Genomic DNA, 121,253 nt, shown 5'->3' with positions numbered 1-121,253 from the left:
GAGGGGTTAACAGGCGAGTTGAGGAAACTACTTAGGCTTAGTGTTCAAAGTTCAAGGAAGACTTACAGTATAGAAAATGAAATTGATTTATTCAATTACAAATGTCATTGTTGAAAAGAAACAGGAATAATACATTTTATTAAAACAATAAAGTATTTAATGTAATTAAAATATTTCCATTTTGTACTACGCCCAACTATGTTTTATATCATTAATTGCAATACCCTTGGAACTACATACACACTTAAAATTACGATTACGCTTAAATATGTTTTCATATATATATTATTATCATTTAATAATATGTAAAAATAATCGAGCGTATAAAGCTTTATATGTTTTAGAAGGAGAAGAGAACGTTACGTCTATATAGTTTTATTGGTCATTCAAGAATCGATTTCAAAAATATAAAAGTTAACCTTCAAACCTTTGTCTGTTTTTTGAAGTTCGCGCAAAACTACTCGAGGGTTATCTGCGATATCCGTTCCTAATTTAGCAGTGTAAGACTGGAGGGAAGACAGCTAGTCATCACCACCCACCCCTAACTTTCGGGCTACTCTTTTACCAACGAATAGTGGGATTGACCGTAACATTATAACGCCCCTACTGCTTAAATGGCGAGCATGTTTGGTGCGACGGGGATTCGAACCCACGACCCTCAGTTTACGAGTCGAACGTCTCAACCCACCTGACCATGACGGGCCTTTAACTATCAAAGTTTGTGTAAATAAATTTTAGATTGTATTCAGGGCACAAGTTAAAGCAACAAAATAAATTATTGTGCCTCTTTATTTAAACCCTTTTAATCAGTAATTTTTTCAATAAATTCTTAATATAAATTTCTGAATTGGCGTAGCTCGGGAAAATATTTCTATCTATATAGAGAGAGCTTGAATATAGACAGAAAAGAGTTATAATAAATACAGAAGTAACCTCAGATTAAAATGTTTGTTAGGTTACGTAAAATAAAACAATAATTAACGAGTTTATTTGTTTTTTCGACTTTGGTAGAAATAAATAAAAAGTTAAAATACATTTGTAATATTTTTCCAAACATGCTCGCCCTTTCAGCAGTGGGGGTGTTATAATGTACGGTCAATTCCAATATTCGTTAGTAAAAGAGTAGCTCAAGAATTGGCGGTGGGTGGTGATGACTAGCTGCTTTTCCTCTAGTCTTGCACTGCTAAATTACGGACGGCTAACGCAGATAGCCCTTGAGTAGTTCTGCGCAAATTCAAAGCAAACCAAACCAATATGTTTGTTTGTTTGTATGTAAGCAAAAGGCTGCACAATGAGCTATCTATGCTCTGCCCAAATTGGGTATCGAAACCCTGTTCCTATTGGCTTTATATGACTCCGAGTTTTTCATTGTGTCTCACCTACTAGTTTTAACACATTTTAACACTTGTGACCCAGTGAGAGGAAAGAGACATGTTGAACTGTGAGATCCATATGGTTTTAATATGTAGAAAATAGGTTAACAAACTATATTTTGATGAAAATTGCTTAAATAACGAAACAACTGCACGATAAAGGTGATTTAACCCTATTATATGGAAATCAGCTAATACCAAAGAGAGCTTCTGGGAATCGTGTTCATCTCTTGACCATAACCTAAGAATAAGAGCTTTAGTTATGTCATCTGTACCACTTTATTCAACATATATAGACAGAACTAGTCGCTAATGTATAAATGAATCGCTAACAAACAAATATCTATAGTAGTCAGAAACTGGCACTGTTGAAAATAAGTGATAACAAACATTTTTAATCGTACTGTATCTGCTTTTAATGAGGATTTTTACTACCAGAATTTACACCATAAATGCTTTCAACGGGGATTTTTACTGACAGAATTTACATCATAAAAATCTACTATTTGATACGCTGTTGAAAAATATTAACATCTTAATTAAAATATATGTTAGTGATTCCTCATAACTGATGAAAAGTCATAAAGACAGTTTTTAATAGAAAAAAACAACAATTGCACATTCATTTAAACACAATCCATTTTTCGTTCGTAGTATCACTACGAATTTCAGTGCACTGTGGTTACGAATAGACTCATGGTTAAATAGTTATATAAAAAAAGTTTCGGAAAAAAATTGATTCAATGGGTTTGCTGAACGGTACAGAGCCTTCAGCGATCCCTACGGAAGCAAAATAAAAGAAAACTCACACAACGTAATGTTCAGCATGTAACAGGCTTTCAAGTCACGAACCAACCCAATCTGAACCAGCACCCTCATCTACAAACTGCAAACGACAATTTCGTAAGATAGATAACCCTATAGCTTAAAAATTAGTTGCAGTGACGATAAGAGTATTTTATGGTATCTTTCACAAATAACAAACAATGGCTTGAAGTAAACAATGCAGAAATAACAGTATTCCATTCGATCGCATGCTTGCCAAGTGTCTTGATGCCTCTTTAATAGACCTGTATGTTTAACGCCAGTTTAAACGTGACTTTGAAATCAGATGTTTTCATATAATTGAGAGTACAAGGAAAGTTTCTTTAACCCAATATAAACTTCGTTATATTTTTCAAAAAAAAGGTGGCTTAGTGTATGATATTGTATGGAAATTTATTCAGTAAGTTCCTCACAACTTGTGACATCAAATACAAATAACTACAAAAAGCAGACAATTTTGCTCTCTATTTATATATATGTGTGTGTGTGTGTATAAAAGTGGATGTATATAAAGATTTAGAGAAATGATCGAATATATATTTTCTGCTAAGTGTGAGAGTCTATAATGCTAAAATAAATGTTTTATTCTTGTAGTAGGCCTAACAAAGATAACCCATTGTGTGTTATTGTGTTTAGCAAAAAACTATATTATTGAATGAAGCATATGCCTAGTTAATAGCTGGCGTTTCACTTAAATGGTGGTTGAGATGATTACGGCAGACAGAAACGTTCTTATTTTGGTGTATTGGCCCGGCATGGCCAAGCGTGTTAAGGCGTGCGACTCGTAATCTGAGGGTCGCGGGTTCGCATCTCCGTCGCGCCAAACATGCTCGCTCCTTCAGCCGTGGGGGCGTTATAATGTGCCGGTCAAGGTCAATCCCACTATTCGTTGGTAAAAGAGTAGCCCAAGAGTTGGCGGTGGGTGGTGATGACTAGCTGCCTTCCCTTTAGTCTTACACTGCTAAATTAGGGACGGCTAGCACAGATAGTAGCTCGAGTAGCTTTGTGCGAAATTCCAAAACAAACAAACAAATTTTGGTGTATTCATTTTGTAATATTCAAATACATATTATAACGGATTTAACGATATATGTTTATTATAATACCAACGTTTGTTTCAGTTTAATGCATATAACTTATATTGCTGGATGTGTATTGCGCAAGTCTTGTCTGTTATTTAAATGTGTAGAAGGTTCTCGAGAGTAAGAATCAACAACATTTGTTTCACGAAAAAGCTAGCTTATTTTCGAACGATGTTGAACGTTTTAGAATTTCGTGTGGTTGGTATATAAAACCGATGCACCGAGACACAGTTATTATTGTTATTGGCCAGCTACAGTCAGTATACTATATGCCTCGGTAACTATAATTGTGATTAACGCTTATTAATCGGAAAACTACAGAATTTGACCAGGAACACTAATAGATTTAGAATATTACGAGCCGTGCGCCATCAACGAAATAACTTTGGATGTTAGTATTTCTACGAGGATATTAGATATCTTCCTCGATTAAAAGTCAGATTGTAAGGGTGTTAAGCTAGCCAAAAAAAAGACATCGTAGGTTTAAGCGAGATGCACCAATATCAGGTGAGAATTAATTTCCTCGTTGTAAAATTGGATCATCGATAAAATATTCTCTTGTAGACTGGATATAAAACTCAGTATTGTATGTAAGTTTATAAAAAACTATTGTATATAAATTATTATTTATAAAACCGTCATTGTAAATTGTATTGTTGTTTGTATATTAAAATATGTTTCGGTTAAGAAGGAAAATAGAAGGCCAGGTGGTTAAGGCGCTCGACTGGTAATCTGAGGGCCACGGGTTCGAATTTCCGTCACACCAAACATATTCGCCATTTCAGCCGTGGGGGCATTTTAATGTGACGGTCAGTCCCACTATTCGTTGGTGAAAGAGTAGCCCAAGAGTTGGTAGTGGGTGGTGATGACTAGCTGCCTTACTTCTAGTCTTACGCTGCTAAATTAGGGACGGCTAACGCAGGTAGCCTTCTAGTAGCGTTGCGCGGAATTCAAAACAAACCAAGAAAACAGTGTGTATCAATCTTGTTGGCAAATATTATAAATATGATACACATTGAAATTCAAATAAATTCTAATTTCAAATTTCCGGCTGTCTGAAATCGTAATACGCAACATAATAAATCGGAAGTTCGTTCGAAATGAATTGCAATACGTAACATTATAAATCAGAGTCTCATGTCCGAGATCTGAATCAGAGACAAAATTCGAACTAAATTAAAATTCAAATAAAAGTTCAACTTATTAGTAACAACAAGATCAGACCATGCCTGATTAACAAGATTTTAAAGAATCTCATCGAACAACTGGGAGATTATAAAAAGGTGAATTGGTTGAAATTACCAACGATTTTAGAATGAGAGGTTTAAAAAAATCAACGAGAAAAAAAATGAACTAAAAAGCGTATTATTCAAATATTAGTCGATGATGATTTGTTGTCTGAGAAAGCATTATGGGAACACTCTGATGTCTCCTAGCCAATCAGAATAGAGAGATAAAGGTAAGTTAGAAATCAAGTTAAAACCCAAACAAATCGAGCTTAAACAGCCTTTTATGGAAGTAGAAAGAGAAAGTAAACGTTTCGAGACTGAACAAGCCTGTATCGAAGTCGAGAAAGAAATTACGCTTAAAGAAAAGGAAATTATACTTAACTCCGATTGATTAAAAAATGACAACTTTGAACTCAGTTACTGTATTAAAGTACCATCATTTAATGATGATGAAGTTAATAAATACTTAAAACATTTCGAGAAAATTACCCGAATCATGGAATGGTCCACCGAAAAAAGGTTAATATTATTACAGAGTGTTTTAATTGGTAAAGTACAAGAAGCTTGTGCTGCTCTCTGTCACTAGAAGAACAAAAATAAGTCAACACCCATGCGTTTGTATCCATATATGGATGTAGGTCCACCAGATCATCCGATGCTGTTTATTTCGTCATTGATATAGAGGATGATTTAGTTGGGGAGGAAGTTAGACCTTTTGTGTCACTTGGTTCTGTGTCTTTTACAAATAACACTGCTAATCCTATAACCAAACGTATTTACATGATACTGTGGCGACTCAACAACTGTTGTTAAAAGGTATATTATCTTTAGATTTGACTTTGTAACTGCCGAGTTTGTTATTGTTCAGGCGGTTGAAGGTGATTTTATTAATGTTCCTCTTTACGACATTTAGTTGACATCAGACCTAGTTCTGGGACCAGAGTAAGATCTACTCTAACGATTAAGAATGCATCATTATTGCTGGGAAATGATTTGGCTGAGATAAAAGTTGTTGCCAAGCACAAAATAGTTAGCAAGCCGATCATTGTTTCATATTACGATGATGTTGTTCTGGAGGATAATTCAGACGTTTTTCTCTCATGTGCTGTGACTGTAGCTCAGGCTAAGAAGTTAAGCCAAATATAAATAATACTCACGTGCTCATAGGAGAACATTATAGATTTTCCACAGACTTTTTTGGGTCCGATATGGATCTCGTGAAAAATTGTCCTATTAACAAGAGCGGCAATGATGAAAGAGAAATGGGATTCAGCTGGGGAAGTTCCATTTGCTGGAAACAAACAGATCGACGATCAAGAAAAGGATCTGCTGATCTCTTCACTATTTAATTGTGCACTCCCAAAAGATAAACTGGAGATAGTTCCAAATGGTTATTTTTTCAAAAATGGTGTACTCATGAGAAAATGGAGATCACTAAATGTACCAGCTTCAGAGGACTGGGCAGTAGTTTATGAAACTGTTGTTTTAACAGCATATCATTTTGAAATATTGAAAGTTGTCCATTTTATTTAATACATTGATATCCCCAATTTTTAATTCTCTAAGGAGGAAGATGTAACGGTATGTAGTGGTATAGGTTCCAACATAGCACCACACTCATTATATGTATGTCTTATTTCTAGCTGAAACAGCTTGAAAATGAAACGAGCATAAGTGCTGTTCCATAAGAAGAAATAACTGACGTGTTTTCAATCAGACTGTTTAATCGAGCACTTAGATACTGTCGTTACAATACACTAGAATAATTATAGAAAGTCTACGCATCTAGAAAGTGGTGTGCCGTGAACAGGATAGCCTTACAACGAATCCTTTGCAATGGTAATTACGCTGCTGTACCATTTTGAGTATGTATGATTGTCAGGTAGAGCATGATCAGACGTAGCGACATCGACTGTAACGAGTTTCTACGATCACTTTACTCAGCCTTCTGTCGGTAACAATTATGTCATTTGGTCTATTGATGTCAAGCAGCAAGGAAACCAGTCCAATCTTAATGTAACCGCTCTTAAGTATTATCCGATCTCCTATAAGTGAAACAAATGTGATATTTCAATTATCTTTTCTGCTGGAGGTTTATAATAAAAAAACAATCTTTTTTTAAACGTCTGAACAAGCTATGCACACTTATTTCAATAAACTGTGCTGAGATAACATTTCTAAATCTTCATAAAAGGCTATGAATAATTATTTACTGTAGCACACGAAATGCAACACACGATTAATAATTATTATGGTTGCACACGTTTTACAAGCCGACGAAGAAGCTTACAATTTTAACTGTCACAAGATATTAAGATGTTCACGAACTGAAGAGGAGATTTGTACCATCATGAAATTCTCCCGGGAATTATCGATGACGCATTAACATTTACAGTATTACAGCAGTCGTAAGCTAGGTCACTATACAGAATTAAATTGCTCAGAATATTTAAACTAAAAATGAAATAAGAAGCTTGAGATTATGGTGTAACACAATCATGCATATAATAATTACAGAAATGTATTCAGTACAAAGAAGTTTGTTTACATTAATTACACTATGTGACACAAATTTTGTTCCTGGATAGCATGTGTTATTTTTTAATTACTTATGTTGTAAAAATACAGAAAATGGCCATTATTCCCTTCAGACTTTGTTTTTATGACTTGGATAATAAAATCTTGAAATTAACCTATTTTCTATGCAAAACGGGCAAATTTGCACATTTTCATTAACATAAGGTCTGAATAAAAGAACATATGAATCAAAATTTACATATATTTATACTAAAGTTACACAAAAATGAACAAAAATGCTTAGAAGTAAGTAGTTTTCCGAGATTTGTGACTTTAATGTAAATCACTTTCATATATCAGCCCCCAAATATAGTCTCCCATCATGTTTTCGTTATACACTCCTTGGTAGCGACGTTCAAAGTCCAGTATATTTTAGTGGAAGCGCTCGCCTTGCTTCTTTGAGTATGTTCCCAGTGAAAGAGACGGATACTTATTCCTGTTATGGAGCAGCACAGCTCTGAGGCTTCTGGAATGAGCTATTAATGCAGATACGCCACTCGTTTGTGTTACAGGCAATTACAATTGCCTCGCACAGACTGGATACAATGTGGCAGAAGCAGAGCCCCTATTGACGAGTGAAGAAGCTTGAAAAATGTCGGTGACGCTTCCTCTAACTTGCGACTTGCACACTTTCATCTAACAAATCCCACTCCTTGAGCCTAGATGTTAAAAGCTCTGATCAAGTCATTGAGATCTCTTTGGTTGTGGTAGTATGGGTTTCTCTCATCAGCTGCGCCTCTGAAATTGTAATCTTGATCTTCAACGTCTACCTCCTCCTCTGAGGATGGCTGCTTTCTCTGTGGCGGAGTGGGTACAGGGAGCTCAGGGCAGTGTGGTACTCGGACGATGGATGATGGAAGGTCCGGATACATGATAGCAGATGCATTCTTGTCAGCACGACGTTTGGAAGGTTCCACACTGCAGAAGTAGCAATTGCTTGAGTGGTCAGTGGATTCACACCAAATTCTTGGATAGCAAACTTCATGGCTCTCTTTCCCCATCTGTACCATCCTGCAAAAGAGCAAAATAAAATTGTTATTATGAAGAATAAATTTATTTCATCCAGAATTAATGTGTAAGAGGTTTATGCAAAATATTTTATATGTGATATTTTTTCTATACTATTGGAAAATAAAAAATAAAAGATATTTAAAATTTTAAAGGTGTAACATTTGTATAATATAAAATATTACTATTGAAGCAAGCAAAAATTGTCCGTCTTACCTTCCAGAGACTTTTTCTTCAGGTAAAATGAGGTTTGTCTTGATCCCCGATAGGCATGTTGAAATGTGTCGTAGGCTTCACACATTTTAGCAGATGCTGTATTTTTCATAGAATATTTTTTTCGTTCTTGTCTTGATAAATTGGCCACATACTTAATAGAATGCGTTTGGAGAATGCTTGCAGCTTTTTGATGCCATCTCTGATAAAATCAGATAGGTCTGTAGTTCACTTAGGCAGCTAGAACTAAACTGAAGTGGTTAGTGGTGAGCCCCTGTATATATATATATTACTATGTAAAGTTCTGTAAAATTCTAAAAGGTTCTTGAAAATTGTCGTAAGATCTACAACATTCTAAAAAGTTCTTGAAAATTCTTGTAAGTTCGAGAAAATTCTCAACCTACTCAGCACTAAATCTACTTAGAATGTTCTGAAAAATGGATAAATTTGAAAATTTCATTACCCAGGTTACAAAAACAATGTTTGAAGAGAAAAATAGGTCTTTTCCATTTACTTTAAGCATAAGCAAATGGGAAATAAGACTTTCTGCCCAGGAACAAGAAAAAGTAAAAATGTTGTTATACGAGGTCTGTTCAAAAAATACGCGGACTGACGTCATAAAACAAAATGTACTTTATTGAGAAGTTACAGGTCTGGGACCCCTTCATAGTGCTCTCCTCCCCAACGCACACACTTATCCCAACGGTGTTTCCACTTGTTGAAACAGTCCTGGTACGCTTCTTTTGTAATGTCCTCCAGCTCCTTCGTCGCATTTGCCTTAATCTCGGGAATCGTCTCAAATCTTCTTCCTTTCAAGGGTCTTTTGAGTTTGGGGAACAAGACAAAATCGCAAGGTGCAAGGTCAGGTGAGTAGGGGGTGTGGGGAAGAACAGTGATCGAGTGTTTGGCCAAAAACTCACGATTTCTGAGGCACAAATTTCGCAGCAACGCGGTGCATCTTCAAATTTTCAGTCAAAATCTCGTAACAAGGTCCAACTGATATCCCACGCTCTTCAGCAAGCTCCCTGACAGTCAGACGTCGATTTGCCCGCACCAGGGTGTTGATTTTGTCGACGTGTGGGTCGTCAGTTGACGTGGAAGGGCGTCCAGGACGCTCATCATCTTCAATGGACTGTCGACCATCCTTAAAACGTTCATGCCACTTGAAACATGCCGTACGCTTCATAGCAACATCATCGTAAGCCGTGTTAAGCATAGCAAAAGTTTCAGTCGCATATTTTTCAAGTTTAACACAAAATTTCACAGTAAGTCGTTGCTTTTTCAGGTCATTCATTCTGAAATCTGCCAAACGAATAAATCGCACTTCACTTGAAACCGCGTAGCTAATACACAAATGCAGATATCTGCAATCGGGAAATGGCCTCGTAATCAGCTGATCTGTGCGAACCTAGTGACACCAAGCGGATTCCCCTGGAACCAACTGGAGCCGCGCAATTCAAACAGTCCGCGTATTTTTTGAACAGCCCTCGTATAGTGTTGTTAATAATATAACACTGTTGTTTTCATAGGAGAAAAGCAAGTATAGTTTATAACTTTCTTATTAAGACCTAACACCATTAAAAATTAATAGAATGTTAATTTTAAAACGGTTTCAAAATACTATTATCCACAATTAGGAGTTGTCACAAATTCTCCTTTTTTTTACTTTTGTCCACCCCTTATTGATCTCTCTCTCTTCATAAATAAAACTTTCGTGATCCCTTAGTGACTGAGCAATCAATTTAACAGCCAACAAGCCTGAAAAAATAACGGGAAGTGACTTATATTTAAACATATTCGTTTTTTGTGTGTTTGATCTTTGCTTTCATACATGTGTGATAGCGGTGGAACAGTGCTAAAGTCCGAGGTTCGATTTTTCGCAAAAGACTCAACAGGTAGCACAGTGTGACTTTACTCTAAAACCTAACAAACAATGCTCATCTGGTGATTAAATGCAATCTAGTCAATAAAGATTTTACTGTTCTACTGTATCAATTTATAACAATTATTTTTAGCCAAATTGTTAAACCGGATTGTTTTCATGAATGGATATGTCATCTCAAAGTATTTTAGTTATCGGTTGCATTAATAACAATCTCACTTTTGATGAGAGGTTCTTAACCATTCTTTTTGAAATTCTGAGTGTGTATGTGTGATGCATTTATATTTGAGAAGATGAAGTGATCTAGCTGTTAGCAGGGAAGAATGTAGTTAGTGATTACCTTGATATATAAAGTTCCCAACACCACGTGTAGAACTAAAAGTAATATCACTTTTAAAAGGTGTTGGAATAATTTTGTTTTTATTTGTAAATAAGTTATGATGTATTTGCTTAGCAAATATTGGACAGAAGTAAAATTTTCGTAAGAGATTATTTTCTCTAACGTTCAACTTTCTAGGTAGTTTGACTAAATTCATGTCTTGATGACGAGAAACTCACATGAAATAAAAATGTATCTCAGAATGGCTGGTATGGGTATTATCATTTTTATTGATAAGCAGAGAACAACGTTCGACCTTCCTAGGTCTCCTTCATCTTCAGGTTAACAAAGATATTCTATGCTTATCAATAAAAGTGCTATTACTCATACCAGTCGTTCTGACACACACTTAAATTCATGTCTGTAACGCTGCTTGGTACGTAAAGTATTATGAAGTTTGTTATGTTAGCTATAGATTTAACAGGTAATAATAATAATGGAATATTATAAGGTGTACTCAGAATGTATTTATTTATTTATACAAACAATAAACCAACTTATGATAACATGCGGATTAATCCCTTGAATTTGGTTCGTGTTCTTTGTTCAAAATTAGACGTATTTTTATCATCTTATGCACGAAAGCAGGAGTCCTGCCATGTTGTATAATAAATGTAAAACTGATAACACATTTTCAAATAGATTGTTAATGGAATGGGACTCAGTAACAGTCTGTTCGTGTGTGAATTTTTTTCGACCGGTTTCTCATGTAAATCGTATCAATCTACTTTCATGGTAGTTTTTTTTTTCTTTCTCGAAACAAACAGTAAATACAATGTACTAAAAGCGACACTAGAGGGAACCAGCTTCCAAACACTAGCCAATCGTCAGATTTAATACGAGCGCAGCAGTAGTTCGTAAAGAGGCCAGTCTGAGTAGAACAGAGTCACTGTCACCTTGGTAATAACCACATTACATTTTTATAAGACGGCTCTGTTCTTTTATCAGACACAGTTGTAAAACTTTGTGTGTCAAGCATGTGTTGTGCATTTCCTGACTAGTACAACTGACCAAAGAGAAGACGTGTTATTTCAAAACACATCTCTTTGTCAAATCATCTTTTACGAGCTGCTTATATTTATCAACTTCGTGCAGGGCGTTGGCCATAAGTATATGTACTGTGGAAGGTATTAGTTTTAATGTGCTAACTTGTATGTCAGAAATTGTGTTTTTTCTAGTTTCTTCAGGGAGAACACGGAACTTTCAATTGACTCGACTTTAATGTATGGCAGCCGCGTCACATTGCTTGGAACTGAGCACGATAAACTGTGCAACGTAACTACACCGTCAACAATGAAGGAACTCCCTGTGATTACTACTAATGGAGATAGAGATTATAGACTGGAAGACTTTGAAATGAAGAAAACAATAGGTAAGAAATATACGGTTCGTTTTACTCCTCTAGATTCTTTACTTTTCTCTCCCTCCAGTTTCTAAGATATGAAACTCCAATATCTACTTATTCAGACGTATGTTTTTAGAAGTCGAGCAATTGTTTGTTGTGCCGCTTTCGGAAATTAAAAGTGACCAGTATGCTGTGGATATTAACAATTAGACAACTAATGACCTAATTAATAAGGGAAAAGTTATGTTAAAAATATTGTATGCTTTAAATTTCAATAGATTATTCTTTTTTAAAGCGGTTTTCCAGCTTCTCAGTCAGTTCTTATGATATCCTGTTTATGCTCTTTAACAAACTAATTTTGTAATATTCTATCAATACCTTTTGAACAAGGTAGTATCAAATATTTAAAACAAAATTGATAAAACGTTTTTGAGAGTTTTTTGATAAGGCAAATTTTTATAACTTAATGTTTTGTTAAAATACTGAATTGATTTAGTTCTAATATACAACTCAAATTCTAAATAATTTAGAAGGATTTCCCTTTTTCTAACATATGTTAGTTATTAAGTTTGTAGTTTTTGGAATTTCGCACAAAGCTACTCGAGGGCTATCTGTGCTAGCCGTCCCTAATTTAGTAGTGTAAGACTAGAGGGAAGGCAGCTAGTCATCACCACCCACCGCCAACTCTTGGGCTACTCTTTTACTAACGAATAGTGGGATTGACTGTCACATTATACACCCCCACGGCTGGAAGGGCAAGCATGTTTAGCGTGACGCGGGCGCGAACCCGCGACCCTTGGATTACGAGTCGCACGCCTTAACACGCTTGGCCATACCAGGCCGAATTATTAAGAAATATGGAGATGAACTTGAAACTGACTTGTTTCTTAAGCCTACTAAATTGAGGTTTTTTCAATAGTTTTTTGTATGCACGTTGAAGTAAACATTCGTCTGTTGCTTTTAATTTGAATTCACTTATTGTTTAAAATCAGATGTTTGAGGAGAAACCAAACCAAGGTTGAACTAATCGTTGTATCCATATACTTAAAAAGACAGGTGGTTTAAAGTAGATAAATGTAGGTATGATAAGTGGACTGATACTGAGGGTAAAAAAAGAAATACTTGTATAATTATTACTCATTGTCTTGTAGTTCAAATTATGGCAAAAGATTACGAAAACTTTAAACAACAAAAAATATTCTTTATAACTTAGTTAGCTAGTCTTTCAAGAAAACATTGAAAATCTTTAAAATGTTCAGTCTGGGAAAGCATATTTAAATACTAGATTAGGTATTTTCCCCTGCAATAAATGAACTTTTTAAATACCTAAAAGTGATTATATTCAACGTAATGAATGTATTTTTGGACATTCTCGGAAGGAAACAAAGAGACAGTTAAAATGTTTTGTAGTAATTGTTTAAAAGCTTTTTTCGTGGCTATATATATATATATATCATTGGAAGAGTTGGTTTTAATAGTGCAATGAGTATCCTGTGTTTTATAGAAATAGGGTTATTCGTACAAAACGCGATTATGGATGTTCTGAAAAGCCATTAAACCAGTTAGAGAAGCAAAATGATATAAAAACTGTTTGTTTGATTTTATACAAACCTAGTGAATGATCATCTGCACTACACGTTCCTAATGTACAAATGATAGAGACAACAAGAAAGATAGTTTGTCATCACCACCTACTGTCTACTCTTCAGCTACTCTAATAAAACAGTGGAATTGACTGTCATAATACCCCTATGGTTAAAAGGGCAAAATTGTTCTGTTATAAGATTCAAACTTACGATTCGTAGGCTGTGTTTGGAAATTTTTTGAAAGAAATAAAAGAAGACTATTTTATAATACGTCAACATACACAGAATCGTCATATCCTGTGATGACGAGGCCTTTCGCTCAATACCATGTCTCAAACTACGTAATGTCTTGTGTTTCTTTTTTCTCTCTCTACACACATTTTAACAAAATACTTCATACAAACATTACATACAAGAAAACAAAAGATGTAAAATGTTGATCTCGAAATGCATCGAATAAATTTTTTTATTAATCGGCAAAGCAGCTCCAGCATCCAGTTCTCAGGATGGTAGAAACTGATAATTAAGTAAAACGTAATGTCCTGATAATACGTCTGCCTTTCAGGATCTGCGATTTTACTTCTTAGTGGTAAGGCATGTTTCGACTGGTTATGCATATTTAACACTGCTGATCATTAAAAGCTTCGACTTGGACGTTCTAAAATCACGTTTTTTTATTGACAGTGTTGGGCAGACACAAAGAAAGAAAAATCCGAAACAGTCAGTATTACGTTTGATCGAATTTAGTCTTTTAGCAGCTCTATAGATAGGTAAACATAGACGTTTATAAATAAAACAGTAATTTTTTAAATAAAAATATTTAAGAAGTTAACCACTTAAACTCACATGACTGACAAGTCAGACCTTGGAAGAATTTCTATTGGGCAGAAATTAATATACTTTTTTTTACGTTTTAATTTGAAAAGCTTTCTTCTTGGTCCGTATTAGACAACGTTAAAATTGCGAGACAAAACAATTTATGAATCTATAGAAATTATAATATCAAAAATTGTAACCTTACACACATGACACTTTTTTCTCTTGAATGTTTACAATCTGGTATATTTACGTATGTTTAGAAAAGTACTATATTCAGTTAGTTAATGCTATTTAAATTATACGTACGACATTTTAAATAGTGTTACGCAAACATTATTAGTTTGTGGCTGTATGAAGGTTATTTTCAGTTAAATAAAACCTTCTGTGTCAGGATGTGTATTGTAAAAATAGCACCAAAAACACCTGTTGTATTGAGTTTTTTGTTCTTATACTTTAGCGATACCCAGTCTTTGTCATCACTTCGTAGCAGGAACTCGTCTTGCTTGGTAGAACAGATATTGTGAACAGATACTTAACAAGAATAACCGAGTTTCTTCAACAAGTGATGTAGTTTTTAGGCTTAAGTCCGCTTTAAACAAGCATACCGATAATACCACACAGGTTCTTTATTTAAACAAGCATACCAGTACATACCACACAGGTTCTTTATTTAAAAAAGCATACCTGTACATACCACACAGGTTCTTTATTTAAACAAGCATACCTGTACATACCACACAGGTTCTTTATTTAAACAAGCATACCGGTACATACGACACAGGTTCTTTATTTAAACAAACATACCAGTACATACCACACAGGTTCTTTATTTAAGCAAGCATACCGGTACATAACACACAGGTTCTTTATTTAAACAAGCATACCTGTACATACCACACAGGTTCTTTATTTAAGCAAGCATACCGGTACATACTACACAGGTTCTTTATTTACTGAAATATTTCTAGTCCTCCGAACTCACGTGAGATTCTTCTAAAGTCATTGCCCCATGTTGTTTATGAACGACCTGAAATGCGTAAGAACAGAGCTGGAGATACGCAGATGAAATTCTCAGATAACTCATAAACCTTCAGAATAACAGAAACTATTGTAGAGTTACATGTTTAATAATTACTGTGCAATTTCTAGCTATGCCTATTGTACTGATTTTAGTTTATAAAGCTATCTACCGGTTTGAAAATCAGAGGTACGTTAACTTCAGTCAAACGTGTTTAAACACGTCTTATGTAGTTTTTTTTAAATTGTTTTATTGGTCTCAACAGTTCATTGATTTTGAAAATATCTGTAATTTAGAGTTTATCTCAATATTTTATGTTTTTTTTCTTCATTATAGAAACATAGCACTAAATATAATACATCACAGTAATTGTATTAACCAATCAGTGATACAGTTATATATTTAAATGTACAAAGTCCAAGCAGTTCAGAAACGTAAACGTTAAAACACAATATCACGATACTCTTGATAGAGAGGACTTCAGATTGATTCATCAGATAGTTCATATCTTTCATAAACATTTACTTCAAATTATTATCACTTTTGCACTGTACGTGTAACTCATTTTTCCTTGCACACTATTAACAAATATTCATAAACAGCTCTTTTAACACAATAAAAAAGCTAAATAATTCTTATCATTTATATTACAAACAATATAAGCAGCAATATTATTGCAGTTTAAGATCAAAATTGAAAAGTTTACATTTGAATTTAGTACTGAATTAAAGCGGACGATTGACAGTATTACTTAGAATTCACTTGACATTACGTATATAAATATACGTGTGTGTAAAATCAAATATAGAAACGTTCGTACAGTTTTAACAATATCTAGCTCTATTAATAGATCGAAATATTATCTCACCTGGAGAATTATATGTACCAATATCTAAACAACTCTTACAGTGTTATAATGTGGACCGTCTAAAACATCTTTAATGGGATGGATGTTTGTAGACATCCAAATAAGCTTTTAAAAAATCGAACAGTGTGGTTTCTGTGTTGTGCTTGTTGATTCGTTAATAAAAAAGCACATAAATACATTGTTTAATTGATTGAGAAGCACTGTGCTTGCGTTATCTCATACTGTTTATATATTTTTTAATTTAATGTTATAGTTACAACCGTAGTTATTCTTAAATAATACATAAAAACTCGATTATTAAAAAAACACGCTCTTCTCTTTTTAACACACATATATATAAGTATAGAATGTCTGAACTTCAATACAATAACGTGAAATTCTATTTTTAGCATAGCAGCAGATAGTACGTTTCAAGGGTTACAGAATATGTTACTTACATCTTTTTACAAAGATTAATTGCAACCCAAAGAACTATTTCCCTAGTTTAGGTTTAGATTTTTAACTTATTATTATCTTATAATTTGAAATGTAAAATGTGTTAATATATTTCAATGACAGAAATCATGACGTGAGAACTAGGTCGTGCGTATAATTACCCCTGTGTTCAAATAATTAAAGTTTAAAAGCTTAATAAATTGGGGTTAATATTATAAATGTGCATATTTTCTTTGTATCTCCTTCAGTAATTCAAAGTTGGAATTTTAATCATTAAGAATATAGAAGTGTATCTATAAAAACATGTTATTTAGATATTAATTTCCCTTCCTGAACATCTTAGAGTTTACAAAGCCAAAGGAGCCATAATTTATATCATTGGTATAAAGATAATGACCAGTTTCATAGTCAAACATTTTCTACAGCTTTCCTACCTCTCGCAGCTTGAGCAAACCAAGTTCCACAAGGCTGGGTTGTTACACCTTGGAAGAAATAAATTTATTTTTGTCTACATTTACGAAGAACATGCTTGTGCATCGAAGTGTGTATTCAGTTAAGTCAGCCCACGCTGTATTTGAGTTACAAGTCCAAACAGCTGCACGCCTTTTCAACAGAGAACTTCATAATGCGGTTCTTTTTTTTTTTTTTTTTCTTAGCTAAAGCATTAACGACCAGAATCTATAAGGTATGGAACACTGAACTTTTAGTAATAGAAAATAATCAACACGAAATAAACTTTATCAACTTAAGACCACCTGCAAGTTCTACAATGGATGTTTTTTTTTTAAAAAAACATTATTTGCATCTGAAAGACAAATGACCAGCATTCTAGCAACAGTGAATACAAAGTAAATAAGTCTTAAAGTTTCTGTTAAATTGCTTTATATATGAGTATCTTTTAATTATCTTCATTTTGGTTATTAAAAACACATTCCCTCGAAAAACAACAAATATATCACTCTTATTTAATGATCAAAAGAGTGTCGAAAGAAAACCCGTTTTCTCTTATAAAGTGCTGCTAGTTTTTGAGTCTAATGTTTAGTCGTAAAACATTCAATTTATCCTTTTTTGTTTTCCCTTAAATGCAATGAGAAAAATTTTCACTGAAACGAACTATATAAACTTTACCTTTTTTTTTTATTTCACATCCTTTTGACAAACCTTGCGAAAGATTTAGTATTTTATTCCCTAAGTGACTTAATGACCGTTTATGTTAATTTGTCGAATGTAACTTTATTCAGGTGGAAAATGAAGATGACAGATCACACGACTGGAACCGGTGTACTACAGCTTAGTACATGCCATCGTTAACATTTATGTCAGGATCTTAAAATAACATAAAAACAGTGAAGCGCTTTTAGAAAACTGGGGGTATAAACACACTTGGGTTACCTGGTATATGTCAGTACTGACTTATACAAGTTCAATATTGCATTATTTATTTCTTAAAAAAGTGTGTTCTGAAACAAATCGAGCAACTCAAATACAACTTTTGAACTAACACACATATATATATATATATAGTATTTTTCTCATGTTAGACGTTATCATGTGTTTTGCTTATTCCTTGCACTATAGACACCTTTTCTGTATATTTAACAGTAGGAAATTCAGTCGTTGTTAATGTCTTTATAAATGATTTGACGAATTTACTGGACTTCCCCAGTAATCGTACACTTTATTCTAGTAGTTGCTTTGTTCACATTGATAAATACGTGACTGCCTGTAATTATGTAGGTACTATATTGCTGTGGCGTTTTAGTTTTGGTAGAACAACCAGATATAACCTAAGTTATCAGAACACAACTGTGCTCAGAAACAGTTACTTCTAATGCGATACTGAAGTAACATTCCCTTAGTATTTTCATCATCATCATCATTTCCATAGTTAATTTCAATACTATATTTATGTTTCTAATACATTTTGCTCTCACAATACTTGAACGAAAACGTTGGTCGATTTAATGATTGGGTATTTGTCAGTGATCATAATTTTAGTATACCGTTAAAAAAATCAAAACGTAGTTACAGATTTTGAACGGTAAGATAACTGTTACTGTTAGGTTATTTTTCGTTTTTTCGTTGACTGAATATTTTCACACTACGTTGAGATTATTTAGGCTAATAATTTTGTATTTAAATGAAAGGCAATTTCATGAAATGAAATCAAATGAAATGGAATTTCATTTAAATACAAAATTATTAGCCTAAGGCCCCACTTTTCTTTCGTAGGAGTGTTAAGTAATATACAGCTAAGCATTACTGGCTATTAATTACTGAGCATTAATAAATCTTTACCACGTATCATCTAAATATGATGTTTAAAGGGAAATAATCTATAAGGCAATAACCTTTTTCTATCTATTTTTACTTTATACATCTGCATAATAACAAAGGTTTTACTCATTCGGTCGATATTTGCAGAGTTTCACATCATTAACTTGTTCATGTCTCTATTAAAATAATTAGAAATACATATCCACATGGAATAATTTATAATAACTACTGCTATTAAAAATAAATATTGACTAGATAAATAATATTATTAATAAAGAATTAAGAACAATTAAAACGTAATTTCAGAGCTATTTAAAGGATAAGCGAGTAGAGTTTGTAGGGTGTGATAAGTGAAAGACAAATAAGAACTGGTTTACGAGGAAGATTGTACTGTAAGAGGGGGAACATAGAAGATTAGGGCCAGAAGTCATGGAGAGAATTCAAAGAAGGGCTATTTAAGATGATTCTTGGGGGTGGAAGTGTTATCTTATGAGTATTGTTTAAGATATCCTACCTTATTTTTTCGAAAGAGAGAGCAAGGATGAGAGATGATTTCATTGAAAATTACATGGCTATTTGGGGAATGGATAGGATAAAGACCCTTCAATTTGTTTGTGATATGTATTCAGAAGACAATAAACTTTAATTTAAAACTTGAAAAACAAAGGATAAGTTCCAATTTAGACAGTTTTTTATTTTTCTAACAGTACGGTCCTGGCATGACGAAGTGGTTAAAGTGCTCGACTCGTAATCTGGGAGTCGTAGGTTCGATTCCTCGTTACACCAAACATGCTCGTCCTTTCAGCAGTGAGAGTGTTATAATGTTACATTTAATCCCACTATTTGTTGGTAAAAGAGTAGCCCAAGAATTGGCAGTGAGTGTTGATGACTAGCTATCCTCTCTCTAGTCTTACGCTGCTAAATTAAAATGACTAGCGCAGATAGCCCTCGTGTAGCTTGTGCGAAATTCGAAGAACAACTAATTAACAGTACGGTTGTCTTACTGAATAAGTTGCTGCCAGTAAAAGTAGGAAATGACACTTCATAAGCGTATAAAATAAAAATCTATAATTTCCTGTAAAATAAGGTAGGTTTAAGATTTTACATTTTTTCTTTATAGGAATGTGTGTGCAAACAAAGAACTTAAATGACCAATTTTTTTATGTTAGACATAAATTCATATTTCTTCACGATGAACCACTAGAAATAATGTTAAGTCCTACACCCAGTTGAAGTTTTTTTGCAGTGCTTGAGAAACACTATGTGGGATGAACTCAACTAACAAGCTAAGGAAGAGCGTATGATATCAGAATTCGAAATGATGGAGTACAAGATACAAAAGTTTTCTGTGGGAACTGCGTCAGGCAAGACGTAACCCGTTTATGTTATCAAGAAAAATTTGCCCTCCAAGTAGCCAAAGCTACTACCTGTTAGATAATCACATGTGTTATCACTGTCTTTTTTTTTTTTTCATTCAAATCGAGGTCTTAATTTTGGGACACACTGTAACTGTTCTGACACGTTAAAAAGGACAAAGCTGAGATACTGTTCAGAAAGTTAACTCTTAGGTGGTTCTTGAGAAATTTTGTCTCGAACAAGTTCGTGTTCTACTTATGAAAATGTAACTGTAGAGTGCGTTTTTTTGTGTTAATGTAGAGCGTGTTTCTTTGTATTTTTCTTCAGGTTGTAGAATTTGGATCAGGACACATGACAGATTAAATACTTTTCGCTTATTTGTTTATGTGACATTTGCACATTAGAAAAATTGATCACCATCTTAATAAAATACGTTTTCATGGGTAATATATAATCAACAACGTTGCAAGGTCATTCCTAGTTCTAAACAAACGCTGTCTTTATAAATAAGATCTGTTTTGATATACTGGGCGCTGTTTAGTGAATAATATTTTTTGCTTATTGTAAATTCTTTATTATCTTTTATGTTATATGGTAATAAGATTTAAATGCAAATCCGTCTCTAGGACAGAAAGACTGGGTCGTAATAGGTTCTTTGTTTTCCACAAAGTATTTGTATCATTAATAATAACAAGGTTTTGCTTGTCTTAAAAATGTGCGAGAACGTCAACTAATGTAAACAAAAAGCGGATGTAAATTACTTTAGCAGACGTTTTTTGCAATAACATATTGAAAGCTTATCAAAGTTTTTAAAAGTGTCTAATGTTAAGTCGTAGGATAACATTACAAGTTTACTCATAGTATTAAGTAAAGTTTAACCCTAATTAGATTAAAGCAAAAACCGTAAACAACTTACAGGATTAATTTATTTCTTTATCGAATATAGACTGTATTTAATAAAGGCTTAACTGATGTTAGGCCTAATAAAATTGGACTTGTAGATTTCGATAGTTAAGATTATAATTCTTTTGTATCATTCTATAAATTCTGTACTAAAAAAAACAATCTTACAATAAAGATACTCATGTGACCGGACCGCAAATGTTCTGCGGATCTCAGATAGTTAGAGTAAATAAAGTCTGTGGGTGAACAATCTGCACGTACTTCCTGTCCTAGACTTGTTTTTCTCAAACTAGTCTGTTCTGTATCTGTCTGTCCTGTGCTATCAGTATCATTGTTAATTACACACTTAATATTCTACTTTTAGGTTCTGCAAATTAAAAACAAAATGCAAAGCAGCAAAGCTTTCAAACTGACACTCATGAAATCAAGAAACAAAACATCCTTTTGAATTTATGTTTGCTTAATATAATCTCAGTATAAAGTTTAACTGTTTATGCAAGGTTGGTCGACTTTTGTGTAGTGAGTAAACCATGTAGTCTTTAGTTATGAGGAAGTACCGGCGAGTAATAGTAGTTAGCCTATCGGGCTACAAATAGGAAGGTCTAAGATTAGAGTTGCAGTGTGGCGCTAAATACATTCTGTAATTCCGTTTGCAGAGATGGGATAGGGTGTTTTATAAGTGTGAAAGTGAATCTTGTTACTAGTATACGAATAAGAGATGGGTGTTGCTAACTGTTAGTTTGTTCTCTCTTTGCTCAACAGTTCCAAGTTACAAATATCTGAGGCCCCGCATGGCCAGGTAGGTTGAGGCGTTTGACTCGTAATCTGAGGGTCGCGAGTTCGAGCTCCCGTCACGCCAAACATGCTCCCCCTTTCAGCCGTGAGGGCGTTATAATATGACGGTCAATCCCACTATTCGTTGGTAAAAGAGTAGCCCAAAAGTTGGGGTGGGTGGTGATGACTAGCTGTCTTCCCTCTAATTTAAACTGCTAGATTAAGGACGGCTAGCGCAGATAGCCCTCATATAGATTTGGTAAAATTCAAAACCAAACAAACAAATATCAGTGTCTGAACCTTAAAAGTCCATGACCTGTTGTTTAACCAAAGCGTTCGAGTGAAAATATCAAAATCTCAGATTACTGTAATGTATAGTGACAAGTTAACTATTCACAACCAAATGTTCTGATCTCTTATTTGATTTGATTTTTAGAGCATTTACTGCTTTTTTATATGTATGTAAAATTATATCGAGAATTTTTTGTTGTTTCTAAATTGTGTTAAATTCGTTCCTATTAGTTTTAACGATATAAAAAATTTTCGTCGCGCTAGTTATGAGATTCTTAAAACTTTTCTTGACTTAATAACATAATCCACGCTTCCTTCTTGCACTGGTACGATCACGAACAAAGACTTCTTAAAACCAATCCCTGTGAACAAGAGCAATCAGTTTCTTGATAACGTTGGTTTTAAATATCAGTCTAAGTATCACCAGCTCTTTACGACTTATGTTAGTATACTTGAAAATAATAAAATAAACAAGCTGCAAGAGCAGTTATGTCTTGATTTACTGCCAATCTCATTTACTGTTGACGTCATATCAACGAATAACCCACAAAACTAAGCATAAAGTGAGATAATTACAAACGATTCTTAACCACTCGTGCTGTCTACAGCACCTGTTTGGGTGCCATCTTTTCTACAAAATGTAGTTTAAGCTTTTGTTGGATAATTAAACTTAATATGACTATTACAAACATGATATTTAAATTTTTATGCACTTCACAGTAATACGAAGCTTCTTAGTCGAAACTGATGACTCTGAGTGCCGTTATCTGATAAATACAGAAAAGTTTGATCAAAAAGATATCGTGGTAGGCGTAAAGAGGTGACCAAAAGCTCTTTTTTTAAAGTGCTATTTTTGTTCCCTTTTTTTTGGTGGCAAGTGGACTTGATTCCTTTTACAAATATTTTCTCATGTGATAGGTTTCAGTCTTCAAGTGATACACACACACATTTCCCCATCTCGATCGTCGAACAGCTAAAAAAAGAGCGCTATGTTGGGAGTATATTTCCCTCTTTCTTCTAGCTGTTTGTTTGTGTTAAATGTAACCTAAATCTTTGAATCGATGTCTTTGATTTTTGCGCAAATAAAATGAAACTTCCTTCTTCGGCACAAGTGAGACTCGTGTGAGATGGAGCTACCAAGTTTGCTCAAGCTCTTAAGTAGTAAAATATCAGAACATGTTTAGCTTTCCAAGCAGGGTTGATGCAGTTAGAAAATGCGACTTAAAGCAGACATAAATCCGAAATGAGAAGATGTGTTTTTGTTTGTTTTTTTCAGATACGTGATTATTTTAGGTACATAAGTTTTTAGATTGTGAACATTACATTTATTATTATATTTAATCGTTTTATTCGTTAGTGATACAATGTTTATCTGAACTGCAAAGTTTTTTTTATGTGAAGATTTGTTCTCCAACAATAGTAAAATATTTCCAGATTTATAAAACGGTATATTGTAAATGTTTCAAACTTTTGAAGTACTTAGCGTTATGTACACATTAAATATTTGTTCTGTGGTTCTGTTTCTATACTTTTAACCTTACTTCAGTTCTGTATATTTTATAGGATTTTGATAAAAAAATATCAATTATAGTAATGGGTAATTTACAGCCTGTTTTTGTAATTCTGATAAAAGAAGTTAAGAGTTAGGGAAAACGATGCTTCTCTAGTCGATAGAATTTTTGTTTAAACTACATTTATCCTTTAACGACTCCTCGTGTTACAACGGCAAGTCTGAGAATTTATAACACTGAAAACGAGGTTTCGATATCCTTGGTGGGTACAATAAAGTTGACATTTTTAGTAGCTTTAAGCTTAACAACAAAACATATAAACCATTCATTACTTAAAGAAATATAAGCTAAACTGTAACATACAACTGGTTGTGTTACGATGAAACTATTCAGCAAACAATGTTTGACTCTTTAAACAGATAGATGTCGTTTTTGAATTAAGCACAAAGCTACACAATGGGCTATCTGTGCTCTGCCCACCTCGGGTATCGAAACCCAGTTTTTAGCGTTGCAAGTCCGCAGACATACCGCTGAGCCACTGGGGGGCTTAAACAGATAGAGGACTACGTATATTGTGCAATATGCGTAAAGGTCGTGTAACCGTCAAAGAAGTTAAAACGTTAGATAAGTATACTATGTATTAGTAATTATTTTACACTTGAAACAGAAATACATTAATGACAGTGGGAGTTAATACGTTATTGATTAATTAAAAGAGTATTACATTTAAGAGAGATCAAAATTATTGAATAAGTGTAATCTACTTAGCATCATCGTAATAAAATAATTCTGTAAATTACTAACGCGTATGTTAGAAAGAGAAATAATGAAGCAATGTTACTAGGAAGCACTTTAGATAAAATGATGGAGAATATTCTTTTTGTTTTTAAATCTTAAACTGTTCCGTCGTTAGAGTTACTATTCCGGAGGGGTTAGAAGAATGACTGAACGTGTGTGGGTTGAAAAAGGAGGAACAGCTGTAGCACGAACGACAAGCACGTGCTATTGACGTGAGAAGATTCAGTTACGGAACAAGTCCTCAAACGACTAAAACGACCATTCTCATAAAGTATCATTGAAGTTTCACATATTTAGAATTTTAATAATATACTTTACGATTATAGTAAACCGTATTCTTTGCTCTTATTCTATGACGAAACTGAGTTCAGCTGTTTACTATATTTTCAAACTAACGGAATTTTTACCAGTGAAAACACAGGCGTTACAACCTCCAGTTAGGACACCCGCCGCAGCATGTTTGTCAAGGTGCAGTTTCAGAAACGTTGAGTTTAGCTATTTGCGACTGATTGAGATTTTATTACTATTTAAAATGTAATTAATATCTCAAATAATATATTTCTCTTTCAAATCAAATACCAACAAACGACTTTTTGTTAAAGTTACATTAGATTAATGAATTTCTTTCCAACCCCAATGGTTCAGCTGTAAGCATGATGGCTTATAATGTTAAAAACCGAATTTCGATACCCGTGGTGGGCACAACACAAGTTGCCCATTATACAGCTTCCTGCTCAACAACATAACGTTTGTTCGAAGTAATAAAAAGACTTGCATTAATGCATACCAAAAATCAACCCTATAGGACTGCCTTAATTGTATCGGATGTTAGCAGTTTGATTTAAGAACACTTCTTGTTAATCTTGCAGGATTCTTTATTTGTATCAAATGTTATTAGTTTGATCTAGAAACACTTCGTTATAATCTTCAGGATTCTTTATTTTTATCAGATGTTATTAGTTTGATCTAGAAATACTTCGTTATAATCTTGCAAGATTCACTTTTTTTTGCAATTAAGTTGCTTCTGTTTGTTATTTTAACATCCAAAAAAATAAAGATACTTTACTACCACTGACTCGTCACTTTATAATAATATACGCGCAGAAATGTTTAGAACATTGCAGTTAGTTGTACACATAAACCTAAATGATCATATAATTATAATCAGTTGATTGTTTGCTGGAGCCGTATTACTGGGAAGATACTAATAGTTTGAAAACCATTGGGAAGAGACAAAAGATACCGTTCAAGCAAGTCAACCATTTCTAAAGACTATTGTGTGACGTTTGATTGGAGCCTGTTTAAAGACTCCTATAGTTACAATCTATCAACGATAACAATCACAAATCAATAAAATGGACTGAAGCCCCAGTTCCTATTAACAAATTGACATGCACGACATACTTATTAAAAACTGAATAACTTCAACACTGGTCAAGTTTCGACGATCTGCAACATTATATCATGAGAATAATACTATCAAATCTATCAAAGAACAGTTGTCGGCCAGTTCCAGAGCTTTCAATACTCTATTCATTGAGTGAAATAAAGAATCAGTGATTCATAGGTAAGAAATTGTGAATAAATCAATTGATACTTTGGCCCTATTTGTTTTGTATCAAACGTTGCCTAAGGTGGGATAATGGTATGATTTCCGTTGTAAACTATGCTACATGTAGTTAAACTAACACTTCTCCAACTATTAATAACGCCCTTTAGTACCACAACAACGTTTTCTCAATAATCTTCGTCATAACCTTAAACTGTAACATTAATACACTGTCCTGCTTAGCAGCCGTTGTAAAACACCTTGGTTTATTACTGAATTATCTCAATAATTGCCATCGGATCACCTGCTCGGTAATCGTGGTTAACTATTCAGATTGTTTCTTATTATCCTGACTAATTTACGTTGCAAGCTAATCTTAAAAGTAAGTAGATTAAACGTTTTTTTAACTGTTAGCAACTTTCCTGATTTTTTTCCATACAAAATGTAATGGTTATTAATCGTATTAAACCTCTTTTTTTACTTTTAGTAACTTCCTATCTTTCGTTTTATGTCATCCTGATTGCTAATAGGCTTAATTAATTCTCCTGATTATTTTTTCCATTAAATATATACTGATTATGAATCGTATTAAACTACTTTTAGTTCTTATGACTATTTTCCATGTTATTTTAGCCTTATTATTACTCTTAGTAGTTTACTCTGCATTTCTCGTTGAGTTTAGTAGTCTTAATAAAGTTTTAGGACTAAAATTTCCGGCAGGTTCTTACAATATTTGGAATAAATTCTCCCCACTAATAATAATAAGCGTACAAGTATAGTTATTGTTCTACACTGTCTGGATCTTAGGAGGTAGAGGTCTAGTTTATAATTGATTTTATTTGGACGAAACTAACCAAATTAACATTTCTTTCATGCCTTGTGGACTTAACGTTGTTTTCAGTATTTATTTAATTTTGTAGATTATTGTCGTCTATTCTTAGCCTTCATGGCCTCTTCTGTCCTGTTTGTTTCAAAGATTAAAGACCAGACCAACTAAACGTTGACTGTAGCCATGTTTAAGAAAGTGTTCAACTATTCCAGGCTATTCTCTCAAACTACTGAATTTTACATTTACTCAATTAATGTAACAGTTATTTTAGCCTGCGTGAATTCCCATTCTCTCAATGAAGTGTATGGATGTAGATATGACGAGATGAACTTGGGGAAGTAAAAAACAAGTGTTACTTGTTTACTTTTAAAGTTAAGTTTGTATTTTAAGAGAACTTTAGAACAATGTTGTTCGCTCAACTTGAAATATTTCGGTATTTCTTATAACTTCTTTAATAACTCCTACTCTTTTGAATTTATAGACGAGTGCAATCATGTATTTTTAATGACGTTTCATGTCAAGTGACTAAGGAGTCTGACTCGTAATTAGATAGGTAACAAAATTAGGCGTGACAGGACTGTAAATCTACCAGTGGCTTGTTCGCATCCCGTTGCTGAATGCTTGCGTTCCTCTTTGAAACCATGAGTTAGTTATAATAGTGACGAAATAACCTGTTATTCGACTACAGTAACCCAGGAGATGATGGTGGATATATTAAGTGGACTTCTTTCTAGTTTATAGTTGAAGATTACAGATGATTAACGCAGATAACCTTTGTGTGACTTTGCGCGCATATATGCCAAATAAGCAAATAAATATATAAGTTTGTTTTGAATTTCGCGCAAAGCTACACGAGGGCTATCTGCGCTAGCCGTCCCTAATTTAGCAGTGTAAGATTAAGGGGAAGGCAGCTAGTTATAACTACACACAGCCAACTCTTGGGCTACTCTTTTATCAATGAATAGTGGGATTGACCGTCACATTATAACACCCTCACGGTTGAAAGGACGAACATGTTTGGTTTAATGGGGATTCGAACCTGCGACCCTCGGTTTACGAGTCAAACGACTTATCCACCTGGCCATGCCGGGCCAATGGATAACAATATTGTTATAAAAATTTACAGAACGAACTAATAAAATAATAGATAGAGAAATAGATAAATATATAATTTTATAAATGTAGAAAGAGATAAATAAAAAACGAAATATATAGGTAGAAATAAATTTAATAGAGTTTTTTTTTGAGTCCATATCTTAGAGAAGCAACATTATTGATACATTGTTTTGTATCTTAAATCGTTGTTGGTTACATATTGGAAATCTTATGTTTACGACTACGTTATTAATGCTAGACATTTTATAGGAATAATTGAAATTTATAGTATGACAAATGTCGTAAAAATGTTTTAAAGCAAGGACAACTATATTTCACTGTAGTGTTCTTGTTGTTTTATGTATTCATCATTTCCAGTGAGTAAGTATCTTGTTTTTAAATAACAAATTCTGCACTTTTTGAATTATTTTATGAAAGCTTTGTGAAAGCTTTAATAGTCAAATTCACCTTTTTCATTATATTTTATGCTCGGTGGAAACACATGACGTAAAACGGACAAATTGAAAGAAAGTATGTTCATAAGTTAATAAATAGATAGGTAATCAAAGAATCCAAGAACAGAAATTTTAATAAAAAATAAAAAATATGATTAGAATAATTAGAGTAAAACGCTAAGAACAAGTGATTATTATATAAACTTAGTGTGTTTTAAAATTATACTTCTGTCAGTCATTTATACCGAGCATAAAACTGCTGACGTAGGATATGTAAAGCCTTGGTGTGAGTATAATCGACAAGGGGAAAGTGTTTTGGGTTCTTTGAAACAATCGAGAAAACGTTCAACGTGAAACTGAGTCTTTGTACTACATCCTTATGTAATCCTCGGTATATTACCGATTAAAATAAAGTTATATAGAAATATGACTCTCTACGGATCATGCAGAAATGAATTACAAGTGCCAGTTCAGTTGACAAAGCACCTATATTACGTCGTAATATGTCGAATGGAAGTTCACAACAATGTTTTCACTTAACTTAAATAGACGTATATAATTAAAAAAAATGTGTAAAGGTATTTGAAATATAGTTTTATAATTAAACGTTCCATTGCAAAAAATGAACTTTAGTAAATCAAAAAAGAAAACTGCAGTTTGTAAATAAGTCGAGACTTGCATATTATAGCGTCAATCTCTGTGACAACAAGAAATGAGCTAAGGATTCATCGTGTACAAGAGCACAATAATAGTTTTTAGTTAATTTTTCATACATAGTTTCCTAATTTTGGCACACAGCAGAGTGCCATAGCCTTGATCAAAAGTTTGTACTGTAGATGCATCAGAAACACTTCTGTGTGTTTATTAACTAAAGTGAAATTTCCCTGAAACGAGAAACAAACATGGTCGTAGCACATCCTGACATTATGTATCGTTAGGTACCTAACATTGTGCATGTGTGTCGAGATATCGAGTCTTGGCCCGGCATGGCCAGGTTGGTTAAGGCGTTCGACTCGTAATCTGAGGGGCGCGAGTTCGAATCCCGGTCGCATCAAACATGTTCGCTCTTTCAGTCGTGACGGCGTTATAATATAACTGTGAATTTCACTACTCGTTGGTAAAAGAGTAGCCCAAGAGTTGGCGGTGAGTGGTGATGACTAGCCGCCTTCTCTCTAGTCTTACACTGCTAAATTAGGGACGGCTAACGCGGATAGCCCTTGTGCAGCTTTGCGCGAAATTCAAAACAAAATATCGAGTCTTGATTTCTACGTTACATTTTAATCAGGACATTGATCTTCAAATCTCTTGTTTTGCTTTAGGCGAGCTATAAAATCCGAGGAAATCAAGTATCTCTGAAGTGGAATAAAAGCCCGATTATATGCGATTACACACACGTGTTCAAGGAGGTTTATAATACGTGCGAGGAGGCCGAAACATGGTTTCATTAAAAAGCGAAGAAACATCGAGCATCATTCTAACTTAGGACGTCGTAAGCTGGGAAAAAAAAATTCAAACAACCTTATTATTTTTGTAGAAAAACATATTGTTACACATACACTTTTGTACAAGGTTAAGAGTATAGATTTTGCACTCAGATTATTAAGTTTCAGTGTAATGTACTACACTCACGGCTACACATATTTGTTGGAAACAAGGAAACTGGCCGAAGAGAAATATAAATTACAACTACCCTTGCTAATGATTTGTTCTCATCTACATAACACCAGTTTAGACATCTGTTTTTCAAGGAACTAGACCTTACTTAGTTCCGTGTATACTGAGTAAGTACATCTTTTAATGTAACTTTAGAATTATTACGTGTATTATTGTACTGAACCTCCATAACAAGAGGGAATCCTCCACAACCACGGCATTTCGAATTCATTTAGGTAGAATTAGAGTAAATTAATGTAAATGAGACATTTGTTACCTCGTTTTATTAGATCTATTTTGGTGCGCCAACAACACCAAGCGTGGGGCGCACGTTCGCTCGATTCGATCTTATTGGTCATAAGGATCTCTATCAGTCTAACCTCAAACTGAAATTCCTTTAGACAGGATTAGAATAAATTAACGCATGAGACCTTGGGGGTGGTCAAATACATCAATCAAAAGGGTTCGATCTCCTTAGTCTAAAGTGTAATTAGAGCTGAGATCGGTTAAGAGATGATAAAGCTGTGAGCTAAAAGTTTGTGATTGAAAAAACCAAAAAAAAAACAACAACACATCAAGTTAGAGCCTTTCTACGAGTCGCTATGCCATTGCTAAAGTTTTGCAGTTGGTCGAAAATAATTACAGGGACAAATTCTGGGTCACAAGAAATTGTTGTTTGGCCCAGCACGGCCAAGTAGGTTATGGCGTTCGACTCGTAATCTGAGGGTGGCGGGTTCGAATCTCCGTCGCATCAAACATGCTCTCCCTTTCAGCCGTGTGGGGCATTATAACGTGACGGTTAATCCCACTATTCGTTGGTAAAAGAGTATCCCAAGAGTTGGCGGTGGGTGGTGATGACTAGCTGCCTTCCCTTTAGCCTTACACTGCTAAATAGGAACGACTAGCGCAGATAGCCCTCATGTAGCTTTGCGCGATATTCAAAAACAAACAAAGAAATTGTTGAGCCAAAGAGGTTAACGAAAACTGACACTCCTGGGTAGATAAACATCAATACTCAAATACCCATATATATATATATATATATATATATAGAGAGAGAGAGAGAGTTGAGTCAAACTCTATGACAGAAGTGATGTTGTTAAGGTAGATAGCCGTTTTCATCCTTATCTTCATTACCACTCTTGACCTTTGACCTATTCCCTTCATCTTTGCTTTACATCTTCGTCGTTCTTCTGGTGCATATTTTAGTGCCAATGATATTTTTATTGCGTTTTGTCCATACTGTAAACTAGTAGTTTAGTATGTCGACGAATACTAAACTAGTCTCCCAGTGGATCAGCGATAGATTCACGGACTTATAACGTTAAAACTTGAGGTTCGATTCTTCTAGGTAGCCAAGGTGCAGATATTCCATTGCACTAAAAATTCAACTATAACTATAAAGGAAGACCGAGAAAAATCCTGTAAACTAAGATTATGAGTTTAATATAAGGCAAAATTGCAAATGAGTCATCAAACGTTTCACGTGTTTACCATGTTTAGTATTTCAAGTATTAGACATCACTTTGCTATTGGAAACTGTAAGTCCCACTTTTAGATGAATCATTATGATTATCTCTGCAGTTCTATTTATGTGATTGATTTTTCGTTGTGTAATCTGTCCGTTAAAAATGACATTACGTATAAAGTAGTTTTATTTTAAGCATTTAAGTAATTTTAAACTTAATGTTCAAAAGTTCTACTACTATTCAGTATGAGGTTCATCATAAATGTGCTGATATATTTTTATACACATTGGTATCTTGAAAAACGTGGTGCAAGATACGAAACACGTGCTTGTACTCACGTATGATGAACTAACATTCCACAAAAGTGTTTTTACCATTTCAAATTATTATTGCTGACGTATGACTTTCTTCTCAAGTGTTTTTGCATAAAAACAGCCAAATCCTCAAAACCGTATGGATAAAAATCTGTATTTTTTATTTAAAGTTCCGTATTTCAACGGGAAGTGTTTTAAAGAAGTTCTTTAAAATACTTAATGTTTATTGAATTTTCTAAAAATAGCGGAAAATATTTCCTTTATCAGTGAGGTTCTTTATCTTATTTTCTTTTAGAATCGGAATTTTGTAAAAATCTTTCCTAAAAATGTACATCCGAACTCTTTTCATTTTTTACGGATTTCTTATTCTCTTACAGTGTAACTGCTTTTGCTTTTTGTAACGTTTAAGTAGTTACGTCTGTATGAACAAAATTGTAACATTATATTATGTTTGGGTACACTGACTGAGAGAAATTTCGGCTTAACTTTAGAATCCCGTAATGTCAATAACTACATAAATACACCCACACATTTCCTACTATTTATAACACACGTGCTTTGTACACGCTTGCTTTGCCTTTTGTTGTCCTGGAGGTTGTCACCCTGGAAAAGAACTAAGCGTCACGTGTGTTTCGCTTAGATTATTGGGCAACGGTGAACAACCCAACAGCTGGGCCGCAGGTAACATACAGATCAACTGACTGAGCTTTGTGTAAAGTTTTACGAGTTGAACAACTTCTAACTCCATAAGAATGAGGTTATTCAATTAAAAGAATTATCGAGGTAACGCTTTAGCATTTAGTGATTGCATTAAAGGCTGAATGCCGTACTTTTGAGAACAAAAATAAATAGCTTCAGAAGGACACATTAAAATATATTATGGGATAGTAATGACTTTTTAGTTTGGTGAAAAAATTGATGAGGTTCTTTTGAAATCCCATAATTATTAATTGAATATAAATTATTAAGAATATTTCTTATTTCATTTTTATTATGTGATGATATAATAGTTTTAATTTCACAAACTCATAAAATATTTAGGCTTTGATGTTTTTTTTATTGCAAGAATAAGACATTAATAGATAACATTTTGGATTTTTGAGACTTGTCCTTCTCATTTTAATTATATTGGAACGTAATCACTCTGTAGTGCAATGATAAATTCGAGTTAACAATATAAAACTCAATTAAAGGCTGAGTACAAAATAGCACTTGACGAAGCAGTTTGATTCATGAACTAACATTAAATATTTTATCATCATAAAGTGTTCCGTGAACTGTGACTACACTGTGTTATTGCAGAATAATGTAACGACGTACTTGTGTTGGCAAGTCTTATAATTTATTACAGTTGTGTGTAGCAGAACGAAGCTTCAGACGTTTTCGAAACTTGTTTACTGTTAAGTCTGGTACTCAGTCTTCTCACTAGCCAGTCTGAATATATGAAACTGGGGGAGAAATATTAATCATAAACTACAAATGACACAGCGTATGCTGACAAGAACAGGGTTCTGGTTCCCAAATAATTGGATGTGTTTTATTATATTTGGTTTTGGTCTGCCTTTAGAATCGCCCTTTTATGGTTCCAGGGAGAATGAGCAAGGTGCTTTGCTCAAAAGCGGGACTCTGAAATTGGTATGTGTTTTCTTATCATGTCTGTCTATCTTACAGTTTAATGTTTTAAGTTTTAATTTATGATGTAGCGTAAAATATACAGGTTATAAAGAAATTCAGAAATAAAACAGATATATTTATATATTATAACTTCAAAAATGGAAGTAAAATAAAAGGTGTAATTTCGCGAAACTACTAAAATAAAATATATTTGTTCGTATAGGTTACTAAAAGATTATTTTCGTATCAAACGAAGGCATAAAGATGGGTTCAAATAAAATTATTGATAAAGGAGTTAAAACGACAGTTGTGAAAAACGTTTATTTATAATTAAAAGAAATAGAATACGAAAACCATTGTACAATAAATAATTATTAAAAACAATGATTTAACTTTTAAAAAATACATATGTTCTGGTGTCCTATAACACCATCTTCAGAAATAACAGTAAAGGCATGCTTAGGACTTACACACCCACATAATTACTTTCATTTCAATAACGCCATCTACATTTAAACTGTCTAGAGTTACAAAACATCTGTCCCTACGTTATTTCTATACCTGGGGCAGCTTCCTTGTTTATTACTATATCTTTGCTTTTTTTTTTTTCTAATGTCGTACTTTCTCTGATGTATAATTCAATTTAAAATTCTGTTTTATCAACGTAATTTTACTACAGTCTATCACACAAGAGTTTCCGCTAGATGTTCTGCTATTACCGGTTTAAAGACATTGCACTAAAGGTTTACAAAACATACATTAGACCAGTAATTGACTACGCAGCTCCAGTTTGAATTACTGTAAATGACAAAATAATCATAACCAAGCTACAAACAATGCAAAACACACTCCTCACAACAGTATATCCAGAACCACATCATCTAAATTCATACACAAATATTCAAACATGCCAATCCTACCAGATAGACTCCTACATAGTACAATAACGTATTTTGATAAAAATTAAATAAAAATGAATTATTATACAAACTAGATAGGTATCGCATACATGATGAAGATAGCCCTAAAAATCTCTCCCCGAGCAACATATATTTTAAACATAAAAATAAATAGAAAATATACATACGTGTATGTATATATAAAAAACGGAAGATAAAAAAAGGCCACCATCAAACTAGACTTCCTACTGATAGGGCAAATAAATTGGTAAATGTACGAAACTAATACATGGACATTGCTCTGGAAGGGGTCGGAGTAAACTCAGACCACTCTAACTCTAAGGCAGTAGCCATACCAACCTACACTGCATGATCGTGAAAGTGAAAGAAGGAGAAAGGGGTCAAAGCATATCTGACCCTCCAAGGTACATAAGATCACTCAAATCCCAAAGGAGAGAAAAAACTATCCACTTTTTCCACATTCATGTTTAGATACTTAAAATACGCACTTATGATTGTGTTGTGAAAGCAGAGTTGACAAACCGAATAATAAACACAGCAATAAATTAAGAATGTTAGAATGTACATGGTAAGAGGAAAATGTAAAGTAGATAACACGAGAGCTTGTTTACCATATGTTTAAGGCTTACCTATAATTAAAAATAGGTAATATAATTGAAAAAATACATATAATTTAATGCAAAATTATCTCTGTGTTGTAAATTAAATAATCTCACTTGTAGAAAACCCCCCAACAAAATCATAAGCGTAGGATTAACAAAATTCTTTGTATCTGTGGTCGAGTTTGTATTTGCCAAACGTGTAGAAATTTAAAATTCAGAATGAAGAAACATAAAAACACAGTAGAAAAATACAGAGTAAATTAACCAGTATTACCAGAGCATCTGGTGGATGCAGCTCCTGTTATATATAGACTGTAGTGACGCTAACTTGATAAAGCAGTTAGAATTTGAAATTGAATTAAATGTTACAGAAACAGATGGAGTCGAAAAACAAAACAAAAACAAATATATCATATTAATTAACGAAGATGGTCCAGGTCTAGAAATAATAAAGTTTGAAACAGAATTTTTTGTAACTCTGTAACTCTGGATAGTTTATACGTAGGTGGAGTTACTGGAATATAGATAATTATGTGGGTGTATTAAGTCCAAACCATGCCTCTATCGTCACTTTTGAAGATGGTGTCACAGAAGACTGAAATATACGCAAAGCATTTTTCAGGGCAAATCTATGTTTTTAATAACTATTTATTGTACACTCAATTTAGCGTTGTTTTCTGTTTAATTGTATAAAAAACTATTGACTATTAAGAAAGTTAAAACAAGGTAAAGAGCTGAAAAAATGGGTTCATTCAAGCGATTGATTCATTAAGAATGATTTTTACAATTATGTTTTTTCCTGATCAAGGTACTTGTATAAGTCTCTTAACTCTTAACAGCGGGAATATTGAAGGCATCAGTTGATTACGGTCGAAGTTTAAGGGTTAAAGCTATAAATAGTTTTAGTAAGAATGTGTTAGAAGATTATTTGGTTTTTAAAAAAAATACGTTGCCACTGTTAGTGTATTAGTTATTTGTTAAACGTCGTATATTTATAATAAATTTTTCGTTGTTCGAACCGTTTTGAAACATTTATTTTCTGAAAAGTAGGTTACTCGGTAAATTTCAAAGTCAAATTTTTTATGTATCTATTTTGACTTCCAGACACATACACAAAGAAATAATGTAGGAATCTTTAAAGTGTTCAACTTTTAATAATGCTGTCTTCAGTCCTGTAATAAAAATGTTGAAATACATTCTCAGAAATTCTAACTTTTTAACAGCCTGTAAAAATGAAACATTTTCAGTCACGAAACTTCACTGTTAAAGCTTTTTAAGGATAGACTACATCACATTATAAAAGATTGACGCTAATGAAACATTGGAATCTTCAAGTTGCATCATTTATCTGAAAGAAAAAGTTAATTGTTTTCAGTTTGTCTCTTTTCAACTGGCGAGATTTTCCTTAAATTGCACTTACTAGTGACAAAGACAAAAATCTCTTGCCCAGAGAGGAAATCTCACTGTTAATGGGTTTCTTTGTTCCATTTCACCTTCCCAAAGGGATAACCAGAAAAGAAAAACATTACAAGTTTTAAAGGATATAAAGTTTCGCAACTACACCTAAGATTGTTAGAACAACCTTCTTTTATTTCAAATAACTTACACTCAATAAGTCGGTGTTCTATTAATGTTAGTGAAGTAAAATATTATTTTCAGTTAAACTAGCAAGCTGCATGAGATATTATTGGGATTATGGATAAGAACGTCGATAACAGGGAGGGTTCTTTAACAATGAATTAGTACATCCTAGTCATTATGAGTGCTGTTATAGTTTGTTTTGTCTTTTTATAGCAATAGGTTATGATCCTAGTTATATAGTTATATTAATTATTATTAATTTTGGTTTATACCGGTTTCTTGCCTTGGTCAAAAGATAATGGTAGAAGGTAGAAACTTAAGTTCAGAATAATTTTCTCACTCTTTCTTTTTTTCAGGGATAAAAATTTTAAATGTATATACTCTTGTCTGTAATACTAGATGAACTAATGTTTCGTGAGTAGTTTCGATGTTTAAACAATATCACATACACATGTACATGTGTGAATAAAGTTTGTGAACATCAGAATCGTTTATATTTGAAATTATGTGTATTGTAGACTTATAAGGTGTCTGCAGAGAAGCCATCAGAGTAACATGTATAAATAGCTAAAAGGATCTCTGACAGCAAGTACTGAAGTATGTGATATTTAGATGTTAGAGATAGGCACAAAATATGAGACATTGGGGTGTTAGGTGAAAAACGTTATATTTAGACCAGCTAGCTGAAATTGGATATCAAATAATTTTTATGTATCAGAGGAAGACAAGTTGTTAAAATATTAGAGCAAAAAATTAAACGAATGTCCCCCTCCCAGTGGCACAGCGGCATGTCTGTGAACTCGCACCGCAAGAAATCGGGTTTGATACCCGTGGTAAGCAGAGCACAGGTAGCCCATTGTGTAGATTTATACTTACTTCTGAACAAAAGACTAATCTAGTGATGTCAAGATACGAGTAATTGTAGCAGAAAGTTTAAAGTGGAAACTTGTTGTGTCACAGTATCACATTAAAGGGTAAAACGTTTATAAATGAATGAATGTTAAATAAATATTTCAATATTGAATATGAACTTTCTTGGAAGAAAGTCTACAATTTTGTCTGTTGCTAAACAGACAAACAGTAGGTAGTTGAGACAGGGTCATCGCCTCGTGGATACCTACAAAAACCTAAAATAAACCATAAGTAGCTAAAATCGATGCCATTGATTTCAACGTCGACTGTAAAAAGGATACATTATAGTTCTATCTGTCGTAATTCATGACAGAAATGAACACACGCGCCTACAAGTTTTTGTGATTGAAAAACAGAGGTTTAAATGGTATTTTATGACTGTACCTAAACATGAAAGTTCATAAAGGACTTCACATAAACTCTTTGATATAATAACACTATCAACTCATGATTTATAGGATGCCACAATTGACCGCTGTTTTTTAAACTTCTTAAAACAGATAAAGGTAAAAATATTTTTATTCAATTTGAAAACTTTAAAGAATTTGCTAAACTATATTATTTGGATGATTCTCAAGGCTATAATGAGTTAGTGACATAAGAAACTTCCTATGCTGGGATTTAATGTATGAAAATATAGCTTTATTGGCTCAAACGACATAAAGAGTTAATTGTCTGTTGCGAGTTTCTGTCAATCATTTCACTATCGTCTGCCTTATAAACATTGCTTCGTACTCAGTGATGTTGAGAAAAAAAAATGTAAAAACGGCATACATATATATTATTGCTTCGTACTAGTCAATATACACTTTATTCAGAAATGAGAAATTAGTGAAAAGAAAACGTTATTATTAGTAAAGCTGCTTTATACGTATAGAAGACAGAAAATTATATATCGTGTTATCGTAAAGTAATAAACATTTAGATTAGCATTTGATTCCACTTAATTTGTATGGTTAGTTTGTAAAAGTATTACAGCTTACTTGCTGTAAATATTTAAAGTGAAGAGAAATTCTCGGACTCTGATTCAAGATCATTTTCCCTACATCAAAATCTTCATTTGCTAAGCTTCGTAAACTATATTTAGTTTCAACAATGCTTTACTGAATAATTGGCTGTACGTTTATGAAGCCTAAGATGATAATTGTTGTCAAGTAATTCTTCAATGACGTCTATCTGACCTAAACGGCCAGGTTAGTATTCATTTGTTTCACTTGTCTGTCCTAATTAAATATTGATTGAGTTTTATAATTCCACCTAGACTATAAATTTGTGAAAAACAAGTAACAAAATAACTTATCTGGGCTTAGAGTAAGTGCTGCCACCTTTTGGATATTTGTTAATTTGTTTTTGTTGTTATGGTAAAATAAAGCATATATTCTGTAATAAATGATTCTTAAAAATGCAGGTAATCTTTGTACAATTCGTAGGAAACGTATTTATTAAAAAGTCAAAATAAATACTGGACGAGTTTTAAAAATCATTTTCAAGTGTGTCACAATTTTCATATCAAATTTCACTGAGTTTTAGTTTCACAGTTTCAAACATCTGAAATAGATAGAATGCTGTGTTACGACATCATAAAGACCAGTGGAGTATTGTTTATCGTGTTTGGCTAATATGTAAATAAAATGCCACAAAACGTGTAAGCTTTCGCACCGTTTCAAATTTAAATATCATAGACATAACGTAGGTTTCACATTTTAGTAAGTTTGTGTATCTATCTGCAGAAAAAATGAAACGGAAGAAAGTGTAATATTTGTACTGTAGAGAGAAATCTGGCGTATAATGTAAAATACTTTATATCATTATCGATTATAACGTTCAACGTGCGTGTACCACAAAAACCCAATTCTGCTTACGACTGCCTACACGTGTCAACATGTGCTTTGTCATCGATCGTTCAGTTGTTTATATAAAACTAACCCTGTACATACAGCTAATATTTACCAGTTTCTAATTTAAGGATTACTTAGGTCCGATTATTTCTCACTCTGATGTGACTAGGTGGTTAAAGCACTCGATTCGTAATCGGAGGATCGCGGGTTCGAATCCACGTCATACCAAAATGCTCCCTCTTTCAACCATGGGAGTGTTGTAATGTGACGGTCAATCTCACTATTCGTTGGTAAAAGTATAGGCCAAGAGGTGGCGATGGGTGGTGATGAATAGCTGTCTTCTCCCTAGTTTTACACTGCTAACTTAGGAACGGCTAGCGTAGACAGCCCTCGTGTGGCTTTGCGCAAAATTCGAAACAAGACCTAGCCTGCTGTAAAGTTTGTAATACTTGTCTTTATAGAACAACTTTCTTTGAAGGAACAGTCATTCTCACGTGTTTACATTATTATTCAGCTCGTGAATATAAATAAACGTCAAGGCGCCACTTCATTGTGTTTTTACCAGAAAAACCGTGTACTAATTACTTATAAATATGCTCGTGACTGCAAACATGAGACAAACTGTTTCTCGAATTGCTACGTCATTGGTTTGATACTCCGTCATATAAAGAAGTGTGAAGTCAAGTGTTTTGTTTTTTTTTTACAAAGTTCATATACAACCGTGGGGAAATTCGCAGAAGTAAGATGTTTAGAACGAAATGGTTAACAGTAAAATATACTAATCTGAAGGAATATAAGTAATATCTGTGAAATATAATAATGAACATCAGATCCTGATATAAGTAACCAACGTTACTGACAATACCACGTTTCTACTTTGGTTAGATCAACATAAATTTCATGAAAATAAAAACCATGCATTACGTTTACCTCTCCAGCTTTTATCAAATTCATTTTGTAGTACAGTGTGAGGTATAAACTTAAAGACTTCATCTGGCTCAGTCCATCGTGAATATCCAGATATGACTGGCATATTCGATTTTCTTAACCCTTATTGACAACGGTATGAATTTAACGAAGACATTGATCTAGCTTGAATCATACACCATTCCACTACGCGTATATTCGATACAACGAATAGCCTTATTCATCTCTATTATTAACACAGGTTTCATTCTGATGTCTTAAGATTCAAACTCGTGTAGGTTTATCTTCTTATTCAACACTATATTAACGTTTATTATGACTTTCCAAATAAAGATATCACCAAACGTCTGTCACACTGGCTGTTACTTGCTTTTACTTGTCCAATCGACTGGTCTTAAACAGGTACTTGGCTTGCAACTAAATGTCATTCCTGATAAAAGTTGCCAGAAACCCTAATTTCAGAGTATGCTAACACAGTGATTGGTAGAGTGATATCGTTTTGGTGCAATAGATATCCAGAGAATTGTCATTGTTTGATAGACATGGTTCTTGAGATCATAAGCATGGATAAAAGAAAGCGTTCAACGGCTTCATAAAATCTGGAAGGTGTGTTAGCTACAAGAATACAATTGCTAACCATACCTATGATCTGACACATAACGCCTTGAACTTCTTTTGTGGAATATCTCCAATATGCAACATCTCTTATAATAAAATACATCTGTACGGTTGACTTAAGATCACTGTTATGAAAAACGTTTTTTTTTTTATCATCAAAGCATATAAAATGGAAAAAAGAGTATTTTAGAAAATACCGTGACTCCAAAAATGTTCAAATATCCCGGAACTGTTACTGCTTCATCTTATCCAAACACAAACATGTGAAAAAAAACAAACCCAGATAGTTTGCTTATATTCCTCTCTCGCTTTTTTGTGAGGTAATTCAGTGATATTTTACATTGAAATCTCCAACATAAGTAATACGTACGAGCCTGTATGTTCAGAATTTATAAACTGTACGATGCTAACAAACACAGCTTGATTTAAATGTTTATTTTAAATAGATCTCTTAAGGGCTTATGTTCCACATGGTTCAAGAATGTCACAAGGCGCGTTGCATATTATTTATGAGGGTTCTCTACGCCATCTGCCGGAAATCTCGCCATAGCCACACGCAGTCAGTCATCCATAACACATATTAATGATTAGGAACTTATTCTTTTTTCACTTTTAAATAAGACTAAGTCTCTTTGTAGTATGAGGTGTCATACACGTGTTCGTGAAAGTAATATCATATAAGAGAAGAAACGATACAAATCATTAGCTGGTTGTTTTTGGTTTTTTTTATCTAAAGTAAATGTACACCACAAGTGAAACGGTTTATACTGCTTTAAATATTTACATATGTTTATAATTTAATGCCTTGAAAACGTTAAGCCTGAAATTGAAACACTGCGTTTGTCTGGTGCACATATTTCTTTTACCGAGTTAAGTAAAACTTTCTGAGATTAAACATAACACAATTTTTGTTTCAGAATTTTACACAAAACTACACAAACGCTATCCATGTTTACAGATTAAAGGTGAGGTAGCTATTAAATTACAGTCGCTGTTAATTCCTGAGCAACTGTTGTCTGGTCGACGTATTTGACTGCCACTCTTATAGCGCACCTGAAGTGCAGAAGCTATCTTTTGGATTAATTGTCTAGTATGCTAGTTTCTAGGCTACGCTGGATCATAGATTACAGTCTACTTTTTTTAATGGAAAACACAAATTTAATTACAAAGCGGATTTCAAATAAAAGAAACGACTTCACAAAACTTATATATTAAGAATGAATGTGTTTCTGTTAGACTGAATCTCACAGCTGTTTGACTTTCAGAGAGGATTTTATACTTTAAGTCTATTGAAGACGTGCATTGACGTAAAATATAATACAAGTATTAAACAACCACTTTGGCTGTATTAGAAGAACAACTTTTTTTTTACAGATTTAATGATTTTATGCTTTATTCAATAATGGGCTGTCTTCTTTTATACGGACATGCTTCTCGTAGTGTTGTTAAAGTAACGTAAAGAAGCAATAAGAAGAAATAGTTAAAGTACACTGAGGACCAAGCATGGCCAGGTGGTTACGGCACTGGACTCGTAATCTAAGGGTCGCGGGTTCGAACCTCCGTCACACAATATATGCTCGCCCTTTCAGCCGTGGGGGCATTATAAAGTGTCGGTCAATCCCACTATCCATTGGTAGAAAGAGTAGCCGAAGTGTTGGCGGTGGGTAGTGATGAGCAGCTGCCTTCCCTCTACTCTTACATTGCTAAATTAGAGACGACTAACGCAGATGACCATCGTGTAGATTTGCGCGAAATTCAAAAACAAACAAACAATTAGTCTTTTTAACTTAATGATTTAAGTATTATGAAATCCAACATCGCAGTTTGTTACTTAACATATCAGGAAATTAGTTACCCTTTAAGTAGCAAATAAGGTATCTGTTAAAACATAAAACAGTTTATGCACATATAACTTGTTTTATCTCTTTACCAAAAGCAGCTCGTATGACGAAAAATAAATCAATTTGTTCCACATATTTATTTTTCATTTTCTATTCTGTCTTATTCATAACAAATTGGAATTACGATTAACAGTTTTGTTATTTAAATCAGTTACAAAGAAAGCTGTAACTGCTGAGTTTACATTTAAAATATTAGTTATGGATGAACAACGTATTGTCATTTTAAAATCTGAAACCAGATCATTTACAGTTACGACAGAAAGTGTTCGTACCCCTACGTCCCGAGTGGTTTTTTGCTCATAACTTAAAACGTATCACGATTAGGCTAATAGAAGTATAATATATTATAAATACTATGCTAACACACATCTACATAAATTGTTATGTAAATTAAACGACAAATAAACTGTTTATAAACAAATAACTAAAAATAGGAGGAGCAGAAAGTGTTCGTACAGTTCAGAACGTGTGAAGAACCTGATATTCCCGTAAAAATTTTGTTTAGTTTGACGAATAAACTACATTATACCATTCCAAAACTAGACACTGGGTTCATAATTATTGGAATTTAGCCAGCAAAAAATGTACTTCCGGCAATTAGCGCCGTTTCCGTCATGATCTGCTTGATCATCATGACGAATAGAAAACAACTGTCCTGTGATTTAAAAAAAAAACCGAATTATTGTAAAATTCAAGTCTCGTGTGTCTCTTTCCGGTATTGCTACACAACTTAATGTGCCGAAATCTACTGTCCAAAGCATAATTGTCAAGTGTAAGCTTACAGGATCAACTGCTAACCTCCCTCGTTCCGGAGCCCCACCAAAATTCCAGAGAGAACCAAGAGGAAGGTTCTCAGAGAAGTTAGTAGGAACCCTCATTTAACACGTAATGACATACAGAAACTGGTAAGGGAAACTGGGGTTGAAGTAAGAACCTCTACAGTTACGAACATGTTACGCTCTTCTGGGTTCAAAGCATGCCGTCCTCGTAGAACTCCATATTTACAGCCTGTTCATTTAGAAGCTTTTGTTTTTTTGTTTTGTTTTTTTTGGAATTTCGCACAAAGCTACTCTAGGGCTATCTGTGCTAGCCGTCCCTAATTTAGCAGTGTAAGACTAGAGGGAAGGCAGCTAGTCATCACCACACACCGCCAACTCTTGGGCTATTCTTTTACCAACGAATAGTGGGATTGACCGTAACATTATAACGCCCCCACGGATGGGAGGGCGAGCATGTTTGGCGCGACTCGGGCGCGAACCCGCGACCTTCAGATTACGAAGCGCACGCCTTAACGCGCTAGGCCATGTCAGGCCTCATTTAAAAGCACGATTGAGGTATGCAAGAAAGCGTGTAGATAAACCCTTTACCTATTGGAAGAATATTCTTTGGTCAGACAAGACAAAAAACCGAGCTTTTCGGCCACAATGATGTTTGCTATAATTTTCGTAAGAAGAGGAAACGAAATCTTCTAAAGAACACCGTCCCTACAGTTAAACACGGAGGTGACTCGATCATACTATGGGTTTCCTTCAGCTTTTCTGGTGTAGGCAGCCTTCATTGCGTCAACGGAATCATGAAAACAGAATAGTACGCTAATATATTAGGCACTTTTATCAAGAATGATGCTCGGAACTTGCGGCTTTGACGTCGTTGAATCTTCCGACACAACAATGACACTAAGCACACATCGAAATATGTGCAATCCTGATTGCAGAGGAACCATATAAGCGTTCTGGAGTGGCCATCGCAGTCATCTGATCTAAACCCAATTGAAAACGTTTGGCATGAGGTGAAGACCAGGGTTCATCAGCGTAATACGGAAAACATGCAAGATTTGGAGGCCTTCTGTGAAGAAGAATGGAAGAAAATACCAGTCGAGTACTGTCAAACGATCATGGAGGGCTATGAGGAGAGATTGCGCCAAGTAATTCATCTGTAAGGCTACACAACTGACCATTAAAGTAGACGCATGAACACTTTCTGCCCCTCCTATGTTTGGGTATTTGTTTATAAACAGTTTATTTGTCATTCAATTTACATAAAAATGTATGTAGATGTGTGTTAGAATAATATTTATAATATACTATACTTTCATTATCCTAATCGTGATACTTTTTTATGTTATGAGGGAAACTACTCACGACGGAGGCGTACGAACACTTTCTGTCATAACTGTATAATTAGCAAAAGGAACAAAAACACCTTATAATAATTTTAAAAATCATATACACATTTGATATTGGTTGATTATTAACGTAACTCTAGTTAGTTTTAAGAAAAACGTATCAGACGTTAAGTTTAATTATTTATTCTCTTTTATTAAGAACACTATTTGACAAAACAATTGGTCTAAACCAGTATTTTTCAACCAAATTTCTGTGTATTAGGACCAGTCTATCATAACCACTTACCAGTACGAAAAATTTCGCGAAAACATACAGACGAAAAACATAATATTTATTTGCAAATCATAACGGGTTTCGTTGTGTTTATATTTATTCCTCGACAGTTTAAGGAGGCAGCGATCTGGTTGCTGATTTCGAAAGGTTTGAGAAACGCTGCTCTAGAGTGTGTTCCATAAAAAGTAACTAAATATAAGTTTTGTACTAAGCAAAACTAAGCAATTTACCCTTTCAGCCGTGGGGGCGTTAAAACGTGACGGTCAATCCCACTATTCATTGGTAAAAGAGTAGCCCAAGAGTTGGCGGGGGGTGGTGATGATTAGCTGCCTTCCCTCTAGTTTTACACTGCTAAATTAGGGACGGCTAACGTATATGGCCCTCGTGTAGCTTTGCGCGAAATTCAAAACAAACCAAGAACAAAAGATTTACATAATTTGATCAATATTTAGATTTTACAATTCTATCTACTTGATAATTTTAATACTTGTATTTAAAATTGCCTTTAAGATGTTCAGTTTTATACAAGCTTTATGAAATTCATATTTATTATTACGAAATAATTTGGGTAAATTGTTAAATTGTGAACCTGACGATTACCGAAGAAGGTCGAAACGTTGTTCGCTCTCCTAAGTAAAATATTTTCTCAACCCAAACGAGCCGTTTTTGCATATAAATTGTTAAATAATTTATTGTAAGCTATTTTACTGAAAAGAGAGTCATAAATTTATGTTTCATATTCTCTTTCTTTAACATTTAAATTACACCCAATATCCATAAACAGTAATAATTATTAGTCCCTAAACTGTAATATATAAAAGGCAGTGTAGTATACAACCAGCGAACGTATGATTCAAGTGCTGTATGTAATTTAGCACAGAACGGTTGTTAGTGATACGCTTGGGTGGGCCTTTTGGCATTGCGAAATACGTCTTGTGTATCGCTTGGTTGTCATCTTCCTGCGATCTTAAATTAAACGTAAGATTTTCCCCAGACATTCTGAGTGAGTAATTCGTGACGTAATCTAGACAACTTGTTAAAACTACAAGAAAGAACATTCTAAAGATTGCGTTTTGGTTATTTTTTTCACGAAAAGATGAGTAACTTAATGAACAACTATATAAATTTCTATATTAGCTTTGTTTTAAATTATCCATTTATATTTGTTCCGTTTGACTTAATATTCACTAATTTAGCATATGTATTGTTCGCGGTAGAATGCCTTAATAGATTGCATGTTAAACCAAATATTACTAGTTACTAAAACATCTATTTGCCATTACAATGCAGAAGGTTTTTAAAGCCGAATTAGCTTGGTACTGGTCTGCTGGCTAACAAAGTTCGATTTTTTGAATGAAAAATGTATACGTAAAGAAAGTGAACTTTTTAAGTTAACATAATTGGTAATCTAAAATAGCTAGACTAGTTACAAAATTACCCACAATTCATCATTTTCAGATTAAAGAACTTTCTTATAATAACAACAATATCGTGACGACTTAAAGAATTAGTATTAGGGTTAAATCAAGGTAAATGGCACGCTGACGATAAAAAATAAAGAAAATTAAGGGTTATGATCTAAATTAAACATTTGGAATGCAAAGACTTGTTTGTATGTTACGAAACTCCGTATAGGTTTAGGGTTACAACGGAATTGCAACTGACTTGAGATACACAAACATTTCTTTGAGATCTCACTCTTAAAGTGAAAAAAAAATGTTTATTTTTTTTCTTCTTCAAACAATAATGCACACCCTGTTCATTAACCTGTATTTATACTAGCTTTGTGCGAATGTATTGGTGTCTATCAGTTTATTTTAAAGTTTTAAGTGTTTTCTAATGTTAAGCTTATTATTAGATTTCTTGGCTACGAGTTATTATTTCAGATAAGGAAAACAGCATGAAGCGACTGATGGTGTTATTATGTTTGTGTTTATTTAGAAGTTTCGTTTGAGTTTGAGATCTAGAAAAGGTGGGTTCTAAGAGGAAGCAGTCAGACAATGACGGCAAAAGTTGTACACTCATGTTTATTGAGAACCAAATTTTGATTACTGGTTAATCTAAGCGCAAATAACGTAAAACGTGCTGAATAGACTTTGTTAATTTTTAATGGTTTGTTTTCATCTTAAAATTTCACCTAACCCCATTTTAGACACGTGTATCTAAATTCGAACTTACAGACTTACAGCAGGTAACTTTTCATCATCATTCAGGGCCAGTTCTTGAGCTGCTCTTGTAGAAACTAATAGTGGGAGTTAACTATTACTTTTGTGATGCACCCACAGTCGTATAGGGCAAAGTGTGTTTTTGAGAGAATGAAATGAGAACCATGAACGCTTGGATTCACAGCTCTTGTACGTGATTAATTTTGATGCGTGATTAATTTTGAACTAAAAATGGAATAAGTAATCAATTTTAATGACCTCTAATGAACTTCAAAGTCACAATTAAACTTAAAACCTGAACTCTGTCTTACCCTCCTTCTCGGAGGGCATTTGTCATTAAAATATTGTCAATCTTTCAGTGAAAAGCATGTTTACTCTCGAATCAAATAATGGTACAGGTAATTTCTATTGTATTTTAATGACATAATTAATTACATATTTTTTTGTCTTATATAGATAAATTAAGTAGAGGAACCAATTAATTAATTTGTGGTAAAAGCACGTTACTGCTTCTTAGAAATTCGATACCATGTTTGATGTGTTTGCTAAGAAAAGCATTTTATAAAGGCAATACCTGAAAGAGAAATTTGCTATGCTGCGAGTGCTGCCTTCTATTCACGTGGTGTCTAAAAAGGGTTAAGTAAAAATGTGCAGTCATTTTGAAGACACACATTTCAAAGTGTTTACGTTTGTTCCGGCATATTAAACTTCACGTCCAAAGACACAGGCCTTGTATAGTTTTATAGTGGATTTATCATGTTAACATATTTCAATAAATCATGTTAGTATGTAGAATGATGAACGTTCGTGAACATCAAGTGACATATTACGTCATCAGAGTCCCATAACTCAACAGTTCGTGTTTTAGCTCAACTACACCAACGTTTCATTTAAATACAAATCATCTTGTGTATTTTCTACCTTTGTATCTTACTGCTGATATACATCAACATGCTTATTTATATATAATTGTATACATAATTAATATACACTCTTTTTACTCTAATGCACACTCACACTTTTTTCTATCTGTATTTGTGCATAATTTGTGTATTCTACTCATGTATTCGTCTACATATAATTTTATAATTAGAAGAGAGCTATTTCTACCCATCGTTGTTTTCTACTTTACGGTATCCGATACGTGGTCTTTCTTCAACGTTTTAAACGCATTTTGTAGGACTCAACGGAGTGTTCTGTCTCAACCTTTACAGCGCATTTGGCTAAACCATTCAGGCAACAGTTGATTCTGTGTCCATGAAGGTGTTAGTTACAGAATCTTTAATAACTTATAAGAAAAAAAAGAGGTAATCCATCAATGTAACAAAGAATCATGTGAATTACTGATAATGTTTTCTAAGTATTTTACCTAGAAACAACAACAGAGAAAACAAACCAATTTTGGACAGACATCTCATGTAGAGGTTAAGGACAACAAGAACTATTAAATATGTTTTTAATTTTTCAATAATTTGTTTGTTTGTTGTTAAGCACTAAACTACACAGCTGATAACCTATACTTAGTAATAATGTATTAGGTGAGAAAAATTGCGATTGTAATTAAAATAGATTGTTTCAAAATAATGAAAACAAACAATTTGAAATTTACCAGATGCCACATTATTTAGAAGTCATTGCATAACTTCCCTCTGCATGAATATACGTTTGTGAGTATTACATGTTAGATACTTTATTAATACGAAAATTTTCCCTTTAACATTTCTAGAAAGTTATTATTATCTAGCATTATATTAGTACAGTTAAAATGTGCCAATATAAAATGTGAGTTAAACAATTTGATCTTATACAGATTTATGTAAAACCTTTCTCAACGTCTTTTAACTACATAATATACATGATACGTTTGCAGAAATACATGTACTGATTTAAAAGCTGAAGTGAATAGGATAGGATAGCTTTTTATCAGCTCGATAACAAGAGTCTTTGTTCGGTATGAATTACTAATATAATTGATAAACAAGTCTTATCTTCACAGTTCAGTGTTCAAACATTTCGCTTATTAAAGCAAAGTAACAGGATTGGCTATAGTTTTGTAATTATTGTTGTGGTTTCCGTTTGTTTTTTTCGGTTGTCATGCAATATTTCAGTAATCTCTAAACAGTTTTAGTAACGTTGTTAACGTTATCATCTCCAATATTACGTACATTCTTAACATTTGTGTTGTAGAACTAGTTCAGACAAATACTTAATACTATTATTTGTGTTGTAAAACTAGTTCAGACAAATACTTAATACTATTTGTGTTGTAGAACTAGTTCAGACAAATACTTAATACCAATTGTGTTGTAGAACTAGTTCAGACAAATACTTAATACTATTTGTGTTGTAGAACTAGTTCAGACAAATACTTAATACTATTTGTGTTGTAGAACTAGTTCAGAACAAGACAAATACTTAGTACTATTTGTGTTGTATAACTAGTTCAGACAAATACTTAATACTATTTGTGTTGTATAACTAGTTCAGACAAATACTTAATACTATTCATCAATTCTTAATTTTCTGTAGATTTTCAATGTTAACAAGTTTAGTGTTAGTTATTATATGCTAATCAATTTTATGTTAGCGAGATTCGTATTCGTAACCACTTCAGTTTTAGATGCGTTTTTATATTAATTATCATTCCTGATATAAACTCTTTCTCGAAGCCTGTAATAAACCAAAGACTAAGTTCGAGTTCTTAGCCATTGCTTTCGTCATAATTTCATGAAAATAAAATTACTTCATTTTCATGGTTTGTTGCTTGCTTCATCAACCATAAATAACGATTTCTGTAAAGTTTAAATTCCATTTTAAACTTCAATTACTTTATTAACTTTAAAGATTCTCTAACTGTCTCTCTATTACACGTTTTACAATCATATCACCAAAAACCATATTAACTTTCTTTGTGTTTTTCGTTTTTTTTCTTTAATTTCGCGCAAAGCTACTCGAGGGCTATCTGCGCTAACCGTCCCTAATTTAGCAGTGTAAGACTAGAAGGAAGGCAGCTAGTCATCACCACCCACCGCCAACTCTTGGGCTATTCTTTTACTGACGAATAGTGGGATTGACCGTCACATAATAATGCCCCCACGGCTGAAAGGGCAAGCATGTTTGGTGCGACCGAGATTCGAACCCGCGACCCTCGGATTACGAGTCGAACGCCTTAACACGCTTGGCCATGCCGGGCCCTTTCTTTGTGATAGCTTATTTTAAAATGCTGATATGGGTGTTTTTGTGTTTTTTCCATCTCACATTTATTGTATGTTCTATACTTAAAAGTGTGTAATAGGCTACTTTGTTTGGCTTTTAACCTCATCCTTTATTTCTCTAAATACGTTGTGCCTAGTCAAATGTATTAAAGGCCATACTTGTAAATAGTCCATGCCAATATGAAGCCACGTGATAGCGACTAAAGAACCGCCATTTCTGTCACGCAATTTCTCGCGCCCTATAAAGCAATAATTTCTGTTCATAGAAAAATCACTAGAAATAGATTAATGCCACAGAACTGCTCTGAGAGGACGAGATTTCGTTAACTTCAATATATTCGATCAGCGTGTTCTATAGAAGTAGATAAAACATACAATCTGTAGCGTGTCAAATAGATTATTAGTTTTAATAGATTAACAAACATTATATGAGAAGATTACAATATAGATTTCACGCATTTAGGGTGAAAAGTGAAAGAATACAGAAATGTAAAACCATCGGAGAATGAAATAGGTAGAGTTTGACTAATGACCAATTCGGGCCTTTACTAGATATTTTAATGACAATAACTGCATTTTGTCAAGCTCACATATCGTAGTAAAACTGTCATTCCTTACTGTGATATGATCCACTTTACTACTGATATATTACTGAACGTTGCTTTTAAAAATGGTAAGGATCCCTAGTTCACATTCTTTCTGTGTATACAATTGAGATTATGTTTACGTACGTAGTGTCAACACAAAGGATTTGGAAACTATTGAGAATGTACAAAATCCAATCGAGAGCTTCGACTCGGAAAATAAAATTTCGAACATAGTAATTTGAAATGGAAGTTTTCAATAAATTACTGACAGATTGTTTTCGATTCAAGAGCGACAGGAAATCTGGATCCTCCCCATCCTGAATATAAACACGTTTCCACGAACCTAAATTATACATGAGTTGTTTACCGCTGCACTAACCAGGGAGAAATCGATAGAATGCTTTTACCGTTTACAGAGACCTATTTTGGTTATGGACACGCTGTTTGTTAGAGTAGGTGTCTTGTTTTGCAGGTTGTTGACTGGCTGGTGCTGTTTACGTACAGGTAATGAATTGATAACTGATTCGATGAAGATTTCCACAACGTTCGCCGAAAACTCTTGTTTATATTCTTTGCAGTCAGCGAGCTTGAGATGGAAACAATTACCTTAAATTTTAAAATTTAACATCAGTTTTGTAATCAGGCAAAAGCAGAAAACTGAAGGATTTCTTTGAGTTTAATTCATCGTTCATAAGCTATTACGGATTTAAATGTCACTATTTTAAGTTTGTTTTGAATTTCGCGCAAAACTACTCGAGAGATATCTGTACTAGCCGTCCCTAATTTAATAGTGTAAGTGAAAGCAGCTAGTCATCATCACCCACCGCCAACTCTAGGCTATTCTTTTACCAACGCATAGTGGGATTGGCCGTACATTATACGCCCCCACGGCTGGGAGGGCGAGCATGTTTGGCACGACTCGGGCGCGAACCCGCGACCCTCAGATTACGAAGCGCACGCTTTAACGCGCTTGGCCATGCCAGGCCACGAGAGTTTTAATTGATTCCATAAGCTCATTATCACAATGATTGGGGTGTGAACAGTGCTGGTCCTTTCCACCAATAAATTAGTAGTTGGTTTTATGTTGGAGTTGAAAACGGATTAAAAAAAACAACTAATACACGTATTGTTATTACTTTCAAAACGTCTTCAAACCATTAATGACAAATATATCAAGCTCACGTATAGAGTACATTCCGCGATTAATATTTGACATACAACTAGTCAACTTCAAAATACAAACCTCCTCACGGGTGTGAAGGTATTACCAGTTTGAGCATGGGATCAAATGACCTTTTTGTTCAAGCGAACTAAATAACACAAATATACATATTTAAATAAAATGGTATGTTGATTTCATGTTATTATAGTCGGTACACGAGATAAAAACAGTTATATTAATAATCTAGCAAGGGTTACTAGATGTAGCTAAAATTAATAGCTTATTTAAAGTAACAATGTGTTATCAAGATATGTTTACAGATTTAGAACACTAAAGCTAAAGGTTTGATTCTCCATGGTAGACAAAGCCCAAGTTGCCTACTGTGTAAATTTGCGCTTTAACCAACAAATAACTATAATTGACGTGTATTATCATTCCTTATTTTATATTTTTATTTGCTGATCATGCCATGTTCTTAAACATGATATTATTATTATTAACAGTGTTATATATTCTGCGAAACAGTTTTCGCTGAAAGGTTTCCTGATTATTTATATCAGATATTACGCGAAGTCTAAAAATAGATTTATGAAGGCGGGAAAGGTCGCATTTAATCGATTTTGCTCTGTAGCCTTTCTTAATTGACTAATGGCTTATTTTATACTTAAGTTGATAAGATAACTTTTTCTTTACATGAAGGTTTTCTTCACTTCTGTTTTTGTTAACTCTCTAGAGGAGCTTGCTAATTTGATGGAGATTGAAACAAACGAGTCTTTATAACGAATGTAATATACTTGGAAGTATCAACACCAGTCCTTGACGATATTAACGGAGTTCAAGTTAATGTAAATATACATTTTTAAAACGTTGTTCCATCTTGTATCTTTATTAATTTATGACACGGGAAAAGGATAGAATCATTTAAGCAGGAAACAAAACATTATTATCAATTACTTATTAATAACTATTTCAAAACAATACAAGAAAATATTTCTTTTAATACTCTTCACCAATAAGTAAACACCCTTGTCACTGTTTATGAAAAACAGAACACAAAAATATTAAAATTTTCCTCTAAAATTTACTGTACATCATGGTGTTAATTTAACTACAATTTTGAATGATCGGTGTGATTAAAACAAACGAACATGAACAAAGCAGACACCTGCCCTTGTTTACTGTATCACATCCGACAAGACTTATTTATTTCTCGTTTTAACACTCTTATGGTGAACGCTGAGGTGCTCTAGCCACGTGTATGATACTTTGGCTTCAGAACATGATCTGCCTACCAAGAAATGGAGAACAACCTTGGCCCATCTACCCACGTGACTTGAACTCCATTACTTTTGTGTAAGCTACAAGGATTGCAGTGATATTTTTCCTCTAACAATATTGTTAATAGCTTGATTTCTACACTACTGGATTTGTTCTGAACTGTAAACAACAGCTACTTATTAAGATTTTAAAGTACATTTGAATGAACTTGCTGCTTATCTGTACATTAAGATCGCTGGGATAACCGCGATATGAAAATTAATGAAGCTTAAAGTGCTTAAGTATCGTTTATAATTTTTTTTCTCCCATTTTTGTGAACGTACAAAACGTCTTCTAAAGGGAGGAGTTCATGCATGCTTTTCGAAAAATCGAAAGGACCTCATTTGCTGTCCATAAATAAGTTGGAAAAGTACAGACCAATAGCAACGTCAGCAAATTTCAGAAGCTTAAACTTATTTTTTCTATTTTTTCACTATTATATTCTTTGTGATTAATGTCTAATAATATCTTTATAAAAAACACTTCATTTTATCTTCATGCTTTTAAGGAGGGTGTGGTATGAAGAAAAAAGTGTATACTTTGTATAAATTGTGAAAATAGGGAAAATTGTGAACGACCCTCACTTGGAAGAATTCCAGCTCTGGATATTTATATGTTCACGTTCCTTCCTAAAGTCAATTTTAACTCTGTTAAAAATAAAATAGTTGGGCATTAGACGTATTACCGCGGTGATCTGTTCTTAAGGTATTAAACTAATTCCATAAAATCAAAATAGATGGCATTCTGGTGACGACAAAAATATACAAGTGTTGCTTTCGTTTTTTAAGTTAGTATTATAATATGTTTTTTCGGAATGTGTTCCGAGCGACAAGCTTACAGGCAGTATGATAACTAATAAATATTATCTTAGGATCGCTAAATATTTATACAAATTTATAGAAATATTAACGTTAAACATGCCCACGTATGCCTTAAAGTCATGAATAGCTTTATCATTAAAATTCCTACCAGTTAAACGAGAGACTGAAGTCAAAATGAAGTTATTTTATTTGGCTTTAGAACTCTTTAAATCCTGGATGATTTATACAATAGTTATAATAATTAATTATGAATTCAAAAACAATTTATACGAGTACAAGATTTAGCGCATTCAAAACATATTGCAGCTTTAACAATCATAATGTGTTTCATATTGTTTTTAATGTTTTGAAGGTGGAGTATGGTAATAGCAGCTTATGAGTGATAACAAATAAGAACGTATAATCCCACTAAGAACGTATGTCAATCACACTATATTTCTTACTTTTTTTGCTGATGAGGTTTTTCGGTCAATACCAGAGCTCTTCAGGCTGGCTGGGATACGGCAGAGATACTGCTGTTATTAAGACGCTATTTATATTAGCAAATTACTTGACCTAACTAACCATGTAGTCATATTTTAAATCGTGACCATGCTCGTCGTTTTAGTTGAGAATGCGCTTATGTAAACTGGGTCATATAATTTAACCATAATTAAAGGTAAACAAAGTCTCAAAACTTACCACATTTATTGATGAACGTGATGAAAGGAAACCTTTGTTACCTTACTTGCTGTTTACCCTATGTATTTCATTACTCACTCATAACACTTCATTTAACAAAATAACTTCGATCAATTAAAGTATCTGCTATTTTCGTACAAGTTCGAATTAAAACTGGAGAATTTTTAACCTAACTTAAGTGCATGCGTGCTAAATGCCAGGTACAAACCCGTTGGGTTCAAACATATCCCTTCCTACCGATCAGAGGAAAAACAGACTGATTGCAACCCTTATTACTTGTCCACAAGTCCACAGCTGAATGTCAGCAGCGTATTCAGAGACACCACGTTTTAAACCCAGAACAGTTCGATCCCAACCCCAAACGTTGACCACTTCGCAACAATTGCCCCATTTCGAAGTAAAAATAAAACGAGGAGACTCAAGATATTTTAAAAACATGTTGATCCTTCATATACTAAACAACTCACACGAAAAGATATATGCATTCGCAGTTTCAGTTCAGATTTTTAAAATCCAAGAATGAAGAGAATTAGGGTTATTAATATCATTGTGGAAATATGTATTTCACGTTCGTAATTTTTATTAAATCTTAATGGTGTAGGTAATACTGGAATTCGGGTGTGTGCTTTTCTTATAACAAAGCCATATCGGGATATCTGCTGAATCTACCGATAGGAATCGAACTCGTGATTTTACCGTTGTAATTCCGTAAACTGATCGCTTTACCAGCGGAGGACTGCTGGAAGTAAAGAAAATTTGTACGTTTCCCATTTTCATGAAATCTTAACAGTGTAGACAATTCAGGAAGATGGAGGGCATGGCCAAATGGATAAGGCACTGGATTCGTAATATGAGGGTCGCGGATTCGAATCCCCGTCACATCAAACATGTTCATCCTTTTATCTGTGGGTGTGTTACAATGTGACGGTCAATCCCACTATTCGTTGGTAAAAGAGTAGCCCAAGAGTTGGCGGTTGATGGTGATGACTAGCTGTCTTCCCTCTAGTCTTACACTGCTAAATTAGGGACGGCTAGAGCAGATAGCCCTCGTGTAGCTTTGCACGAAATTCAAAACAAACAAAATTCAGGACGAAGTTTTCTCCCTAGAAACCGTAATAAGAACGACAACGTCGAATAGACGACAGAATATCTAGAGAAGATCGAAAAGGTAAAAAAAAACAATAATAAACAAATTCGAGGAAAATCTTTATATCCTGAATCTAAAGGTTTCATAACATCGAATTCTAAGTATTTCCTGCACATAATTCAGTGCATTCAAATCCGTTCTTTTCAAGAACTTATGTATTCATTACATATTCAGAGCGTGTTAAGGGAAAACATTCTTCGCTGTAGATCTAATTCGAATTTGATGGTGAAACAGATGGGATAGAAACTACACACGTTTCTCTGACTCCCATAAACAAGCACTGCTCACGTCAGCTGAAATAGACCTTACTTTACTAACAATTTTATTTCAAATGTCTAATTTATTTTGATACTTTCAATGCAGATTAATTTGCACATTACTTGTATTTCTAGCCATAAATTATAGATATAGAACAAATGTTTCACATTCAATTTAATATCTTTACTTGGAAAATAAATCACTTCTACGAACCCCCGTTTTCGATTGTTAATAAAATGTATGCGCATTATAATCCTAAAAACATTAACTAAGTGTCACTTCAAGATGTGGAAAAATATTTTGATCGTAATAAATTGGATGATTAAAACTACCAGTTTTTTATTATTTTCTACAAGTAACATATATGTTGTTTATTGGATTTATCTAAGTTAATTAGTTTGTAGATCAAACGTGTCATCATAACTAAGTTTTTTTTCTTATGTTTACACATGAACAACTCTAAAATGCAAATATTTGTTTTTTATAAGACAAACAAGTAGCTGACGTACAATAACTTAACAAGTTTTGGGAATCTTATATTTGTTTGGAGTTTCACCTAAAGTTATGCGAGGGGTATCTGCGCTATCCTTCCCTAATTTAGCAGTGAAAGACTATAGGGAAAGCAGCTAGTCATCACCCACCGCAAGCTCTTGAGATATTCTTTAGTCAACAAATAGTTGGATTTACTGTAGAATATAACGCCCTGCGGCTGAAATGGGCGAGCATGTTTGGTGTGTTATGTATAACATTTTATCTCGGACGAGTTTCTACTTTGTTAGGCTACGTATTACGATTTAAATAGCTGGAAATTTTAATTTTAATTTAAAAGTTAATTCAGTGTCAATATGTGTCAAATTTATGATAATTGCCGAGAATACTAATATATATAGTTTTCTTTCTTAACATAACTATATTTTTAATATAGAAACAACAATACAAGTTATAATAACGGTTACCAAAAAGAAACATGTATATGTAAACGTTTTACCTGTTTATAAACAATACTGAGTCTTTCTTCTATGTAACTTGGAATTGAATGTTTTATCGACGGTTCACGATGAGCGAAGGAATTTCGAGTTGATATAGGTAAACTTCTCTTAACAGCTAGCTGCTTCAACTGAACACACGTAAGTTTTTCATCAACAAAAATATCTAATATCTTCATAGAAATACTAACGCACAAAGTAAATTCTCTAAGCTAAACGGCTTATAATGTTCGAAATATACAAACGTGACTGGTCAAAGATCTGTAATTTCCCTATTTGGTAAACGTTTGTCACAGTTATAACTTCTGAGGATTATAACACACTAACTGTAGCACACCAACAATATAAAATTGCTCTTTGCGTTCCTTTGGTTACGTTTTACGAGCTTGAGAGGAGAGTTTCAAGAAATTTTAGTTGGCAACATTACCGGCAACCAATAATATTGGGAGTCAAGTGCCCTAACAACCGGGACATGTAGAACTTTAAAACAACGCTAGTTTCGGAATGTCACCCTAGAGATATTGACTCAAATTATGGTGAGATAATTTTTGATCCGGTACAACTTCAATGTCGGTAGGTGTTAAAAGTCGCCTAAACCAAGTGCAGGTAACGTAATAACCGATGTAGTGTCGGACATGATAATTTAAAAATGTCGCCCTGGCGCTGTCGAGCCAAGTAACAGTGAAATAATGTTTGATCCGGTTTAATTTTGGGCTTGTAGATGTTAGGTTCATTATGCACTCTCGTGATATCAAACCAAATAACAGTGAGATAGTGTTTAATGTTAGACGTTGTTTCCCAAACAACCGAAGATCAAAATACCGTCATTATTTCTTTTGAGCTGACATCATACAAAAAAGAAACAAAATATTATTTTTAACTGTTTCGTTTTCTTCACTTTGACTCTTCTACACAATATTTCTGTCTGTGTTTTTTCCGTTAGCAGCTAAGTACTGTACAACAAAATTACGATTATTTGAAAAAAAAAACTATAAAGATTTTTTAAAATAACAGCGTTTAGTAAGAAGGTTTGCATTCTGAAAAGAATTATCAAAACATATACATCAATGTCCACTTTTAAAATATGCACTTAAAAACAAAGAAATGTGCATTTTACCTCCAGAATTTTTTCCACTGGTTTCAAAGGAAGTGTGTGTGTGTTTTCATATAGCAAAGCCACATCGGGCTATCTACTGAGCCCACCGAGGGAAATCGAACCCCTAAATTTAGTGTTGTAAATCCAGAGACATACCGCTGTACTAGCGGGGGGTGTTCAAAGAAAGAAAAATTGAAAGAAAAAGATAGCTAGCAATACGCGAATTATTGGAACATTTCTTTAAAAAATAGGTAATCGCATGTCACTACGTCTTTGAAGGAAACATAAGCCTACTAAGGTACTAAGTTTTCTCTGATTGAAAGCATCAGTGAATCAATAATATAGACTGCAGTGCGCCTCGTGTATCTCTTGTTTTTCACTTTCACCGCGGGGTCTTGCTATACACAAACAGGAACCTCTACGTTGCTTCAGAGTGCTACTTTATGTCATAAAAGACGTATTAACAAAACATTTGGAAAAGCATTGAGTAATGGGATATCCGCTTTTATGGCATGCAAAATTTACGATACTAAGAGTGAAGCGATGATATAGTGTATTTCTACATGAAAAATTAACTTGTTCTTTCTTTCTTTATCTGTAAACTAGCTTATCGATTCAGCCCTACGCCCTGCTGTTGTGTGAAGATTGTACGTTTTTCTTTATAGGACGCTCACTATTATGAAAATAAATGTGCGATCTTTACAGAATGTATTTTTTTATAATTCTTAACGAGTATTTACGACAACCAATAGTGTGAAATAACAAACATATAACTATTAAAATACTCATATCCTTTAACATTATCCTTATGTGTGAGAGGACATACTTGTTAATAAAACCTCTCCTGTGAAAGAGTGTGAACATTAACATTATCCTGGTGTAAGTGATAAGATTCTTAACACATTCTATCTTTTGTCATTGAGCGTGCATATTAATTTATGATATGGAGCGATATTCTGTTTATTAACATACTTATTGTATTGTGAAATAGTGTTCGTATAATAATTATTTTGCTGTGAGGGAAAGTGCATATTAGCATATCGTTATGCTGTTATAAAGCTTGTACATTAGCAAAGTTTTCTTGCAGGAGAACGCGCAGATTAACATAATCTTGTAACGGTAATAGAGCGTACATAAAACTATACGTTTTATGATCTTAAGTATGATTTCTTTCCTAGTAAGTATTGAAATCTGGTGACTCAACTGTTAAAATGGTTAAAATCCTTTATTTATCTATAAAGCATTACATTAAACATAGTAAGTTGCGCAGGAACCTGTAAAGCGACTGGATAAAACATTTATATTTATATTTATGAAAAGTCATTTCTAACTATAATTATGCTTTGTTCTGAGTTCATGATATATTTAACAAATTATGCTTGGTGAAATAATTTATCTATGAAATAAGAAGGCTTGTTTTTATTTCATTGTTCGAATTCAGGTACAGGTACTTTTGGAAGGGTATGTCTGTGTCGAAATAAGCTTACTGGTGCTTACTACGCTATGAAAATTTTAGAAATAGCTGACGTCATCCGATTAAAGCAGGTGGAGCACGTGAAGAATGAGAAGTCCATTCTCAAACAAGTTGTTCATCCATTTATCATTGATATGTAAGTTGGACTAAAAATTTTATTGTTAACTAAGTTGTAGATCTCTTTTACTATTGCTTCTACTTCCTAGTGGCACAGTGGTATGTCTGCGGACATACATACCTCTATAAACCGGGTTTCAATACCCGTGGTGGTAATAGCGCAGATAGCCCATTGTGTAGCTTTGTGCTTAATACCAAACAACAACTGATTCAGTTATCCGTTGCTTTTATCAATTAGCAAATTTTGTTGTAAATTATTTGTCAGCGTCTGGTGTTAAAATAATAATAATTGAATTTCGTTCCCACATTAAAAATCTATATGGTTATAGGCAACATCATTGTAAATTATTTGTCAGCTTCTGGTGTTAAAAATAATAATAATTAAATTTCGTTCACACTAAAAATTTATATGTTTGTAGGCAACATCATTGTAAATGTAAATGATTTGTCAGCTTCTGGTGTTAAAAATAATAATAATTAAATTTCGTTCACACTAAAAATCTATATGATGGTGGGCAACATTATTGTAAATAATGTAAATTATTTGTCAGCGTCTGGTGTTAAAAATAAATCAAAATTTTATGCAATTTATTGGCTATAGATTTGTTTCGTACGACTTTTATCTGTAGTCAGATCTTCTATATAAGAGTATACAAAATGTTATAGTCACATCTTCTATATAAGAGTATACAAAATGTACGAGTACGGGTAAAACCTACAATTAAACCTATAACTGTTAATTTTACTTAAGTAACTTCGTTACACATATGTTACTTTTTTCCAATATTGGATAACAAACTCAGTACCAGTTATAGTGTTAAGCAATATAATTTCTTCGCAGTTTAGGTATGGAAAACAGTTTGGTTAAAATTTTATTTGTTTATATGAGTCTTCTTACTCATTCAACTCTACACAAGTGTTTGAAGGTACTTAGGTTTCTAGTTGGAGTACAGATTCCGGTTTCTTCACTCAGGGATGATATACAAAGCGAAATAAAACATTTATTCATGTTAAAGAGTAAATGATAGAAGTTTTTGCTGTAGGAAACTAACAAATAAATATCGTTAATCATAGTCGTAAATGAAAAATATCTCTTCGCGTTGATTAATCGTTTTAAACTGTTTTCACTGTGTTTTTTACATGTGTGTTTATTTTGTTTCTTTTTACTGGAGGCTTTGGACTAATCATGACGACACCTCCCTCTACATGCTGTTTGAATACGTGTGTGGTGGAGAGTTATTTACGTATCTACGAAACGCTGGGAGGTTTAGTAGTACAACGGGAGCTTTCTATGCTGCAGAAATAGTGTTGGCTCTTGAATATCTACACAAACAACAAGTTGTATACAGAGATTTGAAACCAGAAAATCTTTTGCTGGATAGAGAAGGTCACCTCAAAATCACGGACTTTGGCTTTGCTAAAACCCTAACAGACAGGTAAAAAAATGAAAGGTTTGAAATACAGCGAGTTTACAAGTTTTTTCTTCCTTCTTCTTTCCTGTTACTGAAATTTGAGTATTATTTTTTATACATTTTAGTTTGTTTCTGCCAGAATTATAGCGTAAAGGTGCAAAAAAGAATTATTTGCTCATGACCATTCATAATTGTGAAATTACAGGCTAGAAGAAAATTAACCAATAAACACTCACTGCCAAATCTTTTGACTACTCTCGTTCGTCCTAATAATACGTTTTGACCTCTTTCTTAAAGTACATTCATTTATTTCTTACGACAACGGGATGCAATTGATGAGATTTGTGGTTCAGAGCTAAAAAAAACACAACAAAAACAAAAAACACGAATACAATTCTGACCCATTTCATTTAGAACAATCAAACGAAAACTATTGCTTTTTCTAAATTGACCGTTTGAATAATCGAAAAAACCTAAGAGAGTCCAGTGGGCATTCAAAATAGCTTTGAAGGAGTAAAAAGCTCTGCTTCTATCATGTTCGCTAACAATAAAATCATTTTTATTTATGATAGTCTCTTATTTCGGTTTGTAATAATAAATACTAATTTTTTATATTATATTCGCTAATAACCAAAATATGTATATTTTTTCAGTGGACTGTTGTTACATTTAATTTACGCTCGTGATATGCAACTGTGGAGACATTAAGAAGGTGTGCGGCAGCCAATCCTTTTATTTAATCAAAAGCAGCAGTATTAGCGGCAGATGCTACTGACTAGTCTGATTGGCAGTTCTAAGTTAGAAACGGTTAAGTCTGAATCTTGAAGTTCTGATCCGACAACTTAATCTATTATCAGGTTAAAAACAAAAACTACCAACTTATTTATTACGTTTAACCGCATACTTATTATTCTGTTAGTATTAAATATTTAATTTACATTTTGATTCTTTATTAATTTCATGTACTAACGTATTTAATTTATTCATGCCTTGCTCATATTAAAGGAGGTTGAGATACATACTTATGAGCTTCGTTATCACAATTCTCCAAAGAAAGATATGTGAGGATAAGGTGTTATGTTTTCAGAACACAATACCTCCCTCTAATCAGTTAGATTGTACGCAACAATTGCATTTATATCCACATGTCATTATTTTTGTCTCCAAATTTAGTTTAACCATTTCAACACATGTAGTAACATAACTCAGAGAAATAGCTGCGCCTTTCGAAAAATGTACTCCGAAAATTTATAATTTAGCAAAAGTCTACGTAATCCAGACACTCGTGACTTTTGCGAGTATGTGTCCGAAATCTGTCAATAAGTAAAGGAAATAATTCATTTATTGACTTTATATTTATGTTTGTTTGTTTGCTTCTTGAATATCGCGCAAAGGTAGACGAGGGCTATCTGCGCTAGCCATCCCTAATTTAGCAGTGTAAGACTATATGGAAGGCAGCTAGTCATCACCACCCACCGCCAACTCTTGGGCTACTCTTTTACCAATGAATAGTGGGATTGACCGTCACTTTATAACGCCCCCACGGCAAAAAGGGTGGGCATGTTTGGTGCGATGTGGATTCGAACCTGTTAACTCTCGGATTACGAGTCGAATGCCTTAACCCACCTGGACATGCCGGGCCCTATATTTATGTTACAGAGGAGCTGTTACATTTCGTAATAAACAGTTAACAAATAATGATTCCCATGAATGTAGTGTTATAATGACATTTTAAAGTGAACTTATTATATATCATACTTCTGAAAAATACATTATTCTTTGGAGTTCTTTTCCAAGTATTTTTAGATCCTTTGGAGAGTGATAAGTAACTTCGTTAATCGCATTTGTGATTAAAAAACTTAGTAACAGAAATCCAAATGAACCTGATATCATAACTTCGACTATGGTTAAAAAACTTAGTAACATAAATCCAAAATGAACCTGATATCATAACTTCGACTGTGGTTAAAAACCTTAGTAACAGAAATCCAAAATGAACCTGATATCATAACTTCGACTATGGTTAAAAAACTTAGTAACATAAATCCAAAATGAACCTGATATCATAACTTGGACTATGGTTAAAAAACTTAGTAACAGAAATCCAAAATGAACCTGATATCATAACTTCGACTATGGTTAAAAAACTTAGTAACAGAAATCCAAAATGAACCTGATATCATAACTTCGACTATGGTGTGTTTTATTCTTCCAGGACATGGACATTGTGTGGAACACCTGAATACTTGGCTCCAGAAATCATCCAGAGTAAAGGGCACAATAAGGCTGTCGATTGGTGGGCTTTTGGAATACTAATCTACGAAATGTTAGCTGGGTAAATCGTTACCTAGAAGTTCATGTATCGTTGTATTATTAGAGATATTCATCATATTATATCTTGGCGATACCTTATTTCGGTTTATAATAATATGATTATTTCAGGGTTTTAAACCTAGCTCGGTAGGTGTAAATAAAACAAAGTATCTTGCTGCGTTTTAAGAATTTATATAAATTAACATCAAATAAAAGATAAAACAAATCTTAAGAAAGTTGTTAAAGTTGCTAGTTGAGAAAAAGTAGATTAAACTTAAAATTATTATTTTCCATTTGTAAAATTCTAAATATTATTATTTAATAAAATATAATTATCACGATTAAAATATCTATAGTTATTAGGTTTAAGAATTTTAATGGACTGCGACTACATGTTGAAAGAGTAGCAGGTAACGTTTCAGTTTTTATACTGAAAAAGTATAGAAGTTGAAACGCCATCCCCTTGTGTTTCAACAGTCAGTTCCAGTCCATTAAAGTTTCCAAACCTACTACATCTGCCTGTAGCAGCATCTATAGCTATTCTCCGATATTCTAAAAAAATCCCAGATCGACAAAATGAAACAAATCTCTTCAGAATCTTAGCTTACAGGCACTCTTACTGTTACAGATACCCTCCGTTTTTTGATGACAACCCTTTCGCCATCTACGAGAAAATTCTTGCAGGTAAAATAGACTGGCCAAGGCACATTGACCCAATAGCAAAGTAAGAAATTATTCAAGACATAATCATACTAATATATGTGAGATTAAATGTAATAAAAATGAAAATTAGCTGTATTTATTAACGAGATAATCTACATTTGTTGTTCATTGTTAATTATAACAGTGTAACGTAAATTCCTACAATCATGTTACAGTGTTTTTTTAAATGTAGCCTGAATTATTGAAATATCAGTGATGAAATATTTACAAATGTTTTGTAACGGTTAACTCTTGCTGTTATCATGTGTTATTAAAGACATTTTATCCTATGACAACTAATTGCAATTATTTTACATTACAGGTATTTATGTTTCTAATGAAAAGGTTGCTTATTTCTTCGTACTGTTATGTTAATCTAATAAAAACATGGCATGGTCACCCTGGATTCTTATAAACATGCTTATTCCTTACTAATACTACAGAAGTCGCATAAATTATGTGTTTTGTTCTTTTCTGCATCTAAAAAATTAAACTAATGCTTTTTTAACTTTACTTCAAGTCCGACACAGAAGGTGTTTTTCCCATGACATTATCGAATATGATACCTGGTTCTTTTTTATATTATAGAATTCACCCGAATGCTATTTTTTGTCATTTAATCTTCTAATAAAGAAGATATTTTGTTGTCCAAATATTTTTCTGTGTTTTCAGAAACCAATGTAGAAGTTAGTTTATTTTCATTATAGAAAGCCCTAAAGATTCTTCTTTAGGTAAAAGTCTTCTTTTACGCATCTAAGAAAGTTTCCTAATTTTTCTCTATGTATTCCTTGGCGGCTCAGCAATAAATCTTGGGGATTGTAACGCTAAAAATCGGGTTTTGATACTCACGATAGGCACAGCACAGATAGGTCATTCTTAACTTTCTTGATTATTAAAAAAATAAATTCCTACAGCCTAAGATTTGATGTTGGTTCTGTATTCTTGACGTTGGTTCTATATTTTTGATGGTGGTTCTGTATTCTTTAAGGAAGTATTGGTGTTGTTTTAATTTTACTTCAGTTATAAAATTCCGACAAAAGAAGTGAAAATGCATATTTTTATTTATTCTAACGATTTTGTAAACACTCGCCTGTTTCTTACGCGTCCTTGACCTCATAAGAAAGAACTTTTGTTTTCTTTGTATTGTAGGGATCTAATAAAGAAGGTACTGGTGCAAGATCGTACTAAACGCTTAGGTAATATGAAGGTAAGTAGGAAGAGAATGATTACTCCCACATTTTGTAGTATAGGTTGATAACGTAGTAATAACAAATAAGAATTATACAAATTCGGTTTCCTAATTATATTTCAAATTATATCTTTATCGAAAAAAATATTAATTTTAAATTTGCATTAAACATTTTTGTTGACATCTGCTTTCAAAAATTTTTTCCTTAATATACAACTCAATTGTACAAAGATAGCATTGAAATGTGAAAGAAGATACCTGAAGTTAAATTCGTAACTGACAATTAACAAATATTTTTGAACATGTAAGCTTACAAGATATATAAAAATAGTGTATTTAAAAACCTGCAAATAGGTATCGTAATAAGTAAGAAAACAAAGCTGGAAATATTGTAGATATTATTTACTTTAACTAATTTGCTTTAGCAGTACCTTATTTAGCATTCCACAAGAGGTTTGTGTGCAATATACCGAGCCGTTTTTCTTGTATACTGGCAATAAAATAACACTATTAAAAACAATTACAAACAGTCTGTTTTCAATGGATTTTCTTTTGCTGGGAAATCTAACATGCGTGATGTTTTGTGAATTTTCGTACGCGTACCGACTTAGAAGTCAGTGGTAAAGGTTTTAAAGTATTGTTTCAATTGATTCTTTATAGTTATAGGTGTTTTTTGCTCGTACGTTTTATTATGGTTCTGCAAATTTCCTTACTATCTCTATTATAAGCCGCGATAGTGATTCATGATATATACAAAATGGACTTTTTTAACCTCAAATCAAGGTTATTTTCTTTGCTTACAATATTAAATTAGTTCGATCCTCAATTTATATTTTAACCCTGATCCAACTTCCATATAGAAAAGAAACTTCATCTATTTTTTTGTTACAAAGGACTGAATGTTTGTTTTTGTGACTTATGAGTGGAGAATAGGTTTTTGATAATTAATAAAGGATTCTTCTTGCTGTCCTAAAAATATAGGTTATTACTGTTTGTTTATGAACAGCTGTTTTAAGTAAGTTCACTTTTATTTCTATTGGAGACTTTTTAAGCCTCCGCGTCTTGTTCTCTTCCCAACATATTTCATCAACGAGAATTTTCTACAAAGTACCATGTTTAACTGTCATGATTTATCGTTTACTATCTATTTGTTCACTTCAATAAGTAGCCCGGTACGTCTGAACCTACGCTGGAAAGTAGTCCGTTAATAAGTGTTTTATAGGAGATATCTCTTTTGGTTCAAATACTAATCACAACACAATATTTTAACTTGTGAAAAATGATATCGACTAATTTATTTTCTGTCAACTCTTCAGAGGACGAAAAGTAAGTGAAAGGCACCACTAACACTACGTTTTGATTTTTTTTTTTCAGGGAAGAACAGTCGAGAAACGAAAACTAATCAGAATGACGAATACAAGTCACATAATATTAAAAGGATGGTAGAATAAAAAGCTACTTATTATTAAAACAAACAGATGATAACATGGCATACGAAACTTTCAGCACTAAATTATCGTAATTTTAAAATAATCTGACGAGCTCCGAAACTAGAAGCTTTGGGAAACTATAGCAGGAAAATACAAAGTGCTTTAGAAAATAGCGTAAAATACATCTATAGAAAGTAATACAAAATTAATCAATGATATCAAAAGAGGTTTAGATGATAGCATAAATTAGCACATTGTATCAGAAATAAATCCAGATGATAGCGTAAAACTATTAAATATAAAAAACTAGAAAGAAGGCCTTTTTCTTGTCCACCCCTGTGTGTGTATGTGTGTATTGTGTGTATGTGTATGTATACGTATATTTTCCTTCTATTTCTGACAATTAAACCCTTGTCTTTTTCCCAGTTATTAAAGCTTTCAAGCGTTTACAACTAATCAGATGCAAACGATATTTTAGACTCAGTCATACTTATATACAGTCCGGATCTTCCAAGTGCAATTATCAGTAAAAATCGTTGTTTTTCAGAAACTAGTACGTTAACATAGAAAACATTTCTTCGCGAAATTAGAGAATGATTTTTCAAACATGGTAGCAAAAAGCTAGTTAACTGTTTCAGTACATGTAGCATAGAAGATCAGAGTGTAGTTACTTCGGTGAAATAATGGTTGATTTTCCTAATCTGATAACGATTAGTCTGGTCAGTCAACTTATTTTAGTACAGGTAACACAGAATACGAAAACGTTACATTGATTTTAATTACACTATTTTATAAACTGTATTTCACGAAATAGTGTACACTGCATATGTGTTTTAGACATTTGTTGGCTATTACTTAATCACAGTTTCGAATTTTTATTTGCCCATTAAAACTATGGGTTCCAACGAAAAGTTCAGATATTTCTGTAACCTACAAATAAAAATGTTCTTAGCTTTCTTAAACGCGAAAAGATAGTGAAACAGTGGAGTTAATGAGTCTAATATTTGCACTAAAATTCTTACTAGACTTCGGATGTTTTTTTGTTTGTCAGATTACATTTAGCGTGTATGTTACGGATTTTAAACTAGAAATGTTTGAAAATAGCATTTCACATCTGTATTATGTTTACCGTAACTAAACACTTTTCGCTCAATACCAGTATTCGTCAGCTACGCTACATATATAATGGCAGCCAACAGTCTATTTGAAATACAACTTATTTACATTTCATGAAATTATACTGTGGTATTAAACACCGAATGCTGCAGAAGTAATTGCATCATGTGGCTACGTATTCGTGATAAAAGTCACGCTAGACATCAGACGTATTTTTCCACATTTCTGGCGTTAAAGGAAAGACCTTCCAGCCAGTGACTTGTGCCAGAGAAAAGAAAGATATGAAAAGCCAATTTTGTACACCTCTGTTTCAAAACTAACAGTCAAATAACTAACAGAAATGCATAAACATTGCAGTATAGCTAAAAATAATCTCTAATATTAAAACTGAATATTGATTTTAAATTAAACAAGTGAATATTCAAACTGTGGTAAAGAAAATGGCTTCCCTCGTTTCATTTCAGAACGGAGCAGATGACATCAAGAGACATCGATGGTTTAAAGGCACTAACTGGGACGATGTCCTAAACAAAAGAATCAGAGTAAGCTAAAGATACCAAGTACCCTTATACCCTTACACTTTTATTATATTTATAATTAATGAGAATTAATAACAATTTCTAATATATTTAGAGCGCAATGGTAACAAAGCATAAAATATCTTTCTTTCTGTATTATTTTCTCTTCATTTTCCTTTATATGGATAGCTGGTGCGTACTGTACTTAATGCATATTTTATGGCGGGCTATAAATAGTCGACCAAAATAAACCTGAGTTGGAAATTTTAGATAAAACTAGGTTTTAAGTTTATGTAACCTAGCACTGTGGGATGGAAACTTAACATAGTCAAATAACCATTCACATTAGGTCTTTAATAATAAAAGTTTTCGGTTTCTCCATGTCCGGCAGACAATCAGACTTTGTTGTCTGATTACAGATTGGAAAACATACCGAAATTTATTCAACAGGGAACAGAGTGTAAAAGTGAGTTGTATTATCACACTTGGGGATATATTATTGAGGTTAAGTAGAAACACTAAATACCTAAGAATTACTATTATAATTAGTAAAATAGTAGCTACCAGACTTTCATCCTTAAATGAGGTTCATTCGAACCTTTAAGTGTTCAGGTACACTTCTTCGAGTGGATTACACTATGTAACACAAATTTTGTTCCTAGATAGTATGTATTATTTCTTAATTGCTTATGTTGTAAAAGTACAGAAAATGGCCATTATTCCCTTCAAACTTTGCTTTTGTGACCTGGATAATGAAATTTATAAATTAACCTATTTTCTATGTAAAAACAGGCAAATTTGCACATTTTCATTAACATAAGGTCTGAATAAAACAACATATGAATCAAAATTTACATGTATTTATACTAAAGTTATACAAAAATGAAAAAAAATGTTTAGAAGTGAGTAGTTTATCGAAATTTGCGACTGCAATGTAAATAACTTTCACATATCAGCTCTCAAATATAGTCTCCCATCATATTTCCGTTATACGCTCCCAGGTCACGAAAGTAAAGTCTGGAGAGAAAAATAGGTCTTTTCCGTCTCCTTTAGGCATAAGCAATTGGGGAAAAAACACTTTCTGCCTAGGAACAAGAAAAAGTAAAAATTTTGTTACATAGTTTTATTTAAGCCAAATTACAAAAGCTTGTATTAAAATATCAGAAGGAAAACAAAACCTACGAAAAGTACTCGATTGAACGAGCAATAATATTGTAGAAACATTAACTATGGTAAATAAAATTGTAAACATTTAATTTATAGCAAGTGACTGAATGAGTACACATCAACAGTTTAAATTAAAATGTATAAATGTTCCATAAATTGAAATAATTAGAAAGTACATATTAACAAATTACATATAATACAAAATATGTATACTAACAGAGTTAAGGTTGAGAAATTAATGTAGTGTTATCAATAATTTCTGCTGTAAAATTATTGAAACTAATTTAAAAAATAGTGATAAAAATAATAGATTAAAGCATGAAAATGTTTCTTTTATAAATTACAATGAGATTTACAATAAATAAACAAAATAGTTAGAAATGTTTGGCAATCAATCATAAGACAAAATTTGTTATTCTTTAAAGTTTTACTTGTAAGACATTTTTTTTGTTGTAGCGAGAGCGCTCGATTCTCAGTCTGTGAGACAAGCGCTTGAGCTCTCGTCCTACCAAACATGCTTGATCTTTTAGCCTCGGAGGCGTTATAACGTGATGATTAATTCCACTATTCGTTGATAAAAGGGTAGCCCAAGAGTTAGTAGCGGGTGGTGTTGACTAGCTGCATAATTTCTGGTCTTTCACTGCTAATTTAGGAACGGCTACAGGAGATAGAACTTATGTAGCTTTGTACAAAATTCCACACAAAGGAAAACAAACTATTTTATGTAATAATGTTTTCTGTCAAAAGAAAAACGAAGCAGAAATTTTGCATTGTTCCAACAATTCTTGTGAGCGTAGTATGTTGGATTTTAAGAGGAAAACCAAAGATGGATTGCAATCTGACACTATGACGTTTTATAAAGATAGTTTATCTAAATTATTTGTAGCTCCTATTTATTTTGTTTTCCACAGTTTTGAAGTATAACATAGTGATCTTTGTGTAAAGCTGTTTTAATGTTCACACCCTCTTGGTCTCTATTTTAACCAACAGAGGGAGGCCCATTACTACAACATAGAGGTAACCTGGTGGTGGATTTCCACCTCAGTTCAAAATCTCGAAACTGACTTTTTCTAACTTATTATCTTGCTCGATAAACAAACTACGCCCCTAAGCCATACACTGTAAAATATTACTGGTTGTGGCATTGCCACAATGATGGTTCAGTAGTTACCAATTGCCTGTTTCCATGGTCATGAGAGTAAATTTGTTTGAATAACTTTCTTATAATTCTAGAATGTTGAGTCTTTAGTCCAATTCTCATTTCAAAATATTGAAATCGTGGACGAGGACTGTAATGAGAGGACGAAAGAGACTTTTTTTTAAAAAATCTTCATAAACCGTTCTGGTCTTCCAAATTTTTTTCTCTAAAAATATTGTGTATTAGTAGAATAAAGATATCCTTTCCTGATTGTTTAACAACAGCAACATTTAAAGTTCTTAACTTAATTTTTCACACAATAGAAATACCATCAAAACTTCACATAAAGTGCTCAGAACTCTATTTATTAGTTCCTTAAATTTCTAAGAAAATGAAAACTTTTCTTCTGATAGCAGGCGTAAAGTGCAAGAACGACTTCATAAGCAAGGTTATAGTTCACCTAAGTAAAGCGTGTTATTTAATAATTAATTTAAAAAGAGTTGAAATCGTGTACCTATAGTTATTTGAAAAAAGAAGGATAATAATTACAGTTTCTTCTCTGTTATTCATATTCATGTTGTTTACGAGTACGATGATATATCAAAGTGTAAAATACATGATGCTCAAAACAATTACACGGTTTTTAAATATAACCCATAAAGTTTTTAAATCATTACCTAAAGGAAGTGTATAAACCCTTGTAATGATAGAGTTTGTTAAGGCTTTAGAGAAGCAGTAAATCATATCATTATTAAATGTTCACGTAATGATTTACATATTTGGTTATATATCGGAGGAGAATATTCAAACTCTCGTTACGTTCACAAACACTTATCGAGATAAAGAGCTAAATCGTTTCAATAATTTACTTACAATTATTAAATACGTCAACACGCACTCAGACTGTTTAGTTCATGAATTGTCAGTGTGTGAGGAAAACCTAATAGAATGAATTATTTCTTGTTGACATCAGTTTCGAATTACTACTTTCAGTAAGTTATAGTTGAAACGCCACGTTGTTAACCAAGGGACCTGGCATGGCCATGTAGTTAAGGCGCTCGACTCGTAATCTAAGGGTCGTGGGTTCGAATCGCCGTCACACCAAACATACTTGCCATTTCAGCCGTGAGGGTATATACAGTGACAGTCAATCCCAGTGTTCGTTAATAAAAGGGTAGTCTATGTGTTAGCGGTGGGTGGTGATGACTAGCTGCCTTCTCTCTAGTCTTACGCTATAAATTAGGGACGGCTCGCGCAGATATCCCTCGTGTAGCTTTGCAGCGAAATTAAAAAAACAAACAATTGTCAACTAAGAATATTCTAATCAGTTAAAAGCCATTAAAATATGAATAAATAAATGGACTTTTGTATAATAAGGAAAAAATTTTAATACAAACGCTAAACATTATTTCTTATCTGACGCTCCTCACGTCTCATTTTGATAATATTCATATGTAGGAAAATTAACTATTACATTTTCATTTTATTCAAAGTTTAGCATTTTTAAGTTACCCTAATTAATACAACTAATTCTATTGCAAAATGTATATTCATATTTTATTATATTATAAGTTACTTTCAAATAAACCACATATGATGTGTCGTTATGTAAAGTGTTGGCATGGTATAGCAGTTTTAACTTCACCTGAATGAAATCAGTTTGTTTACTTTTGCGGCAATTGTGAGTGAACAAAACTCTGTGAAAAGAGCATGCAACTTATATGTCCTCATAAATTTTCCATTAGAATGTATCATTTTTAAGACCCCAGAAATTGGTTATTTTAAAATTTAACGTTTGTTTCAACAATAATTCTCATAAAAAAAGTTGAATAAAGGACAACAAAAAATTATTATTTTACGTAATTATTCTTGAATTTGTTTTGGTGAATAATAAATCAGCTGAGGCTTTTTTATTTACCAAACAAGACTTTTAACCATACAAGCTTAGTTGAAAATTAACACCATATCTATTTCTATATGTTGTCTAGTTTGCCCTTGCATTCTGTTTCATATTATTTTTATAATACTTTTCCTGGGTTGTGGTGTTGGGCTTCCTAACAATTCTATTTCTTTCCTTCTTCGATATGCTAACGCTTCGTTTAGCCTCCTATTACTCCCAAAGTGAAGTGTGACGGAGACACGGGTAATTTTGACGACTATCCAGAACCAGATAACCACCAGAAGTCTCCACCTTTAAGTGAGGAAGAACTGGACTTATTCAAAGAGTTTTAGGTGTTAATAAGAATTGATATGATTTTACTTAATTTTCGATAGAGTTATATCAGAGATTGAAAAGAACACATTTGTCTATCTATACTTAGTGTAGTCTTTTGTGAAGGTGGCAACTAATGTTTTTAACTTACGATCTTTTTTGGAATAATTTAACATTGAATATATATATATGTATATAATATTAGGGTATGATATTTCGGTCAGTACTATATCAATGTGAGTAACTGACACAGTTCAGGAAACAATGTGAAGTATTAAAACCTTAATGTGTCAAACCTTGCACAAACGTGTAACATCAGTATGAAATGTTTAATTTATTGTTTCCAGCACGTTTTTATCAATGTAACGCAAAGAATTCGAGCCATGTGGCTCGAGTCATAAGTGTCTTGTTTTTCTCCAGTTATCTGTGTATATTATATATACAGTTAAAACTAGATACTTCAAACAATAAGCTTATTTCTTTTGTTATTTACTGCTCCTGAAAGTCTCCAAATGGTATAATATTCTACAGATTGGTTTCATTATGTTTTACGTATTTAAAAGATACGTACGACTATGTGTGTGTTATATTAACTTGTCATATGTTTATATAATTATGATAAATATATATATTATATCCTTCTCAGCCACCTATAGTTCCTCGTGTTAACCACAGCTCTGACACCAGATACTTTGACCGCTTTCCTGAGAAGAAACGGAAAACTGTTTCCATAAAAATGGCAGAGAAGGATCTTGCTTTTTTTACAGATTTTTGAAAACTACCCTAGTCTTCGTATACTTTACAAATCTTTGTTGTTGTTTTTTTAAATGAAAAACATGTGAACAAAATCTCTAAATTATCTGTTTTAAGGAAATTATATTTTTCGTCATAATCTCAAGCTATAGTGCCATCTGATGTTGTTAAATGCATTTATAAAATTTACTCCATGCATCTATGGTGTTGAAAAGTAGTATTCTGTTGTTAGTGAGAAATTATAAACTTCGATATCACAATGAGGATTTAGTTATGTTAATGATAGATGTTCCTTTTTTTTCAAGTTTGATAAGAAGTATTTAATTATTTTATTTTTTGTTTGTAATAATGAATTTATGATTCAATTCAGACTATTATTAATGTTTTAATTTCCAGATTTTGAATTTTTGAATTTTAAATAATATACATCAAAGTTTTTCTTCAAATTTTGTAATATGTTTTTGAAACCTGTTTTATCCGTTTTTTATCTGTTTAATTATGAACGCCGAAATTTTAAGTTAATTAGTTTTCATTAAGAGATAATGTTATTTTATCTGTCTTCTGTATGTGATTAACACTAATTTCGGTACCATTTAATTAGTGAAAAGACAGAAAAATGGTTCATTCATAAAAATAACCTATAAACTTTCCAACACTAATATTCGCTAACATTGATAATATTTACCAACTTTCTTTGTTCTAACGTTGGAGGTTTTAACAGCATCATATGTTACTTTCAAAGAGCTAAACTGGCCTTAAATCATTTCGAAGTAAAAGGAAGTAAAATTATTGTATTTTCCAAATAACAAAACAACACCATTTTAATTTAATATACTATTTGTAGAAAACAATTATACAATTAAATACACCATGTATAAATTAAAACTTTAAATCACTCGTATTTCAGCAGTTGTTGCATTAATGGTTTAATAAAGATCTGTTTTCGCTACTGCATTCTATAACCGTAGATTTCGATCTTGTTTGAATCCAATGATTGTAACAGTACAACAAATGTTACATGTAATAGGTTTGTGATTATCATTATTAAATATTTCTATAAGAAAAAATAGCTAATAGGAATTTAGTGAGTGTAATTTGAGAAACGTATGTTAGGTATGATTGAACAAAATTCTCCGTGTTATACATTCCTGTTGTTCAATATACTTTCCCTGGAAGCAGAAATCCTGTGTGATAACATAACATAGCATGTACAGTGTTATTAAAATAAAGTCAATTAAACATAGTAGCCTTTAAGTATGGCAACATTTTGTTGAATAATGCAGACAAATACATATTATTTTTTTTTTACATTTTCACATAAGAACATGTTACTTTAAAATCACTGCTAATTATGAAACTTTAATATTTTTTTACTAAACATTATTTATTTACAACTTTCCAAAATCACCAACGCAACATTAATTTTTAATTTTAAGTTGAAAATGCTCTTCCGTGGCCCAGTTCATTAATTATTCAGAAAGAAACTTTCGAAAGGAATGCTAAAATTTGAGGTATTTAAAATTTAAATTTCCGCAGTTTGCTAACGTATCTAAGGTTATCTATTTTACTGTTGAAACGAGTAAGTTAGATTTATTCTGTAATACTTCGTAAAATATGTACATAACTGTCTGCTAAATATGATCTTGAAATGTTTATAAAATATATGTAAAAAGCAATGTTAATTTTTTGTTATCGCTTAGTATTTGATAATCCAAACATCAATTACATTATGAGTAGTTACCATATGTACAGCAGTCTGTCTTACAATGCTATAATCAGGGGTTCGACGCCCCTCGGTAGACACAGCAGACAGTCCGATGTAGCTTTACTTTAAGAAAACAAAATAGTCTAATAGATGATGTACTAAGTGATTACTTGAGACCTATAAATATAGATCAGTCATGATATGATGACTGATTTGTAAAACAAAGGGGTAGAGGAGATACTAGTAAACGAGCATGATTGTAAGTGCCAGTAGAAGGATAATAACAAATAACACTACTTCTTAAGAGTCTGTTAACCATTTCAATCGAAGGAGTGTACACCTTCAAATATAAAAACATTGCGAACTTTAACCGTTCGCGTCTGACTGAGTGAAAAAAAATAGGCCTTGTGCAAGTAACATATATCGGACTGGCACTATTTGGACACTTTCTAAAGCTATATTCACTATTCAACTATACCATATAAAGCAAATAACAGCGTATCATATGGTTGTTTGTCCAAAGGAAAACGTGAGTAGAGTTATTCCAAGAGAGTATGCAACGGACGAATCATCATCAGAACCTGATAGGTTGTGTTTCACTCATCTTTTCTCTTGATGGTGGAGATTTTGATCTCGTTTGTGTTGGTTTGACATCCGTTGGTCTTAAAGAGACTCTTTAGAAGTTTGACTATCCCCAAGTGTATTTGAATATTGTTGCCAGTCGTGTTCACTCCGCAGTTTTAACCCTACTGAATAATGGTTCTTTTACAATATTGCACCAATCTAACGTGCTCGAACTGTTTGAAGAAAATTACTATAGTTGCAGTGGTTTTCATGTTTTGCCCATTAAGATCATACAGTCTTTAGTAGGAACTTAAATTTCTCATTTGTGTTGTAATCCTCTAATACATCTAAAAATCACGCATGATTGTCCTCGACGGATGAACTACAAATAATCCTCTGTTACATCTATGAATCACTCTCCTCAAGGGGTGAACTTCATATAATCCTCGGTTATATCTACGAATCACTCTCCTCAAGGAATGAACTTTAGTTCAAGGAATGAACTTCAGATAATGAATCATCTATGAATCACTCTCACTCTCCTCAAGGAATGAGCTTCAGATAATCCTCTGTTACATCTATGAATCACTCTCCTTAAGGGGTGAACTTCATATAATCCTCGGTTACATCTATGAATCACTCTCCTCAAGAAATGAACTTCAGATAATCCTCTGTTACATCTATAAATCACGCATCACTGTCCTGGACGGATGAACTTCAAGTAAAAATTTGTTACAACTATATAGGCTGTGCCTGGCAGGGCATAGTGGGTAAGGCGCTCGATTAGCGACGTGTTCACTCTTTCAGGTATGGGGCATTATAATAATACAGTCAATAGCGCTAATTTCGGCAGTGGCTGTTGTTGTCAGGTTTCCTTAGCTCTAATCTATCACGGATAAATTAGAAGGGTTAGAGCAGATGACCCTAGAGCACCTTTGCGCAAAATTCAAACTAAACCAATCTATAAATCACTTACAAATCATTATACTTGATGGATGAACTACAAGTAATATTCTGCATGTATACATCATAGTCACGCCTCTCTCCTCGATGGTCTTGTAGAATTGATGTCACGCCGAGATCATATAACTATCGCGGCAACAACATAAAATAGGTCGAAAATTATATTACATTGTGATCCCAATATAATGTAGAATAACGTCTCAACTACCTTTTTACAACCAAGTTGAAAATAACACCACAAATTGAGGTTTACATAAGAGTTGAAAAATAATTGATAACGTTACCCAGTACAAAGTAATCTGCTCTTATGATTTACCTTTTTCTTTAAAATAAATTCCCTGTATAAACAAACTATTCAGTAGAAGTGAGTAGCCAAAGTTAATCTGTATCTTTGAATTTCTCTTAAAGAATTTAAAATTTAACATTTAAACTGCATCTGTTACTTGCCATATTTACTCAACAAACATTTAGGTACTGAGTCTTACATAAACATTTTCTACACTGAATAGCCACTTCAGTTTGCTCTAAAGTCCATTTCGAGCACTATGGGTTATGAATTGTCAACTTCAAGTAGCCACGTTTTTCAAATGCTGTTACCGTGTGGTTTAGTTGATTTTCTACGACTTTGTCCAGACTATATACTGAATAAACAATTTGTTTCATAAAGCATAAGGACATACAATACCTTGAAAATTAAAACAAACAAGCCGATGAAACATTAGATAGACAGGAACCAAGAAATTTAAGAATGATCAAGAAAAATACCTGGATCTCAAACAATGTTAAGTGGTCTGGCTTTAAACACATATGATACATCAAATTTAGAGCAGGTCCAGAATTATATGTGATTCAGTAAAGAAGAATATAAGCAAAATCAGACTTACATTGAATGGAAGGAAAGACTAAATATTTATTTTGAACACTGGATTAGGGGAGAAAAGAATTTCGAAGGTGAAAGGGTCTTGATTATTTGAGAACAAATGGAAAAACAAGTCCCAGAGAACATAAAAAAATATGGTGAAAAGCCAGGAAACTGCGAGACAACAAGAAATTTGTTAAAATAGCAGATTACTATATATTAATCAGGGAAGTTTCTTCCAAATATGGAAGTATAGCACCAGGCGAAGAGTGGAGCTTGAAAATATGACAGGTTTAGAAAATATATGGAGTGGTACTGGGGCTAGTAATAGAAAAAAAAAGTATTTCAAGTGCAAGATATAATGAATGAAAGAGCTTACACAACAGAAGCACACAAGAACTTAACAGGCATAGATTAAATCAGAACTTGGAGATAATTGTTTTAATTATAATGGATATGGCCATTTGAGACATCAGTGTACGGCAGATACGATATCAATAGTGGAAGTTGCTGAAATATGGCCTTAAAGAGTAAAACCGCCAATACAGGTTTGACGATGTATTCTACAATGGATAATAAAATAATATGTTTTAATAAATTCGGTTGCTCTTCAGTGATGGTTGGTGAATACATTTGGGGGCTCAGAGATACAGGTTATTCTGTAAGTATTTTACAGGGACACATGATTGGAACAAACCAGCTCATCGATGGCACAGCTCAGAATCAGACATTGAACGGTTTCATTAGAATCTGTTACAAAGTAAGAACATTCTAAGACATGAACATTAACTTGATAAACAAGTTAAGGCTGCTATAGATTCTAGAAAAAAAGAGAGGAGAAGGAGTCATCAACTAACTTCGTAAATGGGATTAGACATAAATTTCTAGAGAAAGAGCTGGCTAATGAAGGCTATTGATCCACATCAGTACATAAGAATAACAGCTCATGCACAAGAACATCCAATAATTTGAAAATTAAAACAAAAAAGCCAGTAAAACATTCGATACGGTGGAGACATGAACCAAACAATTTAATAATGATGTAAAAGGGCTCCACATCTGGAACAGTGGCGAACTGCAGTCAAGGAAGAGAGGAGTATCAGATATGTTATTATCCAGAAATTATTACACAAAAGGATGATCCATCACATGGGTAACGAGGCAAAGTATGTCACCGTGTGTTTCGCTGCGTCAGGGTCCAATAAACAACAATGTTGGATCATATATTGGTTAAGAAAAAAAGATCTCGAATTTAATAGTGTTTTACTCAGCCAGATATTGCAATGAATGTAATTCATTAAGTTAAATCATGTACAATCTGCCAAAAGTGAAATTCTAAGCGAAAAGTAAATAAAGTACACTACCACCTATCCTAGTGATTAATACACCTTTTAAGAAAATATTAATGGATAATGCAGGACCTATTGAACAGCGTTCAAATAAAGGTAATAAATTAATTCTAGTGGCTACAGACAATGCTACCTATTATCTGGAAGTAGCAGTTCTGTCATTAGAAGATGCAATATCTGTGGATGATGCACTATTCTAAATATTGTTCCTGCTATGGAGTGCCTGATATAATATGCAGTGACAAGGACTCAGTGCAAGAGCTATGCCATAGACTAGTTATTCAGATTCAGATTTCAAGCGCTTGTCCTCCAGAGGGTATTGGTCAGGGGGAAAAATGAGTTAAACCTTAAAGACAATATTATCAAAATACGTGTAAGAACAACCTAAAGGATGGGATATGCTACTCACATTCTTATTGTTTGCTTACAGAGAAGCACTCAATGAGACCACGTAGTTTAGCCTGTTTGAGGTTTTATTTGGAAATTAGAAAAGGAGACCAATAAATATACTTCGAGAGTGTCAGGAAGGCACAAGCATGAAAGGCTTAGTTTACACTACAGTCAAAGTATTCTTGCTTAAATTTCGAAAGCAAATGGTTAGTATGACAGACTTGGTTCAAGGTCCTTACGCATTTTAGGCACGTGCATCTCACATGGATAACATTGTGGATGTGGGCACCATACGATGGAAACATGTTTAGTATCCTATAATAATGCTGAAAGAATAGGTATTACAAGAAAATGACTCAGTAGGATAGACCTTAATCACAACGTTGTGGAATTCTCCAGAAACAGGAAATAAGGAAGTATGTATGAGCGTCTTACCAAATACATACTATTCAACAGATACTAATGGATTATCAGTATGTTTATAATAACTAACCAGGTTTAACTACCACAACATAAGATCCTATTAATTGATGAAGTTTCAATCACAGTGAGGGATACACATGATACCAAATAATTTAAAATACCAAGTAAAGCAACAGTTATAGGAAATCTTAGAATCGGGAATAATCTACGAGTCTCAGTATGTGGATGTCACTGTTTGTGTGTGTTCTAACGAGAGATAATGAAGGTAAACCACGATTTGTGTTTTAAAACGGGATAACGAGGTTAGACCACGCGTTGATCTAAAACGGCTCAATGAACAGATCGTACAAGATGCTTATCGTATGCTAAATGTGAAAGCAATAACTGACACAATTGGCAAGGCCAGTTTCATTACAGTTATAGACCTGATTAAAGGCTATTGGTAAATACCATTGGCAGAGAAGGACAGGAGCCAAGACTGCCTTCTATATTGAATATATATTGTATCACGGCTGATATCACAGGATAAAACAATATAACATGTGGGATAGAAGTGATAGGTGGTCTAAAAGATCTTTTGACCCCCCACTCCGAAGTGGTCTGCAGACAAAAAGTTCGAAAATCACTAATCTAGTCAGAGAAGAAAAAAATCGTAAAAAAGGAAAGAAAAAAAAAAGAAGACTAGTTTGTCCGAATAGTTTTAATGAAATTGTAGAAAGTAATAATTGTTTGTTATGTCTCTTGTGTTATATTAATTTAGATAAATAGTTTATTATAACCTCAAGTCCTGGGATTATGTTTATTAACGAAACATTGTAGAACAAAAGCTCTTAGTGACTCATGCATTCCAGTAAATGGTGAAGATTGTGATCCTATTATTACACCATAAACCTCTGACGTAGTTCCACGAGGCTTATGAAGATCCATACTTTATTCATCTACCACACATAACTACCACAATGATACCAAAATAAGTTCATCGGTTAGAGTAACAGTCGCTTGAACAGTTATATGAAGTGTATTATTGAGCACAGTAATTGCATTTCATAAGGAAATGTAGTTGCGAAAAACGTTATTAATATTTAAATAAATATGTGGTAATTTATTTCACATGACTTTAATAAGATATATAATTAAATTATTGTTGTTAGTAAAGAAATATATGAATTTAGTTTATAAGTTTGATATTAATTTATTGATAACCTATTTACTAATTTATTTACATTTACATTAATATTTTAAATATACTTCATAAAATTTTTTGTTTAATTTCTCTATACAAAATCTATATTTTGTTGCTCATTTGCTCATTGGACTACCTGATGACCAAATATAATCTCTGTGTCGAAATAATTTTTATGAAGCTATAGTACCTGAACATTTTATCACTCAGTGTTTGTCAGTTTTATAAAATTTTTTTCTCAGAGCTACAAAAGATACTGTCTGTGAATAGTTACATTTAATTCATAGACTAAATGGAAGACAGATGTTCAATAGTAACAAGTATCAACTTTTGGGCTACTCTTATATGACTAGATAGTGGCTTGCGTGGTTTGGTTTTTTAAATTTCGTGCAGATCCATACGAGGTCTATCTGTGCTAGCTGTCCGTACTTTAGCAGTGTAAGACTAGAGGGAAGGCAACTAGTCATCAACATAAACCGCCAACTCTTGGGCTACTCTTTTACTAACGAATAGTGGGATTGACCGTAACATTATAACGCTCACACGGCTGAAAGGGCGAGCATGTTTGGTGTGACGGGGATTCGAACCCGCGATTCTCAGATTGCAAGTCTAGTGCCCTATGTAATTGGCCATGCTTGGCCTCAAGATAGTGGTGCTCAGTCGTGACTCCTAGGCCTGGTATATCCTTTTGGTTAGCATGCCGGACTGTAACGACGAAAATTGGTGCCTCAAACTTTGAGGTCGAAGGTGAGTTATAACAGTGAGGTCAAAATCTCATTAGAAAAGCTCAAGAGGTGGTGGTGGCTGTTTTTCACTAACTGCTTTTCTTCTGAATCATCAATGAAAATTGGGAACGACTATAGTAGAGAGCCGTTGTGTAACATTGAGAAAATGTCTATAAATTAACTATTATAACGCACCTACGGCTCTAAATTGTAGATCATGTTTCTGTTTTAAAAAAACTAGAACCATTAATCTCGAGTCCAAAATTTGAGCGAGTTAATATCTGGTGTCTCACCCGCTACTTCATCATTTGACCATTAAGAACGGGGAAATTTCACTCCTTTAGTTACAGTATTGTTATTTGTCACTGATGATAGAACTTTGAAATGAACCCTGGAATAGCCACGTGATTAGGGCTGTCGAGGGTCTGCTAAATTAAGAACAGCTAGCGCTGATAGCCTTCGTGTAGCTTTGCGTGAAATTCAGAAACAAACAAATAAAATTATACACACGTGATCTCGTGACGTTAAAGATGGCTTAACTTTTCACGGCATAACACACTAATAATAAATTGATAAAAATTACACTTCTCTTAACTTTATCCAGTTCACATCGTAACAGATGCTGTTCATGCAATTTTATACCACTGTTTCTGTTGCCTAAAGATCCTTCGTATTGCATGAAATGCTTCTTTGTTACTGCATATATCAGGTATACTAATTCTCTGTATTGTACGAAAGGCCTTGTTTTTACTGGAGATATCAAGTATACTGCAGTGTGGTCCACAAGTTGTACCTTCTTCTTAACCTTCATAAGTTCTTAAATACAGAACAGATTATATATCATAAGAATATTTTTATTATATTCAGTATAATGCTACACTCTGATTACAAATGAATCAATTCCGACCCTAAAATCATTCAACGATAGCAGTCAAGATCAAAATACGTTTGATATTTAGACAGGACAAGCATGTTCTGTACGCAGGAAGATATACATACGTACAAGTTTAAAAAAAATAATTGGTAAGATAAATTAAAAAATGGGAATTTAAACATTTGCGAATAGGGTTTGTATTCAGCATCTTGACCATGATCAGTCATATTTCTTTGTTCGTGAACCTTGTTAGTCATCACTGACTATTAGAGATATAACCCTAATTTTCTTAACGTGGTTTTCTAGAATGTTTTGATGATCAGTGTCATACAAAGAAAATATAACACACCAGTATAACGAAGTACAGTATGTAAGTCGAAAATGGAGAATAACAGGACAGTGTAGATTCCAATATACAATTTATTTGCTGCGGCATAGCGATTTATAGAATGGCTCTGACTTTGTTTTTTTATTTTGTTTTCAAGTTCAAACTTTTAACTCCTAACTCCGCCATCGCTTGACTGATTTGAAATTTAATTACAAGTTTAGACTCAAATATCAACCCCTTTCGATTGACGTATCTATCTGTGCATGAGGTCTTAGAGATTATTTATTTTAATCTCACCTAAAATAATTTCGGTTTGAGGGTGGCTTGGTAGAGATCGTGATAAGTAATAAATAGAATCCGGTATGCGCGCGCTCCACGCTCGGTAATGCTGACACAGAAAAAATATACCTAATAAAAAAATATGTCTCATACACTAATTCACTCTAATCCTGTCTAAAGTAATTTCAAGTTTCACGGCTGTTGAGTATTCCGTCTTGTTTCGTGAGATAGTATGAAAACTATACCTTACCAGTTGCACTCAATAGCATAGGTAAAAAGAAATTAAATTAAATATCATTATAAGATGTTATAAACTATTTGTGTATATTTATCGTGTTTCAAATGTTATCGTAGTACAAAAGTGAACAGCAAAGAAGTTAAAATCTGAAAACAGAGTAGTACTTCCCAAATGTTTCACCGGTTGTTAGTTGAAGCATAGCGAATGTACTGACAATCTGTAATGAAACAAAAACAATCATACATTCACGTATTACGTCATTTATTGCAAAGAAAATAGAAGAATAACACTGATTCTACAATAACAAAATTTGTTATGTTACCTCTTAAGACTGTATTGGAAAAGAATTTGTGAAATGGGTCGCTGTTTGTTTTTGTTCGAAGCTATATGTTAGAATACTGGCGCTGTATACACCATAGGGATTGATTTCGGAATTCTAACGTTATAAGCTCTCAGGCTACCGCTGAACAATCTGCGGACAAAGGATACTGTTTGCGATTCATTGAAAGTTGTTTTATAGTCTTCAGAATTTTCACATTTTTCTTCCATTATGCAAAAAGATATTTTCAGATCTGAACCTTGAATGCCTAACATTGACATTTATAACAATGTTCATATTCTGCCTGTAAATAATGGAATTCTTAAGTAGTTTTCACGAAATATAACTATCGTACTCTTGTTCTTAGAAAAACAGAGATATCCTTGCGTTCACTACTTGAATATTTATACATTAGTTCTCTTACTTACATAAAAAATGAATAAATATTCTTACACAGTTGATTTGATAAAGTTTCTAATAAAAAGTAAGGCATGGGCAGGTGGTTAAGGCACTCGGCTCTTAATCTGAAGGTCGAATCCTTGTCACACCAAATATGCTCACCCTTTTAGCTGTAGGGGCGTTATAATGTGAGGTCAGTCTCACTAGTTTGTTTGTTTTTGAATTTCGCACCAGGCTACTCGAGGGCTATCTGTGCTAGCCGTCCCTAATTTAGTAGTGTAAGACTAGAGGGAAGGCAGCTAGTCATCACTGCCAACTCTTGGGCTACTCTTTTACCAACGAATAGTGGGATTGACCGTTACATTATAACGCCCCCACGGCTGAAAGGGCGAGCATGTTTGGCGCGACGGGGTGCGAACCCGCGACCCTCAGATTACGAGTCGCACGCTTTAACAAGCTTGTCCATGACGGGCCCCAGTCTCACTATTCGTTGATAAAAGAGTAGAACAAGAGTTGGTGGTGGTGGTGATGACTCTCTTTAGTCTTACACTGCTGATTTAGGGAGGGCTAGAGCAGGTAGCCCTCGAGTAGCTTCGCGTGAAATTTATAACAAACCATAGGAAGTAAATAACAATGAAGTTTTAAAGACTGAATATATAAAAGTGTTGGAATAGAAAGAAGTGAGAGAAAGAAAAATATAATAGTTTTATAAAGGTATAACCAAGGTCAGTAAGTTACTCGATAATCAAAGGTTAGAGGTTCGAGAGTGTTCTATCTTAAAATATTTGAGGATAAGGATTTTCAAATAATTGGAAATCGATCTAATATTCTTGACAAACTGAAATTTGTGAGATGTAAAGATTTTATAGAATTAGATGTGAATAAAAAGAAACGTGGGTTTCATGTGAGACAAGGCTATATTAGAAAATTATACATCAGTGTCGAGAAAACTAATTTAGGTTTATGAGCTATTGTTTTATAAGAATGCTACACGAGAATAAGAAAAAACTAAGAAAAGTTACAAAATTGTTATTTATTTAATTTTAATACAGTACCAAGGAAACTAACTGAAATTATGAGGCGTTATTTTGTTATAGGGTTAGATAACAATGGCACTATATTAACAGAAGAGTCTTATAACTGGTTATAATAATAGTGCAAAAGCTATCAAGCGTAATGAAGCATTATTATAGAGTATGGAGCCAATGACAAGACAGATTTAGAAGTTTAGTTACTTTGAGTTTGCTCAATATATTACATTGTTAACTTATTAGAAAGTTGTGAGAGGGTAATTTCTATGAAAATAATTGTTTCTCTATTATCATGAAGTACGAACTTCTCAGGTTAATGATTACATGCCGGATACGTGTGTATGTTTGTGTTTTTCTTATAGCAAAGCAGCATAGGGGTATCTGCTGTGTTTACCGAGTGGAATCAAACCACTGATTTTAGCGCTGTAAATCTGAAGACTTACCGTTGTGCCAGTGGAGGACGTAGCGGATACCATCCATTTGAACTTGGTTCTTATAAAGACGTAAATAAACCCACGTTTTTCATACAAATAAATGACTACAAGAACAACTATGAATATGATAAGTACTTAGAACCAAATACGGTTCAGTGGAGAGATAAGCGTTCCCAAAGCTATTGGTTACTGATTTAGCCACATTACGTTGTCTTTGAAGACAGAAACCACCAGAAAGTGAACCGGTCGGTTTCAACGCAAACGTTGTGGTCAGTGACTTCTACAAAATGAAGTTTTAGTTACAAACTTTGAAATTCAAATGAAAACAGTCTAAAGCGTAGGATCAGGAAACCAAATTAGCGAACTTCTGAAAAAAGGATCAACTTGGGTTACTTACTTTGAACACTTTTATTATCTTCTGCCTTTTCAGCTTCTCTTGTACAAAGGTTTTTAAAAAGCAAAACGAAAGATCGATGTTCTTTAGTGTAAAACCTTTAATAGTATTTTCAAACATAGGATTTTATTAGAGTGTTTTTTTGTTTTCGTTTCTCACAAAGTAAACATCTCTTTATAGACAAAGGTCTAACTTGAAATAGCCTGTTTTTTCATTATTGTTGCTGTTAACAAAAACTAAACAATAAATATGAAGTTTAGCTTTCTAAGATAAAAATATCGTTTTAACGTTTTTTAAATTTTGATAGATTTCGCCTGGTGCTGAATTTTTTCATGAGACAAATTTTTCATGAAAAATGCATTAAACTTTTTAAATTGTATATTATTTCAGGCCAAACAAGGCTACGTTTTTGTGAGTTTAACGTGAACTAATACTTTTTAAATTGAACATTGTTTTGATGGAAAGTGGAGATAACCAATACTAAAACTCAAAACAGCAAAAGTGGTTTGTTTTGAATTTCGCACAAAGCTACTCGAGGGCTATCTGTGCTAGCCGTCCCTAATTTATTAGTGTAAGACTAGAGGGAAGGCAGCTAGTCATCACCACCCACCGCCAACTCTTGGGCTACTCTTTTACCAACGAATAGTGGGATTGACCGTAACATTATAACGCCCCCACGGCTGAAAGGGCGAGCATGTTTGGTGCGACGGGGATTCGAACCCGCGACCCTCAAATTACGATTCGCACGCCTTAACCCATCTGGCCATGCCGGGCCTATAAAAATGTCATCATCACCCGTTATTCCCAGGTGGTCACCCTCCCAAGTACAAACCGACCCGGACGTTACTTAGCTTCGGAGATCGGAGGAGAATTGGCTTTTTTTTTTCTATTTATTCATCCCCCCCTCAACGACAGGGTATAAATAAAAATACATTAAATAAAACACTAGTTAAATAATTAGCATATGAAAATAAAACATTGCAAGATACCACCTTGTTAAAAAATTACAACAAGAGATATAAACCGGTGCTTATCAACGTGGTATGAACGATGACGGCAAAAATGTAATATAGTTTTAAAATAAGCACCAACACCAAGTTCACTTCTATTTTGCTACTACGCCAGGATTTGTACTTGTCCAATAAAATTTAACGACACTCGAGGCCCGGAGTGGCCAGGTGGTTAAGCCACTCGACTAGTAATCTGAGGGTGGCGGGTTCGAATCCCCGTCACGCCAAAAATGCTCTCTTTTCCAGCTATGGGGTGTTATAATGTGACGGTTAATCTAACTATTCGTTGGTAAAAGTGTAGCCTAAAATTTGGTGGTGAGTGATGATGACTACTGCCTTCTCTCTAGTCTTACGCTACTAAATTAGGGACGGCTAGCACAGATAGCCCTTGTGTAGCTTTGCGCGAAATTCAAAACGAACTGAACCAAAATGACACTCCAATTTATCAGTATGCAAGGACAAAAATATAACAACGAATCCAATACTGGTGTTACAAATGCGCTGACCATTGCAATTGTTATTTCAATATTTCCATTTTGAAAAACCTTTAGTATCTTCAAACCACACCATACACATTAGATGTTAGGACTTGCTATAAGATACTGATAAATAATTAAAACATCAGTGAAAATTCTATGTGAATATTAATAACTTTACAAGATTTAAAACAATAAATGTCTTTGTTTGGTTTGTTTTGAATTTCGCGCAAAGCTACTTGAATGTTATCTGTGCTAGCCGTCCCTAATTTAGCAGTGTAAGACTAGAGGGAAGGCAGCTAGTCATCATCACCCACCGCAAACCCTTGGGCTACTCATTTACCAACGAATAGTGAGATTGACAGTCACATTATAACGCTCCTACGGCTGAAAGGGCTAGCATGTTTGGTGTGACGAGGATTCGAAACCGCGACTTTCGGATAACGAGTCGAGTGCCTTAACCACCTGGCCATGCCGGGCCTAAATGTCTATGAGACGTTAAATATACACTTTTTATTTTATATTATTTAGAACTAAAGCAAATTTATATAAACACATATTTTAAATGTCAAAGCTTTTAGAAAGTAGCTGCTTAACCAAAAGGATATTGTTTTGAGATTCATAATTCACTGGGACAACTGATAAAACATTACTCAATTATCTTTCGAAAGAAAAGTAATGCGTTATGCTTTCCAGTGTATTAAAGTTAAACTTAGGGACTTACAACCTAAAAATGCAGGTTTGATTCCCCGCGATAGACAGAATGCTGATAATCTATTATGTACCTTTGCTTTAAAGCAACCAAACCAAGGGTTCATTTTATTGAAAATGAAAGGAAACATTTCATACATATAAATATTTTAGGTAACGTTTTTGTGTTTTCAAGTACTTATTTATGAAAAGCATTTCCCAAATACCTCGTAAAGTAAACATTTGAAACAATAAATCCTGATTAGTCTTTTATGGAAAAATCTGACATTTTTCTTCAATACAAAATGTACATCTTATTTGATACCGTACCGATGGAACAACAGAGTAAAGTGATAAATCCCAGGAAGAACTAGGTGATCATGTGAATGGCACAGATCAGTGTTGTGGTATTCGTATAAGCGCAATGAAAAATTTGTGGGAACGTAAATGTTTTCATCTTTATAAACAAAAAAACTTAACTCTCTTATCTCGTTTTTTCTCTCGTATTTTTTATTACTTTTAATCCTGTATAGTAACTTGTTGGTACTTTATTTTACTTTTGAGACCGGAAACTTTCTTATTTTTAGAATTGCGTATTAAGGAATCGTTTTTTTAAATGTTCTTGAGTTTTTTAAAAGTATTGAACAATACGTAAGTGGCAAGAAATTAAAGTGAAATAGAACTGTCTTATTTCGATATTTTTTCTCTCGTACGGAAGATCGTATTATCTTACTTTACACTTTATTATATTGTAATATGTTTTATTTTTGGTTTTATCGAAAATTCTACTTTGGTAAGATTGACTTACGTTTAAGATTTATGTTCGTATATATAAGGATTCTGAGCCATATTTTCCAAAATGAATTTTTTCTTGTTAAAACTATACAAATTCATACACTTGTCTTTGTTTTTGCCTATAAGACGCTAAAGCCTTTACTTAAGCTTTGTTTATAAGTTATATAATGTTTTCATTTTTATAATGTCCATCTTGTCAAAAAATCCAATATGAGGCAAAACTTTCTTAAGTTTTTTGGGACTTATGGAACCTAAATTAACTTCACATTTGCCAGAGATTAGCTTTACATATTGTGGCGTTTTCAGTTCCTGTTTACTCCTACAGCGAATGTACAGTCATGCAGGACCTAAAGATACTCATGAAGGTGGTAACTTCACCTAACCCTGTACAATTCATTGACAAATGGTGTTTCGAATAATAGATTTGACTTCATATTTATTCTTATATACTTGTATAACTTGATGGTGTTTGATCCAGCAAATATCTTGTTGGTTACCGTCATTAAGGTTCTTATACATAACTTTATTTGACCTGATCAAGTCACAAATCTTCTCATAAACAGAGTTTAAAAAGTGATAAAATGTTAACAGTATATTTGAGATTACCATTGTGCATAAAGTAATTAACATCCTTGGTTCTGTTTAACAAAAGTATTTTAACACAATAAATCACTATCAATGAGGGATCTAATTTAAAATACGGTTGTAGAGGGTTGAAGTTTTGTCATCTGGTTTGTGTACTGATTCTTATATGTTTGGTTGTATTTGGTTTTGTAAGAGTCTTATATTGTCGTTACTCATATGTGTCATAAGTATTGAACCATCAAAATACAGATATCACTGCAGGTTTATATATTAGCGGTACATTTGAGAAGGTGACCGCTGGGCAGTATCACTTGGGATTGACTCAATAAGATTCAAACACACAGTAAAACTGCGATGCTTTTGAAACTCATAATGATACAATCGAGTACTAAACCTTTGTACCAAGTATCCAGGAATGTAAATATGATATTGTCAGGAGAATGGTAGCTTCAGTTTCGGTATAGGATTTAGAAGCTGAGAAATCACAGAGAAATAAAAAAACCCTTGATAAAGGAGTAAAATATATATAAATGTAATACTGTTGAGAAAAGTTTTTAAACCCGTTACTTGGAAGAATTACTGTTTTAAATGTCAGTTTCATACATTTTCTAAATTGCCCTTTTTAATGATTGGTCCATATTTGCCAATCAAATCGTGTAAGAGTTAAGCACTATTAGTAAACCTGTAAGAAACAGGCTAATGCTACACTGGTATAAGGTAAGCTGACGCAAAGTTAATTGTATGTAATATAAAAGTGAAAAAAGCAGGGTTGTTCCTCATAAATATAAATTGTTTATCACTTTATAAGGCGAACGTTCCAGCTGTTATATCATTCAAAATTACTGTGGGCATTAATGAACGGGTAGGAAATGTTTCATTATAACTAAAACACCTTTGCTTATTGTATTATTGCAACGGCGGAAAACAAATAGTTTCTTTAAAACTTAAGTGTTATATCTGGGAAGATAGCCAAGTAACTCGTGTAGAAACCGACAATTTCAAAACTTTTTCATGGATTAAGCGTACCGGTCTACTTTTAATTACGTATACTTAACACTGTGACTGTACTTATATTAATTAATTTCTTTTTACGCCCTTATGGGGAATGAGAAGAAATATTATGTCTAGGGAAATTGAAGCATTTTAAACTAGATTTACGCTCAAATAAATTAAATATTGTATAATAATCTTCATTTAGATTTATACCTGATTTATTTCAATTAAGTTTTGTTTGTTTGTATGAAAGTAACCATCAAAATTCATCACTCATTTTGTTTCATGCTGGTAAAGGGATGCTTGACTCGCAGTATGAGGGTCATGGGTTCGAATCTCACAATAATTAAACATTGTTTGTTCGTTTGGAATTAATCACAAAGTTACACAAGGGACTAAAATGTGCTCTCTTCACCACGGGTATCAAAACCTGGTTTCTAGTGGTGTGAATCCGCAGACATACCACTGTAAGACTGAGGGGCTTGAATAAATTATTTAGTTAAAGACTGCATTCAACATTTTATAATAATTATTACGTTGGTCATATTAGGCATAAGCCCAGTTATCAAATAGTTAATTCTTGAACAGAAATGTTTTTATAATATTTGCTAATCATGTGAACAAAGTAAAAAATTCATAGCTACAAATAGATCATCAAATATTTTATAATAATCAGTTACCGGTTTGAAAAGAAATGAAGAACGATGCTTAAAACTTTATATAAAAAATCTATTACCTATTAAGCACCTAACACTAACTTGTTAATTTACTATAATTAGGTTATTACAGAATGAAATTAAAACTTTTAGCTTATAAATCTAGTATTTTAGTTCCCTTACATAAATATATGGTAAGGCTAATACTTCTGGAAACTGTTTGATTTTGGATCTTCAAGTAGAAAAATTTGTACGTCTTTAGTCAGAAAAACAAAACTGTTCGTTTAAGAAACCTCTCTCCTTGTTCCTGCACACAACACTCCTAAAATATGTATAAACGTGTTAAACCAACACTGTCCATACAGCGTAACCTTGAAACAACTTATCCAATTAGCGTTGAAAATAACAAATAAAAGATGAAGCCTACCTAAGATCTGAACTTAGAAGTTTGTGATATCTTAATTACTTTATTATCTAGTAAACTATCACAGTGACAAGTTTTTAGTATTCAGCCACGTGTAAGACTTAGATAGTTATCAGATAGCCTTCGTACGGTAAACAGACTTCGATTATATGCTCTTTGACCTGAAGCCTTTCAGAGAAAATAATAAAGTACAAAACATCTGATAAAGAATGAGGCTATGTACTCTTCACTTGAATGGTGTCTTAATTGATTTTAAATGATCGTGTAGCAGGGTTTAAACACTAATCGATTTTTGCTGGAGCTATAAAACTAACACGTTCTTGAATAACTATTACTATTTGAAGATCAAGGTCTTGGTAAGTTTCAGGACATTTGCAGTCGTACAGTTAGTTTATTTTTAAATTAAATATCTTAAGGTGTTGCTTAATATTAAACAACACCCAGAGAATGTAGATTGTTTAGTATTAAACAACACCTGAAGACTGAGGATTTTTAGCATTAAGCAACACCTCATGATTATAGATTGTTCAATATTTAACACAGATTGTGGACTGTTCAGTATTAAACAACACCTAATGATTATGGATTGTTTAATACTAAACAGAGATTGTGGATTGTTCAGTATTAAACAACGCCTAATGATTATTGATTGTTTAATATTAAACAGAGATTGTGGATTGTTCAGTATAAAAAAACACCTAATGATTATGGATTGCTTAATATTAAACAAAGATTGTGGATTGTTCAGTATTAAACAACACCTAATGATTATGGATTGCTTAATATTAAACAGAGATTGTGGATTGTTCAGTATAATGATTATGGATTGTTTAATATTAAACAGAGATTGTGGATTGTTCAGTATAATGATTATGGATCGTTTAATATTAAACAGAGATTGTGAATTGTTCAGTATAATGATTATGGATCGTTTAATATTAAACAGAGATTGTGAATTGTTCAGTATTAAACAACACCTAATTATTATGGATTGTTTAATATTAAACAGCTCTTTTAGTCACATAACGAAAATGTTTGATTTACTTGCTGCATTCATTTATTTCATTGCACGTTTCGTGGTTGTTATAATAGTAGGATTATTAATTAATATTAATTTTTATAATCATTGCTAATTAGCTGTGATTTAAAAGTATTTTTTGAGATTGCACAATACTTTTTATTTTCATATGTTATATGTCAAAACTTTAAAACGGTAAGAAGATAAAAGAATAAATCATTTCTTTCTTCTATTTTTCTAAGATTTCTACCAGCATGGTTGAGTGGAATCACACAGTATCAGCAGGACTTGTACTTTCGGAGAGACCAGATAGTAGATATTCCTTGTGGATGCGACGTCATAGTGATGACATGATGATCACAAACTTATTTCCACATGATATGGAACATTTGATAAGAGACCATTGGCGACAGTTTCAAGCTTTGAGCTCGGAATGGTACTTTGCTACGGGAGTTATTATGTCAATATTAGGCTTAATTGGTCTCCTTGGAAATTTTTTAGTAATTTACGTATTTTTCACCACGAAATATTTACGACGTCCGTCAAACATGTTTATTGTTAACTTGGCGTTTTCAGACTTCATGATGATGTTCATAATCATGCCAATGATGGTTGTGTCTTGTTTTAAACAAAAATGGATTTTGGGGCCACTAATGTGTGAAATATATGGAGCCTGTGGATCTGGATTTGGATCGGTTTCTATTATAAGCATGACTGCCATTGCTATGAATCGTTATCGTGTTGTTGTAAAGGGACTGTCGAATGAGAAACTTACTTATGAACAAGCGATCCTGTGGATTTGTCTAATATGGATCTACGTCGGTCTCTGGACTTCAGCTCCATTCTTTGGTTGGAGTTCTTACGTTCTAGATGGGAATTTTATCAATTGTTCTCTGGACTCAGTGAGTCATAATTGGAACTCTCGATCTTACGTTATTGGTTACTGCATTGGAATGTATTTCTTACCCTTATGTTTTCTTACCTATACCTATTATCACATTGTCAAAACTGTTACAAAGCAAGAATCTGTCCTACGAAAAAACAGTCGTTGTATGAACATCGACCAGTTAGAGCCGAGACATTCTAAAATAACAGTGGAAGCCAAATTCTCTATGGTAGCTCTAATAACAGTCGTACTGTGGTTCGTTGTTTGGACACCGTATACCGTTCTTATCTTTCTTGGATCTTTTACCAGTGGAAAGTTGGTCACACCATTATTAAGCATCTTGGTAGCTGTATTTGCTAAATGTGCTTCTTTCTGCGATCCTATTGTATATGGAATAAGTCATCCTAAGTATCGAGAAGCACTTAGAGAAAGAATGCCCAAACTCTACAAGTTTTTTTCCTGTGGTAAATGCAGATCTAAAAAGCAAAACGAGGATCCAGAAAATCAGCACGACTTAACAACAGTTGATAAAAAAAATTCTACGGAAGAATCTGATAACTAAACATATACGGTTCTATCACTTTGTAGATGAAAAGGTTAACTGGCATTAACTGCTTTCCTTAAAAACTGCAAACTTAGCATGCAACGTCATCTATCGATGGCAAAAAGTAGTAGTTTAAAATTAATAATTTAAGAAAAATTATTTAGTCATACCGCAAATTTAGACATGTTTAACAAAAATTGATGTGTTCTTTCTTTTATCTTTGTTTCTTATGCTTGTATACAGACATTATGAACAGTATTTGATTGAATATAATTTTCGAGCTTGTTTACACAAGAGCCATCACAGGCATAACAACCCCTATTTTTAAATCATAGATTAGAGGAAAGGCAATTAGCGCAGATAGCCCTCGTGTAGCTTTGCTCGAAATTCAAAAAACGAAAACAAACAAAGACAACTAGTCAATAACATCTTCAGCCAATGCATGATCTGTTCTTATCTGGTCCAGTAGTAGAGCTGAATCATTTTTATAGCGCATCCACTAACTTCAGGCTGCGCCCGGCTCTCAAAACAAAGCGGTCGAACACATTTTCCAAATATATAGAACATTTATGTAATAGTTCGTAACTTCTGAAGTAAATGAATGTCATTTGTTAAAGGGTATCTCAGGTTCAAACTAGAAGGAAAATATATTAAGAATTCCTCTTAATCAGGCCCGGCATGGCCAAGCGCGTTAAGGCGTGCGACTCGTAATATGAGGGTCGCGGGTTCGCATCCTCATCGCGCCAAACATGCTCGCCCTTTCAGCCGTGGGGGCATTATAATGTTACGGTCAATCCCACTATTCGTTGGTAAATGAGTATCCCAAGAGTTGGCGGTGGGTGGTGATGACTAGCTGCCTTCCCTCTAATCTTACACTGCTAAATTAGTAGCTTTGTGCGAAATTCAAAAACAAACAATCCTCTTAATCAAAAGAAAATGAATACTGTATTTCGAAAATATTACGATTTTACACGTAATGTTCATACACTAATTAATTAATTGGTTCTAATTAAGCACACAACTACACAATGAGCAATCTTTGCTCTACCCATCACGGGTATCGAAATCCGGTTTCTAGTGATGCGAGTCCGTAAACATCCCGTTGTGCCACAGCGAGCATATCCTAATTAAACATGGCGTATAGCGAATGTTATAACAAGAATCATAGTAAGTTAAATATTTTCTGCAGACATCTGAAAACAAATATTCATTTTAAGGTATTTATATCATCTGTTTAATTTGTCTAGTCTTATGTTATTTGATGTTTACTTAATTTGTAACACACACTTGTAAACACACTCCAAAGTGTGTTTAAAACAGATTATCTTCCCCTCTAATGTGATGATTATTAGAAAGTATACGTTGAACTTAATGAAAAAATGTTTACAATCTAAACATTATCGAGCGACAAATCACTATACTAACAACAAATAATTTATATTGTTATTACTTCGGGACTAGCATGAACTGACGGGTAATGCGCTTGGCTCGCAGTCTGCCAATTGTAAGATCGAAAAATCAGGTGGTGATAACAATGCAACAGTCAGTCCAACTATTTGCTGATAAAAGGTAACTCAAGAACTGGTAATTGGCCCTGCCATGTGTTGTCATTTATTTCGCTGACAGTTAAAAACTAGGAACAGCAGCAGGCAGCCTCAGTAGTTTTGCTGCAAATAGAATTTTTATTTTGAACGTGATATAACGACATTGTCGAAACATTTTCAAATTTCAATATAAATCGTTACATTATTTAAATGTTAATAACTATTAAATTAAAAGTTTATTTAAATGTTTTATTCTTAGATATTAGTATACAGCTAATAAGTTTTGAAATGACTGAAATATAAGGTTAAAACGCATTTTGTCTGTTCGAATCTCTCTCAAATGTTTGTTTTAAAATTCACATTATAAAATACACGATTCTGAACATCATGGTCGGTCAGATCCTGTTATTAAAAAATGAAATAATAATATTTCATTGAAATTTAATAAAGAATATTTTCTAATATCAAAATATCGATTAATAGTCAACCATTTTTATATTATTTCGTAGTGTACCGTCTTTAGAAAAGTACTATAAACTTGAATATATTTGTTAAGTATTTCATTTCAAAAAAAAACAATATAAAGACTTCTGATATTAGCGCCATCTACTGTTTTTTGTTTAAATAAATAAGTTGAAAAATCAGTAATACTTAGTTTGGTTTGATTTTGAATGTTGCGCAAAGCTACTCGAGGGCTATCTGCGTTAGCCGTCCCTAATTTAGCAGCGTAAGACTAGAGGAAAGGCAGCTAGTCATCACCACCCACCGCCAACTCTTGGACTACTCTTTTACGAACGAATAGTGGAATTGGCCATACATTATAATGCCCCCACGGCTAAAAGGGCGAGTGTATTTGGTGCGACGGGGATTCGAACCCGCGACCCTCAATTGAGTACCTTAACCACCTGGTCATGCCAGGCTCATAATCCTTTGATAAAGTCATCTACGTAAACAAAACAAGCTAATGTAATGATAAAACCGCTTTTCTACACTAAAAATAAACTATTGTAGTTTTTTGTCAAATACTAGATATCTGTAACTTGAAATAAGAAACAAAAATACATTTATCTTTTTCTTGAAAACATTAAAATCAGAAATATTTTAGTCCTGTTTATTTTCTAAGTGACATTATTATAAAATTTATACATTTTTGTTATTTTTTTACACATAAAAAAACTCCTTTGACTTGATATTATGTTCAGAATAAAAAGCAAAGAAAATTTGTTTTAATTCTTTGTTAAGAAGGAAATATTTGAATATTGACAAAACGTTATAATATATATTTTAATAAATTATACTAGAATTATTTACGTATTAGTTGTAATATTACTAGAGATATTGTGTGTGAAATAAAATAAAGCGAAAAAAGTGTGAAAAGTTTTTTTTTTGAGAAATACATCTACAACAAATGTACTAGGACACCAGGTTTGAATTTAAATGCAAATTTCATAATGCACTGTTATGTAGAGTACCTAATGACCTAATCTCTGTGTCGACATAATTTTTATGAAGCTATAGTACCTGAACATTTTATCACTCAGTGTTTGTTAATTTTATAAAAACCTTTTCTCAGAGCTACAAAAGATACTGTCTGTGAATGGTTACATTTAATTCACAGACAATAGTAACAAGTATCAACTTTTGGGCTACTCTTATATGACTAGATAGTGGCTTGCGTGGTTTGGTTTTTTAAATTTCGTGCAGATCTATACGAGGTCTATCTGTGCTAGCTGTCCGTACTTTAGCAGTGTAAGACTAGAGGGAAGGCAACTAGTCATCAACATAAACCTCCAACTCTTGGGCTACTCTTTTACTAACGAATAGTGGGATTGACCGTACGTTATAACGCCCACACGGCTGAAAGGGCGAGCATGTTTGGTGTGACGGGGATTCGAACCCGCGATTCTCAGATTGCAAGTCTAGTGCATTATGTAATTGGCCATGCTTGGCCTCAAGATAGTGGTGACTCCTAGGCCTGGTATATCCTTTTGGTTAGCATGCCGGACTGTAACGACGAAAATTGGTGCCTCAAACTTTGGGGTCGAAGGTGAGTTATAACAGTGAGGTCAAAATCTCATTAGAAAATCTCAAGAGGTGGTGGTGGCTGTTTTTCACTAACTGCTTTTCTTCTGAATCATCAATGAAAATTGGGAACGACTATAGTAGAGAGCCGTTGTGTAACATTGAGAAAATTTCTATAAATTAACTCTCATAACGCACCCACGGCTCTAAATTGAGTATAGTTTTTGGTTGCCACATTTGATTACTTACAATAAAAATACCTCGAAAAAGAAACTCACAAACCTTCAAGAAGGAAATATTTCTAGGTCTAGTATGGTTAATAAGATCCCGAGTATTTCAATTTGCTCTCCCTTACGCATATCTATGGATGACATTTAAAGAAATTTAAGATCAGTGGATGTAGAAGGTAAGTCTGGTTTCGTGAGGTTTACCACTTTCAGACGTTTGATATTAGTTCCATTGTTTGGTTATATATTTAAATCAACACTTTTAGTATGTGTAGAAGATTCTTTGCTGCAAAGTTTCCCGTAGAGGCTTTAATCTGTAAGCGGTTCATAAAAAATGCGTATACTAGGCGTACGTTTTTCATTGAACCTGGAGCATCTAAACTAGGATTAATAGCAGCCTAAAACCGTTTTTAGGAGCAATAACCCCGGTTTCTCAATACTGTGCTTTGAATGGACAGTAATCTTGTAATCTAGAGACAATCTTTATTATAATTGCTTCTTAGGCAAAAATCATACGAGTTGTATTAACATTACATGAGATGACATTATGTAACATAAATTTTGTTCTTGGATAGTGTGTGCTATTTCTTAATTGCTTATGTTGTAAAAGTACAGACGATGGCCATTATTTCCTTCAAACTTTGCTTTTGTGACCTGGTTAATGAAATTTATAAATAAACCTATTTTCTATGTAAAAACGGACAAATTTGCACATTTTCTTTTACATAAGGGTCCCCCGCTAGTACAGCGGTATGTCTCCGGATTTACAATGCTAAAATCAGGGGTTCGATTACCCTCAGTGGGCTGAGTAGATAACCCGATGTGGCTTTGCTATAAGAAAAACACACAAACACTTTTACATAAGGTCTCAATAAAACGACATATGAATCAAGATTTACATGCATTTATACTAAGGTTATACATAAATGAATAAAAATGTTTAGAAGTGAGTAGTTTTTGAGATTTGAAACTGTAATGTAAATCCCTTTCACGTATCAGCCCCCAAATATAATCTCCCATCATGTTTTCGTTATACGCTCCCAGGTCACGAAAGCAAAGTGTGAAGAGAAAAATAGGCCTTTTCCATTTACTTTAGACATAAGCAATTGGGAAATAACACTTTCTGTCCAGGAACAAGAAAAAAGTAAAAATTTATCTGTTAAATAGTGATAGTTATGGTAGCTAAAAATCACCCACTATATTGTGACATTTGAAGTTGCTCAGCACTGTTTGCATGGATGAAATTCTGTGGAATATGACCATACATTGTTCTGCAAGACAATATACTTTGTCAATCCTCATTTAATATCCGCAGAAAATGAGAGAAATATATATCATTCATATTCTGCTTGGACTATTCCAGAATATTCAGATGAACCTTTTGGAACGCCCATTTCAGAAAGATAGATATGTTTGCGTGTTTTGAATTTCGCGCAAACGAGGACTATCTCTGCTAACGGACCTTAATTTAGCAGTGTAAGACTAGAGAGAAGGCATTTAATCATCACAATTCACCGCTAATTCTTGGGATACTCTTTTATAAACGAATAATGAGATTAATCGCCACGTTATAATGTCTTCATGGCTGAAAGGGCAAACATGTTTTGGTGTGACGAGGATTTGAACTCACGTCCCTCAGACAAGACCTTAAAATCTTACTATACTTTAAACTGTTACGTAGGCAGAGTGGACGTCTACTTTACTACGGTCAGTAAAAAGCTAGTAACTGAGTCCAGACAACAATGAACAGAGAAGATGGCCGATCTACCTATGAAAAACAGGACAATAAATGCGGACACCCTTATCAAGGTTAACTAACTCAGTATTCTTGAACTTAGAAAACTTTATCAAGTTTCAAAATTGTAATGTTATGTCTTGATTTGTATATGTATGTGTATAAGAACCTTTTATGTTCTAGAGGGTACATGAAAACTGTAACAGTGATGACACTGTATGTATTGACAGTACCTTGCAAAAGTATTCGCCCTTATAAATAATGTCAGACTGTGATTAAATACGAATAATGTAAAAAACAAATTTAACAAACTTGTACTTATTCAAACCTGTAATGATCGAATGTAACACTGTTATGTTTAAAGAAGGTTGAATGTCAGCAAAGAACCTGCAAAGAAAATATATAAATCGAAATTTGCTGATTGCATAAATATTCAGCCCCTGAATCAGTACTTGGAGGAAGCATCTTTGACTGCAATTAATGTTGTTATTCATTTTTTATATAGATCTCTATGAGCTTTACAGACGGGAATTTTGTAATTTTTATTCATTCTTTTATCCATTGCTTAAATTTTGAGAAGTTCAGTAGGGATCGTTGATGGACTGCAGTTTCCAAAACTCGCTATAAAATTTCTATTAAACTCAAGTCAGGACGTTAACTGTGTCACTCCAGTGCATACATTTTCTTCTTTAGAAACGACTCTATTGTAGTTTTGGCCTTAGGATTCGGGTCATTGTTCTGCTTAGATGTGAACTTTCGACCCAGTTTTCAATTCTCAAGCAGATTTTCTTCCCTTTGCGATCCATTAATTTTCCTCCCTCCATCCTTAGAAGATCCCTGCTCCCTGCTGATCATAAGATTCCCGATAACATGATACTACCACAACTTCCCTTAACAGTTGGGTTGGTGTTGACTAGGTGGTGTACTTGTTAGGCTTGCGCCAAACGCAAGGTTTAATTTAGACCAAAAAACTCAATTTGTGTCTCATCTGACCACAAAACCTTCCGACATGTATCTGCAGTACCATTTACATGTTATTTCACAAACTCCAAAGAATATATAATTAAGGTATTTCGTTTTCACTAATGGCTTATTTATTGCCACTCGCATATCCTAGGTAAGACCTAGGCATTGTTTGATTGGTCGTACCTTTTGCTCATGAGCAAATCAAAGAAATACCATTAGGCCTGTAATAATGGTGAAATGTACATACTGTCTATGGAGTGCTGAGTGCGTATTACTTCGTTACATAGTAGCCTAAATTAACAAAATGTCATAACATTATTCACCTAAGTAAGTTAAGTGACTATATGGTGAAGTAAAACGGACTCAAGCCCTTTCAGGTAATGACAACATTGATTATTTTGTCAAACATGGTAACATTGATTTGACTAATCATTGTTTTGTTAAGTATAAAATAACTGTTTGTGAAAATTCATTTTAGAAACATTTGAAGAACTGTGAAAAAAAAAAGAAAACCATCATGTCAAGTGTCGTGAGTATTTTCATTTTATAAGTGAAAGTGATTTTGTTATAAACTATATTTTTAGTGCTGTAATTTAAAACTTAGCTAAAGGAAGTTGCTGGTCTTAATGGTGATGTTAAGATCAATAGGTTTAATAGACCTAAAATAATTTGAAAATTCTGAAGTAATTGATGTCAGAGATTTTAATATATTCGAGGATAGGTTTTATATATATATTCAGGGTTCAGTGAAGTATGAAAAATAATATAGTTGAGAAAATAAACAGTTGCTTCTAACCTGTAAATTGAATCAGTCGACGTGTTTTCGTAAAGTGTTTCCAGTTGTTTAATTATCTTGCCCACTGTATTACTTTATACAAGTTAATTTATTTTTCAGATTAATTCAGTGCAGCTTAGTTTCACTTTGAAAATGGCTTATGAGTATCTTAGTGTCTAATCTTGTAAAACCTTAAAGAATGGTTGTTAAGCACGAAACTACATAGAGGGCTACATACGCTGCACCTATCATTGGTATCAAAACCCGGTTTTTAGTGCATAAGCCCACCGACTTTTCGCCATGTTCCTGAGAGACAGAAATAATGAACTAATTTGTTACCATTATGTGGATTGTGCGTTGAATTAGTTTTTTTCATTTTTTTCATAATTAGGTTTTTCATTTCATTAAATTATAAATCATGGTTACTTTTATACTGTTTCTTTTTCAACCTTCTAAGAATTCATTTGTGTTATTGGTAATACATTCAGTGTGTGGAGCACACTTCTCTTTTCTATCAATTTTATTAAATGTATCAGTAGTTGTTTTTGTAAACTAGCGATCTTAAAGTTATACCATGTTTATAAGTTAAAATAAATAGTCTCAAAAGAAGCTTTCTATAACTCTTAAGTTATTCATTATCTTTGTTTGTTAGAAAAACACGTTTCAAATGTGCTTAAATATTTTAATTTTGGTTTCGGTTGAATTCGCTGGGGTATTCTTTACTTGGTAGTATGTAAAATTGTTATCTAATAATTCAAAGGTCTGTTTTTGAACTCCAGCAAAATAACCATCACTCTGAAACTTCAATAATTCTGTTTTTACTCGACTAAAGTAATTTCATAGCGTTATATTCTTAACTGGCTTTTAAATAAAATAAAACAGAGTGATTATCGTGATTTTTAAGTTTGTTATATAATGCGATTGTGAAAACAGATGGGTTTTGTTTCGAAAAGCATGTTAGGAATATTCAGGTAATTGAGCTTCAATAAATCTGTTGCGAATATATGTTTTGTTCTACTTGTGCATAGTATCTGCTCATTCCACCTGATAGCACAAATTATTTTCCGATGAAGGCATAGGCCCAGCATGACCAGATGGTTAAGGCACTCAACTTGTAAACTGAGGGTCGCGGGTTCGAATCCACGTCACATCAAACATGCTCGTCCTTTCAGCCATGGGAGCACTATGAAGTGACGGTCAATCCCACTATTCGTTGGTAAAGGAGTAGCCCAAGAATTGGCGGTGGATGGTGATGACTAGCTGCCTTTTCTATAGTCTTACACTGCTGAATTAGTGAGGGTTAGTGCAAATAGCCCTCGTGTAGCTTTGCGCAAGATTAAAATAACAATACATAATGAGGTCACAAGGTGCCCTATTAACTGTTAACCTGAAAGGAAACAGTGAATTTTGGCTTTGGGAAACAAAAACTATACTTAATCTAAAGGTACCTACATAAATTTTACGAGTTTTATAAAATAATAAGTGAAGTAAATCAGTTGTATTGGGAGAAGAATAATAGACAGTTTTTGTTCAAACAGTTGTTTTTTGCGACTGCGACATATAATATGTAATTGTGAATATTCAAAATGTCATTATTAATATCACCATATTTTGATGTCTCTAAATCTATCAAGCTAGAGCTCATAGATTGTAGTATCGATTGGTCCTCCCCTCACATCATCTAAGAATATTGTAAAGCACCTTCCATCTCACCACTAGTGGGACAGTGATAAGTCTAGGAACTTATAACCCTAAAATGTGGGGTTCGTTTCAGCAGAGTGGACACAACAAACATCACAATATAGTTTTACTCTAAAATAAAAACAAAGATACATATTACTCTATGTAAAAGTCAAATTTTATTTAAGCGAACGTTTCGTTGTTACAGCTTAATAGATTAATAGGGTATACAAACTGGTTTAAAATATCCATCTACACATATTTTAAATAACTATACTTCATTCGAGAAGATAAGGTACCATAATAACACATTCTTGAACTGACGGCAATCGGGAAAATGTTGTTGTTTTGAAGTAATCACAAAGCTACACAATGGGCTATCTGTGCTGTACCCACCACCGATATCGAAACCTGGTTTTTAGCGTTGTAAGTCCGCAGACATACCGCTGAGCCACTGGGGCGCTCGGGAAAATTAGTGTAAGTTTAATCGCATATTTTATCGAGATTCATATAGAACAGTGTAACTAGCTTCAGCAGCCATCAACTAATGATATATGTATATATCTTTTCAGTGTAATTATGTTATAAATAATTCTTCCTGTTGAAGCTACAAAGTAATTTGTTCTAAATATAAATTCATAGTGAAATATAGTGTAGCCATTCGAAATTATATACCGTATTATTGTTTAATATGTTGTTAATAGATGGCAGCAGATGTAGGGACCCAATGAGCCTATCAGTGTGTTCTTACTATTGGTCTCGAAATCTGAGTTTTAGCATTAGAACCAACAGTTTTAATTAAAACGCATAAAAATAACAGTCAGTATTTGTATAGTTTAATATTGTTATAAAATTATCACGTTTACTGTTAAGCTACCAAGAGACACTAATAGTTATGGCAAAAATGACACAAGGCTGCAGATTTGTCTTACAGGCTATCTCTAATTTGTAAATTATGGACATAAAATAGAAATTGTATATATATATACACACACACACACACAAATCTTATTTTGTTCGCCAGAAAATTTACAACAAAAGTTACTTGCTTTACTCGTTAGCAGAATTCGTGGACTATTAATTAATGGTGAAAAAGATGGATTTGAAATTATACTTTTGCAAAATTCTAATTTGAAATCCATAATGTAAAACTGAGAAAAATAAAAATAAAGGAAAAACACTATTATTATAATGTTTGTTGTCATGAATACTAAATCTATCAGTTACATTGCCTTGCCAGTTTTTAGCATTTCATCATCTGCTTGTAGCTGGTCCACTCAGGTGTCCATGCTGTACGTCCTGTAGTTTCCTTATACAGCCACTATAACTGATCCCCGTGAGATCTCAGAACATTTTCTCAATGATCGGCCTCTCTTTCTACAAACATTTCATCTTGCTATCGTCAAAATCATAAGAATAATATCTGTTCTAATAATGTATACAAAATACTGGCACTTTCTTTTTTTATCTGCTTTTACAGATCTTTATTTTGGCCATTTTATAATATTTTCTCGTTTGTTGTATACTCTGTGTATGGTATTTTCCACACTCGTCTAAACATCTATATTCCCAACGCTTCTATTTTGTTTGAAAACTCTTTGGTTTGTGTCCAAGTGCTTGCAACATAAATTTTTTCTTTGTCTTTAACTTAATGTTTATTGATGCTAATACGTCTTTCATATAGATGAAATTTCTCTTGCAATTTGTATCCATTCTTGACTTTTGCCTCACATTTACCATCTTCAGTAATTAGTTGTCTCAAAGAGACCAATTTTTTTTTTTTTTACATTTCTCCTCACAACTACAGTTTTTGTCTTCTTTATATTCAGACTCAACCTGTAATCTAAATTTCTCCTACCCAGTAAGTCCATTATAGACGTAACATGGCATATATGGCATATATATATTGACTTTCGCTTAGACTTTGTGAGGTCCCAGACCTTTCATATGTGATTGGTCACTTATCCTACTAAGCGTCAAGACTGTACCCTAGATGTTTCACACATCTTTTTGTCACCCGCCTTCACAGCCACTGTACCCCTACTTAGTTGAGATATTTCAACTCCTCTGCTCTATACAGTCTTCATATACTTTAGGGGTGACGTTTCCAAGCTGCATCGCTATCGAATTGCTTCCACTTACTAGATGTTGCACTCCTGTAAAGTGGAGATACCAATTTACGGCCATTGGCGTATACAACCTTCCTGTTGGAACCATATGGTTGGGTTATGACAGATTTATTATCATATATCTATTTTAATATCGCTGTTTATTTGAGTTAAATTTATTATTAGAAATGTATGTAACGTATACTGTTAAACTTGTATTGTGAACTTTTCGCCTGTTCACTAAAACGGTAGAAAATTCTCGAGTGTAATAATCAACTCTTTAATTGTGTCTGTAAACACCAGTGTGTCGTCAGTATTGTTGTGCAAGCTGAAATTTATAAGAACTTCCCTCACGCCTATAAATATAACCACCCAACGTACCAGGAGACAGTACATGTTATTGGTTTGCTTCAGTTGGTATACTATAAGCTTCGGAAAATATAACTATGATTCACGCTTATTAATCGGGAGCTTCAGATATTTGACCAGGAAAGTTTATAAATTTCGAACATAACAAACCATTTAACTACAACAGATTCACATCAGACATTAGTATCTTTATGAGGATATTATATAATCTCAGTGGCGATAAACTCAATCTGTGATAAGCGAGAGCAGAAGAACGTAGAGATAGCTAGCTCCTGTTAAGTCAATTGTACCAACATCAATTTGAAATTAACTCGCTCATCGTGACACTCGACAAGACGTCAAGAAAGTTACAGAACAGATAGAAGACTAGATATTGTTTGTAAACTTCTAAAACTTTTGTACATAGATCATTATTTGCAATGACCATTATTGTGAGCTGTATTATTGTTTGTAAATTAAAATATAATTGTATTAAAAAAGAAAAACTTTGTCTATCAATTTTGTTTGCAAATATCATGCACTGGATACATAACGACATTTACTTAACATATAAATCTTAATAACAACTTAACTCAATTTAAGTTATTTTGAACCGAGTTTAAAAATTTTGGCAGATCGGTGATCCTAGCACACCCATATTAACATGGGTGGGCAACAAACAGGCAGGTCAATCCAAGGTCCCGGTCCTTGCAAATCATCCCTCATATACTTCATGAAGAACAGTAAAATGTTTTATCTTTTGTAAAGATTTTTGTCAGAAAGCTAGCACCCATTTCAAATGTGTAAGTATTACAAGTTGCAATTCAACTAAAACGAAAGTCGTATGTATTCTTACATTAATATTGGTAGGACGATTTAACTGCTTATAAACGAATGAATGCATTGAGTTGAAAAAGAAACAACAAGAGGAAATTACAAATTTACACATGAAGTAAGTTTGTTCATTATCGATTGTAAATCTGTAGAATGGATTATCTATACCGTCTCTACGACAGATATGTAAACCCAGTGTTTTAGCGTTATACATTTTCAAATTCACCGCTGAGCCACTAGGGGCGTTTCAGTAAGAAGTAAACATCTGACAACTTTTGTACTAAGGTAGCTCATTTGAAGATAAAAGTCCTTTTAATGTAAATCTAGTTCAAAAGAATTTTATTTTATTTTACATGGACTGGGCGTGTTAAAAAAAAGGGATTGAGGCTCTTATGGTTCATGGTTCGCGTTCCGTTGTTGCAACATTAATCTCTACACTTTGGGGTGGTGGGACCATTATAAGAATGACAGCAAAATGTCACTTTTCAGCTATTGTAGCCCAAGATATGCGGTATGTGCTGTTAAGTAGTTCAATTCCTCTAGTCTATCAGTTTAAAGTGAGAGACGACGAGCACAGGAGCCCGGCATGGCCAGGTGGGTAAGGCACTCGACTCGTAATCCGAAGATCGCGGCTTCAAATCCCCGTCACATCAAACATGCTTGTCCTTTCAGCCGTGGGGACGTTATAATGTGACGGTCAATTCTACAATTATTTGGCAAAATAGTAGCCCAAGACTTGGCAGTCGGTTATGATAACTAGCTTCCTTCCTTCTAGTCTTACACTACTAAATTAGGAACGGCTAGCGCAGATAGCCCTCGTTTAGCTTTTGAAATTCAAAAACAAACAAACTATCACAGGTAGCTCTTGTGTTGCTTTGCCTAATGTCTGAAATAAATAGGTTTTTATTTCGTCGTTCGACATTTTTCTTCTAGGAAAAGGTTTAATATTGTTCAACGAACACTTTATGTGAATAACACTGGAAAAAGTGTGAACTTTCTTAATAAGAGGAAATAGGTACAGTTGAATTATTGTAAACGTTTACTCAAGTGTAAATCAAATTACTCAAATTTAATCTTACGAAGAATTATTTAACTATATAATTTTTACAACATATTAAACAAAAGCTTGTTAAAAACTTTCACTTTAGAACTATTAAACCACTATGATTATGTTGGAAAAAACTGTTATTATAATGGTATATTAACTATTCAATGTGATAGTTTCGGAATGTTTTGGAACACTGATAAAAAGATGAGGAAGGAGAGAATAAGAAATGCCACTACATTCGAAGCTACATTATAACAGGATTGTCAAAAAATAAATGTTAAAACAAATAAGAAACTAAAGGAACTCTCAGTCAAACGTATACCTTGGCTTTGACCACATTCGGTTCTCACTATATACGAAAATGTGTCAGTATGTTCGTCGTCATTTCTTTGTTATGTAGTAAAGGGAAATTTTATATTTTATCAAACAGATTTCCAGTTATCAATCTAGTGATATAAATAGTTTTCAGAGATGCTATACTTGTTTATCCACAAAGTTTGGGTAATTCTAGAACAGTGCGGTTATTCGGTAATTTTAGAAGTGTCAAACAAAAGCATATCCTCAATAGCCTCGGCTGTAATTATACCTCAGATCTGTCAACAGATGGAGCTACCACCTAAAAGTTTGTATTTTGAAAGCAAAAACTCAGAGCTATTCTATGAACCGTAATGCCACTGTTAAAACTCTAACTACATGCCAGATAATTTGTATACTTTTAAATGAGGTACAAACACTGCCGAACCAATTCATTAGGACTCTAACTTGGTGCATACAACTGCCTGGACTTGTTATGACATATATTTTACAATAAATCAGTATTTGCTTTATTCGGACATACTCTAGGATTGTGATCTCTGCTAGCACAGTGACGAACGATATTCAAGTTCACTCCCAAAGATTTTCAATTGGATAGAGATCCGGTGACTGTGCCAGATAAGAAAGATGACTGTGTGTCATTTTGTGCTATTCGAACGTATTTTATGCAATATAAAAACTCCTTGTATATCAGAATGGAAATTCAGTACTGTGGTGTGGAAACGATCTAGAAAATTTCGGGTATACTTCAATGTTATTTGATCTTATAAAGGAAGTAAAACTCCTTGCCACGAGACTGTTGATACCCATCACAAAACTTACAGTGGCTCGTGCTGGAACAATAGAAAGAAGCACGTTTAAGGGCTCCATGACGTTTACTACATAGTTTTACTTTATTTCCAATGTAGAGAAGAGTGAAATATGATTCGTCAGATCACAGCCATGTATTTTTTACTCTGAGAACATCTGAAGCTGTGGTTTCCTGTCTGATATGAGACAAATTTTTCAGACCGGTTGCAGGTTGTCATATGCCAGTTTTTGTAATTTCCTTCAGATAGCTATGGAGACAATGGAATCTTGATCATTGTCAAAGGAAGCGGTCAACTGGACATAGTGACGTTTGTCATACTTTATAAGTCCATCAAAGCATGTTCTTCTTCTGTCAGTCACCAAAGTGATTGGCGGACAATTTTTTTTAAACCAACGGCAGAAGTATTCCATTTTTATTGCCACTGTTGTTAGTCTTTGATGACTAATGCTTTCGAACAGATGAACAAAGAAACGATTTTTACCAACCACACTTTTACAAGATGTTCATCATTATCGTGATCTTTTGAAATATGCATATATCATATCTTTAACTCAATGTATTGCAGATTAAAAATGCTATCACTGTATTTTGATTTATAGGGTCCTCAAACAGTTATCATACACATTTCTTTTAACCTACACAAATAATTCGTGTGTTCTACAAATGTGTGCATGAAGGGTTCTATGGTAGGGCTTATAACAATCTGCCTTTTAACAAATATTTATGATTGTTTAATTTTTACAATTCTGCTATTTTTTATTTAAGTTATCGGGATATATGATGAAATTAAAATTATACATCTCAAGTTATCCTAGAAATAGTACTAAAAATATCAAAATAACAAAAACAATGTTTGAAGGTGGAATCATAATGCGATGAAATGATAAATCAGTTATAAAATGACCACTTTAAATATATTAAAGCTAATTTTTCTTCTTCTATCGAAATGTTTTTGTTTGAACTATTTACATTTCTTTCCTCAGAAACAACCAGTATTATCGTTTTAATGGTTTGAATTTCCCTCAAACCTATACGAGCAGTAAAAGACTGGAGAGAAGGTAGATAGTCATCTTTACAATTTTTACCAACGAATAGTGAGATAGACCATCACGTTATAACGCTCACAAGGATAGAAAACCAACCATGTTTGAAGAGACGGAGATTTGAGCTCACGATCCTGAGTACAAATTGTGCGCCCCTAACCACCTGGCCTTGCAAGATCGTACGTTATAATAAGTATAACAATATTTTTTATAGGTTTGGCACACAAAAATTCACCATCAGAACATTTTACCTTTGTTTCCCTTTCCAATTGCACGTGTAAAGTTTATTTTTAGGTTTAATGCGGAAAGCTGTACAGTTCAGGCAATGAGTATAAACACCTTTGACCTTAGCATGATTGAGGTCGTTTTTCAATTACCTGTTATTTGTTCTCTTTACGTTTTTGTTTTCAAACTTCAAGCTTAGCAAAACATGCTTTGCTTAAAGCCCAGTAAATCGATCTTGTTAAAACATGCTATTTACGTTTTTATACGTTGTGATTTACGTTTCATAAGACGCACGTCTATTAAAATACTGCTAGTGTAATCCGAGACTTGACAAAGTTTAATACTTTACCCTGAAACTCTCCAGTCTTCCTTAATGGTATTTTAATTCACCTTAAAACAGAAAAAAATTATAAAAGTTTATTATTTTTTATTTAGACATTTTAAGAGAATAAGGCCTAAAGGACAATTTGTTAATTAAGGTAACTCTTACTTAAGTCTTCTTAGAAGAGTCATCAATCTAGCCTTACAGATGCTAGACTTTAAAGCTACAAGAGTGAATTATTTATGTCAATAACCAAAGTGGTGGACATCTAACTCTAAATCGGGTAGATTTTGTTTGATAATCTTCTCTACCGGAACTAAGAGTAGAACATTTTGTTCAACAATTATTACAATTATTACTCTCTCTATTTATTTTTATGTTTCTTCTTTACCATTTGATATTTTCTATATTAGCAAAACTTAGTACTTTGTAAACTTTTTTTTCTAGATTTTTCACGGAAAGACACATGAGAAACATCTGCATTTGGCGTCCATAATTTTGAACTGTTTTATTAAAGAGAAGGCAGCTAACCAAAAGCGCATGTTCATATCTTGGGTTTGACCGAATAGTGGGATTTGTTGGTTTGTTAATGAATTTCGCACAAAGCTACACTAGCGCTATCCGCGCTAGTCGTCTCTAGTCTAGCATTGTAAAGCTAGAGGTAAGGCAGCTAGTCATCACCACTCAAAGCCAATTCTTGGGCTACTCTTTTACCAACGAATAGTAGGATTGACCGTCACATATTAACGCCATCAGCGCTGAGGGAGCAAGTACGTTTAGCGTGACGATTATTCGAACTCGTGACCTCAGATTACGAGTCAAACGCCCTAACCAGCTGGTTATGTCTGATTGTCTCTACTTCATAACAAAGTTTTTCGGTTTCCAGCAGGAACAAAAGTCCAGCTATGCTGTCAAGAGGTCAAAGAAAGTTACTCCCATTTTGTTCTAATTAGCATAAACATTTATAACAAAAACGTTATGAAAGAAACAACATTAATAGTACGAAAGTATATAGATGCACTACATTAGATACTGTTCTAAAGTGTTAATTTAGTTTTGTAGTGTGTATATGTTCATAAAATTATAAAGTAACAAAAATAGTTTCCCCATAAATTCAATAACAGATTCGGCCCGGCATGGTCAAGCGTGTTAAGGCGTTCGACTCGTAAACCGAGGGTCATGGGGTCGAATCCCGGTCGCATCAAACATGCTTGCCATCCCAGCCGTGGGGGCGTTATAATATGACGGTCAATCCCACTATTTGTTGGTAAAAGAGTAGCCCGAAAGTTGGGGGTGGGTGGTGATGACTAACTTCCTTCCCTCTAGACTTACACTGCTAAATTAGGGACGGCTAGCGCAGATAGCCCTCGAGCAGCTTTGCGCGAAATTCAAAACAAACAATAACAGATGTAAGTATTTGAAGAATCCGTTTAGACGAAAGTTGTTATAATGCATTTGAGCTTATACGTATCGGTAAAATATTATTTAAGCAATTTTTACACTTTCTTTTATACGAAAAATAAATTGCAATTCTTAGGTAAAATCAAAAAATCACTAAAATATTGAGTTAGAAAAAGAGAAACAAACATTTTATAAGAATACATTTATAAAATAAAGAAAAGATTTATGTTATTCACACAATAACACTAGAATTACGATAAACTTGAAAATAAAACTATAAATAAATATTTACAGATATTAATTTGTTAAAACTAACAAAGTATTTACAAAACATTCTGCAAAACGGAATAAATGTAATATGATGTGTAAATAATAGTGATTGTTGAAAAATGTATCAATACTTTTAATAATGTGATTTAATAATATTTTATTTTGACAAACACGCCATTTTGTAATAAAAATTATGAGGCACAAAAGTTTCAAGCAAATATTCGATTAAATATAATTTTTCAATTTGTTTTCAGTTTACTCGATTTAGTAAAGCAAGCAATACCAAAATGTGATTTAATATATACACGTGCATGAAAATATTTTTACTTTGGAATTTACGTGTGAGAGAAAAGTTTGAATATGTTTAGTTGCTGAAAAAGGTTACACAGCATTTAACGTAAGAATTTAAAAAGCTTATCGAATAACATTCGTGATAAAATTATTCAAAATATTACACTTGGAATAATTTGACTGACGTTAAAACCAACGGTTATAATTTAAAAAAAAATTGCCAAGTTATTTAAAAATGGAAAAAAAACTGTCTCTCAAAAGTTTGACAGGAGATTTTTATATCACTTATTCAGCCTAGAATAAGTTTAAATTTAAATTTCTGAAAAGATATATTACATTTCTGATACATTTTTCTTCCTGAGCGCAGAATATCCGATAACGTCATAAATATGTTATATGATAAATTACTATTTCCGCTATATTCTCTCCTGATCTAGTAGGAATGACGATTCAGATCTGTCTTTCAATTTTCAAACGTTTCGAATATTTTAAGACTACTGTCATAGTCATTAAAGAATGGAAGTCACACTTCTAGCTGTAGGCTTTTATTTTAACCTTGCGTTTTAGTGGTTTGTTTTAAAATTCACGCCAAGGTATAGTAGGGTTATGTGCATTACTTGTCCATAATATATAATTGAAAGCCAGTCATCACCACCAACCGCCATCTCTTGGGCTACTCTTTCACCAACGGATAACGGAATTAGCCGTTGAATTATAAAACCCCTACGACAGGGAGAGCAAGGATATTTGATGTAATGGAAATTTCAGCCCTCAACTATCAGACTGGGAGTCGAGCGCCCCTACTGCCTGGCCATGCTGAGCCTTCTCAGTGGCTTAATCAAATCAATTTTAAGTATTTTTGTAAGAAAATGATTCATGTTAAAGAAACAAAAGCCAAAACCCAGAGCACACTTCAGTCTTTATTTAAATCAAAATTTAAATATGTAAAGATAAAAACATTTGTTGATGGGTTTTTTTCCTGTTAATCATATAAATACTGGAAACAGTCATAATATTTTCCAGCAAAACATAGCATAAAATTTGATTCGCTTAACAAGTACTTGCGATTCTTAATCAATAAAGACGTCAATTTAGTTATATTTTCTTAATTTTTATGTTTCTTATTACTACGTTTAATAATGTTTCATAAGATGTATACATATATGTTTGTTTAACAGTTCCACATAAAATTATTTTAATAATATATCAAAACGTTAGGATCGAGTTAAGTGCAAGAACGACTTCTTTGATAATATCGTTTTAAAAATCCAAAGATAACAAATCTTTACCAACTCTAAAATTGCAACAAGCTGTGGAATATTTTTTTCTTGAAACCCAAGTACTAATAAATTGTAAAATAATTGATATGACTAATATCTTGTGAGGATTTGTTTTGTTTGTTTTGGAATTTCGCACAAAGCTACTCGAGGGCTATCTGTGCTAGCCGTCCCTAATTTAGCAGTGTAAGACTAGAGGGAAGGCAGCTAGTCATCACCACCCACCGCCAAGTCTTGGGCTACTCTTTTACCAACGAAAAGTGGGATTGAACGTAACATTATAACGCCCCCACGGCTGGGAGGGCGAGCATGTTTGGCGCGACTCGGGGGCGAACCGGCGCCCCTCAGATTACGAAGCGCACGCCTTAACGCGCTAGGCCATGCCAGGCCCATCTGGTAAGGAACCTTACATTTAATTAACTCAGCAGTACAGAAACTGCATCTTTTAGAATAGAAAACTTTTGTTGGTGTCGATTATAACCTTTTGTTCCATAGTATCGCGTCATCATTACACAACGTTTACATTCAACAGAACATTTTGAGCTTCAGAGAACATTGTAGATATGTAATGACAAAGACAAGGTTTGCAGGTGGCGTTACATTATCGTTTTTTAGTAAATTAAGGAATATAAAACATTAATATATATATATATATAAACGTAAAAAATTCCATTAAAAACAGTCATAATATGAGGTTAAAATCCATGAAAAGGCAAGAAGCTCAAAATAGTACCTTAATTGGAAATTTATACAATCCATAAAACAGAAACTTGGAATCTTGAATTGAATTATACTAATAGTATCAAATATATTATCTGTAATCAATTTATACAATGAATATTAAAGAATATCTGAAATCTTTATTGTAAAAAAACTACATGGAGAACTAAATGACAGTAACTTCACTTTATCACCAATATAATGTTTTTACGTCAAACACATCAGCAAAAAAATCTAAATCGATTATAGAAACATCATCCTCTCCATAACAAGATGTTGTCGTCCATTCTACAAAGTTTCATCAGTATTAATATTTTATCCACTTTATTTAGCACCATCTTCAAACCTTTTCCTCACTAATACGAGTATGTAACGTTGTCCTTTGAAGTTCAATTTTCTTTTTTGAACGTAAATATTACCTGACGATGACCCAGTATTATAGATTAAAACGTTGTACTCATTAATTCAAAATACCCATACAGTAAAAGTTAATATTATTGAGTGTTGATGAATTGCTGTGACTAGCTTGCTTAAAGTTGACAACTACGTTCACATTTAGAAACCAATAAGGACAATTTTCTTAAACTTTGATATTGCATTTAATTTGTCTTTATCATTGCAATTAATTTTGACGGAAATATTTTGGATACAAACTTAACGGAAACAACTGTTCTAGTAATAAGTAACAAATCCCTGTGTTTAGTCACGACTTCTACTTCTTCCTTTTTTAATGTAAATACTTTCCAAACATTATCGATTTTAGGATTTTGGTTGGAAATAAATTTTGAGATATTTGTGTAGATTTTTGTTCGTAGTCCTGTTTGAAGACGATGTGTTTTTTTAAAGAGTTATTATAATACTTTATTGATGTCTTATCAATAATTACAAGTAGACTTAACAGAACGGGAATTCACGTAAGTAAATACCGCTGACATTGTTTTACGTGTTAATCCTTATATCGTCTGGAATAAGGAAGAAATAAATAGTAGGTGGTTAAGGCGCTCGACTCATAACCTGAGGGTCGCGGGTTCGAGTCTTCGTCGCACCATACATGCTCGCCCTTTAAGCCGTTTGGTCGTTATAATGTGACGATCAGTCATTGGTAAAAGAATATCCCAAGAGTTGGCGGTGGATGGTGATGACTAGCTGCCTTCCCTCTAGTCTTACACTGCTAAATTAGGAACAGCTAACGCATATAGCTCTCGTGTAGCTTTGCGCGAAATTTAAAAATAAACTTATAAACAAAAATATTAATAAATACGCACAATTTAAACGGATCTCTACCTCAGTTAGTAAGAATAACGATGAAAATCCTTTTTCAAAGCTTAACGTGCCTTCAGGTTATACATTTATAAACGGTTTTAAAACTGAACCAACAGTCACAAATTATTAAAAACTTGCTGCTATGACAGAGCTTACCTTCTCGCTATAAACTTCTAAAACGTGTCAAAACTTAACGCACTTTTAAGTCACAAACTTTTGAAATCATGTCAAACCTGCTACCAAACTATTGTACCCATCTATCTTCGCTACAATATCCATCAAACATCTATTCGCCCCCATCTTCAGTGATGGGGCTGTTAACAGTTAAATACATTTTGCTAGGAATAATTACAATAATTACACAAGTACTCATTGTCTTATAAAAGTCATAAAATACAATTAATAATAATTTGTAAACGTACAATTTGTTGATTTTCTGATAAAATGCACAGTTTTATATTACATCTCCAAAACAAGCCAGCATTTCTTCATATAAAAATTAAAGCTATTACTCATGTCTTCTATATGCACAAGCAGGTTCTCTCTCTATATAAAAATACATATATATATGTTAGTTGCTGTTTAGTTTATATTTGCCAATACTTTTTCCATAAACTAATAATGTAGCTTAAATTTCTTTATATTACATCTGCGCAACTGAGTCTAACTTTTATTTTTCGTTGTTGTCTTCTCTTAATGTCACGAGATTGTTCAGTGCGATTCTTTCCAATGCGATTGGCACATAAGCTTTATTTCATATCAGGTGAACACATACTCAGTTTTTATATTGTGTCATACCTTGACAAAAACGTAAGTCAACATATTGATATTAAAGAATGTACTTTTCTATGTCGGAAGTAGTTTCTTTTTAACAGATGTAACAAGTAATATGCTTCAGTCAGCACTTCAAATACTCAAAAACATGTTCACTTTCAACAAAATCAGATATGGAATTACTTTCAACATAATCGAAACTCTATTTTATCTCCAGTCATTTTCAGTTTCACCAAATATTAATTCTCTTGCCCACGGTAGCTCAGCGATGACTCTGAGGGCTTATAACTCAAACAGCTGACAGATATCGGATTTTTATGTTCGTAGTAGGCAAAACACAGTCAGCCCAATGTGTGGCTATATGCTCAAAGAAAAACAAACAAATCTACTCACTTACTTATCAGATTAGTAGATAAAAAGTCCCTTGCTAAGTACACCGGTAAGTCTACGAATTTACAACGTTAAAATCGGGGATTCGATTCTCTTGGTGGACTCATCAGATAGCCCGATGTGGTTTTGCTATAAGAAAATACACCCACAGTAGACAAAAAAAATAATTATTATAGTAAGTTGGGTTAAAATCTTCTAATATTTGACATATATCTTTCCATGTAACAACAACAACAAAAAAAGACATAGTCATGAACCAAAATACGTAACTTCGAGTTCGTTATTGTAATAGTGAATGTAGGTGTAAAAGAAAAAATACTTTAGGGATAGAGAAGTAAATATATCATGAAATGATACTTAAAATTCAGCGAATGTTAAGTAAAATATTATTAGATTAGTATCCCACTTTCATTTAAATAGCTCACTGTAGTTTCAGTTCTAGATTCAACATGTTCATTAGTGGGGTTTCTTTGATCTGTAGCTTTAATTCAATGCTTACTGATACAGCTGGTTACATCTTTCGTTTTTCACAATTATTTTGAACTGTGTAACAACATAGTACATTATGCTCTATCCATGTGTTTGTTTGTGCTCTTCGAATACTCTTTAATACGCCATGAAAACATCGAAGTACACAATTAGATGTGTATGTTTACACACTTGGAGCACTGGTATCGACAGTTAAACAATAATTAACAGTTGTGTTTTAAGAAAACTATGAAAAACACGCTTATCCAGGTTTCAATGTATTGATAAATGAATATCAATGAGCGATCAATAAGTAATTTTGCATTCATAATAGAAAGAGTATACACACATATGCGTATAGTGTTATTCAATATTCTAATGAAAACGTTAAGATTCGAAGTATCTTATGCAGATACCTACTTCAAGAGAAAAATCATAATGACTCAAATTTAAAAAAAATGAAAATAGTGTACGTGTTTACTAAAGTAGAAAGTGAATTAACTGAGTATACAATTGAACTGAAGTAACTGTATGAAAAAAAAATTTTGTGAGATGTCTTATAGAATTAATGTTCCTCGACTCGCAAGCGCTTGAGTGCATTTGAGATAAATATTCGCTCTATGGGTATAATTATAAAAGATAAAAGGATTAAAAATACACATATACAAAAAATTTTGTTAAATAATTTGTCGAAAATATTATAATAAGCTTAAATATCTGTTAAACAGATGTCGGTAAAGATGATTACATTTCAAACTAAAATGCATGAATACTCTAAACAATGGGTAATGTAAAGCAAACCTTTCAATTAAAGTCATGTTTTATAACGTTAGAAAAAAACATCTCTCTACTTGTAAAATCGAACTTTAGCATGTAAACCTTGAAACATAGTATATGTCAGAATATAATATATGTACATTTATTCAATCTTACTTAATCTACGTCCGAAATCTTGATTTATTGTGAAACTTCTTATTTAGCCAATTATATGTTGTTGTTTTCTTCTAACTACACGTGCAGACAACTAACATATTCGTAGAAAATGAAATAAGTCATTTTATAAATGTTGTAACTATATTAATACTTATTTCAATTATAAATATGATTGTTGTATAGTTAACTTGGAGTTGTAAAAAATTAGATCATATAATAGTCACAGAAATTAAATCATATGATAGTCACATATACACATTCAAATGTTCATTTTTATCACCTTTGAACATTTTCACATCTTCAGTACAAGATATAATAGTCTTTGAAACAAACCCTGCTTCTTTCTCTAATAACATTTATGTACTTGAAGCAAGTGTGTAAGTGTATAACTTTCAGTTACAAAAGTGACTACAAGGTCTTGCATTAACAGTCTTATCTCAAATAAAGAAAGGAGACATTCCTCTGGTATTCTTACCACTACATTTCTAGTCCTAACGGATGTATTCTTTAGGCAAGTCCTATGTATTGTATAGTATATTTTAAGGAAAAAATGACTTTTATGTGAATCTTTTATTTTTGTTTTATGCTCTAAAAAACTCAAATCATTTACATAATTTGTGTCTTTTTTTTCCATTGGTTATCTTACAATAGTGATGACGTCAAATGGAGGCCAAAGGTGGCGGTGTCTCTTCTGAAATGTATCTGACTTCCACAAAATTTGTATTAGAAGGGTTAAGTAAAAGCTACGTCTCCCGAGATAGGTCTTCGGTTACTAGGCAAACGTATACAAGGAAAACCGACCCCAAAGACAACTCCATTCTCTGGTTAACTTTGACATTTTTGTATTTATTTTCCACATGTTTCCTTCTATTTAGGAAAAAAAAACTATCGCACTCTAAGCACATTTGTCTGCCGCCCATTTCCATTCCCACTTTCAATATTCTCGTGGTAATACTGTTTTTACTACTTAAAGTGGTGGAAAAATTGAAGCAATATTGCTATTAATTTACTGAAGAAAATTAAAAACCGCTTCGCCAGCACCTATTAACAGTATTATTTTTATAGAAAAAAATCCATCAGGCATGACCACATAATAAAAGAACGTGACATGGTGACTGGATAGAAGTTAAAGAGCTTTCAGAGCAATGTTTTACTGCTTACTGTTTTTAATAAAAACGTTCTTTTCTTTTATTTTTTCAATAACTTACATAAATCATCTTTATGTATTTACTCGTAGTTATTTTTACTTGAACTAACTTATTTATTCCTTCTATTAGTCAGTTGTCAGTTTATGGACTTACGAGACTAAATTACTGGGTTCGATTCCTCGCTGTGGATAGAACGTAGATTTTTAATCGTGTAGCTTTGAAGTAAAAACAACACACAAACATTTAAATTACTTTTTCCATTAAGCTATATAAGTTATTTTTATGTGCTTATACTTGGTTAGTTCTGTTAGATTGGTTTTGGTTTCAGGCCCGGCATGGCCAAGCATATTAAGGCGTGCGACTCGTAATCTGAGGGTCGCGGGTTCGCATCCCCGTCGCGCCAAACATGCTCGCCCTTTCAACCGTAGGGGTGTTATAAATGTGACGGTCAATCCCACTATTCGTTGGTAAAAGAGTAGCAGTGGGTGGTGATGACTAGCTGCCTTCTCTCTAGTCTTACACTGCTAAATTAGGGACGGCTAGCACAGATAGCCCTCGAGTAGCTTTGTGCGAAATTCAAAATAAACAAACTTTTGGTTTTATTTTACTTTTTTCCAAAAACCATACGCTTTCTCGTAATTTTAGTTGACATGATGCACAGACTTCTGAACTAACAAGGTATTTATATTTTGAATATATTCCTAATTCTCAACACGTGTAATGTTCCTACAAAATCTCATAACAATTTCCCTTGACGTTCATAAAAGTTTCCTTTTATATATTTTATGATTATACGACTACATTCAATCATCTAATAAAAATATTTGATAATCTTCAATCTATTCTTCAAGGATTGTGAATACAGGATTTTTTAAAGGAACTTCATTTGTTACAAACATCTCTCACGAGTGGATAAAAAAACAAAACAAGAGAACTTCACAACATTCAGTGTGATTCTTCGTTGTATTCGAGGAGTCGCCTGTATACACACACAACCAAGTTATTTGCTGACACCAACAGCTGCGACCAAAGCCTAACGTTCGACAGTCACATTGGTTCTTTTTTTATACAGTGTCTTATATGAAAAGGTAAATAAAAGACAGACATAAGCATTTTAGATATGAAACCTCTGCAAGCCCAACAACAGATGGTCACCACGAATCCTAGTTTGGAAAGACAGCATTATTGAGTAACAGGCTTTAAATCTTCTCTGATTAATAAAATATACTGTCAGTTATCTCGGTTAGGCTTGAGGAAGCGAAATCCATATTCAAAGGTCAAAAGTGTTTTTCTTGTTACGAATGTAATATTATTTTGTGAGCGAAATATTTTCGTATCTATTTATAGTAACGCTTCGTTACTATTAAGAAATACTGTTCACTTAAAGTATAGTGTATCTACTGAGACCTCTCTTTCAACTGTTCATTTAAAGTATAGTTTATCCGTATTAATTTTAAACACTCATAGGCGGCTTAGTAGTAAATTAAGTGCTTATAAGACTGCAATGTATGGTTTGATTCTTGAGGTAGGAATAGTAATGATAAGTTATTGTTGTTATAAGAAATAAACAAAGTTTCTCA

The 121,253-nt window shown here is 33.2% G+C and overlaps 1 protein-coding gene and 1 pseudogene across 5 annotated transcripts; both read left to right on the top strand.

The window, feature by feature from the left end:
- The first annotated feature begins 11,406 nt into the window (after positions 1 to 11,406).
- On the top strand, positions 11,407 to 75,447 carry LOC143246449 (cAMP-dependent protein kinase catalytic subunit 3-like). Of its 5 annotated transcripts, none has more exons than XM_076493196.1 (9): positions 11,407 to 11,940; positions 60,102 to 60,270; positions 61,424 to 61,687; positions 63,879 to 63,998; positions 64,605 to 64,700; positions 65,828 to 65,885; positions 68,878 to 68,955; positions 73,340 to 73,433; positions 74,095 to 75,447. In XM_076493196.1, the coding sequence occupies exons 1-9, from the start codon at positions 11,790 to 11,792 to the stop codon at positions 74,115 to 74,117; spliced, it is 1,053 nt and encodes a 350-aa protein (XP_076349311.1). In that variant the 5' UTR covers positions 11,407 to 11,789; the 3' UTR covers positions 74,118 to 75,447. The 5 variants fall into 5 exon arrangements, with proteins under 5 accessions (XP_076349311.1, XP_076349296.1, XP_076349320.1 ...); XM_076493181.1 differs by having other exon boundaries at positions 73,340 to 73,468; XM_076493214.1 differs by lacking the exon at positions 11,407 to 11,940 and adding an exon at positions 33,268 to 33,548 and having other exon boundaries at positions 73,340 to 73,468.
- An 18,105-nt stretch (positions 75,448 to 93,552) lies between these two features.
- LOC143247006 (ocellar opsin pseudogene) lies at positions 93,553 to 94,861 on the top strand (annotated as a pseudogene).
- Positions 94,862 to 121,253: the final 26,392 nt, after the last annotated feature.

This window comes from Tachypleus tridentatus, chromosome 1 (genome assembly GCF_004210375.1).
Source record: "Tachypleus tridentatus isolate NWPU-2018 chromosome 1, ASM421037v1, whole genome shotgun sequence".
Lineage (NCBI taxonomy): Eukaryota > Metazoa > Arthropoda > Merostomata > Xiphosura > Limulidae > Tachypleus > Tachypleus tridentatus.
This window is presented reverse-complemented; position numbering and strand designations above follow the sequence as displayed.

What these genes read in the sequence shown, in the direction of transcription:
- LOC143246449 (XM_076493187.1), top strand. Translation starts at nt 11,790, where the DNA reads ATGTATGGCAGCCGCGTCACATTGCTTGGAACTGAGCACGATAAACTG. An exon ending in TGAAATGAAGAAAACAATAG is followed by an intron (nt 11,941 to 60,101) that starts GTAAGAAATATA and finishes GTTCGAATTCAG; the next exon opens with GTACAGGTACTTTTGGAAGG. An exon ending in CACATTGACCCAATAGCAAA is followed by an intron (nt 64,701 to 65,827) that starts GTAAGAAATTAT and finishes TTTGTATTGTAG; the next exon opens with GGATCTAATAAAGAAGGTAC.